General features: G+C 41.7%; 1 long non-coding RNA gene across 1 annotated transcript; it reads right to left on the bottom strand.

The window, feature by feature from the left end:
• Positions 1-57,332: 57,332 nt before the first annotated feature.
• On the bottom strand, positions 57,333-114,845 carry LOC123594958. Its single transcript, XR_006710962.1, has 4 exons — positions 114,705-114,845; positions 110,561-110,772; positions 108,958-109,167; positions 57,333-57,474 (listed from the first exon to the last, which is right to left on the bottom strand). It is a non-coding gene; the product is annotated as an uncharacterized LOC123594958 (long non-coding RNA).
• Positions 114,846-144,179: the final 29,334 nt, after the last annotated feature.

Genomic DNA, 144,179 nt, shown 5'->3' with positions numbered 1-144,179 from the left:
GTGACATTTCTAGGAGCACTCTCTGTAAGACTGGTGTTAACTTTATGACTTATACTGGGGTCAATGAGTCTCTTAAATGGAGAAGTTAGGTTTCCCGGGAAAAATACCGTTTTATTTATTTTATTATTTTTTAATGTTAATTTTTATTTTTTGGGGGGGGAGGGGTAGAGAGAGAGGGAGACACAGAATCCGAAGCGGGCTCCAGGCTCCGAGCCATCAGCACAGAGCCCGATGCAGGGCTCAATCTCACGAACTGTAAGATCATGACCTGAGCCCAAGTCGGACGCTTAACCGACTGAGCCACTCAGGTGCCCCCCAAAATACTATTTTTTTAAAATTTTTTTTTTTCAACGTTTATTTATTTTTGGGACAGAGAGAGACAGAGCATGAACGGGGGAGGGGCAGAGAGAGAGGGAGACACAGAATCGGAAACAGGCTCCAGGCTCTGAGCCATCAGCCCAGAGCCCGACGCGGGGCTCGAACTCACGGACCGCGAGATCGTGACCTGGCTGAAGTCGGACGCTTAACCGACTGCGCCACCCAGGCGCCCCTCAAATACTATTTTAAACCAAAGCGAATCTCGTCCTTCTCTGCTCTTGGCCACGAGAGGGATAAGGTTTTGATAAGTTTCGTTGGGCTCAGTCCAGTCCATCTCCAAAAGCATACCCTCTGTGTGTATGTCTTATTGACCAGTGAATCAGTTGCATCCTCTATATAAATGAAAACCCGTGAAACAGGCAAAAAAGACAGATGTAAAACGTGATCCTTGAAGACGCTGGTGTGCTTCTAACGTCATCTATACCAAAGGGCCCCTGTTCTTTATCGTGTCTTGTTCACATGTTCACAAAGACATCCCACATCGCTTCTCAAATGCATTCTTTTGAACTGTAAAGCCTCGATTATCATTTCAAAACGCCGCCTCCTCTCCTTTAGCAGGTTTTGGCACGATCTCAGTTCCCATTAGGGATGCCTTGATAGACCCCTCTCTGTCCTCGGCTAACAAAGATGGTTAATGCGGGTTCTTGACCGAGTTCACTGCCAACCCTCTTTCCTGCCACGGTCTCCTTACTTCTTGCAATTGGACCAGCGGGGAGCAAGATGGTGTCTCAATTTTTGTTTTTGTTTTTATTACGCAACTTTCTTTGGCTCTCTGGAGTTCAGCTTGCACATTTACTAAGAAAATTTGCTCGCACTCACTCACTCACTCTCGTACCCATCTCCAGCACTGCTCCATTGTTTTTTAAACTCTTTGGAATTAATTAAAAAGATTATTCGGTTTCCATTTCTTCATATCTCTGACACAGTAATAGAACCCAGAACCTGGAAAACTCCAAAAAGTACATAAATCCCTCCTCTGCTTCCACTGAAAACTACTTCCCAGGTTTTCTTTATCTGGAGGATTATTGTGGTTGTTTTTATTCCAGGCTGTTGGGAGTTTAATGTTAAGTGCTTCATTAATAATGCTTTGTGCTTTAGAAATATTTCAAACAGATAAATCCTGACAGAGAGCAGAACTTACTTATTTTATTTTTTGTGCTTAACATCAAGGGAACAGCTTAAAAACAGTTTTGTTTGGACTGCAAGATACAGAAAAGCAGTATTTTACAAACCACAGCCACAGAGACAGAATTAATTAGTGGAAGGAATAACAGTGGCTTTACAATTTAAAAATAAACGTTTGCATCCATCAGTAATAAAAGGAAAAAGATCGCTATATTGAAAGAAGAGGAAAAAAGAAAAAATCCATACATTTTCCTGGAGTGATAGGGCAAACTCATGGGTGCACTAACAATAGAATTTGTACAGGAAATAATTAAAATAGGAAACTTCTAGTTTTGCTTTCTTCATTTGAAAGGAATTTGTGACTTTCATTTTGGCAATATTCGTAGTAATTCAACTGCCATTACAAAATAACCTTGAGGAGTTTTCTCTTCGGTCTGGTACTCGGCAAGGGTATTACTCTAACTAAGTCACGTACAAGGGGAAATAGCAAGTCTTTTCCAATACTGGCAACAGTCCCCGTCCTAAACCTATCTCCTCCCCCGTACATGCAAAGCACCGGATGCCCACTTGAATCTGGGAGGGAGCTTAAATGGCATGCGATCGACCTTGTTCCAAATTAAAAAAAAAAAAAAAAAAAGATCTCTGCCCGATCCCTGAGAGATGGCCACACGGTATCTGCTTGAATACTTGCGATGAGGGGGGCTCATTCTTTACCATGAGTCCCATTTTGCCTGTGTCTCATTTCTAGGCTGTCAGTGAGCACGCACCTGCCTCCCTATAACTTTCCAGCAACTGGCTCGAGCAAGCTGCTGAAATATTACGGTTGATTGTCTCCTTCTATATGACATACTTCTTCCGATTTTGAAGCCCACGATCAGGTTTCTCTACACTGCTTTGCTTGAGGATAAATATCTGTACCTCTGCCAACCTTTCTTCATGTAAAGCGATTTCCCAGTCGCTCACCGCCCCGGCTGCTCTCCTTGAGCTGTTTTCTAATTTGTGAAGGTGCTTTAGACGGAGCATCTAGACAGGCATGAAAGGTATGGGTCACGCTCTTACCAGGACTATTAGGCTCGATGATAACGATACTACATACCTATCCGTGTAGACTAAAAATTGCATTTTTATGTTTTTTAGTGGACGTATTATGCTGTGGGCTCTAACCGAACTTGAAATTCTCTAAACCTAACGTCTTTTTCAAATGACTGGAGGCCAAAGGGGGCCTTTGGTCCCAAACTTCAAAATAAATTTTTGGTGTCTCCGTGCAGAACTTACTAGTCGTCCGTTAAAAATATGATGGTGATTCCAGCTCAATAGTTTGGATTTTAATTATACTATTCATTGGATTCACTTCAAACGTCATGGCATTTGGAAATTTGGAAAACGGGCCTTTCATATCCCCTTGATATGGAAAGCACATCACTAGAGACTTTACCCTGCTACAGACGAATATGTTGGTCATACGTCAATAGCAGTTTGGAAGATTCTGGAAGTCCGTTCTGACAACAAACAAGAAAGAAAATCATCAGTATTCAGCTATTCAAGTGTTACTTCTGGACGCCCGTGATGTGGCAAAAACAGTGCCGGTCTGGCCGAGTACTGTGGGAACAGACCTCAATGTGTTCACGCTCTACCTGTGCCCTTGTGTATTCTGAACGTGAGCTTAGCTAATCGATTTCCTTTGGCAGGTGGACGAGCAGAAAATGTGGCGCGAGCGGAAGCTTCGAAAACATCTGTGCGTTAGGGCTTGTTCTCTCTCGTTGGTCCTAGAAAACCTGAATGTCCAGCACGTGGACGAGCCCGCACTACACCGCCAGACATATATGCCCTGTCAGGTGCCAGGCAGGTGAGTGTGGCCATCCCAGACCAACCGGTCCCTAGCAAACTTCCCCGGGCGACAGCAACTGTGGGAATGAGCTCAGAGACCGGCAGATGAATGCCCAGCCGAGCCCAGCCCCACCTTTCCAACCATGGAGTCATCAGCTGATAATTGACTGTTGCTATAACCCATTCAGTTCTGGAGAGGCTTTTTTTTTTCTTTTTTTAATGTTCACTTCTTTATTTTGGCAGAGAGTGAGCGTGAGTAGGGGAGGGGCAGAGAGAGAGGGAGAGGGAGAACCCCAAGCAGGCTTAGCACTGCAAGCACACAGCCCGATGTGGACCTTGAACTCATGACCTGTGAGATCAGGAACTGAGCAGAAACCGAGAGTCTGATTCTTAACTTAACTGACTGAGCCACCCGGGTGCCCTGAGACAAAATTACAAAAAAAAAAAAAAAAAAAAAAAAAAAAAGATTTTATTTTATTAATGTTTATTACTTATTTTTGAGAGAGAGAGAGAGACAGAGAGAGAGAGAGAGAACGCACCAGCAGGAAAGGGGCAGAGACAGAGGGAGACACAGAATCCGAAGCAGGCTCCAGGCTCTGAGCTGTCAGCCCAGAGCCTGACGCGGGCCTCGAACTCACCAGCCGTGAGTTCGACCTGAGCCGAAGTCAGACACTTAACCAACTGAGCCACCCAGGCGCCCCAAAAAGATTTTAAGTAATCTCTGTACCCAATGTGGGGCTCGAACTCACAACCCTGAGATCAAGAGTCACATGCTCTACCCACTGAGCCAGCCAGGTGCCCTTGAGCCAAACTGTTGAGAGGTATCTGTGTTTCTACCCACCCAGGATGGGTGCTTCTGTACCAGGAAAAGAAGAAGATGGTCCCCGAACCCAGGATGCAGAGTGGCACCAAGCCCGTGTGAAGCCAACTCAGATGACCCAGCCCGGAGCCGAACCTCACATGTGTAAGCGACGGGAAATGACAGTCGTTTCAGCTCACTGGATTTCAGGGTGCTACGGTATGCTGCATTTCTTTTTTTTTTTTTTAACGTTTATTTATTTTTGGGACAGAGAGAGACAGAGCATGAACAGGGGAGGGGCAGAGAGAGAGGGAGACACAGAATCGGAAACAGGCTCCAGGCTCTGAGCCGTCAGCCCAGAGCCCGACGCGGGGCTCGAACTCACGGACCGCGAGATCGTGACCTGGCTGAAGTCGGACGCTTAACCGACTGCGCCACCCAGGCGCCCCTGGTATGCTGCATTTCTATGGCACTATCTAACTGATAAAGTGGAGACATTTCAAGATATTGCTAAATCAACAGTATTCTTCGGAGAGAATTACCTATCACCTATTTAACCCCCCCCCAGCGCCCCCGGTAACCATCAGCGCGCTCTCTGTAGTTCAGAATCTGTTTCTCGATTCGTTTCTCTCGTTTCCTTTGTTTTGTTTCTTAAATTTCACATATGAGTGACATCATATGGGATGTGTCTTTCCCTGACTTGTTTCGCTTAGCATTATACTCTCTAGCTCCATCCACGTCGCGGCAAACGGTAAGATTCGCTTCTTTTTATGGCTGAGTAATATTCCATCGTGTACATATGCCACATCTTTATCCATTCAACGATCGATGAACATTTGGGCTCCTTCCAAGTGAATTTTATCTACTAATAAGTTTTTACCTTAGGACACACTAAAATAATAGGTACTCAAAGAGTACTTAGACTAAAACCAGGGTCGTAGCAACATCCGGGAACTGAGAGTTTTAATTCTGCAGTTGCCATAGGACGAAAGCTCATTTGGTCCCGCTTCTGGAAATCACGGTTGCTACTGTCACTGTCACTCAAGGCTGTTCCTGGGCACCTTCGGTACCAGCTGACTTGTCCTCTTGTGCCTTTATTACGCCAAGGTGGGAAGTGACGATTAACGTGTTGATAGTGGATGTCAACACGATTTCCATTAGAGATATTTCCACGCACTAGGGATTTTCTTAAACATCAAAGGACTTCAGTACCCAAAGGAGTCCTGCTATAATAATAGGCTGGAATTTAAGAAACAAAACAAACAAGCAAAGGGGATAAAAAAGACAAATCACAAAACAGACTTTTTTTTGAGAGAGAGAAAGAGCGAGGGCGCAAGTGAACGAGGGGCAGTAAGAGAGAGAATCCCACGGAGGGCAGAGAAAGGAGCGGAGCTCACCAAAAGCAGGACACAAGGTCACCCAGTGTGGGACTCGAACTCGTGAACCATGAGATCATGATCTGAACCAAAGTCAGACTCTTAGTGACCGAGCCACCCAGGGAACCTGAGAAACAGACTCTTAATTAGAGAGAACTGAGGGTTCCCAGAGGGGAGATGTGTGCAGGGATGGGTGAAATAGGCGATGGGGATTAAGGAGGGCACTTGTCGTGATGAGCGCCGGGTAATGCATGGAAGGAAGTGTTGCATCATTACAGCCCCACACTGGGTATAGAGATTACTATACCCGAAACTGGTATAATACATACAAGTTTTACATATTAATAAACTAATACAACATAACATTGTGTGTTAACTAACTGGAACGAAAATAAAAACTTAAAGAACATAATGGTCTGGCATGAAGCGTGGCTTAAATTTTGGGACGGACCATATTCTTGCTAGGCCAGTCACAAAAACCGAATATTCCAATAAAACCTATTTTTAACACGGGCCCTGCTGGTATCCAAGAGCCAGTAAGGGAGCGATTTTGTTCTAAATTTCGAATTCGCCAACGTCCGATATTTTAGTAAATCACAAGAAAAATGATTTCCTAGATGTTAGAGCAAAGCAAGCTTCCCGTAAAGGTTTTTTTTTATTTGGTTACTCCTTAGTCTCTATACTTGATCTTGGGAACTGGCACATCAATGTATAAAAGAGATCAGCCTTGGCCCTTACAAAGCTTATGTTGTAATAGGAAGTCCTCAAAATACTGAATCACTTTCGAACGGACTTGGCGTTTTCTCCCTACTGCGGTGAGCTCCAATGCTTGATATACCTCATTAACTGTATCACAATTAATTCTTGGCTTCTTTCTTTTGTAACAATTTCGAAACCAGTTTGGATGACGTGTATTTATTTCCTGCCCTGAGGGTATAATTCTGGCGGACTTCGCATTTGCCCTTTCCTGAGCAGTTAAAAACAATTTTTTTTAAGTTGCATTGTGAAGGTGTCTGATCAATTCTTTCATTTGCATTAATATGACCATGCCCTCCAGGGAAACATGAGGAATAGAAAGAGGAAAAGGGCTACTGATTTGCAGAAGTACACGCTTGAAAGTGAAAACTACAAAACAGGAAGTTCAGCTTGCCATGTATATAACATGCAAACACTGACCACAAATAATTATTTTTAAATACCGATCTGCATTATGGGTCCTGGAAAACGAAGTTACGAAAGGAGCTATCCTGAGAGCTGCTAGTGGATAATAAATGGCAAATGTCTGCAGAGGCCAGATCTGTCATTTACAAACAAGTTGACAAGCTGGACTTTAAGGCTGTGTCACTTGGAGCAAGTTACTTCAGTGCTCTGGGTCTAAGTTTCCTTTCCTTATCCGTAAAATGGTGATAGAATAGCACCTTTCACATCGGGCTGCTGTGACAATTAACATGATGGTCTATGTAAGGTGCTTCCTAAGTGTTAGGGATCGAGGCTATGGTGCGGACCCAAGTTTTCATATTTGATTTCCGAACATCTTTAGAAACAGCCATCAGAAAGAGATTCCTCTGCCGGTTGTCCAGGTACAGAGTGAACCAGTGTAATGATTTTAAGATTCCTAAGGTAATGACCATTTGGGTTTCTTAATATAATTATTTCAAGAGACACAAAGGCATTTAAAAAAAAAAAACCCTAATTTCAGCATTCCACCAAATATCAGTGGCAGTCTCCTCTGAAGTGCACAGCAACAAAAAAAGAGTGGGTTCATAGCATACGAAGGAAATCAGCCAAGTACCAAGAAGTACATTCTAAAGGTCATGAGTCATCGGTCGGAGAAGGCAGATTCCTTTGCCTGTTTCTAGAGCAGAATGTTCTCTGAAGACATTTCCTCTTAACCTGTTCAACTATTTCCTGCCTCTTTACTGCTACAATATGCTACTTCTAACAGGACTTAGCATGGTCACCCTGATACCCAAAGCTGTCCGTTAAAGAGCCCACATTCTAGAAGGGACTGTTCCTTCTTGGCCCTGACTGAAATAACTGGAGATTCTCCCTCTCTTTCAAAACATCACTCGCCAATCCTTACTTCTTCGAGGTTGGAACTCTAAAAGCCTCAGGATCTGGAAGGCTCCTCTGAATGCAGAATTATGCTTACGTTAAAAAAAAAATGTGCTAGCTAGTTATGTGATACCATGATCAATATAAAAATAAATGCACACGCTCTTCTTTTTAAGTTTATTTATTTATTTTGAGAGAGAAAGAGAGACCGCGAGGGCACGAGGGAGGGAGGGAGGTGGAGAGAGAGAGAGAGAGAGAGAGAATCCAAAGCAGGCTCTGCATTGTCAGCACAGAGCCCAAGGTGGGGCTCGAACTCACGAACTATGAGATCATGACCTGAGATGAAACCAAGAGACAGAAGCTTAATCGACTGAGCCACCAGGTGCCCCTACAAGCTCTGTGCTAACAAGGAGGAAGTTTTAGCGTTTGCTTTCTTGCTGGAAAATGAATTTTTATTGCACTTCGATCACACATTTTATCTTGGATTTATCCATTAAGAAAATATTTATGAGACTCAAAAAATTTTTTTAAATCCCCATGACCATTAATCTTTAAAAAAAAAATTTTTTTTTAACGTTTATTTATTTTTGGGACAGAGAGAGACAGAGCATGAACGGGGGAGGGGCAGAGAGAGAGGGAGACACAGAATCGGAAACAGGCTCCAGGCTCCGAGCCATCAGCCCAGAGCCCGACGCGGGGCTCGAACTCACGGACCGCGAGATCGTGACCTGGCTGAAGTCGGACGCCCAACCGACTGAGCCACCCAGGTGCCCCGATCATTAATCTTTAGGTATAAAAAAAGTTTCACTCTTAGATTACGTCAGTTATTACTAGGACACAACCCAAACCCCTATAAATGCAGTACATCATTCAATACGTAACTATTAAAGATTAAAAGTAAAAAAATTATTAAAAGTGCCTCTCTTAATGAAATGACTAAGGATTTTTTTCTAGTTCACTTATATTTCTGAATGAATGTTAATTAATTTCACAAAGAGACAGAATTCCACATCAAGTCTGTCTCCACTTTTGCTCTTCTAGAGGTAAGTAGTGATCACCCTTCATGTAAATAAATAGATGGAATAGGAGTTTTATTAAAGGTAACTCCTGAATTATATGCCCATATAAGGCAGTCAGATACCAGCAAGAATACATTTTAATGATCTATTAGCCGACACCTCAATTAGGTACTCTATTTTGCGAATGCAAAAAACTGGAAACCACCCGTCCTGCTAAAAGATCTGATACCAGGTCATTAGACTCACTTACTTTTCCTCTTGCAACACTAATATTTCTAATTATTTTTTTGGCACCCACATATTTTAATGCTTGGACGGGAAATGTATTTTTAAAAGTTTTAAATTTTATGTATTTGGGAGAGAGAGCAGGAGCGAAGGGCAGAGGGAGAGAAGGAGAGGGAGAGGGGGAGAGGGAGGGAGGGACTGAGGGTGAGAGAGAGAGAGACAGAGAGAGAGAGAGAGAGAGAGAGAGACGGAATCTTATTAAGCAGGCTCCACACTCAGCATGGAGCCCAATGTGGGGTTCGATGCCCCGATCCTGGGGTAGTGACCTGAGCCGAAATCAAGGGTCGGACGTCTAACCCAGGTGCCCCGAAAATGTATTATAACAACATTTAGGACAAGGGAGAAGTAAAGTAACAGAAGTATAATTCCACAAAGGCAGACTGAAAAAAGGGGTTGGTATCACCATTTTAGATAAGAGTAGATACGAGGAGATATCAATTTCCGAATCTGGAAATTGATGTTCTTAAAGTTCTTGGTGCCCATCTACCCGTTGGGAAGGCCGGGTACTCCCATTATAACCCAAACCTGGTCTGAAGACTGTTATGCAGACAGAAGGGCAGTGACAAAGCCCTTTTTAGAAAACTACACTTGGAATACGTGAATTCACACTCACTGTAATTAACGCGTTTTTTTCAACTATGTTTGTAAAGTTTGAACTCGTGCTCCCTGTACACATTTCACACGATACAGAAGTATGCAGAGGAAAAAGGAAAAACCCTTCACCTTCCCCCAACCTTCAACCCCCAGGGATATCTGCTTTCTAGTAATTTGCTTTGTGACCTTTCAGGCATCTTGGGTCATTTTCCTAAATATGCAGAAAAGCATTTCATTTAACAGGGAGATCTCGTGTGAGTTTTGTTCAGTAGCCCCTAAGGGTAAGTGTGGAGCTTTGCCTTCTAGGCCACCACGCCCCTGCAGGAGTCTATCTTAGGCTGACTGGCCTAGAGACAGACCTTGAGGTGAAGATTCATGTGCGAGTGATTTATTAAGGAACTGTTCTGGGGGGAAACTGATAAGGTACTGAGGGAAGCAGGGCAGGGAAGGGTAAGAAACTGAGCATAAAATATAATCTTTTTTTGTTTTTGTAAACTGTGTGCCTTGGAGCTATTTCCATCCTATCGCATATATTTCTGTCTCAGACTTTTAAATAATTACACAGTTTTCTAATATTCCATGATACACATGTGCCATAACACGTAATCCTCACTGATGTCCCTAAATAGGTACACTCCAAATTTTTGGTCTTGAACGCAATTCACAAAACATCCCTATTTCCTTGGGTACTTAAGATTATTCTGTAGGGGCAGCAACCTCTTTGACCTTGGCCGCAGCAAATTCGTACTAGCTACACTGCTGAAGGCAAGGGAAACAAAAGCAAAAATGAACTATTGGGACTTCATCAAGATAAAATCTTCTGCACAGAGAAGGAAACAATCAACTAAACTACAAGGCAGTCTACAGAATGGGAGAAGATATTTGCAAATGACACATTTGGCAAAGTGTTAGTATCCAAAACCTATAAAGAACTTATCAAATTCAACACACAAAAAACAACTAATCCAGTGAAGAAATGGGCAGGAGACATGAATAGACACTTTCCCAAAGAAGACATCCAGATGGTTAAGGGACGCATGAAAAGAGGCTCAACATCACTCATCATCAGGGAAATACAAATCAAAACCACAATGAGATACCACCTCACACCTGTCAGAATGGCTAACATGAACAACACAAGAAACCACGAGGGTTGGCGAGGATGTGGAGAAAACGAAACACTTGTGCACCGTTGGTGGGAATGCAAACCGATGCAGCCACTCTGGAAAACGCTAGGGAGGTTCCTCAAAAAATTAAAACACGACTATCCTACGACCCAGCAATTCCACTACTAGGTATTTATCCAAAGGATACATAAATGCTGATTTGAAGGGGCACATGCACCCCTGCCTCTTTCGGGGAAACAGGCAAGGGAAACAGGCAAGAATGGCCATTTCTGGAATCAGGACTGCTGGTTCAGATTAGAAGATTTGAAATGCCAACTTCAACATAGAAAAAAAATTCTCTTATGAGATGGGACTGTGCTGTATTCTTTTCCAGGATCTACTGTTTATTCTTGTACCAGTATCACATGATTTTTTTCTTATTCATTCATTCATTCATTCATTCATTCCATTCATTCATCCCTTCATTTATCTTAGAGGGAGAGACACAGTGCACATGTTGGGGAGAGGGGAAGAAGTAGAAACAGAAACTTAAGCAGGCTCCACACTCACTGTGGAGCCAGACACAGGGCTTGATCCCATGACTGTGAGATCATGACCTGAGCCAAAATCAAGAGTGGGACACTCAATCAACTGAACCGCCCAGGGGCCCCAATATCACATTATTTTGATCCTTTACATTATATATAATACATATAGGGCAAGTTCCTATAATTTAAAAAATATCTCTTTTTATTTTTGTATATTTTCTCTTCCTAATGACCTTGAGAAAAAATTTTTTGGTAAACTTCAAGATTCAGTAAGCATTTAACGGGTACAGTGACTGGGACTGCATTGACCGTTTAGGTTAATTTTTTTTTAATTTTTATTTATTCATTTATTTACTTAGGTTAATTTTTAAAATGTTTGTTTATTAAATGTCCCTCTATTTATTTTTTTGGGGGGGGAAGAGAGAGAGAGAGAGAATGAATGAATGAATGGATGAATGAATATGCAGGGGAGGGGCAGAGAGAGAGGGAGACAAAGAATCCCAAGCAGGCTCTGCGCTGTCAGCGCAGAGCCCGACATAGGGCTCGATCCCACCAACCGTGAGATCATGACCTGAGCCGAAATCAAGAGTCTGACGCTTAAACAACCGATCCACCCAGGTGTCCCTAGGTTCATTTTGGAAGAAATGCTCTTTTTACAGTACTGAGCCTTACCTTCAAGCACGTGTTATCTAGATTCCTTTATTCAGAAATCCTTTCCTCTTTGTCAGTGAAATTGTATCATTTTCCCTATTTAAATCTTACACGTGTTATGGCTATTGGCTGGTGTTAATACGGTCTTTTGTGTTATATTTCATAATTATTAGTAGTACATTAGAAAATTAAGGGTTTTTTCTAATTATCTTACTTTCCTGAACTCGTTTTAAAATTCATAGCCATTTCTTACTACTTGATTTTCTTGTATTTTTAGGAAGAAAAAATATCCAGTGTGAATTATGGCTATCTTGCTTTTTCCTTTCCAGCATTTATGCCTCATATTTCTCTCCCGAGTTTTTTTAACTTTGGCTGCAAGTGCTAAATGAATGTTGAATCGCACAACTGACAGAAGGCATATTTTTGTCTTGCTCTTAACTAATCAGGGAGTTTTTAATATTTTTCTTATGTTTGAAATGCTTTCAAAGATTAAGGAAGTTCAGTGTAATATTTTCTAAAAACAAAAATTGTTGTTGAGTTTTATGACATTTTCAACCTCTAGTAAAGATGGGTCATATGCCTTTTCTCCTTTTTTCTTTTAATGTATTATATTTCATTCTTACACTTCGTCATGTTGAATCATTTTATTATTAGAGTGACAGAGTCTACAGTTATTTTAAAAATATATTTATTTGATGATGTCTTATTCATATTTTTGCATCTACATTGATAGATGAATGTATTCACTTTGTGTGTGTGTGTGTGTGTGTGTGTGAGAGAGAGAGAGAGAGAGAGAGAGCGAGGGAGAGAGAGAGAGAGACGATATCTGAATTTGATATGTGCCTTATACTAAACTCTTAGAATGAGTTGGGAAGCTTTCCATGTATAAATATTATTGCTTTACTTTGATGAAGATATTCTTTTTTTTTTTAATTTTTAACGTTTATTCGTTTTTGAAAGACAGAGTGTGGGGCTCTAACCCACGAATTGTGAGACTATGACCTGAGCTGAAGTCAGACGCTTAAATGACTGAGCCACCCAGGCGCCCCTCTGATGAAGATATTCTTAACCTCTTCCTGAAAGCCATGTTGGCTATTACTCAGGTCAGTTATAATAATCCGGTTTAGAAGGTTTTTCAGTCTACAACTGACTAAAATCCCAAATCGCCATATGAAGTGTAGGAAATAAAGGTTGCTGACTGAGGGCAAGGGAAGAGACAAATAGATACAGAAACATTGATAACAACAAGAAACGACCCTTCGATGTCCGTAATTTCTTGGACTTGCCAGAGGTAGCCAAAAAGAAAGAGAACACCAGCAACGAATCATACTCTTGGGCTAACTGGTGTATGGGTTAGACACTCCAGCCACGGAATAACGACTAGTAGCAGTTTTTAAAGATTGTACATTAATATGTACAAGTGTTCATAATTATGGCTCTGAATCACAAGGGGACATTTTTGACATTATGCTCACTAGGAAGAGGAGGACATTTAACAAGTTTACTTCAAAATGGTGAAAATTTAACCAAAAATGTGGTGTTTGCAGAGCAGGTGAATCTTAGCTTATTACGTTTAAATGTTACTCTCTATCAGCAGCTCTCTCAAGCTGCGCTGCACGTTAGAATTTATTTCAGAAAACAGCCATGTCCAGGTCTCACGCTGAGATTCTGATCTAATGGGTAGTAAATGAGGGCAGGGCATCCGTGTGTTTAAAAAGCTTCCCAGGTGGGGCGCCTGGGTGGCTCAGTCAGTTGAGCGACCAACTCTGGATTTCGGCTCAGGTCACGATCTCTCCCTCTCTCTGCTCCTTCCCTGCTTGTGCATATGCGCCCTCTCTGTCTCCCTCCCTCCCTCTCTCTCTCTCTCTCTCTCTCTCTTTCAAAATAAATAAATAAACATAAAAAAAATAGTGGTTGTTGCTGCCTGATGAAATCTGCTTTTAGGCAGAGAAGAACCACAATAGACTTATAAACAAAAACAAAGGCTTTCCAGGTGATTCTAATGTGGACCCGAGGCTGGAAAACAATGACATTCAAATAGACAATTGGTTCTTGACAAGGGGCAGTTTTGTCCCCCCCCCCCCCCCATATTGGCCATGTTTGGGACATTTCTGGTTGTCACAGCTAGGGGGAGAGGGCTTCTGTTATTCAGTGGGTAGAGACAAGGAATGTTATAAAACACTACAACGCACAGGCCAGAGACCCAAACTAAGGAATGTTCTGGTCCAAGATATCAATAGGGCTACAGGTGAAAACTCTGGCATAGGCCTATCTCACCCTTACCTTCTACGTACGATTTATCACCAATTTTGCTGATTCCAGACTAATCACTGATCACATCAGACCGCCTTTTCTCTATCTCTCTGCCACCATTTTATTTTTATTTTTTTTTTTTTTAATTTTTTTTTTCAACATTTATTTATTTTTGGGACAGAGAGAGACAGAGTATGAACGGGGGAGGGGCAGAGAGAGAGGGAGACACAGAATCGGAAACAGGCTCCAGGCTCTGAGCCATCAGCCCAGAGCCCGACGCGGGGCTCGAACTCACGGACCGCGAGATCGTGACCTGGCTGAAGTCGGACGCTTAACCGACTGCGCCACCCAGGCGCCCCTCTGCCACCATTTTAATTCAGACCAGCATCCCCTTGCACTTTGATAGCTGTAGCAGTCTGATCTCCCTCCGTCCAGTCTTCCTGTGCTCGGTTACATTCCCAATTCCACGGGCAGAGCGATCATTCTAAGACACAAACCTCGGTATAATCCCTTACTGAAATCCCTTCAATGGCTTTGGGTTCAGAACCTCGTCTTCCACCAGTTTTTTTTTTTTTTTTTTTTCTCGAATGCTAAACTCCAGACACAACCAAATGATTCTAATCCCTTCGAGATATTTTTCCCCTCTTGAACAGGTGCTCTTTCTGCTACCTGGAATGCCACTGTTTTCTCCAGACCAGCTAATCCGTTTCTCTACTTTGGGTTTTGGATTTAGAGGCTACCTCTAAATATACAGCTATATTTTAATTGAGACGGCTAAGTCTGAAACTTCAGACTCCTTGCCGGGGCAGCCTTGACTACAACTTATCTCGTTACAGAGCATATATTTTAAAGTGCTGTAAAGCATGCTGATACATACATAAATACATGCACAAGATCACAAAGTGAATTTTCTATTCGCGGTCAACATGCAAACTTTTGTGTATATATTTTTTCCTATTTCTACGATTCTAGAAGTGATTAATTAGCGCCCAAGCTATAAAGCTTCTATTTTCCTTGTCAATGACAATCTCAAGGCCTCTGAGCTGCCTCTAGCTTGACCTTGGTTTAAAAGCACAAAGAATAGCAACCTTGAAACTGGCATCAACAAGATTCATTCTACAGAAACCAGATGCAGCACAATGGGGAAAAAAAAAACCCACAGTTAATTTGAAGTTTTTACAGAAATTGCCCTCGATATTTCTTCTTAAAGACTTTTAAGTGCAAGCGTCCTTCATCTCACAAAGGGAAACACTGCCACTCTGGCACTCAACACTGGCCAAAACAGTCGTTTGGGGACCCCTCTGCATTGTTCCCTTTGACAGACACAGGGCAACAGGGGGCCCGCACAGCCCGGTGAGAACACAGCAGGAGGCCACCAGTTAGCGGTGAGGCTTTCGCTGAGCAGGTCCCGGCTCTGCTGGGAGGCTGAAAAGCGTTTCATTAACATTTGAACAAGAAGGTTACAAAGCTGTAACAGAATCAAACAGTTCGCATGGAGAGGCATATAGTAGTTTCTACTCGAGGGGAGTTGTCTTCCGTGGTCTTATACCGGTGTTCATTTGGAGGCGCAGGGCCTTGGCTGTCCTTGGCGCACAGAATTAAATGGCTCATCATCTCTCCCTCGTGAGGCGCGAATACCCACATTAATGACGGAAGCTGTCTAGTCAAGAGGGGTGTAAGGGCAGTGGATGAAGACTGAGCTAGGAATTCGCTCTTAGCTGTTATTCTGGTGTTTTGTTTTTTTTTCCCCCGGGTCTTTATTGCCTAGCTATCTCCCGCAAATTAGATCGCACTGATTAAATCATCATTCAGGTGTCATTATAGGTTCTGCTCTGGGCAGCTTACAAACTAACCCAAAAGGAGGGTACTTGTTACGATGAGCACTGGGTGTTGTTCGGAAGTGATGAGTCACTGGGTTCTACTCCTGAAGCCAATACTGCGCTGTAGGTTATCTAACTGGAATGTAAATACAAATTTGGGGAGAAAAAAGCCAAACTAACCCAAAAGGTCTACTTACCAAATTATGAATATATAAACTCGCCTCTCCTCTCCTGCATTCCTACTGCTTCTTTGCAAGCACGTAACATTATTCCTATCTAGGGGCGCCTGGGTGACTCAGTTAAGCATCCGACTTCGGCTCAGGTCATGGTCTCATGGTTTGTCGCTTACCAGCCCCGTGTCGGGCTCTGTGCCAACAGCTCAGAGCCTGGAGCCTGCTTTGGATTCTGTGTCTCCCTCTCTCTCTGCCCCTCCCCCGCTCGTGCTCTGTCTCTCTCTCAAAAAGAAGCACTAAGAAATATTTCAAAAATTACCCACATCGAAAGATCCACATCAGAGTCATATTCAAAATCCACACAACACACGTGGGGTAGGGTTTAAAGCGCTGAAGATGAGTTTCCAAGGCGAAAGACGTTAACAGGGAGCCTTTCTTTTTTCCTTAGTGAAGTGGCAGGCTGGTAAATTTTTAACAACTGGCTCCCTGAAAAGAAATAAAGCCCAGATCCTTAGCATTTGCAGAATCTGCGGTGTAAATGTTCCCACCGTGGCCCGTTCCAAGCTCCTGATGAGCCGGCACCGGAGGCTGGGCTTTGGAGCTGCGGGGAAGACGCTTTCTTACTGCCTGCCATCTGTCTCTTCCTTCCACCCCAACACCCGGTTCAGACCTTTCTTACTGCCAGCCTAAAATGTTATCTTATGAGAACATCACGATCCCAGGGCCCTTTCAGTGATGAATCCAAATCACGGGGGCTCTCCACGACCAGTTAGTTACCCGAGCGAGGCACTGTGGGCTCACAGAAATATAATGCGTGGTCATGGCCCCCACGCTGCTTACAAGCGGGCCAGGGAGACAAACGCCCGTTCTGAACATCCAAAGCTGCATGAGACACCCATGTAAGGAGTAGCCAGCTCTAATACAAAGTGCTCCGGGATCTCAGAGGAGGCAGGTGTGAGGCTGGTAACGGGTGTGTTAAGAGTTAAAAAAAAAAAAAAAAAAAAAAAAAAAGGTGTGGGAAAGTTTTCCAGGGTGGAGGTCAGTGCCTGTTTGTTTGGACCGCCAGCTTCTAATCCACTTCCGGTTCTGGGAGTCTTTTCTGCTTTACTAATGGGAAGTGGGGCCTTATCTCTCAGTATAAATGCTGTCACGCCAGATATTTGATTTCCCAGCAGGCCCTACGGCCAGGATAGGGACAGGTGGCCTCAGCTCAACGAAGGAGGCGCATCCACCCCAAGGGTGAACTCTGGGACAGGTGCACAAGAGCGGGCATTTCTTAGACTGTACTTTGCAGATGAGCAGTAGCAGAAGCAGCCGCACCAGCCCTGCTGAGGGGCCACGGAGACGGGGACGCCGATGGTACGGCAGGGATCCTATGTCCCCGTCTGTTCCAGGGGTGACAGTGGGAGTTCTGAATCCACTTTTTAACAGCACGCAGGCTACTCTCATTAGACTTATGGGATGTGACGTGGCCATGCATGGCTCCCACAGAGCCTCCGTTTTCCCGTCCTGGCCTACTGACTTTCCCAGTTATTCTATTCTGCTAAGCCAGCCTGAGCTAGTCCCGTCCCTATCTGGGGGCGGCGAGGCTGCTTTTAAAGGCAAAGGAGTCACGTCGCCTAATTGCTCCAAATAGTTCAACAGCTGAACAAATGCTGAAGGAGAAATCCGAACTTCTGTCGTCTCCCCTGCTGGTCCCCTTTTAACAGCGCTCAGCTCATCTTCAACACACTGAACCGTGCTTCGGAAGGCCCACCTCTCCGCTTCTTTTCTTTCAGTCCCTCCGCTCCAGAATGCTGCCCTTCTCCCACTGAGTCTAATGCAATCTTACCCATTTTTACAGGCCTAGCTGAAATCTTTCTCTCCCTTGAGCAACTGGAGCATTAGTGGCATTACCAAGCATTTAGGATGGATATTCTGATACCCTGCATGATCACTTAGCATTCGGCAAATATTCATTCCCTACCTCTCCCGCCATGGGCTGAGAATACTATTTCCTCCTCTCCGGACGCTGTTCTTTGCCACGTGACTCGCATTGGCCAATGGAATGTGAGCAGAAGCCTAAGCGCACGTTGAGGATTTGGCTGCCTTCTTGTGTTCCAGGGATGCCCCATGAGAAGATCATGCCCTGGTTAGAGGCTGGGAGGTCAGATCTGAATCAGAGAGAGAATCCTGAATCTGACAGGCACAACAACATACCTTTGAGTGAAAATTACGCTTGCTGCTTTATATCACTGAGATTTTTGAGGCTGCGTATCACGTAGCCCTACTGTAGCGGGTGCTGATACAGTGGCTTTCACTTCTGCATTTTCATGTGTCTGTGCCCTCTCGCTCTAATGAGGATTAAACATTCTTCATTGCTTGGATCATGCATCCTCCTTCTCTGATATGCACAAATCCAGATACAGGAATGATGTGTTTGGCAGACATATGCTGATTCATTCATTCGTGAATGACATTTGACTTTGCTCCACAAGACCATTTTTCCGTATGTAGGCAATAAAGGCAAAAGTTCTTGCACCGAAAGAATGGGTAGGCTGCTGATGGATGGAGACAAGAAAATCGTGTCAAAGTCGTAAATAAATGCAAGGACAGAGGAGTACACAGAGATGCGGGGGGAAGGACGCTGATGGCTAGCTCACGTAACTGGGTACTAGGCTCCCCCATGGCTTGACAGGTGCGGCTTCTCTGTCTGCAACGTCGTTCATCCTTTTTCATCTGGAGGCAATGTTTAACCTGTGTTTTCAAGGAGAAGTAGGAGTTACCCAGATGAAAAAGGATGAAGGACATTGCAGACAGAGAAGCCGCACATGTCAAGCCACGGGGGATCAAGAGAGACCGCCGCGTCTGGGAAAGTGCGTGTAAGTCGACGAGCCTTCGGCCTCCATTTTGTGTGGGGGAAACAATCCAGCCTGCAGAGCACTTGCCAAGCACTTTCTGCCCAAGAGGGCTGGTAAGTTATATCAGAAATCACGAAGTGTGATGCTTCCTGCTTTGTTCTCCCTTCTCAGAGTGGCTTTGGCAATGTGGGGCCTTTTGTAATTCCACACAGATTTTAGAATCGCTTTTTCTACTTCGGTAAAAAATGCCTTTGGAGGGGCACCTGGGTGGCTCAGTCGGTTGAGCGTCCGACTTCGGCTCAGGTCACGATCTCGCGATCTCGCGGTCCGTGAGTTCGAGCCCTGTGTCGGGCTCTGGGCTGATGGCTCAGGGCCTGGAGCCTGCTTCCCGTTCTGTGTCTCCCTCTCTCTCTGCTCCTCCCCCGTTCTTGCTCTGTCTCTCTGTCTCAAAAATAAATAAACGTTAAAAAAATTTTTTTTTAAATAAAAAATAAAAAATACCTTTGGAATCTTGATAGGGTTTACACTGAATCCACGATGGCTTTGGGTGGTATGGGCATTTTGACAATATTAATTCTTCCAATCCCTAAACATAAAATGGATGCCTTTCCATTTATCCGTGTCTTCTTCAATTTCTTTCATTAAGGTCTTACAGTCTGCAGGGAACAGAATTTCCCTTCATTGGTTAAACTTATTCCTAAGCATTTTATTGTTTTTGGTGCCACCGTAAATGGGATCCTTTCATTTACTTTTCACATGAAATAATGTGTCCTGGCAATCAGTATGTGACTCAAGTCACCAAATCAATCTCACACCATGATGCAGAGAGAGATTCTTACAGCCCCTGCCGGTGTAGGGAATAAGAGAGCTTCAAGGAGACGGCACAACAGTTTGGATTAGGCCTGTGGGAGAAATCGGTCCCTGGACAATACTCATTGCTAATATTATGCAGCTCTTACTATGCACTTGGCACTGTGCTCAGTGCTATACGGGTGTTATTTCATTTAATAATCACGGCGATCCTGTGAGATAGGTACTATTGTTCCCATTTAGCAGGTGAAGAAACAGAGGTAAAGGATTAAGGAACTTGCCCAAGGTCACATGGCTAGCAGGAGTTAAGACAAGGTCACAAGGCTAGCAGTGGTTAAGACAGATTCAAACCCAAACGGTCTGATACCATACCCTGCATTCCCTCCTGCATCCAGGATGAGGGTAACACGACATGCAAAGAACGGTTTAAATTAACATAAGGAAGGGCCATACTCAGATATGGATCCTACAAACATAATAATATGTAAATTGCTGAATATCCCTTTGAAAGGAGAAAAACATGAAAGTGAGCTTTACTCTGCTGCCTCTCCAAAGCCTGAAGGAGTGCAATGCAGACCTAAAAATGACTGATTACATTCCTATCACCTTATAATGAGTGAACAGCCCGTTCTATTATTATTGAAATGGTCAACACTAAGGGTAGCGGCTGAGACACATGAATGCTTACACATTACAGTAAAAAATTGCTCTGAAGTATGCAGAAGGGATCAATTCCAGCGTTAGTTTGGTTCAGAAACTAAATTAAGACTAATCTGATGCCACATATTTTGACAGAATCGCAAATGATCTCATTTCCGAGACCCAAAATATTCTGCACAGAAGATAAACAAAGCTTGCACTCTTATGTTTAAAGTACGATCATTACCTTTTATTTGATTTGATTAGCATATATCGAAGACATGCTTTTCACGTTGCTATGGAGCTGGGGCAGGAAACTTAAAGATGTGTTCCCAGATTCTCCAGTATAATTGTTCTCAACATCTATTTTCTGTCTCAACAATGATCTCACGAGTAACCATTCTTTGCTGTGAGTTCCTGGCTCATTTGTTACAACATCACACTATTCTTCGCCCGCTTAATGAAGTTTGGTAAACAGATCCAGGGGAGCGCTGTTATTGTAAGAACAAGCTTGGACCTCTTCTTCTGTGTATAAGAAAATTTATCAGTCACGGGAAATGCTTTTAGTTGGTATATACACCCCAGGGATGGAATCTTGGAAACTCCATTTTCCACTTTCTCTTGTCAACAGAGCTTGAATTCGATTTCCCCAAAGAGAAGTGCCCGCAAGATATATAGAAGCTGGAAGAGAAGAGAAAGCCGTCCGCTGCCATCTTGCTGTCCCAGATCATCCTAAGAGAAGACTAGAATGCTAAGAGTCCCAAAGCAACTTTCCATGGTCTCAGGCCATAAATAGTCACTTTTGTTGACAGTCCATTGCCCCGATCGAGTCAGTGTTGGCTCTGCCCAGTTGCAAGGTGGCCAGGAAAGTTAGGTGAAAACATAAATATTTGGTAAGAATTACATCTGTGTCACAGGGATGGTACCTTATATATTTGGTGTATTTATATTAATGTCATTTGGATCACCGTGAGATCCAGGAGCAAGTCGAAGGGTATGGGCTCTCGCATGGAGCCAGTCAGGTAACGACAGTGAAAGGAAAGAAGGCTTAGTGGGTTAGAAACAATACAAAGTAGGAGATGGTAGGTGGGGGAGGGGGGGTTGGGAGCGCAGTATGAGCCAGGATGGTGTCCCAGTGCTCCAGGGGGGTCCAAGGAGTCACTGACCGTTGACTGGGAAGAAGCCAAAATGGGTAGGATCAATCTTGTGAATAAATCTTAGCTGATGATCTGGACCGAGGAGAATACCTGTCAGTGTTCCTGATTTATGTGCGGCTATAAAACAAGATATGTTTTTAAATGGCCATGACAAATTGGAACAATGATCCTTAAAGAATAATTTTTTTTCAAAAGGGAGAGGCCTCTTTTTAACATCATAGAACTCATGTGACTTTTTTTATTAAATATTCAAGCAATAGGTAAGCATATGAAGTAGAAAGTGACAATCTCCCACATAATCCTAACCGCCAACAAAACATCCACTGATAATGGATATGACCCATTGTACATAGAAGTATATAAATGGATACATGGACACTTATCTAAATACAGGTCCCACAGGCTGTTCTACAATCTATTTAAAAATGTTCCATCATTACCTCTTTCCTTTCCATTACATATGGCTTTATCTCATATGTTTCAAAGATGGCAGGATATTTACACTAATCGGTTCAGCCAATGAGAATAGACACGTACCTTGTTTCATACACTCGCTATTACAGAAATGGTGCAAAAACATCACCGAACATACATCTCTGTGCACATATGAAAGTATACCTGTAAGATAAATTTCTAGAACTAGCATTTTGGGCGTCAAAGAATGTGTACATTTAAATTCTATATACATTGACTACTGCTCTTCAGAAATACGGTACCAACTTATATTTCCACCAACACTATACAAGAGTGAATTGCATGTTTTAGGAATATATTCTGCAAGTTTTTCACACAAGGACCCATGCCATCAACAAAATCAACCCTTGGGGAAGTTTTGAGCAATTACTAGAGAGTAAAAGTGGGAACTCAGAAGCATTCCATATACATCAGTGACATTGTCCACAGCTCACATCAACTATGTTCGGTGGGCTATGAGTGGCAGAGAAAATTCCAAGAGCCTGAGGGATTGGAAAGGGTGGTTTTGAATTTGTGCTCTACTACAGGCCTTCGGTTCTTTCTTCCTCAAATGAAGGAAAGTACTACCTGGAGAATTTCCAGTGAAGTAGCTGGAGGTAGGGACTGAGGGGTCTGAGCTATCAGTGCAACAGTGGCTTTTATTCGCTAAATTTGTAGGACATTGTTACTACCTTTACTTTGTACGTAAGGACAAAAGTTGCTGAGACTAAAAAATAAATGACAACCTCTTGGAGCACTATGCCCAGTTCAAGTTCCTTACGGTGATTTTACAAGTTGGTGGTGTTAGAACAAATACCAGACCTAAAGACTTCTGGTGGTAATCCTATGCTCTTTCTGAGCTGTCCAAGACCTGATTCTGAATTCGTTCTGAATTGTTTTTAGATCCTAAACATATTCTGTTGAGATCCTTTTTCTCAAGGATGAAATCCATGTATTTATTGAATAATTTGGATTTAAAAAATTCTATTTTATCCAAATGTTACCTAACAGTGAACAGTTACTCAGACCTCTGTACTTTTCAGAGAGAACTCAAGAGGCTTTTTTCCTCTAAAAATTGCGACCTCGAAACCAGAAGTACAATTTCTAAGATTACATTGAAATTTCTAAGCTTATGCTACTCAAATAGGCTCTACACTGAGTACACATAATCTTCCATTTCTCTTTGACTTCTACCCATCATCATGAGTATTTTTCTCTTTTTCACTTTTCTTACATGTCATATGGTGAAAAAGTTCATTAATATTATCTCCTTGATATTTTAAAACATTTATCAAAACAGTATAGGCTTTCTCTTCTGTCTCCTTATCCTTTCTTTTACTTCTTGTTCCTTTATTTCACATTTTTCCCAAGCTCTATTAAATTTCCCTAAGAACTGACCTTGGCATTATGATTTTGTTTCTCTACGTATTATCACTGACCCCCTTTAAATCATTAGTAACTTTAACAATTTGTGACTATCCCTAGAGACGGTATAATAGGCTAGGAAGTATCTGCGTGGAGTCATGTGGAGTGTAGATGGGCTAGTATTTCTCATTTGAGAAGCCACAGAGGCCCTTTAGAGAAAGAACCCTATGCTGGGCTGCAGGCAGCTTGAAGTAACGGACTGCATTTTAGTCATCGTTGGATCCCCAGTCTAAAACCATACCAGGCTTAACAGGACGTCTATACTTATTTATTGAGTCAATGTAGTTATCAGGCAAATTACTTGACCACCATGGCCAGGGCCATGGGCACAGTTTTTCCACGGCCGTGTAGATACCTGATTACACATGTCCAAAGACATTTTGCGTGTTGGGATCTCAGTCATTATTTCATAGCACTTTTACTGTAGTCACTGCAATCTTATGTGTTTTCTTCCTTGTTCTGTTAACCTAGAATTCCCATTCGGACGCTTTATTGAACAGAAACATGTATATATGCACAGCAAGGGATGTGTATGAGGATGCTCATCCCAACATTATTCTTATTAATCCCCAACTGGAAACTACCAAAATGTCGACATGTTAGATTACAATGGAATATCGCACAGCAGCAATACAAATAAATGAACACATCATGGATACTTACTGATAATGAGAAAGAAACCAACACAAAAGATTAAGTACTTTAATCTTTAAAAACGATGAAGTACTCTAAGTTTGCACACACATAAAGTTTACAAAAAAGGCGAAACCAAGCTACAGTGTTATAAAATAGGATACTGGTCACTTTGGGGAAAATGCTTAGGTTAAGAACTGCGAGGAGGTATGGAGGAGGCTTCTGATATGCTGGGAATTGTCTTTTTCTTGATGTGAGTGGTGGTCACATGGATGTGTTTTCTTTGTGACAGTTCATCAACTTGTAGAATGATGATTTATGTATTTTTCTCCTTATGTCATCACTCCCTAAAAACTTACTTAAAAAATAAAGACACTTGTAAACAAGGACAAAGACATAGCTAATACTAGAAGGACAGATAACTTGGGAGCTTTTAGGCTGCAGCACAAAAGAGGAAATCAAGGTGCCATTCACAAATGATATCACTATGTATATACCTGGAAAATCCAAAATGCTCAATAGACAAATCGGTCAAATGTAACAAGATTGTTGGATATGAAATCAGCATTGAGAATCCATTATACTGATTACATAATCAAATGATTCTTTGTACTATGAACAAATGGAAAATAAAACAAAAGTATATTATTCATCATTAAAAATTATCTTGTACCTAGTAATAAATGTAAACATCCATTCTCTAATTTTATTAAGAAAAGTTAAAGAAGATCGAAGTAAGTGAAATGATATGTCGCTCATGGATTGGGTGGCTTGGTATTGTGTGCATGTGTGTCTATATACATATACATATACATATACATATACATATACATATACATATACATATATATAAGTATATGTGAATTATCCCAAACTGATCAAGAGATTCAATAATATACACATAAAAAACTCAACCAATTTTCTCATAGAATGTGACAAGCTTATTCTAAAATGTATATGGGAATACAGAGGGCCAAAAATCGACAAAATTATCTGTAAGAGTATTAACAAGATGGGAAAGCTTGCACTATAAGGTATCAAGACTCATCACAAAGCTACAGTAATTATTGTGTCAGTACACAGAGAGATAACTAGGAAAATGAAACAGATTACAAAACTCCGATACAGATGCAAGCATGAATGCATACTTGATTCATGACAGACAGGGCACGGCAGGGAAGGGAAAACCTGTCTTTCCCATAACCAAAGCTGGGACAACTGGGTAGTCATGTGGGAAAAGGAAACAGCAGTATCTCACCTCAAACCATGCATAGAAATAATTTCTAGTTGTATCATACATGTAAAGCAAAATAATAAAACTTTAGAAGTCAACATAGAAGAGTATCTTCATGACCTTACGGTAGGGCAAGACTTCTTAAACAGAACACTAAAAGCCTAAGTATGAAAGAAGAGATGGACAAGTTAACATTAAGAGTTTTATCAAAAGTCATTACCAACACGGAAAAGAAAGAACACGGCACAGGAGAAGAAAGGAATCACGGCACAAAAAAGGAATCAAATAATACGAGCATGTGAAAAACTGCTTAATTCCATTTAGAGTCAGGGAAATGCAAATTTAGACCACAATAAGACACCCAAATACAATCCTGAGGTTGGGAGAAAAACGTAAACCTGACAATACCAAGTGTTTGTGAGCAACTTCAAATCTCAGACACTGCTGGTGAGTGTATGACATCCTTATTCTTCTAAATAAAGCCACTGGTGGCCTGCTGTAATCCCATGATTTTTGTTGTTTAACCAAATCCCCGAACCGCCAAGAGTGGGTATGGTCAAGGTTGATCATGGAGTTGTGCGCACAGGGTTCCTGAGTGGCCATGCCAGCACTAAGCTGGCTGAGTTGTGGCCACTGTACCACACCATAATCATTTAGCTGAGAGTGATTTCACCTTTTCTTCTCTTCTCTTCTCTTTTCTATTTAAGTTCACTGTTAGTTTGGGTTTTCCATCTCTTGGAGCTTTAACGGATTCTAATTAAAACGTCTTTCCTTGGGTCATAGTTCTGATTGCTTACTACGTGCCATGCACTGTGTTAAAAGCTTCACGCAACTGACTCACCGGGTGGAAGATGGTGGGGTTGGAAGATCCTGAGCTCACCTCATTCCACGGACACAATGAGGCCACAACTGCATCTGTTTCAAGCCCCTCTGGAAACAGCCTGAAGCTTAGCAGAACAGATCTTCCCCAGCTAGTCACAGAGGGAAGGCCACATTGGAAAGGGGAGGAGGGGCAGAGACGCAGATGGGAACAGAGCCCCGGTGTTACTAATCACAAATGGGATGGACATCACAGGCCTGGAGGACCGAGGGGATCATACATACACCAGACGCTTCCAGCCCTCAAGACCCACACTGGGAGAGTAAGTCCCCTTAAAGTCTGGCTTTGAAAACCAGCAGGACTTAACTCCAGGAGCTTTAATAATCGGTGGGGCTTAACTCCAGAAGAGCTGGAGGGTGATAAGAAAATGAGTCTTTGCTCTTAAAGAGTCAGCACACTAAATAACTCAGTCTGAGACACAGCACAGAAGTAGTACTTTGGAAAGTGCCTGGGGTATACGTGAAGAAGATTTACCGGCTAATCTTAGTACGTGGTCAGAGGGGCAGGAATATCCTGGGAGATTACTCCAGGAACAACAGTGCTTGTGGGCACTCTCCACAAAGTGGGTTTAGAGAGAACATACTTCAATATAATAAAGGCACTATGAAAAACTCACAGCTAACATCACACTCAGAAAGTTTTTCCACCAAGGTCAGGAATAAGACAAGGATGTCCACTCTCACCACGTTTATTCAACACGGACTAGAAGTCCTGGTCACAGCAATCAGGGAAAAAAGGCAAAGGCATCAAAATTGGTAAGGAAAAAGTAAAACTGTCACAGTATTTTCAGATGACATGATACCACATAAAAAAAATCCCTAAAGATTCCACCAAAAAACTATCAGAATAAATTAATTTAGTAAAATTACAGAATACAAAATTAATACACAGAAATCTGTTGGATTTCTATACACTAATAGCAAGCTAGGAGAAAGAGAAATTAAGAAAGCAATCCTATTTGCAACTGCATTAAAAAGAAGAAAATACTTAGGAATACATGTAACCAAAGAAGTGAAACACTTATATTCTGAAAACTCTAAGACACTGAGGAGAGAAACTGAAGACAACACAAACAAACGGAAAGATACACCATGCTCATGGACTGGAAAAATTAATGATGTTAAAATGTCCATCCTACTAAAGCAATCTACAGATTTAATGCCATCCCTATCAAAATACTGATGACATTTTTCACAAAACTAGAACAAATCATACTAAAATTTGTGTGGAACCACAAAAGACATTGCGTAGCCAGAGCAACCATGAGAAAGAACAAAGCCAGAGGTATTCCGATCCCACATTTCAAGCTGTACTCCAAAGCTGAAGTAATCAAAAGAGTGCTGGCACAAAATCAGACACAGAGATCAACCGGACACGATACAGAGTCCAAAACAAACCCACATGTATACGGTCAATTAATCTATAACAAAGGAGGAAGAATATACGATAGAGCAAAGACAATCGCTTTAATAAACTGTGTTGGGAAAACTGGACAGCTACATGCAAAAGAATGAAATTGGATCGCATGCTTACATCATACATAAAAATAAACTCGAAATGGATTAAAGACCCAAATGTGAGGCCTGAAACCCTAAAACGCTGAAATGAAAACATAGGCTAATCGCGTAGACATCAGCCTCAGTAACATATTTATGGATATGTCTCCTCAGGAAAGGGAAACAAAAACAAAAATAAACTCCTGGAATTACCCCGAAATCAAGAGCTTTTACACAGGGAAGGAAATCATCAACAAAACCAAAAGATAACCTACTGAAATGAGAGAAGGTGCTTGTAAATGACATATCTGATAAGGGGCCAATAACATCCAAAATATATAAAGAACTTATACAACTCAACACCAAAAAACTCATAATCTAATCAAATATGTACGAGGACGGGGGCACCTGGGTGGCTCAGTTGGTTAAGCATCCGACTTCAGCTCAGGTCATGATCTCACAGTTCATGAGTTCAAGCACCACAACCGGCTCTCTGCTGTCAGTGCGAAGCCCGCTTTGGGTCCTCTGTTCCCCTCTCTCTCTGGCCCTCCCCTGATGGTCTCCCCGGCTCTCTCTCTCTCTCTCTCAAAAAATAAATAAACTTAGGGGCGCCTGGGTGGCTCAGTCGGTTAAGCGTCCGACTTCGGCTCAGGCCACGATCTCACAGTCCGTGAGTTCGAGCCCCGCGTCGGGCTCTGGGCTGATGGCTCAGAGCCTGGAGCCTGTTTCCGATTCTGTGTCTCCCTCTCTCTCTGCCCCTCCCCTGTTCATGCTCTGTCTCTCTCTGTCTCAAAAATAATAAAATAAACATTAAAAAAAAAATTAAAAAAAAAAAATAAATAAATAAATAAACTTAAAAAAATATGGCAGAGGGCCTAAATAGACATTTTCCCAAAGAAGACCTCCAGATGGCCAACAGACACATGAAAAGATGCTCAACATCACTCATCATCAGGGAAATGCAAATCAAAACCACAAGGAGATATCATCAGTATCTGAAAAGCCAGTATCAAAAAGGCAAGAAATGACAAACGTTGGTGAGGACGCGGAGAAAAGTGAATCCTCGTGCACCGTTGGTGGGTGGGAATGTAAAATGCTGCATCTAGCGTGGAAAACAGCATGGAGGTTCAATCAACAAATTAAAAATAAAAATATCATATGACCCAATGATTTGATGACTGGGTATTTACTCAAAGAAAACAAAAACACTAATTTGTAAAGATATACGCACCCCTGTGTTTATTCAGGCATTATTTACAAGAGCCACAATATGGAACAACCCAAGTGTCCAGGGATAGATGAATGGATAAAGAAGATGTGGTATATAGTCATATACGATGTAATATCACTCAGCCACAAAAAAGAATGAGATCTTGTCATTTGTGACAACGTGGACGGACCTAGAGGATGCTGTGACAAGTGAAATAAGTCAGACAGAGAAAGAAAAATACTCTACGGTTTCACTTATATGGGGAATCTAAGAAACAAAATAAAAAGGACAAAAAATAAAAAACCAAACCGACTTGAATACAGAAGACAAACTGTTGGTTGCCAGAGGGGAGGGGCGTAGGAAGATGGGTGAGAGAGGTGAAGGGGATTGGCAGGCCTGGAGCCCGCTGTGGATTCTGTGGCTCCCTCTTTTTTCCCCTCCCCCCCTTGCACTCTGTTTCTCTTTCTCGAAAATAAACATTAAAAAAAATTTTTTTTTAATTGTAGTAACATTATATGCTAACAGTGACCACACGGGTCGTGCCGAGCACTGAGTACTGTATATAAAATTTATGAATCACTATGTCGAACACCTGAAACTAAGCTCACATTGTACGCCAATTATGCTTCAAGTAAAAACAGATCTTCACGTTAGTTATGTTTGTTCACTTAACTCAACAACTGTATTAAAGTTCTCCAGAGAAACAGAACCAATAGATCATCTATGTATCATCGATCTATATCGATCAAGAGATCTATTATAAGGAATTGGCTCATGTCATCATAGAGGCTGAGAAATCCAGACACAGGAAAACCCATGATATAGTCCAAGCCTAACAGCGTGAAAAGCAGGAGAGCTGAGGGTGTAAGTGTCAGTCCGGGTCTGAGTTCAAAGGCAGGAGTGATGTCCTAGTGTGAGGACAATCAGCCAAAGAGAGCATTTCTCCCTTACTCAGCCTTTTTTGTTCCATTCAGGACTTCAAAGGATTGGTTGAACCCACGCATATCGGGGAAGGCAATCTCCTTCACCCAGCCTACTGATTCAACCGTTAATCTCATCCAGCAATCCTCTCCCCCACACCCTTAGAATGTTTAACCAAATAAATGGACACCCCGTGGCCATGTCAAGTTCACACAAAATTAACTGTCACAACAACACTAGGAGGTAAGTACTGAAATATAGAGAGTGCTGCATCCACATACTTTCAACTACAGAACACACAGTCTTTATTTTTTATTTTTTGAAAGTTTATTTTATTTTACTGTTTTCAGTAATTTCTACACCCAATGAGGGGCTCAAACTCAGGACCTTGAGATGAACACATGCTCCTCAGACAGAGCCAATCGGGTGCCCCCCACATTCTCAATTATATATACTTTGTGTTACTGTCCATCTACCTATATATGACCCCAACTTATCTCTGTGTTCCTCAGAATATCTCACAGTATTTTGCAAGTATGTCTTGATTCATATATCATTATATCCCCTAAGATATTGACTCAGATGAGTCAGACTAAATAAAGCATTCAGAGGCTTTTGACCTGAGAACATTTTTTTTTTATGGCATTCAGATGGGTCCTCAAGAAGCTTTCAAATCTTTTTGCTTTAGAAAGTGAATTTTCAGTACAGGATGAGATAAATTTGTGGAAACCACCAAAAACCTATCTTGACAATAAGTATTTGCATTTCAGTGGTTTCTCTTCATGATGAAAACAAGCAAATATACAACCAGGTTTCTACAGAAAATCAATGCAAAAGGAAATAGTGGGAAATCATTAATTTCCAGTATGCAGTATTTTCTAAAGTTCTTTTTCTTTTCTCAGTGAATGAAAACTTACTGGCAAAGACTAAAGTACATGCTATTAAGGAGTTCAAGCTGCTAAATATCAACTTCTTTTCCAAAACAAGTCCTTGAAAACATTCCCATTCCTAATAATGTATGTCCTCATTATCCTAGTTGGGAAAAAATGGCGGCATCATTTCTAATAACCAGAGGTGGATGTGTATCAGTTAGTAAACTGATACAAACACCAATCTGAAGGACACATTTTCCTTGTGTTCAATAAAAAAAAATCCCTTCACCAGTCTGACAAATAGTTATTGATTCTTACTTTGTGCTGGTATTACTCTAGTCTCTGGAATTTAGGACCAAAAGTACGTGTTGGTTGGAGGAGACAGACAATAACCACAAATGGGAAATGTGTTAGAGAATGCCGGGTAGTGATAATCATTATGAAGAAACATGAGGCACAGTAAAGGAGAATGAAGAGTTGATGGAGACGTGGAGACCAAGGAAGGCCTCTTGGAGGGTGTGATATTTGAGCAGAGAACCCGGTGAAACGAAGGGACAGTCAGGTCTATATTTGGAGCAAATATGTTCTTGAGAGATGGGATAAGGCCCTGGGGCAGGCTGTCAGTGAGGCTGGTAAGCCCTGAGTGAGGGAAGTCCTACGCAACGCAGTAAGTGACGTAGCCAAGGCTCAACACTGTAGAATGAGAATTCTGCATGGAATACAGCGTACGTGTCGATACATCGAATTAAGACAAGGTAGAAGTAGGCTTTACACTTTTGGCATCACCTTAATTCAAGATGGCGAAAGGAATCATCGTATACTAGCTACCTCATTTCTGTAGAGTTTTCCGAGTGTTGCTTTGGGACTTGTGGTAGGCAGCTTAAAAACATGGCTCCCCATGACCTCTGCCTCCCGGTATTCACACTCTTATGTAATCTCCCCGCCCCCCCCCCCCCCCGCCGGGGTGCCGACTGGACCTACTGACATGATTCTACCAAGTAGAGTATGGCCAAAGTGTTGGAACACCATTTCTGCAATTACGTTACAAGACTGACTTGTCTTGCTAGCACTCCTCCACTTGCTGGCACTCTCTCCTGCCCTTTCATTTGCTCACTGTGATGAAACCAGCCGCCATACTGTAAAATGTTCTAAAGAGAGGCCCATGTGGTAAGGAAGCGAGGGAAGCCTCTGACTAACAGCTTATGAGGAACTGAGGCCTCAGTCAAGAGGACACGAGGAACTGAATCCTGCTACAATCATGTGAGTGAGATAGGAAGCAGCTCTCTCCCAGTAAGGGCCTGGAGATGACTTCAGCCTGTGGGAGAGCCAGAGCCAGAGCCAGAGGACCAACTAAAGCATGCCTGGATTCCTGGCCCATAACAACTAGGAGATAATAAGTGTTATTTTAAAGCCACTACATCTGGGTATAATGTCTTACACAGTAACAGATCATATAGGGCTGCAGTCCTATATGCATGCTGAGCACTCGTCTGGCAGTTCTCCCTGCGGGTTCAGCATTCCTGTGTTCATCACAGAGGCGGGAGAGGGTTTTAAAGCTCCTTTAGTTGACAGCAGTATTTACCATTTGGAGTTCAAGCTGATGCAGTTTTTCCAAGAGGCAGAAACAACGCTAATTGTTTTGACCTCTCTCCCCCGCCAACCCCCCCCCCCACACACACACATGTTCCTATTAAATCATTTAATGCGCGATGCCTTGGGCCTCACAAGTTGTAAGGGTGGGCCTGAGAACATCCCTCCAAATATACGTGTATTTATTATAAATTGCATACATATACAGATACGCTAATATGTGGTATATAATATGATGCAGTCACAAATTTAGGTATCGTAAAGGTGCGAGGTAGAAAATAAATAATTACTTTGAAGAACACTGGCTTAGCTGACACCTACTCGATCTTTCAGTTCTCATCTCAAGAGCCACTTCTCCGGCAGTCTTCCTTCTCCCAACCAGGTCAGATCGTCTTTCATAACTTTTTACCCCAGGCACCGATCTCAACTCGCGATTGTGATTATGCCTTAATTGCCATAGTGGATTCATTCCTCTCTGTCTCTCACACAGAACGGAAAGTCCCGTAGCTGCAGGGTCCACCTGGACTTTTTCTCTCAAGCGCAGTCCCAGAGAAGGGCCCCACACCCGGCATAGAACTGGAACTCAGTTTTGTGGAACAAATGGAGAAATGATTCCTATGACCTTGGTTTTTTTTTTCACTTCCCAGATTTGAGTCGCCAGGATCAAGCTGGAAAGCCAAACCTTCCCAGGGGGATTCTGGTGACCCACTTGGCACTTCACGGGGCCTGCAGAGACTGTGAGCTTCCTTCCGTTACTACCACCGGAATCCTTAGGCACTGCTGCTTGGCCAGAATTGGACCGTGAACCCCAATGTGAATAGGTCAGAGTGGGGGCCACTCCCACTGCCTCACTTACCTTCTCTTAGAAGCCGCATGCTATGTGTAAAGTCACATGGCTTTCATACTACTTCACAGGGTTCCCATGAGAATTAAATGATAAAACGCACACAAAAACAACTCTGCAACCATAAAACATTGTTCAGATATTTGTCGTTTTCCCTGTCGTATGAGGAGCGTTGTTCCTTGAGAAACATACAACAAGTGATTAGGAAATACACTGGTGGAAGTTTCTGCAATTCATTCAGTGCTGTTAAAAATAACTGATAAGGAAATAAGGCAAACTAGGCAGGCTTACTTGTACAAGCCATCCAGCGAAGATCCAGTGTTTTTCCCTCTGAGGCAGATCAAAGTAAAGAAAGGTTTACGGATTCAGCTGTTGCTACTGGACAGCATCTGTTTGGCATGGGTTAAGGGTCAGCTGCTACACCAAGCACATTTAGTTCCAAAGCCTTCACGAAAGACACTTAGGTCAAGCCAAGATCCTCTGGTGAAAAAGTGATCAGATATGAAATCAAGAAACAAGCCTGGAATATAATACGCTGGAGTGGAAGACCATAAGCCATAGGGTCTGAAGCAGTAATTTTGAGAGTCAGGAAGAGAGACAGTGGGAAGAAGATTCATTCAGATTTTGTCAGAAGTCAGACTGTCGGATCCCACTCCCAGAGATTCTGACACGACGGGATGGGGCCTGTGAGCCTGCGTTTCTAACAAGCTGTCACATGATGCCACGGCTGCTTGTCTGTGACCCTACTCATTGAGTAACAAAAACGAATAACTGTTTTCCTGCCCAGTGTGACGTATTCAAACTGGGCATCCTTATACGTCAATTTCAGTTCTATGAAGACGTTCTACCTAACCAACAAAGGACCTGTCTCCAGAAAGATATATGAAATACTTGTAGGTTATGGTACTTTTCTATTCGGAACTAACAGTACATGGTCTACCCAAGGAAAAGATGAAATAAGCAACAAGAGGAAAGCTGTGGTTTTCTATAGTAATAAGAGGCAATCTACAGATAAAAATCATACCCTATTTCTTTGCCAAAAAAGTCTTGAACATGAGTAAGATGGTTTGTACGATTAAGTGAATAATGTCACACTACTTTAAATCTTCAGGGATGGAGCTCAGAGTTGGATAACATCTAATCCAATTCCCTTAATTTATATACAGTGACAGAGGTGCTGTGCCTACTGAAGATGAATAGCACAAGGTCATACAGATAATTAAGGGAAGGGCAAAGATCATGATCCACATATCCTGGTTGTGACTACAGTCTGCTTCCCCATCCAAGAATTGCCTTTCTCGCCAGAAAAGAGCAGGTTACATATATGGTTGGAACCTTCTCCTGGCCTCATCACTGGCAAAGATTAGAGTGAAAAGCCTCCTGGCCACTTTAGAAAACATTCTGGGGGCACCTGGGTGGCTCAATCGGGTAAGCGTCTGACTTCAGGTCGGGTCATCATCTCGCGGTTTGTGGGTTTGAACCTCGTGGTAGACTCTGTGTTGACAGCTCACAGCCTGGATCCTGCTCAGATTCTGTGTCTCCTTCTCTCTCTGCCCCTCCCCCACTCATACTCAGTTTCGCTCTCTCTCAAAACTAAAAAAAATAATTAAAAAATTAAAAGAAAAGAAAAAGAAAACATTCTGGCAGTTCCTTAAATGATCCAACACAGAATTACTGTGTGACCCAACTATTCCACACCTAGGCTTATATATACCCATGAGAAATGAAAACACATGTCCATACAAAAACTTGTACATGAATGTTCATAGCAACATTATTCATCATGGCCAAAAGGCAGAAACTGAAATGTCTGTCGATAGAGGAATGGAAAAACAAAATGCGGTATATCCATTCAATGATATACTATTCATCAATAAAAAGGAATGATGGCACAAAAACAGACACTCAGATCAATGGAACGGAATAGAAAACCCAGAAATGGACCCACAAATGTATGGCCAACTAATCTTTCACAAAGCAGGGAAGAATATCCAATAGAATAAAGACAGTCTCTTCAGCAAGTGGTGCTGGGAAAACTGGACAGCAACATGCAGATAAATGAACCTGGACCACTTTCTTACACCATACACAACAATAAACTCAAAATCGATGAAAGACCTCAATGTAAGACAGGAAGCCGTCAAAATCTTTGAGGAGAAAGCAGGCAAAAACCTCTTTGACCTCAGACGTAGCAACTTCTTACTCAACATGTTTCCGAAGGCAAGGGAAACAAAAGCAAAAATGAACTGTTGGGACCTCATCAATATAAAAAGCTTCTGCACAGCGAAGCAAACAATCAGCAAAACTAAAAAGCAACTGACAGAATGGGAGAAGATATTTGCAAATGACCTATCAGATAAAGGGTTAGTATCCAAAATCTATAGAGAACTTGTCAAACTCAACACCCCAAAAACAAATAATCCAGTGTAGAAATGGGCAAGAGACATGAATAGACATGTCTCCAAAGAAGACATTCAGATGGCCAACTGACACATTGAAAAAATGCTCAACATCACTCATCATCAGGGAAATACAAATCAAAACCACCATGAGATATCACCTTACCCCTGTCAGAATGGCTAACATGAACAACGCAGGCAACAACAGATGTTGGCGAGGATGCGGAGAAAGAGATCTCTTTTGCACTGCCGGAGGGAATGAAAACTGGTGCAGCCACTCTGGAAAACAGTATGGAGGTTCCTCAAAAAATTAAAAATAGAACTACCTTACGACCCAGCAATTGCACTACTGGGCATTTATCCAAGGGATACAGGGATGCTGTTTCAAAGGGACACACGCGCCCCAATGTTTATAGCAGCACTATCAACAACAGCCAAAGTATGGAAAGAGCCCAAATGTCCATTGATGGATGAATGGATAAAGAAGATGTGGTACATATATACAATGGAGTATTCCTCGGCAATCAAAAAGAACGAAATCTTTCCATTTGCAACTGTGTGGATGGAACTAGCAGGTATTATGCTAAGTGAAATGAGTCAGTCAGAGAAAGGCAAATGTCATATGACTTCACTCATGAGTACTTTAAGAGACAAAACAGATGAACATAAGGGAAGGGAAGCAAAAATAACATAAAAACAGGGAGGGGGACAAAACAGAAGAGACTCTTAAATATGGAAAACAAACAGAGGGTTACTGGGGGGGGGGTGGGTTGTGGGAGGAGGATGGGCTAAATGGGTAAGGAGCACTAAGGAATCTACTCCTGAAATCATTGTTGCACTATATGATAACTAATTTGAGTATACATTTTTAAAAAATAACTTAAATAAAAAAATAAAAATAAAAAATAAAAAGGAATGAAATACTGATATAGGTATAACATGAATAAACTATGAAAACATGTTAAATGTAAGAACTCAGTTAGAAAAGACCACTATCTGATTTCATATAGTGAAAAAGCACAATAGGGAAATCTAGAGACACAGAAAGGGGATTAGTGGTTTCTTAAGGCTGGGGTGGGGAGGGACGGGGGAATAGGGAAACAACAGTTGAAAAATAAGGGATTTCCATAAAAATCCTAGAAGAGAGCACAGGCAGTAATTTCTCTGACATCAGCTATAGCAACATTTTTCTATATATATCTCCTGAGGCAAGTGAAATAAAAGCAAAAATAAACTATTGGTAGTACATCAAAATAAAAAGCTTCTGCACAGCAAAGGAAAAGATCAACAAAACTAAAAGGCAACCTACTGAATGGGAGAACATATTTGCAAATGACATATCTGATAAAGGGTTGGTATCCAAATATATATAAAGAATATATAAAGATCTGATACAACTCAACACTCAAAAAACAAATAATCCAATTAAAAATGGGGAGAAGACATGAACAGGCATTTCTCCAAAGAAGGCATATGGATGTCGAACAGACACATGAAAAGATGCTCCACATCACTGCTCAAGAGGGAAATGCAAATCAAAACTACAATGAGATGTCACCTCACACCTGTCAGAATGGCTGAAGTAAAAAAGACAAGAAACGAGTGTTGGTGAGGATGTGGAGAGAAAGCAACCATCTGGCACTGCTGGTGGGAATGTAAACTGGTGCAGCTGCTAGGGAAAACAGTATAGAGATTCCCGAAAAAGTTAAAAATAGCACTACCCTATGATTCAGTAGTTACACTACAGGGTAGTTACCCAAAGAATACAAAAATAGGAATCCAAAAAGATATATGCACCCTGTTAATTGCAGCATTATCTACAACAGCCAAATTATGGAATCAGCCCAAGTGTCCATTGATAAATGAATGGATAAAGAAGATATGATGTACACACACACACATGCACACACACATACACACACACTGGAATATTACTCAGCCTTCAAAAGGATGAAATCTTGCCATTTGCAACAACATGGATAGAGCTAGGGAGTATAATACTAAGTGAAATAAGACAGAGAAAGACAAATACCATGTGATTTCACTCATACATGGAATTTAAGAAGCAGAAAAAATGAGCAAAGGTAAAGAGAGAGAGAGAAAGAGAGAGAGAGAGAAACCAAGAAACAGATTCTTAACTATAGAGAACTGAAGATCGCCAGAGGGGAGGTGGGTGGGGGTTGGGTAAAATAGGTGAAGAGGATTAAGAGCACATTTAGCATGATCAGCGTTGAGCAATTGTATAGAATTGTTGAATCACTATATCGTACACCTGAACCTAATGTAACGCTCTATGTTAACGATCCTGGAATTAAAAAAAAAAAAAAACAAAAAACCAAAACTTTACAAAAAGAACAACAAATGCTAAAAAAAATAAGAGGTTTCTTCTTAAGATGCTGAAAATATTCTAAACTTGACTATGGTCATAGTTGCACCTGTGAATATACTGAAAACTATTGAATTGTATACTCTACATGAATTGTATGGTATACGAATTATATCTAACATGAAGATGTTAAAAAAGCTTATTTCATGCACAATTACCATTAGAGTATAGGTAATACTCTATTACCATTAGAGTATTTAAATCTACTAAGAGATTTAAAGGGCCCCATGACAAAAATCACCCACGAACATGCTTCCTAGCTCTGAACTTAGACAACTTGTCATTAAGGACCATGTTTCTTGTGCGGAGACTACCCAAGTGTATAAAAACACATCCCGGACACCCCAGCACATTTATTTTCTTGCTTCATCTCTTGACATTTGGAGAATATCATTCATTAGTCACTCCTTCTCTAAATGGCAACATTATTTTCAGTAGTAAACATGCAATCATCAGTAACTATATTTTCTTGGTTAATTTGTTTGGAAACACAACAAATTTTAACTTTTGAACAAGTTGCTCAAATTTGAACTTTTTAAGAAGTTATTCAAGTGCCTCTTTAAAGATGCTTGTACAAAGTAAACAAACAGATGGGATATGGAGTAAAATACTTACACTTTCTAAACAAAAAATATGATACTTTGGAGTTCATACCATTTAATTGTTTTAAATTTTAAACACAGGAGCACCTGGGTGGCTCATTCCGTTACGCTGTCAGATTCTTGGTTTTGGCTCAGGTCACGATCTCACGATTTGCAGGCTCAAGCCCCGAGTCGGGCTCCATGCTGACAGTGCAAAGGCTGCTTAGGATTCTTTCTTTCTCTCTGTCCTTCCCCTGTTCTCTCTCTCTCTCTCTCTCTCAAAACAAATAAATAAACAGAGGCACCTGGGTGGTTCAGTCAGTTAAGCATCCGACTTCAGCTCAGGTCATGATCTCACGATTTGTGGGTTCGAGCCCCGCAACAGACTCTGTGCTGACAGCTGGGAGCCTGGAGACTGCTCCGGATTCTGTCTGTCTCTCTCTCTCTCTGCCCCTCCCCAGCTTGTCCCCTGCCCTCTCTCTCTCTCAAAATAAATAACTAAACTTAAAAAAGGATGAAAACAAATAAATGCATGCTAAATTGAGGTTAACATATATATTATTAAAACACAGCAGTATCCGCAGCAGTTGCTTAAAACTTCGGACAATGAAAGGCTTTGCCATTGTTTAGACGTGCTGGCACATGGTGACGAGAGAGAGGAGATTGATTTTAGTCAGTCGTACCACTGTTTTGGGTTCTTCATAGACAAGCACCCCCTTTTGCCTACACTCAGGGCGGGCTGCTCCCAACCACCTGCCCTGGCTATCCACCGCCCCACCTCCCTCCCGTACCCAGCAGACGCGCAGTTAATCATTGTTTCCATGCGATGGACCTAACTAAACCCAGCTAGAGCTCTCAATTGCTCCCTACTGTTTAACAAGAATAAACAATCAAATAAAAATGAGAAAAATTTAAGTTGCTAAGTAAATAAACTCCACTGGTCCAATCAGAATGAAAAATCAATATAAAACCCCACACAGTCAATTGGAAGCCGCCAAAAGACAAGACGTATCTAGTTAAAATTGATCTTTAGGATTCAATTTCTGTTTTTATTTTTTTACTGTTTATTTATGTCTTTATTTTTGAGAAAGAGAGAGAGATAGAGGGCAAGCAAGGGGGCAGCAGAGAGACGGAGACCCCAAGCAGGCCCACGCTGTCAGCACAGAGCCTGACAAAAGGCTCGATCTCGCCAACTGTGAGATCATGACCTGAGTTGAAACCAAGAGTCGGACCCTTAACCAAGTGAGCCACCCAAGCGCCCTAGGATTCAATTTCCAAAGAAGCCTGTACTTCATTGGCCAGAGTCACAATCAAGGGAACTATAAAAGTTTGTTACTTCATTAAAAAAAAAATATATATATATCCATATATATATTCATATATATCCATATATATCCATATATATATTCATATATATCATATATTCATATTCATATATATCATATATATTCATATATATCCATATATATTCATATATATCATATATATTCATATATATTCATATATATCATATATGTTCATATATATTCATATATATCATATATGTTCATATATATTCATATATATTTATATATGTTCATATATATTCATATATATTTATATATGTTCATATATATATTCATATATATATGAAATGGCAGCTTAGGAAATTTTTGGACAGGTGACATTTGGTTCGAAGACATTTTGATTCAGTTCCTTCGGTTAGCTTAGAGGAGTAGATAATATGATTATAGAAATGGAAAGGAAAATTAGCAAAGAGATGAAATGTGTAATTTAGTCACGCTATTCTTGGTTTTTTCCTTCTGCTTTACATATGCTTTAATTCGAGGACAGCAATATGCTTCAGGAATAGAAAAACAGGGCAATACTATTGTGAGTGCCTGTAGCACGTAATAGTCCCTTAAGAGTCATCCTTGAGTCGGTTGAGCGTCTGATTTTGGCTCAGGTCATGATCTCACAGTTCGTGGGTTGGAGCCCCGCATCCAGCTCTGTGCTGATGGGTCAGAGCCTGGGGCCCGCTTTAGATTCTGTGTCTCCCTCCTTCTACCCTGCTCGCACTCTGTCTCTCTCTCTTTCAAAAATAAACATTAAAAAAAGAGTCATCCCTGTTCTAATACACAAAGAGGTTATCATTTATATTGCCTGATCACTTTTTAGCGACTTTGCCAAAATTACTCGCTTCAATTCCAGAACGGAGCCTAGTGATGCTGGGATTATGAAAAAAAGATTACACAGATACTCACGGGATACTCATGAGACATGATTCTGGTTAGTAGTTTACAAACAAGTAATAAGTGAAGTTTCTGGAACACCTCTGTAAAGGGCATGGAGGCAGGTGCCATACACAGTGTCATGGTTCCCATTCGGCCTCCTTCTTTCCCTGGGTCGGGAACAGGAGAAAGAGCCCCATTTTTATCTTTAGCGACTTCAAATACTTTCCCAGCAAAGACAGAAACCTGGTGACAGAGATTAGGCCATAATGGCTCCACTTCTTTAGAACTGGTATTTGGGTCAAGTCAACACGAATGGGCATGGAGGAGGGCACCTGTTGGGGACGAGCACTGGGTGTTGTATGGAAACCCATTTGACAATAAATTTCATATTAAAAAAATAAAATAACAATAAAAAAATACAACAAAGAAGCACGAATGGGCCAAGGAAACAGGGATGAATAACGTATTTATATAGGTAACAAATAAAATTATTTACGGGATTTAGGCCATCTAGGGCACCATCATCTTGGAAGGCTTGCATTTCTTCTCACGGTTTCCAGGGTTCTGTGGCGTCTGTTGCAGGCAGAGGGTGGAATGTGAGTATTTAAGGGCAAGGCCTGGGAGGGGCTAACATTAATTCTGAGAAAACCCTCCCCCCCCCCCCACCGGCCAGTGCCACGTCACACGGCCCCAAGCTAGGCTAAGCAATGTAGCCTTTCCGTAAGGTCAGAAATACAAAAAAGAAATGGGAATTGTTCAACGCAGCACAGCCTTTGCCCTGTAAGTTTATAATCTGATTTCTCGATTTTCAACCTTCTATGATACCTACTGATTTCCTACAATGGAAGACAAAGGTATAAATCACAAACCACTTTCCCCTCAATTACCATGACCTCCAATACTTTCTCTCCTCCCACACTTCCCTTTTCTCTACTCTTCCAAAAACGTTACATTGCAAATGCTGGATAAATACGTATTTAATACGTAAATTGTTACGATGATGTAGGGTTTATCGATGGGCCACAAAGTGTGCTTTGATGTTTTCTTTGTTGTACACGCTTCTGTTTTCCCTGGAGTCAGTTAATAATTACTGCATTTTCTTTTAGTGTAATGTGGACTACTTGCTGATTTATCCCTAAGCTCACAACAAAAGTTTAATTTCCTCTCGGTACTTTCCAACACATCAAGCCAATTACCAGCAACATGTTTTAGAGGGTGAGGAGATAGCCTTTCTGGGATCCTCTGTCTGCCTACTCCAATTTGGACTGGTTTTTCTGTAGGCCTGCACAAGGCCATCCTGAAAACTATCCTTCCCCACCTTCCTGTGAAATCGCCCTACGCCTCTCCTGTGTTAGAGCCTCTGTCTTCTGCATCCACTATCTTTTCTCTTGTTTTATTTCCTTATCTTGGTGGATATTTATTTCCTTACCTTATCCTCCAGTAGCTTTCAGAGAAGACGCCTTGAAAGTACATCTTTAGGGAGCGCATATCTGAAAACGTCTTTATTCTCCTTCCCCCCCTCCGTCAGTACACTGGCAAGGGATAGAATTCTAGTTTGGAAATCATTTTCCCTCAGAATTTTGCATGCAATTCTCCACTGTCTCCTGAATTGCTTCTCCTTTTGCTTCTGCAAAGTCGGACGGCGTTCTCATTGTCAATCTGTTCTGTTACCTGTTTTGCCTGTTTGTTCTTGTTTTTTAGCTCTGAGGGTTGTTAGGGTTTTCTCTTTACCTACGGCATTCTGAAATCTCGCACGTAGGTATCACTGTGGGTAATTTTACATCGACACCACAATACTTGAGCGTTCATTTGCAAACTAACATCCTTCACTTGTGCAGATGGACTCTCGTATTTTTATTTTTCTAATTCCCTCACTGTTTTATTGGTTCTTTCTTTCTGTACCTCCTGTTTGTAAGGTATCAGATATCCTAAAGTAATTTTCCAATTTTCTTTTCTCTCCTATTTTCCAGCTCTTTTCCTTTCTGTTGTCATGGAAAATGACCTCCACTTTGTCTTCCAACATTTCTGCTGGATATTTTTCTTCACTTCGGCTGTCGACATTTCATTTCCAGGGGCTCTTTGTTAGGCTTTGAACTATAAAAATGGCATCCTGTCCTTGTTGTATGGAAGCCAATCTTCTCATATGCTGCTGAGGATGTTTAAAAAGGTGTTTAAAAAGTCTTCCTATGTTCCCCACTTTGTAACCATTTGTTTTGGTCTGTGTCTTTTATGCTTGAGGCTTCCCTCAAATGCTAGGAATTCTTGGCTGATGTTTATATATACACGATACAGGCACTCAAGTGTTGGCCGATAGCTCTGCATTTAGGGGTAGGGGTGGGCCGATTGGGCACATTTTCCCTTAGATTTTAGTAGTTCTGCCTGGTACATCAACAGTGACTTTCCAGCCACAGATTCACAGCATAATCACGCAGGGAGCTTTAAAACTCATAATTCACAAGGTGTTATCTTCAGATATGCTGATTTCATTCCTTCGCAGGGAAGCCTGGGTATTAGGATTTTTCTAAAGCTCCCCAGAGGATTCTAATGTGCAGTCAAGGTTGAGAGTCACTGTGAGAGAAAGTTCTGGTTCAGCCTCGCCAGAGTAGACCTCCTGTGTCCTAGGGGTCCCGGCTTCATGGAGTATGGAGGGGACCTAGCTCTCTATACAGCCATTACATATCCTTTCCTTTTCAGTCCTACCTGTACCTATGCCTTAATTAGTACTTTGAGCCTGTAATCTCAGAAGCTTTCTGGACTTCTGTAGCATCCATCAGTTAGTTTCTGGATCGTGCTGTCCACACTGTGTGAATTCAGCTTTCTCGAGTCTTCTCAGCCAGTTAATACGCACCACCTTCCTTCCACCTTCTGGCACTTGGTTGCGATGCTTCATCCTTTTGTTCTTGTGGAACATGCCATTTTCTTCTCTTCACTGCCATTTCACTGTTGTTTCGGGAGGGAGAAAGGTAAATGTATACGGTACATATGCTTAGGTGAATTCGTCACCTTCCTCACCTCACCAATTCTTACTCATGCTTCAGATTTCTACTTTTCCTTCCTCGGACAAGCCCTTCCTGGCTGAGCCATCCAAGTTTGCTTTCGACAGCATCACCTCTCACAACATCGGTCTTCCATCAAGGAGGTTTTGGGCAAGATCTAGGAGTTCCAGCAGATTCCCTTGCCAGAATTCCCTGAATGGCAAAGGGAAAATAATAGAATGAGGACCCCAACGATCAAGGATGGGTGTGTCCAGCAAAAACACCTAATTTCAATCATTTCAGCTGTGAGATATGTGCTCTTATTGTTTCCTAGATGTTCTACAAAGGGCAATTTAAATTTTAAAAGTTCATTTGCAGAGGATTTTTCTGGCACGTCCACAGCACAGAGATATTCACACAATGAGTACTCGGTGAAACCATTTAAAAACTTTTAGATTTGTTTCTTGGATCTGGAGTGAAATTTGAATAGCTAGTTGTGTACCTTCTGCCTAACAGGCCCAGTGTGCATGTGCGGGTGTGTATGTGTATCTGTCCGGCCGTGTGCACGAGTGTTGTATGCTTACAATTTCTTTTTTTCTGTTTTTACTTTTATTTGTATTTGTTTTATGCAGAATTTATTCTCCGGCCATAAGTTTTTATTTCTTCAGTGTCTTCTGGGATATCGTTTTCTTCTGTGCAACCTCCTCTTCTGGATCAGGAACAATCTGCTCTGTTTCAGTAGGGATCATACCGGGGTGGCAGGGAGAGCTCATGAGTGGGTTACTCCAACCATGAACCCTGTAAGTTCTATGCCACATCTTGGGGGCTTTATTCACCTGGATGTGCTCGGTGACCAGAGAATCTACATCTAACCCCTGAAGTTAAGCATTACTCTCTGCGTTTTTATCTATTTATTTATTTATTTTCAGAGACAGAGAGCGAGAAAGAGAGAGCGCGCGCACGCACACGTGCGTGTGAGCGAGCAGGGGAGTGGCAGAGAGAGGGATTGAGAATCCCAAGCAGGCTCCACGATGACTATGGAACCCCACTCAGGGCTATGAACCCGCGAGAGCAAGACCTGAGGCAAAATCGAGAGTCGGTCACTTAACCGACTGAGCCCCCCAGGCGTCCCCGCTCTCTGCGTTCAGCAGAAAAATTCAGCACTCTTTTGGGGCCAGTGACCGTGGGTCCAGCCCCCCGTGTTGGACCTGGCCACACCTACCAACTTCACCCGTGTAGGGACAGAATGGCACACATTGCTTCCACAAGGTGACATCTTTCAGATACTTGGTGGTTTTTCAGATATGCATACCCTTGATGGGCTGGGCAGTTTCACGTGTGCTCTTAAAGTGAACATGAGGACTTGAGCCTCTTGATTTGCATGATTTCGTAGGGTTTTCTGGCTCAAGTGAACAGTAAACCACTTTCAGAGATCACCTCAGGCCGCTTACAGGAAGAGCTACACTTACGATTTCTAAGGATAGGATTTTTGTATAGTTCTTGATTTAAAACAAAAACAAAAACAAAAACAAAAAAAAAACCCCAAACTTTAAAACTACATTTTGGAATAGACAATGCAAAGATACAAAACAGTATAACGCGGAAAGCTTTTCTGTCTCTAACCACTCAGTTCCCCTAGAGTCAACAAGATTCATCTCTCCCAGAAACGTGTCAACTTACAAATTTTATACTTCTTAACCACACGTTGCAGCCTACGACACACACCCGTGTGCGCTTTACTTTTTACACTTTACAATATATCTTAGAAGTCATCCCACACTCTTTCACATAGAGTTGATTCATTTTTTTCTTATGGTGGCACAATATTTCCCTGGGTGGATATATCAGAATTTCCTCAGCTGTTCCCTTATTAATAGGTACATGTGAAAACTTCTTTAATAACCTAGTTTTATTTGTACGACATAATGATTTAATATATATTGCAAAATGATTACTCTAGTAAATCAAGTTACCGTCCATCACCACACATAGTTAAAATCATGTTTTCTTGCGATGGGAACTTTTAAGATCTACTCCTTCAGCAACTTTCCAACTTGCAATTCAGTGTTATTAACTATAGTCACCATGCCGTACGTCCCCAGGACTTATTTACTTTATAACTGTACGTTTGTACCTTTGACCCCCTTCACCCATTTTGTCCCCTACTCCTCCTATTCCCCATTCCCAGTCTGGAAACCACCAATCTGTTCTGTCTTTTTTTTAGATTTCACATGTAGGTGAGATCATACAGTACGTGTCTTTCTCTGTTTGACCTATTTCACTTTGCATAATGCCCTCAAGGTCCATCCGTGTTGTCACAAACACACATATGAAAATTCTGTTTTCAATACTGCTATTACGAATGGCATGGTAATAATAAAGCAGTATAGACAATTTGTGCTTTTCATTAATCTCATTTAATGTCTAACTGATCTTATAAAAGGTAAAATGATGTTCTTTAAAAAAAAAAAATCACTACGGCTACAACATGGTGAACAGACTATGGGAGATAAGAGCGTAAGGAGAGAAATGAGTTAGGAGGCTCCCGCACTGGTCCAGGTGACAGAATGAAGGCAGCTGGTCTTAGAGTGACAGCAGAGGGGCCAAGCTGGACATTTTATATTTTATATAAATAGGCAAACTTGCCATCAAGGGCATTGGATATGCAAAACTAGAGTTAACAAGTAAAATGTGTGTTGGAAACTTGTATTTGGAAGCTATCGGCAAAGAGATGGAAAGTGACCCTGGGCACTGGATAGGGTCACTAATGGTGAGAACATGGGGTGAGATGGGTAAGGTTCAAACGGTAGGCTCAGAGAAAGGACATTTGTACTATGGGAGCAGAGAATAAATTACCTAAGGAGGATAGAAGGGAATATTCAGAGAAGTAGGAATAAAATCAGAATATATTATCATGATCTCCAAGGAAATGGTGCTTTGAAAGGGAGGAAATCACCAACATTTTTTTTTTAATTTCCAAAAAAAATACCAAGAGAGAGACCTCTCCTGTACTTTATTCAAGACCTTCACAGCACACTTAACTTTCCCTTTCGTATCGCTTTTCTTTTTGGTTTGTAACTCTAATTTAAACACGTGGTTCTTTAGGTAATTCTGTCTCTCCCCTAGAATGTAAACTCTGTGAAGGCAACAAAAATGACCGTGTCGTTCACCAGCACCAAGCTGATGATGAACGTGTTTGATGAGCGTTTGTCACCAGCACATTGCCAAGAGCTTGGCAAACGCCAGGTGGTGAAACATTAACGGAAGAAATGATAGATAAAAATGAGGCAGAAAAAAAGGTCAGCGGGTGGAATAACTGAAGCCAATGGTTACCCCACCGGAGGGATTCTCACAGAGAGACTGGGATGGCAGCGAGATGGGATAGGTGGAGGAGAATGTGAGAGATGAGTGCATGGCAAGCAAGTGTAGACTACTCTACTGAAGAATTTGGCTGTGAAGGAGGAGAGAGGTGGGGCAGGAACTGGAAAGCAAAGGAGAACCGAAGGAGGCAGAATGTATCTTCACCATCAAAACAAAATTTTCACTGTGATATATCAATTCATATAGCTACCTGTCCTGTCCCGGAAATAATCTTTTTCTCTTAGAACGTAGGAAGAACCTGGGGCACCTGGGTGGCTCAGTTGGCTAAACACCCAACTTCAGGTCATGATCTCGCTGTTTGTGGGTTCGAATCCCATCGGGATCTGTGCTGACAGCTCAGAGCCTGGAGCCTGCTCCAGATTCTGTGTCTCCCTCTCTCTCTACCCCTGTCCCGCTCACGCTCTGTCTCTCTCTGTCAAAAATAAATAAACATTAAAAAATAAAAAAAAAAAAGTAGGAAGAATCTGATTCTTATGTTAGTACCGGAAATTCTGCAACCTGAGCATCTCCTTTGTGCCCTTTGTAACAATTAAAATGGTACATGACACTGATGACCGTGAATTTGCATCTTTTCCCAGCGGAGACAATGCAATTAGCTGTAGGCAGATGTTAGAGGGTCTGGGACAGTGTTCGTGTAGCGCTCTCTGGAGGGGTATATTCAATAACCTGGGGCGCTGCCATTTCCTTCCTCTCTCCTATAATTTAACCATCTAAAAGCCCCAAATGCTTTCTTTTTTTACTTGTGATGGAGAGACCGTAAATGAATATATTTGAGATCATTTTAAATTCTCTAATAATATTACAGCATTAAAAGACCTCACTTGAATCTTGAGTAAATGTAAAGGTAATTGATGACATTTATGTGAATAGTTTCCTTGAGTATCAGCCTCCAGTCAGGACTGCAAGTATACTCAAAAGGAAAGGGGACGGTCTCAGAGTTACCTTCTCTTTCTGTTGGAATATGTTACTAATTTTGCTTTTTTTTTTTTTTTAAATTGTGTATGTTTTCTTAATTTATTTTGAGACAGACGGAAAATGTCAGCAGGGGAGGGACAGAGAGAGAGGGAGACACAGAATCCGAAGCAGGCTCCAGGCTCCGAGCTGTCAGCATGGAGCCCGACGCGGGGCTCAAATTCAAGAACCACGAGATCATGACCTGAGCCAAAGTCAGACGCTTAACCGACTGAGCCACCCAGGCGCCCGGGAATATCTTACTAATTTTGAAGCTAAAGTAAGTTTGTATGCTTTGATTACCTTGGTTGTTAAGCATCCCGTATGAAACAACAGTGCAGGAAATTATCGCTAGAACTGTATGAATACCTGAACAGAGTTAACATCTCATCACTGTGAGGTCTTTGCCTGCACTGGCTTTAAATTTAGCAGGTAGGAGCCAACTGCAGTAATAGCTGACCTGTTTAGAATGAACTGGATTCTGCCTTTGAGGATCATGAGAATTTTATATTCCAATAAAGTGAATCATCTTTAGCTTTTTCTTGAGTTCATTCACCTCTGCCACTTTTTCAAAGGATATATTCTTCAAACATTTTCCTCTGCAATTAATCATGACTAGCAAACTCTAAGCTGAATGGAATAATGGCTATCTGCTCAGGCTGGTTTCAAATTCACTTAAATTATTTTCTGAATTGCTTATGTATCCTGTCAGCCATGACTGGTCCCTTTCAGATACCATTATTATTATACTTTCTGCTTTCAGGAGATGGAGATATTAAAGCTACAGACACCATTAGAACAATTTTAGCAAACATATTCAACCATCGTTCCCAGATGTGCCAACAATGAATCTGAATTTTATCATTTTATTTCTTTCCTCTGCTTTTTCTGATGTCTGCTTCAAAGACTTGGAAATTAGGCTACGTGTCACCCGGGCGTCCTTGAATGAGTTATTCTAATGAACCGTGTTCTCTAAAAATGAGAGATAATATTATCGAGCTCATGGAATTTTGAAATGACAAAATGTGTCCAAAATAATTAGAACTTGGCTCCTGAAAAGTATCAAGCATTTCATAAACATTTAGCTGAAGATGGATTATTTCCTGGAAAATAACAAACATGTGTTTAACTGTATTACTGATCCTAAAATAATATACGCTCACTGTGGAAAACGTGATAAACAAAACATACAAATCAAGACCGTCTGTAGCACCACCAGACAGATAGAATCATGACTAACACACGGGTGTGTTAAATGGAAAGAAAGTAGGTGAAGTCCTGAGCCCTACAGCCTAGCCCTGAAGTGGTCAAAACGCAACTATATTGTAGTCAGATATATGTAATTGGTACAAAACTTTGCAATACGGTGATATTGCAATAACGGTGCAATAAGGTGATAAAAGATAGCCCTTCAGAATATCCACATTTTATCTCTACGTATATTTATCTAAAAGAACATCTACATCGTCAGGGATAGTATGGTTGTAAGTGGCAGGCAAATCTTTCAGTGGACACTGAAGATTTCCTTCTAGAAGGAGGACTGATTGATTCATCTCACATCACGGGGTACTGTCACAGCCTGGTGCAAGGCGACTGGGGGTCAACATCTGAGGAGCAGGCATATTCTCCTCTCGTCTGTTCTTGACAACTCTGAGAAATGAAAAGTCTATCTCACTGTAGTGTTTTTGTCTAACAGGGTTTTTGGAGAGATTAGGATTACCAAGGATGGGGAGGGGAGTATAAGGAGCGTAACTGCCGGGTACCGCGACCTTGCCGTGGGAGAAAGGGAAGCGAGTCTCTACACTGTAGGCAGTGCTATTTCCTACATCTGGTGGGCTTGCTGTGACCTGTACGAATTACACAGGCTCCGAACTGTGCGTAGGAACCTTGAGGCTCAGCCTTGGTTTGGGGGCACCAGACTTGCGACATCAATCATTTGAGTCTCTAGAGACACCTGCCACTCACCCTGTTGTGTGATCTCAGGCAGGTTACCCTACCTCTCTGAGCTGCAATTTCCTTCAATCAAGACTCTTGCTTGCAAGCGACGGCAATTTAATGTAAAGTTGGGTAAATAAAAAGGAAATGTATTGCCTCTGAGATAATATGAGGATAACTAACATCTGTTGGGAACTCTGTTTGCTGAAGCCTATTCTAACCGTAATTGCTTATTTAATCTGTCCACAGTTTTATACAACAGGTTGTGTCATTATTTCTGTCTTAGAGATAAGGAAACCGAGGCATCAAGGCAGTGCCCAAAAATATGCAGTTAGTGAGCATGAGGCTGGGACTCAAATTGATAGCAGATAATAAACAGCTGTTGAATAAATACATGGACTGCCAGAAAGTAACCAGCATAAATAGATGAGTTGTCTGGAAGTAATAAAACATTTACAAAGCCAAAAGCATCACTTTGTTCCCATCTGATCCACTCAGTTTATTTCTGTTTTGTAGTAACGGCAGGATCCTTATCCTCTCCTGTCTTGGTTTCTGGTCACCAGACAAGCCAGTGTACTAAGAGGCTGTATCATTACTGGGATTAACACGTGTAGCGGGTTCTACAGATAAGGAATCACCAGCTCCGTTTCATGTATGAGATGGGAAGCAAAGCAATTATTCAGTTTCAGTGTAACTACCGTTCAAGATGCATTTGGAGCACAAGGCCTTTCAATCATAAGAAAAACACATGTTGAGTTAAAAACAACCAGGAGGATTTGCCTCTACCTATAAAGAGATCTCCGCATTTCTTTCAGCTTTTTGTTGAATTTTTTTATTTATACTATTATTTATTTATACCTATTTATACTTTGCCTTCTTTCAAAATGAATTTGAAGTGTATGAGGCATTTTTTTAAGGTTCCAAGTCTTGTCTAAAAAGGCCACCTTGTTGGGGCGCGGGTGGTGCAGTCGGTTAAGCGTCCGACTTCAGCCAGGTCAAGATCTCGCGGTCCGTGAGTTCGAGCCCCGCGTCAGGCTCTGGGCTGATGGCTCAGAGCCTGGAGCCTGTTTCCGATTCTGTGTCTCCCTCTCTCTCTCTGCCCCTCCCCCCGTTCATGCTCTGTCTCTCTCTGTCCCAAAAAAATAAATAAAAGTTGAAAAAAAATTAAAAAATAAAATAAAATAAAATAAAAAGGCCACCTTGTGATAAAAAGCTTCTGCACAGCAAAGGAAACAATCCACAAAACTAAAAGGCAACCAGTGGAATGGGAGAAGATATCTGCAAATAACATATTCGATAAAGGGTTAGTATCCAAAATCTGTAAAACACTTACCAAACTCAACACCCAAAAAACAAATAATCCAGTAAAGAAATGGGCAGATGACATGAATAGACACTTTCCCAAGTAGACATCCCAATGGCTGACAGACACACGAACAGACGCTCAATATCACTCATCACCAGGGAAATACAAATCAAAGCCACACTGAGATACCACCTCACACCTGTCAGATGGCAGTTCTTTTTTTCACTACTAGGTATTTACCCAAAGGATACAAAAATACAGATTCGAAGGGGTATATGCGCCCTGATGTTTATAGCAGCATTATCGACAATAGCCAAACTAAACGTCCACCGACTGACAAACGGATAAGGAAGATGTCGTGTATACACACAATGGAATATGACTCAGCCAACAAAAAGAATGAAATCCTGCCATTTTCAACGACATGGATGGAACTAGACTGTATGCTATATGAAATAAGTCAGTCAGAGAAAGACAAATACCATATGATATCACTCATATGTGGAATTTAAGAAACATAACAGATGAACATATGGGAGGGTGGAAAAAAAGAAAAGAGAGAGGGAAGCAAACCATGATAGACTCTTAATGCTAGAGAACAAACTGAGAGTTGCTGGAGGGAGGTGGGTGGGGGATGGGTTAGATGGGTGATTGGTATTAAAGTGGGCACTTGTTATAATGAGCTCTGGGTGTTATATATAAGTGATGAATCACTAAATTCTACTCCTGAAACCAATATTACACTATACGTTAACTAGCTACAATTTAAATAAAAGCTTGAAAAAAAAGCCCACCTGGCAGACGCCCCATTTAGAATATAAGATAACAGAAAGTTACCATAAAGCCAAGCTAAAATGTGCACACACTGAAAGTATGGAAGAGGTAACAGTAAAAAGCAACCAAGGTAAAAGCATAAAACTACAGACAAAATTACCACAAGGGATAGATAGACTTCCTTAGCTAAATTACAATAACTAACAACAGTATACAATTCCCTGAGGTTCAGTATTGCAATAATTCACTGAATAACTACGGTGTAGTAAATACTTGTCACGTGTCAACAATTCAACAATTTCTTAACGTGTCTTTTAGGCGCCAGGCTCAGTTCTAGGAGCCAGGGATACAAGAACGTAAAACAGCTTCTCCTCATAGAGCTTACGTTTTAGCAGGGGGTGCACAAAACGAGGAAGAAGGTGGGATATCCAGTATGTTAGATAGCAGTAATGCTCACAATAGTTGTAAGAAGTGAGTTATTATCTCACATTTCACAAGAGGAACATACAAACTAGGTTAGCTGTAATTTCTCGCTGCCAATTTTATTTCCAATCTATAGTATTTTGACATTTACACACTATTCCTGAAACAATTCCTTGCAGCTTAAATGGGAGATAGACTTATTTATATGGGAAATGTCACCTATACAGCATTCAATAGGATTTTTCCCCCCAAGGGGCACTGAGAGCTAATTAACTAATCAAGCATAGTTCGCTGAATAGTAAACCGGGACCTTGTATCTTTTTCAGTATTTCACCTTGATCTAACAACACTGTTGACCCTCAAAGCCCGGAAAGTGCAGCACTCAAATGAAACAACTGCTAGACTTTTTCTGGTAAAGTCTAGAAGGTTCGGTACCTTTTTTTATGTTTTCAAACATGCTGTGGTTCATCTAGGTGTAACTATTTGACCGGAGAAAAGAACACTCTACACACAGGTCATAATGTTACCTTAAAGGGTGCTTAAGACCTCAAAGTATTTCCCCAAACTGTCTTTATGTTGCCACAACGGCGAATCCTGCTGCTTACCCAACCAACGACCATTCCCATCCCCAATGTCCCTTGATGGCAAAGCACAATTTACATACTAGAGGCTGACAGAGGCCCGTTAAGGCAATTTACCCACCAGGGACCACACAGTCTGAGTCTTAACCTCTGTTCCTTCTCACGTTGCCTGCATTCTAGCCATAACGGAACTTCTGAGCTTCCCGAGATAGGTCATGTTCCTTCATGTTCCTTCGTGTTCACATGCTGTTCCCTCTACATGGAACATGTTTCTTCCACATCTTAACTTGGCTAAACCCTTAAACCACGTTCAACCCAGCTTGGGACCTCAGTACTTCAGGCTGGGATGGGTGGTCTTGGCATGTGTTCCTACAGCCCCCAGGGCATAACCTGCTTCTAGCATGTAATTTGTTTCATAAACATGCACGTGAGACTCATTCTGTGCCAGGCACCGTGCTAAGGGCTTTATAACCGTTCTCTTAATCCTCCTGGCAACCCTGTGACATACATCCATGATCATCACACTGTTTCATCACCACTGGCAAGGCTGCTGACCTCTGTTCTACCACGAGGACTGGACTATGTTACGGCCAGTCACCTGCGAGCCTAGGACAGGGCCTGGAACACAGTAAGGATTCAACATGGGCTTGCTGAATGAATGTATTTGCTTATCGGCTCTATAAGAAGTCATCCAGAGTTAAGGTAAGTTTAGATGGTACCAGAGTAGAGGACCACAAGAGAGCTCGCATACGTGTTTCTGAGGGCAACGCGAAGCCAGAGTAGGAACTGCACCAGAAGACCTTTGTAAACAGGAGGCCCCCAAAGGGCAACACAAAGGACAACAGGGAGCAGCGAACAAGAACAACGGAAGGAACACAAGCCTCACCTCCTTCACGGTTTTGGCCGGCATCGTCTCTGAGGACAAGGCTAAGTGACCCAAGGCCAGGGAGTTCGATTTCCTAGCTTGCCAGGGAATCAAGAGACCTTCAGTCGGTAACAAACAGAGAATTATTAGGTTGAGGAAACCAGACCCCACTTGGACCCTTTGGTGGGACGACGGCTAACTTGCTGGAAAGCTGCAAGTCCTCTGGACCACGAAAGATTTCCGGAGGGGACAACACGCCACCTCCCCCACCAGCTGGTTTCAGAGTTTGTTCTTACTTGTAGATAACTTAGGTTTCTGAGCAATTTTGGAGCTAATGTTTATAGAGGCTTTTGTTTTTGTTTTAGGATTTGAGAGAAAGAGAAATCGTGTGCAAGTGGGGAGGGGGCAGCGAGAGAGGGAGAGAATCCCGAGCGGGGGCTGGGCTGTCAGCACAGAGCCCGTCGTGGGACTCTATCTCACCCACTGGGAGATTATGACCTGAGCGGAAATCAAGAGCCGGATGCCTAACCCACTGAGCCACCCAGGTGCCCCAGAGGTAATTTTTAAAATATTTTTTTGTAGAGATGGAAAACAACCGATCAAAATGTTCAATGAATTCTCCCTATCTGCAGAGGATATTTTCTTAAATTCTTACAATACAGAAGACTCACCCTATCACTCACCCTATACATTAAGAGTAGCTGGTGCCTGGGGGCGCCTGGGTGGCTCAGTCGGTTAAGCGTCCCCACTTTGCCTCAGGTCATGATCTCGCGGTCCGTGAGTTCGAGCCCCGCGTCGGGCTCTGTGCTGACAGCTCACAGCCTGGAGCCTGCTTGGGATTCTGCGTCTCCCTCTCTCTGCCCCTCCCCTGCTCATACTCTGTGTCTCTATGTCTCAAAAATCAATAAAAACATTAAAAAAATTTTAAAAAAATAAAAAGAGTAACTGGTGCCTGGGGAGCTCAATCAGGTGGGCGTCTGACTTAGGCTCAGGACGTGATGTCATGGTTCATGAGTTCGAACCCCCTGTCAGGCTTTGTGCTGTTAGCGTGGAGCCTGCTTCAGTTTCTGTCTCCCTCTCTCTCTGCCTCTCCCTTGCTAGCTCTCTCTCTCAAAAAGAAATAAACATTAAAAAAATTTAAAAAATGCATAGCTAACCTTTATTTTTAGTCGGGTACAGCATTTCACATGGAAAAAAAAAATCTCATTTAATCCTCACATGATGGTGAGTTAGGTATCATTATTAACCTAATTTTGTTGGTAAGAAAACTCAGTTATCAGAGAAGGTGAGCAACTTGCACAATTTGCCAAATGCATACAAGATTAATTTCCCCCTAACTCTTACCCCCCTCCCCTTAATAAAGACAGAATCATTGATTAGGGTTAAGTCTGGGACTAGCTCTGGGAATTTCAGTATTAAAAATGATGATTTGTGAATCCCAATCCCAGATAAACTCTTGTGTAATAAAATTTCCTCTCACGAAGACAGGGGATTCATTCGTTTTGTTTGTTCGTTGGTTTGTTTGTACATTTTAGCAGCCTCTCCAGACGTGGTCTATCCAGGCACTTAAATGTTCGCATTTTACATGTGGGTAAGCCAGAGGTATTTTAAGAGCACTTATCCTTGGAAATACAAATCAAAAGCACAAGGAGATACCACTTGACATCCATTAGGATGGCTACGATAAAAACAGTACATAATACCAAGTGCTGGTGTAGCCAATGTGAAGAAAAGTTTGGGCGACACTCAAACATTTAAGCAGAGAGTTGCCCTATGACTTATCAGTTCAACTTCCAGGTAGACATAACGAGAGGAATTTAAAATACCTGAGTACACGAGAAACTCATCACAGGATTATTCCTAATAGTCAAAGGGTGGAAACAACCAAACTGACCTCCGACTCGCCAACAGATAAACAAAATGGGGCACGTCCATCCAACAGAATATCATTCAGCTATGAAAACAAATCAAGCACTGATGCACGCTACGACCAATGAATAAACTTTGAAGATACTGTGGTAAATGGAAGAAGAAATGAGTGTCACAACAGACCGCATATGGCATGATTCCATTTATAAGGAATGTTCTGAAAAGGCAAATCGACGCAGATGAAAAAGGGATTAGTGCTTGCCCAGGAATGGAGGGATGGGGAAATGGTAGGAGACTACTGAAGGGTATGGGGTTTCTTTTCGGGGTGATGGAAGCGTTTAGAAGTTGATTCTCATAATGCAGGCGCAACTCTGTAGATACATGAAAGCCACGGAACTGTACGGTTTAAATGAGCGAATTTACAGGGGCGCCTGGGTGGCTCAGTCAGTTGAGTGCCTGCCTTCAGCTCAGGTCATGGGCTCGCTGTTTGTGGGTTCGGACCCTGCATCGGGCTCTGGGCTGACCTCGTGGAGGCTGGAGCCTGCTTTGGAGTCTCTGTCTCCCTCTCTCTCTGCCTCTCTCACTCCCTCTCTCTCAAAAACGAATAAACATGAAACACATTTAAAAAAATAAATGAGTGAATTTATGGGATGTCAATAAAACTGTTTTTTAAAAAAGCGTTTATTCACCTTCACTCCCAACAAAACTTAGGAACACTCGGTCATCTGATAGAGTACACGGCAACGATACAAGGGTTTAGTTGTATTGTTTTACTCAGTATACCGCTCACCTCCGTTGGTTGTTTGGCATGAAGCAGAACAAGAAAAGGAATTCTCAATGCGAGGTGGGGGGCAGAAAGCATCACCCCTTTCGGCCCAAACACAGACGGCTGATCTGTCCATTACACTAGGAAGGGACTAGAGGGCGTTATGCTAAGCGCAATAAGCAGTCGGAGAAAGACAGATACCATACGACTTCACTCATACGGGGACTTTCAGAAACACCACAGATGAACATAGGGGAAAGGAAGGAAGAAGAAGACAGTAACAGAAAAGGAGGCAAACCATAAAAGACACTCAAATACAGAGAACAAACCGAGGGTCGCTGGAGGGGAGGGCGGTGGGGGGAGGGGCAGAATGGGTGATGGACATTAAGGAGGGCACTTACTGGGATGAGCACCGGGTGTTATGTGTGAGTGGGGAGTCACTAAACTCTACTCCTAAAACCAAGACTGCACTGTATGTTAACTGACTTGAATTTAAGTAAAATTAAAAAAAAAAAAAAAGAAAACAACTCACACAAAGAGGAACACGTTGGGAAATGTTCTTTCTTCCATCCTTCTGTTCATGAGACAGCCCCATGCCGTGGACTCTAAAGCTTAGAAGCCTTAAAGCCTTTTTCCTTGACCCAATGGCAGCAAAGTAATAAGTAATGGCAAGAAATGATTTTTGAGGAGGAAACTTCATCTCCAGGGAACTGGATCACACAACTGGCCTGACAACTCCCTTACCCCTCAACGTACATCCCAGACATTTCCCAGAGTGGAAAACTGTTCCCAGGACTTTATCTTATCAGCCCACTGACATCCTCTTAAATACCAAGTGCTCTTCTTGTTCTTAGGAATACAAGCCCTTTTGAATGTCAAAAAGATACGGGAAATATGTTTATACTCACATGTGTACGTAGCCCAACTTCAATCAGGGGAGTCTCCAAGGAGAAAATGTCTCAGCCCAAGGATGATTGTCAATTACATTGTATATTGTGGCTGGATAATTGAGTGGCCTTTCTCCAACTGAACAGCTGACGCAGTGGGAGTCACACTCTGAAATGAACAGGGGGAAGAGTTACCCGGCGCTAGCTGGGCAGAATGGAAAGGATGCAAAGAAAATAAATATTCATTGCATTCTGAATGCATGCAGAACATTCTGGCTTTTCCAGAGGGATGAGTCAGAAGCCAGAGAGTCGGGCAACAGTCTGACAAGAGACGGGAAATAGCGAGGTACCCTAGGTGGTGGCATCCTTTTGAGCTTGGGCGTCTCTTTAGGTCAAAACAATAGCTCTTTTTAAACAAAATGTCCTGAGAATTATCTTTTTTTTTTTTCCATAATGTGGATTAAGTGCATCACTAAATGCACACAGGGAATGCCGAACCGTGTGCCATGACTTTCCATGCTCATTGACCATTCCCCCTTTGTCCTCGGATTGTTGGGTACTAATTTGAGAAACTCCTCATTGGAGAAATATTTAGAAGGTAAACGCATCAGGATTGTTGACGATTTAGGTGTGGGATGAGAGAGAAGGTGAAGCGTCACAAAGATTCCTCTGTTTTTAGCAGGGAGACTGCCACATGCAAACAAGTTTAAATTCATTTTAGAGGAAGAGACACCAGTGCCAGTGGGTGGAAGTGATGTGATAAAGGAAAAGGATTATCGCTGGTGAAATGCTGTTTCTGTGCTGGTCTCCAAGTTGATACAGCGCAACTGTTCGAAAACAAAAGGTGGCACCTCGGGGGAATGAAAACACCTCGACTACCCTTGGGGATGATGTAGAACAAGGCTTTTCCAACTTGAAGGTGCTGGGAATCATCTGGGGACCTAGGCAAAATGTGCTTGCTTCACTAGGTTGGGCTGGCGCCTGAAACTCTGCATTTGCAAGCAACTCCTGGGAGATGCCTCCGCTGCTGGTTCATGGGCCAAACTTTTTGTCGCAAGGATGTATAACAAGTCTCAACCTATTAGTGGTCATGAAATCAAATTAACTGGTTGCTATAAAGATTAAAAACAGATATAGAATGGAAGGGGAAAATATCTGAATTCATTGCACACAGTACTGTTTTATGCAAACTCTCAGTTATGTCCAGTTATGACCCAGTTTACTTATACTGCAACATAATATATCTTATACATTTCTTTTTTAACCTGGTTCACAAGCCAAGACTCTGGAAAGCTAGGACTGTGGAGGAAACCTATGCTAAGAGACTGGATTAGAGAACCATTTAGGCTCCTTCCTACTTTGAAATTCTGCGTCTGTGCAAGCTTAGGTCTCAGATTCAAACGTCTTGTTCTAGCATTTGCAGAACATTCAAAGAGCCTTGAGTATCATCGAACCCACGAACTTCATCCTCATGTTGGGAGCCCAAGATGCCGAACACGGCAAGGCACTACGTAAAGGTGTGTCATTTTCCTGTAGTTAGCGAATTATGATGCAAAAGCCCAGAGAGCCCCTCCTTCCGGGGGAGATATTTGGTTCTTATTTCTGTTGTTGTTTGGATGCAGGGTCATTCGATTACTTACAAGGGGCTGTTAACATCAATTTGTGAATTACAGGCAAGGCTATTTCGAAGTAAAATAAGAACCTAGAAGAGTTCATGTCATTTTCAGAGCTACCTTATTTGCAAGGTCATGTCTCAGACTCTAAATAAATCTGGTTCATTATTTTTTAACCGAACGAAGATTGCATTTGAAATTCAATCAAGATACAGTGTCACTTTTGTTATTGCTCTAATTTACAATCTGTACCAAAAATATCTTAGTTTAAAGGATTATAAGCTTCGCAAGGGTAGGAACACACAGACACACACAGACCCACACACACACACACACACACACACACACACACACAGTTTGTAAATTTAGAGTTGGGGCAGAGCAACCAAGGGCAAACAAAAGCAGCTTCAAAGGGAAAGAATGTTTTCATGAGGTATTTCAATTTGGAGTTTTACTACTCCAGCAGTCACAAGGGTAAGTATGCTGTCTGAGAAGAAGTCACTAATATATGACTTCTCTTGTTAGCGTCAGAACCGAAGGAGTGAGATTCGACCACTCCGGTTCATGTCACTTCTCTAATAAATCCCTGGCACGGTTTGAATTACATTAACTATAAAACGAATGGATACCATATTGTAAAACCATACAAAATATCCATTCTTTCTGTATTTTATAGCTGTTTTCGTTCATCACAAGATCATGTTTCATTTAAAAACATGAGCTGCTGTGTCAGATAAACTGTGGGGTCACGTCAGCATTATATTTTCTTCTTTAGTTAAAAATGATGAAGTCCAAGTCCGGTCCAAGTAATGACTATCAATGCTAGAAACATCTAATTTGATCTTAAAGCATTTCAATACAATTTGAATGTTTTGATGCAGAAAACGCAATGCGGAATGTTAGCTACTGAAGCTCCAAATGAGTCAATTTTGGGAAGAAATAAAAATAACTGAATGGCCTTGACAACATTCGAATGGAACTCAGAAACTGACTTCTCTTGATTCCTTCTTAATCACTCCACTATGCACCTATCTTCACCTACTAAGCCCATACTCAGTGGTGTGCTAGGTATACAGGAAAGACAGGATAAACAAGAATTGAACTCTGTCTTGAAATCCCTTTTAGCTGGCTTTTCTGAATTGCTAGAATTTCACAGATCAGAGATCAAACGGATATACACTCCACTCAACTGAACAGATCTGCGTTGGATCCTGACTGTCTCTTCTTATTCTCAATAACATTACTATTTGGCACATCTCTAATTGGGCTAAAAATCAAATTATAGTCCATGTGCTAAGGAACCAACAATTAACAAGCTAATCAACTGTCTCCTATTTACATTTCAAATATTCAAGCTAACTGTTTACATGTCAGGCTATACCTTGATTACAGGTAAGAACGCTTACTGTAAAAAGAAATGGGACTTCCATGGTAGGCTTGAATTTCCCAAGTTCCACATTTCCTAACAGTGAGCTAAAATGAGTCACTATTTTCTCATTAAAACATAAAACACTGTCTCATTCGAACACATAGCATGACAACTATTTAACGTTGGCCTCTGGATGGAAAGATACTTCATGGACATCTTAACGGCTTCACCCTCTTCAGGCAGTGGCGAGCCTTTGGATGTGGTATATGTTCCTGTTTTACAGTTGTTGTATTTACTTTTGGATGATCCAGCACTTTTTAAAAGATTTATTTAAAAAGTAATCTCCTGATTTGTTCATTGTAGCTACTCTGCCCGGTAATGAGGTGGTATCTCAGTGTGGTTTTGATTTGTTTTACCCTGATGAGAAGGGACATTGAGCATCTTTTCATGTGCCTGTTGGCCATCTGGATGTCTTCTTTAGGAAAAATTCAGGAGACTATAGTTTCTGGAGAGGATGTGGAGAAACGGGAACCCTCTTGCACTGTTGGTGGGAATGCAAACTGGTGCAGCCGCTCTGGGAAACAGTGTGGAGGTTCCTCCAAAAATTAATAATAGATCTACCCTATGACCCAGCAGTAGCACTGCTAGGAATTTACCCAAGGGATACAGGAGTACTGATGCATAAGGGCACTTGTACCCCAATGTTTATAGCAGCACTTTCAACAATGGCCAAATTATGGAAGGAGCCTAAATGTCCATCAACTGATGAATGGATAAAGAAATTGTGGTTTATATACACAGTGGAAGACCACGTGGCCACGAGAAAGAATGAAATCTGGCCTTGTGTAGCAACGTGGATGGAAGTGGAGAGTGTTCTGCTAAGTGAAAAAAGTTATACAGAGAAACACAGATACTGTATGTTTTCACTCTTATGTGGATCCTGAGCAACTTAACAGAAGACCATGGGGGAGGGGGAGGAAAAAAAAAGTTACAGACAGGGAAGGAGGCAAACCAAAAGAGACTCTTAAAAACTGAGAACAAACTGAGGGTTGACGGAGGGTGGGAGATGGGTATTGAGGAGGGCACCAGTTGGGATGAGCAGTGGGTGTTGTATGGAAACCAATTTGACAATACATTTCATGTTAAAAAAAATAAACTGAACCAGACAGTGTTATAAAAAGGATAAATCTAACAAAACATGTGTTAAGATCTGTACACTGAAAACTACAAATTATTGCATAAAGAAATATAGGCATACCTTGGAGATATCATAGATTTGCTTCCAGACCACTCCAATAAAGCAAATACCACACACACACACACACACACACACACAAGTAATCTCTACACCCAGCAGGGGGCTTGAACTCCAAGATCAAGAAATGCATGCTCTTCAGACTGAGCCAGCCAGGTGCCCCCGATCCAGTATTTTGAATTTCTTTTGTTATTTTAAGTTCCAGAAGGAAGCGGAGGCACTGAATAAATTTAGCTATTTATTACCAGTAGTATTTCTTCCTTCAAAGTATTCCTAAAGATGATTTGGTGATTACAGGTAGACCAGATCCAGTCCCAAGAAGCATGCTTGTCAATGAAACCAAACCTTCATGTGAGTTGGGTGTATAAATGTAAGGTTAGAAGCAGCTAGGTCTTAACTACTATGTCCAAAGTCTACGACTCCGTGAAGATTGATAACCCAAGAAATGCCACACCTTTTTGAACTAATTCATGGTAGAATTGCGGAACAATGAGGACCGACCTACCTACCCATTACAAATACCGTTGATTGTCTAGCAATCTTTCAGTGACCGGGTACAAAGGCGTAAAAGGGCTAGAAATTTTAGATACTAGACGGGACCAGTGGTGAAGATATTTGGGGCAGCGAAGCCTTTCGAACAATGTATTCATAGATGTCTAAGTAAAAGGCTGCCTGGGACTCTATGTAAAGGAATATTTTTAAATTGAAAATACTCACATTTAACTTCTCACTGCCAAGACCCAATCATTTTATGTAATTGTCAGATAAGCCCTACACTACATCACCTATCTTTGTATGTAACCGCCAGGTATATAGAAAATATATTTCCTCTTATTCAGCTTTTTCCATTTTCACAGTCATCTTGGTGAACAGGAACTACACGTGTACCATACATGTAAAAATAATGATTTTCATCTTCTCCAAATTTCATTTCTAAGATTTTTTTTTTCAATTTAGGTCATATACAAGATGGAGAGGAAGCAACGTGAAACTTTTTATTATTTTCACATTTTCCAAGTCATAATTGGAGAAGTGCTACTTTATCATACCTCACGAATAAAGGGAAATAGGAAAAGGAAAATGGTCTCTGTGTATCACTACAGAGATGCTATAAAAGAAGCATTTTTACCCAGATAAGGGGTGCACGCACGCAGGCACACACACACACACACACACCGAATCATTACTTTGACTTCCATTTAGCACAACAGTAAAATATGACTGAGCAAAATTTTCACCATCAAGTCCCCCACCTGGATACAGGGTACTAAGCCAGTATGAACTTAGCTCTGGTTCATCAATCTTTCGGAGAAACACAAGAGTGGAAGACACATCGGGAGCCATGCCAAACCATCAAGTTTTACCGATTTTTAAGCTTGAAATCACACCAAGTATAAAAATGACACATTCAAATGCAACCAAATGCCCACTTGTTGAATGGATTCATTATTTTGTCATTGGCTACAGATGAAGAAACTGAGGCACAGAAACTATTAACCAGGTCACAGGGCCTGAGCAGTGCCAAGGGCTGACTTCAAGGTTAGTGCTATATCCTCCGGGATCATGGACGTGGCAAGAACAAGGGTCTGAGGGTGGGGGTAGAGTGAATAAGACACTGCATTTTAGACAGTTTGGGACAGCATGTTAATGTCTTCTGTGCAACTGGGGAGACAATGGTGCGATTCAAATTCTATTTTTTTTTTAATAAAAAATTTTTTTAATGTTTTTATTTATTTTTGAGACAGAGAGAGACAGAGCATGAGCAGGGGAGGGGCAGGAAGAGAGGGAGACACATAATCGGAAGCAGGCTCCAGGCTCTGAGCTGTCAGCACGGAGCCCGATGCGAGGCTCGAACTCACAGACTGTGAGATCATGACCTGAGCTGAAGTCGGACGCTTAACCAACCGAGCCACCCAGGCACCCCTCAGATTCTATTTTTAAAGGTTGGAACATTCCCTAAAGCATGGGGTGGGTACGAGGGAGGGAATAAAAGGCCCAAATCAGACCTGGCAAAACCTCCGTGTGTTGAAATAGTATCCCATAATGTGAAGTAAATAAAACAAAAACATACAAAGACCTTGATCATCCTTGCCCTGTCATCTGAAACGAGTTCGTTACTGGTTATCATTTCCACAAATTAATTCGTATCCCTAACTTTTTCTGGATAATGAAAGTTACTGCACACTTACTACGCTTTTGCAGAGACCTGGTAACATAAAGAAAGTTTTATGCTATTCTCCACGACAAGATAATTATGAATTTTGTAGAGCCCTCTCCATTTATAATTTATATTCTTATAAAAGTTAACCTTAGCCTTGTACATGTTGTTTTGTTTGGTGTCCTTGTGCCTGGTTTTAATCTTAAATAAAGGGATAAGAAATGCTACTCTTTTTTTTTTTTTTTCCAACAAGGGAAAAAAATCTGAAAAGCCACTTCAACAACCCCAAATACCGCCGTAGTTTTATCCCACTTCACTAACCTCTCCTACTTGTGAGGAGCTTTGATTTGAGCTAACAAGGTTATCAGACTGTCTGTCTATTGTCCTGTTATGGCTCCCTCGGCTGGCTTCCTGCGGTAAACAGTGCTGATGCGATGTTTTGTGCAGGCCACAGCACAAGAGGGGAGTGGTAGGGGAAGGTCTACGGAGAGGGACAGGGTCACAGAGCTGTCAAGGCCTTCCCAGGGATGGGGCTGTCGCAGACCTACGGTCCATTCTAATCAAGGCCTCCACTTGCTGACCTTAGGCCCAGGTCCTCTTCGGCGGCCAGGAAACGGGGAGAGAAGCCGTATGCTTTGTTCTTTTGAAGTGAATACAGACAGCAGTTAACAGAAGAAAGCAGTGGAAGAAATGAGGAATCTGGTCAAGGTAAAAGGAGCTCAGGCCTCAGTTCGGCACTGACCTATTTTTTTTTTTTAATCAATTCTTAATTCACATAATCACTCGCCAAATTGCTCTGGCTAAATCCTCGGAGGGGTAAAGAGGATTGTATTTAGCAACGAGTTGAAATCAAACATTGTATGAAACCTTATCTCATCAGCTAATGAAAATTAAAAAAGCGTATCTGTTCACATCTCTCCAAGGTTCTTCGGTGTCCTATTGCGTCCCGACCGTCTCTGACAAAAATATAGATGTTGCGGGGTGAGTAAAAGAGTGGACTGAGTAGAAGCTGAGCGCTTTAGGTACCCCTTGATGTACCGATGTCAGCTTCAGCTAACAATGCTACACGACGTTTGTCACATACATGATGTGTATGTTTTCTATTGCAGCTATAACGAATTCCCACACACGGTGGGTGAAATCGACACGAATTTATTCTCTTACAGGTCTGGAGGTCCCAAGTCCAAAATGGGGGTCAGTGGACTAACGCAGGGCTGCATTCCTTCCGGAGGGCCCCGGGGGATAATCTGCCTTCTTGTCTTTTCCAGATTCTACAGACCACCTACCTGCCTTAGCAGGTGGTACCCTTCCACCTTTAAAGCCGGTAACGATCAGTCGGGTCTTTCTCATGTCACCATCGCTCTGGTTCTGACTATTCTGCCTCCCACTTGGACAAGAGGCTCTGGTCATTACCTTGGGTCCACTCTGATAACCCAGGAAAATATCTTAAAGCCCGATGAATGGATCCGCCCGGTCACAGTTCCACCTGCAACCTTCCTTGCGATGCAACGTAACATACTCACAGGCTCTAAGGATGAAGACATCTTTGGAGGGCCAGTACTCTGCCTACCACACACGGCATCAACGGAAGTAATGAGCACGACTGGGAAATGCGCACAGGATACACGTTAATGAAATTAATGCTTTGAAACAAATCTCCTGAAGGAGATGCGGACAAGTCGAGTCAGGCAAGTTTCAAACATCCGTGTATCTATCAGTCTAGACATTCTCACACTAGTTTCTGTTTTGTCCTTCAGTCTAGGATCCTCCGAAGAGGCAGCTTCTCACACACCATTATCGGGCTATTGCTGAGCCCAACCAAGTCAGCTGTTAATCAAGTTAAGTGACTACTGGCAAGGAATAAGCCATTTGCAGAAACCAGCTTCAAAACAGATACATAAAACCCACGAAGTACCAATGAGGGGCGAGGCGTAAGACCTGTGCTATGACACACACATACGTGCCCTCACAAGATGGATGTGTCTATTCACAGCTGGAAAGCTAAGCTTTTGCGTAAGCCTGTGCTACTCTAATCTTTACTCAAAGTACCTGAAGAGGAGGAGAAGGAGGAGGCAGCCATTGTGCAAAGGTAGTCTACTTTCTAGGACATATTGTGGAACCAAAGGTTGGGTTGCATAACCAATAGGTTTGGCAAGCAGTCCTAAATTCTTCTTTTATTCCATCAACCATTCCAAAGTATAATGCAATTTCTCTGTCCATATGCATCAATGATTGAATTGTCAGCACCAAATTTTATCTCTAATTAAAGATTAAATTCCAATGCAACCTGTTTATTCTTATTTTTGAGATGGCTCATTCGACAAGTCAATGAAGTATTCTGAGACGGATTTATGCTGACATTTATTTATTTATTTTGAAGTAGACGCATTTTGCCTGGACTAACAAATCACCCCGATTCTTGTCCTATATCCGATATACTAAGTGACTTTGCAAAACACAACTTCTTAGCACGATATATGGCTGCATGACCTGGTCCTTGCTAGAAATTTCTCTCTAGACTTATTTCCCACCACTTCCCACTTAATGCCTCCCGTCAGACTTCCTACAATACTCCGCACGAGCCCTGCTGTGTCAAGTTTCAGAGCCTTTTCTTTTGTTTCCTCTGTTTGGAACACTTTCCCCAGTTCCTTTACTTATCTCAACCCCCAACATCCATCAAGACTACTCAGGTATGGCTTCTAAACTTTCCCCTAACTCCACACTTACCCACCTGGGGTGGTGACCTCCCTCACCTTTTTTAATGGTCATCCCCTTCTTGAGGTCAGAAGTGGGGTCTTAATCTTTTATTTTCCCAGTGATTAGGGAAGACGTTTAAAAGAAGATAATCAAGACATCAGGGATGATTTACCAGAGGAAACACTGTAACCTTGACTGGAGAAAAGCTAAATAAGAGCAAGCTTCTATCACTGGATCAGTGATGAGTGTGGTGTCTCTCGATTGGATGGGGCCCTCAGATGTGGGGCGACAATCGGGCGGAAGGTGGTGCGGGCCATGAAAAAATTCACCTGAGGCAGAACAAAGGAGTCAGTTTATTGAATACACCGCAAGGGAGCGGTAGGCAGGACAGCCAAGGAGAGACTGTCCACAAGGAGGCAGTAGGTGGGGGATGTTTTTCAAGGGGGAAGATGAAGACGTATGGCACCTTACGGGATTTTCCCTTGTGGAAACCGTGCCTGGTTTTAAGTAGCCAACTGGTTACTTAGGGCCTATGGGTATTTTGAGGTGGGGGCCTGATGGGCCTGTCCGTATTCAGCCAGAGGGTCACTGAGGGCCCTTACGCCTTCATTAAGATTGTTATTCACCTTTATTATCATCAAACTATATCTTTCAACTTTCAAGTGGGTTCTCCTAGATTAGAATTGGGTCGATAAATTCATCCTCACAGTTATTTAAAAACTGGGTCGGGGCACCTGGGTGGCTCAGTCGGTCAAATGTCTGACTCTTGATTCGGGCTCAGGTTGTGAGATCTCAGGGTTGTGAGACTGAGCCCTGGTCGAGCCCTGGTCAAGCCCTGCGTCGGGCTCTGCACTGGGCACAGAGCCTGCTTAAGATTCTCTCTCTCCATCTCCCTCTGCACCTACCCCTCTCGTGTGCTCTTTCAATCTGTCTCTCTCTCTAAAAAAAAATGGGTCATAGCTTCTTCAGTTAGCCTTATTTTTTTTTAAAGGGGGCAATACTAGTTGATGTAGTCTATCTAAAGTTTTCCCTATAATTTATAGAATACAGGTTTGCGAACAAGGTCTAAGTGGAACTCGTTTCCAAATTCTTCTATCTACACTCACCTCTTTCAGTAAAAGGCATGTTTAACCGGAAAAGATCCCTGGAACATCTCTCTGCTTTCTGTTTTTCTCCATGGCCGTTGACATCAATTTTCTGACGACCCTTTATGTGGTCACCAGAGTACTGGCTAAATCAGATGAAAACTGAAATGCTTGCTTGAGGGTTGAGACTTGGTGGAAAGTGGCCAAGCTGGGCGTAATTGGTGACCATGATTCTTAGCTTCATTAAAATTCTCTCTTTCTGGCTTCCAATGTTGGTGTATGTGCTGCCGCAGCCAGCACTCTCTTTCTGGCTTCATACACACCGGTACATTGGCTGACGCCAACTGATTGAATTTCTATCTCATGACCGTACCAGCTTCCCAGAGGAACCGAGGCACTGGAAGGGACTCTTAATCACTTCTGTTAGTATGCACCAACCCACACTAGCCAGACTGGGGGGCAAAACTGGAGCCATGATCTTCTTTTCTCCTGCCTTCTCAGCCAGTTAGTGGGAGGAACAGCTATAAAGTAAGCGTGTGTGCATGTGGGTGGGCACAAGCTGACACAAAAGAATCTGAAAAAGATCTCGAATCAGCACCATAACCCAAAGAATAGTTTTTAGTTATGTAAGAAATAGCAAATAAAATAATAAAAACTGATCTAGGAAAACGGATTTGTGTTGGGGTGATATACAGAAAAATGCTCTGTGTTGAAAAAAACAAGAAAAAAGTGTGTGAAGTCGAAACTGCTTTTATGAAATTGAATTCTGTGCAACCTTCCATCCAGCTTAGATGTGTGTGGGGACGAAGGTTGTAAGAAATCCCTTCCATTATTAAAAAGTGTAATTCATGTGCTTTTTTCATTCAGACATACCTTGTCTTTGCTGCAGTTGTGTGAGGAATTTGATAGTTTGGCAGCATACTCATGAGTGATGGGAACATTTTGCCTAAATCCAAAATAAAGGCTTTTATTTAGTGGCAGCATTAGACCCTGCCCGGACAGCTGAATGTTACAAAGCTCTTTTTTGGCCCCTAGCAGTGAAATAGGAGATCTTTAGAAGGATTGAAATTGTCACTATGGACCTAAGAGATGTCTCTTTTATTCAAGCCTGGGGGTCAACTTCAGTCATGTTGGGAGAATTTAAAAACTTTTTGCCTCTTCACAGAATGATTTTCACTGAAGTAACTCCTCAAACACGAAGGTCAGCAGGCCACATTCCAGTTACTTCAGTGAAAATCGACCGAAATAAAATAAAGCAGAGTCTAGTTTTTCTGATATTCTGTCAACTAGAGATTCCTATTAATGGCTTCTCCCACATGGATCATTGAAAACTGATAGTCTCACTGGCAACCCTGAAGTCCTGAAACATCTCGAAAGCTTTCCCAAATTATCAAAGAAAGATGGAATGACTTCAGTATCATTTCGATGTTAACTATATTTCATACAAGATAATGATTCGATGTTTGTATATACTGCAAAATGATCACAACAATTCCAGTAAACATCCTTCAATGCTCTTAAAATTGAGGATCCAAATGTCGCACAAAGGTATAGTCCCTTCAATTCAACAGATGTGACTAATGAGAAATATAATTTGTAAGCATATACAGATTAGAGAACAAGATTGTGTTTATTATTTTAAAACAAATTAAAAGAACATAGAAGTTTCTTTCAGCATTTACTATAGATTTTCTGAGCAGCTATAATACACAAGAAAGTATACTAGGTTTTGTAAAAAAAAAAAAAAAAAAACAAACTTGTGTAAAAAAAAAAAAAAAAGGTCCTTCAGGCCTTCACAATCTGATGGGGCAAATAATATTTTTTTAATGTTTCCCTACTGCCTAGGCCAGCAGAGTTAAGTCTATCTGCGTTCTTTTTTAAAAAAGATATTGTTTGGGGGGCGCCTGGGAGGCTCAGTCGGTTAAACATCCGACTTCGGCTGAGGTCATGATCTCACAGTTTGTGAGTTCGAGCCCCGCGTCGGGCTCTGTGCTGACAGCTTGGAGCCTGGAGCCTGCTTCCGATTCTGTGTCTCCCTCTCGCTCTGCCCCTCCACAGCTTGCACACGCTCTCTCTCTCTTTCTCTCTCTCTCAAAAATAAATAAAAACATTAAAAAATTCTTAAATGTAACATTTGTTATTTATTAATTCCCTGAAAGGAGGGACAAGATATTTGAACATGGAGACATCTATGGCAAAGAGTATCTGATTTACTTCCAGCACTGATTTTCTGAATAGTCACCTACATAGGTTCTCTCTCTCTCTCTCTCTCTCTCTCTCTCTCTCTCTCTGAACGAGTAAACTCTCTTGAAGCTGTAAACTGCATAAAGGACGTCGAAATACATAGCTGGAGAAAGGTCAATCTTCAGCCACTGGCACCTTCTGGTACGTTACTAATAAGCGCTCAAGGATCACCTCTTAGTTAACTCAATATACGTAGCATCTGACATATCCTACTTCCCTTAGCTCGGTTTCTTAGGAGTTGATTTTTCTCTACCTTAGATGAATAATAGCAACGTATAAAGGTTTGAGTAGGTATGGAAAATTTTAGTACCTGAGCTACACCTACTCTTTAATTTTAGCTTTTCATTAAAATGGCCTCAGTTTGTTAACCGTTACTTTGATCTCCTATGAAATGTCCTTACTGGCCATCAGGAATATCCTGATAGTCTGGTTCATGGAAAGAAGGTCCCTGTTCTATTGCCCGGGGATGTGTTCTATAGTCTAGCGTGATTTTCTTTAGTTGTCTACTTACTATCAGGATGGATATCATGTCTAAGATATTTTTGCCACGATATCATGTTCTTCTGTAGGCTGCTTATTCTTTGCTGGCCTTCAGATGCATTCTATGTTCTCCTGTGATCTTTTTTAGGCTCCCTGGAGTCTGACCACTCTGAAATCTCCCGGGCTCCTTTACTGGATGGCTTCAAGTTGGGTTTGGCCAGTGAGAGTCATCAGCAGATCAAAGGTTGGAAGAAGAAAGACAACAAGGTCAGGGGGTTTCTTCTTTGCTTCATCCTGGCTCCAGGCTATGGTTCCGGAAGTAGCTGCGTTTCTCCACACCTGCTGACAGTATTTCTTCACTGATTCCGGTTCTCAGCAGCGTCTGTTTCTTCCCCTTCTGCCTTAGAAGGGACAATGGCTTTCCGCTGTGACTAGATTCTGGGTGCCTTGTCGTGCCTAATTGTCCCATCAACTCTATAGCAAGATCTCTTAACTGTGAACCATGTGACGGTAAACTCTATTTCCTGCAGGGATCTTCGCTGATCCCCAGGAAGAAAATACCAGGCTTTTATAAGAATCTTGTTCCTCAAAAAACAGAACAAAACTTTACCATGACTGCTTAGTATTCAAGAGCAAGTTATTGTGATAAATCAGATTAACCGTGAATCTCTAGGACACTTCTTCGGGAGTCAGAAACAGTCCTATCCTTGCTCTCTTGGAATTTTGTTACAGACCTGGGTCTAATCTTGCCACTGTATCCAGTCTCCACAGTCCCGTAAATCCACACTGATGCCAGAGACAAGTGAATTAGACAGAGGTAATCACATCATTCCTCTGCTCAAAACTTTTCAAGGACTGCACCCATCATTCCCAATACCAACAAGATCCTTCAAGATATGCCTGTGGCCTACATACCTAGCATTATGTCCAAACACGTTCATTGCCAAGCTTAGTGGAATTGCCTGGAGTTTTCTAAGCCCTCAATTCACTCCTATGCTTCTACAGTTCTTGGTAGAGTCTTCCATTATAATATTTACTTTAGGTTCTCCAAACCGTTCGTTTGTCTGTCCTTCCACAGGAATTCAAGGCTCGTGGGGGACTCTACATCTTTTTGTCATTTCGTGTCCATGCCAAACGACATCTGGCCTGTCACCAAAATCTGATCGATCAGAGGTTTTCAGTCTTGATGGCACATTAGAGTTACCTACGGAGCATCGTTTTAGAAAATCTTTGTGTCCACACCCTATCCCAACCAAGTGAATCAGAATCACGAGGGTGGGCCCCCACATCAGTTTTTAAACTCCCCAGGTGATCTGAATGTGTACCTCAAGTTGAAAACTATCAATAGTTGATGAATGAAGGAATCATTGTGTTAAAGAAAATTTAGAACAAAGAAGGGCATACGCTAGAATGTTAAGGGTGATTTGCTCTGGTTAATTGATAATATGCTAGCTTTGCATTCTCTGTGTTTTTCCAAATTTTCCAGATTTCCTAGAATGGGTATCATTTTATTATTAGAAAAAATAAAAGTGCTGCTAAGTGACCTTTGCCTATTATGACCTTTACCTATTAGTAGTGTGAAAGCTAAATGTGTTATAAATCATGGTATTTGGGGATTAGAACAAAGGTTTCACTTTGAAACCCTAGGTACATCACCCAATGCGTGTCTCCGTGTTCAAGAGGTTAAAGGGAGAAGTTTCTGCAGTCGGTGACCCAGTACCGCTCCATTCACTGTATTTACAGTTTGGGTTCCGTTGATCCTTTACGAAAGAAACTTATTCCAGGGTGAGAAATAAGTCCCTCTCACTTCTGTCACATTTCCTTTCACCAACAGAAAATGGTAAACACAGGTCCTCTGCCTGGCGAGACTGTGAGATTTGGGCAAGAGCAAAACAAGAGAGCCAAACACTGGAACAGCAATAAGTAAGTTTCATCCACGTTTAGACCACAGATAACTACAAGTATCAATTTCTTCTAATCTGGGGGAGAGGGGAGACGTAGTAAGAGGTGCTGAGGGACGAAGGCTGCTGTGCCTTGATGGCTTATCCTTACCCTGTGCTCCAGGGCCTGGGAACAGTTGCTGCCCAACGGCCAGAGAAGGGGTATAGTGCGGTTCACAGAGCCCACTCTTTGGACACAGAGAGTCCAAATGCAGGTCCAGAATGCAGGGCCACCAAGTGCTTTCTGAATCTGCCTGCATTAGTAGGTCTATAGAGTCTTAACTTCTTTCTGGATCGGGATCAGCTTAGAGGTTATGGTGGTAGGAGGCATGACCTATTTAGTGAAACCATGTCCCTGAGGGCCGTGCATGGATTGTTTAGTTTGAAGACAAGCCTGGAAAAATCCTTTCATTTTCACATATAAAGAAATAGTGGCTCCAAGAAAGGGAGCCAACAACCTGAGGTGACCCAGCACCAGACCGGGCTGTTGAGAACGCTAACATTCCTCCGAGGCAGGAAGTGATCTCACCAGGGGTCACATGCCCCTTGGGATGCTATGGTATGTATCCAGGCGGGGTGTGGGCACACCCTGTGTCATTCAGGGAACTGTGTAAGGAGGGGAGACCTGCACGGAGGCGCCACCTGTTCCCTCCCTGGGGCAGGGAGTTACTTCACAAGAACCCCTTCTCAACTTTCAATTTCACCATCCTTATGTATAGACCTGTCCATAGGATACCATCTGAGAGCTACAGTAAAGAGTAAAGCTGACGCCTCACATGTGTGAGGCTTTCCCCCTCCACAGATGGGGAGTATGTGTGCTCTGGCTGTTGAGGGAGGAGCAAACAAAATGAATGACAAAGGTGAGAAATCCTAGCCTCAAGTGTTTAAGGATTCTCACAAGCTGGACCAGATAACCTATTACAGAACCAAGGTCTATCGACTTAGATGGAATAAAACGATTTTTCTCTATCATGAAGCAACAGGTATAGAAAGCCTGGTACCGTACCTAGAACAGATAAGACACGATAATGTAACGGTAGCTACCCAAGAGTTTACAATGAATCAGTTTACAATGAATCAGTTTACAATTAATTCAGAAGAAGAGTGCCAAGAATGGAAGTGAACCAACCTAAACTGCATGTTGGTAATATGACTTGTAGGCATTCACAGAATCCAGAAAATGACTGGACGTCAGTAAAGAAACACTATGGTGCAAGGTTTTGTCAGAATGTGGATACAAAATACTTAAAAGTTCCAAGACAAAAGGGCAACTAGACTCTGTCGGGTATTAAAAATTCAAGGATGGACCTGGGAGCAGGTCAAAGACACTAGTTTTTTTTTCTGGAGCTCGGAGTTGAGCAGTTTTGTTTCCTCCCACCCCAGAAACTTACAGGTAATCACAGTTGCTTTTTTTCATATTATCTCTTTACCGGATCAGAACTAGACAAATTAACATTTCCCGCCTCCTACTTGCTCCCTTTCTCAAAGGTTTTAAATGCTTTAAAAGGAAATGTTGTCCCAAATAAAATTAGCAGTCACGAACTGAAATGATGAATTTTACCGTAAAACTGGCCAATTAAAAAGGATGCAATTTTTTTTTCTTGACATGTTTCACATTTTATTTACATTTTAAGACTAACTTTAATCTCAAAATCACATATCCACGTACCTATTTCCTTTTGGTTGATTTCACTTAAACTCATGGCGTGTCAAACAAAGACTGAACAAACGTTGACCATGTATGTTACACGTAACACAAAGGGACGGCTTTTAACTGAAATTCACTGACCTCCCCCACAACGTTATTTTATTATAAATACAGGTATCAAAACAATCCTGAACTTATTTTTCATACTTCTCGCAGTCAGCACCCACACCGCTTCAAAAATTAACACAATTTGTGACAGTATTCATTGTACCTGCTACTTTAGACAACTTCAGCTGAAGCTCTTTCACTAAACAAGATGGAAAAAACATGCCATTTCTGTATTTCCTTCCTGAGATTTTTTTACTTTTCAGAGATACTCCTGCTTGCACACCAGGTGATTCTTCTTCCCATGCTTTCATCTTATAAACCTGAATTCTATTTTGAGTACTCCAGGTTGCTGAAATGGTAGTGCCTTAACAAGAAAAAAAAAATGGTGCTGCGTTTTTCCTCCTATAACCTGAAAACATAATGGTGTGTATATATTAAATATATCCTTACAAATGTCCAGGTCATGTTTACCAGCTGGAATCCTTTCACTTAATGTGTGACTATTTTGCATTGTGATATCTAGTTAAGACATGAACACGAGTAGAAGGTTGTTGATTTCAGACAAGTTTGGGATCCATGAAAATGATACTGCTATATTTTGTCCTTCTGGTGGCTGTGGAAGCCTCCTCTTTTCTTTGGACATCAGTAGACATCCTAGCTCTTGAAGTACAACTTTAACGCTACATGAACTTTGCCCTTTTGCTAACGCTGGTATGCCCTGTCCATCCAACATTCACTTGGGATTATTAATTCCATTCATGTTAATTTTGGTTACACATCTAACTGACGGAGGAGCTTCTGGGGAGTTAGGTCCACACTCTACTCTCAGGCTTTATATTCCATTTTCACAATTTGTCTGTGGAAACCACCATCTTCTCCTGCAGCCTGATGCCAAGACTACAATTTTTCAAAAATAATTTGAACCGAGAATCTGGATTACTGTAACTAACATCACAAGTGGCTGGATTCTGGGGCTCCTGGTTGGCTCAGTTGGTTAAGCGTCCGACTTCGGCTCAGGTCATGGTCATCGCAGCTGATGAGTTCGAGCCCCGCGTTGGGCTCTGTGCTGACAGCTCAGAGCCTGGAGCCTGCTTCGGATTCTGTGTCCCCCTGTCTCTCTGCCCCTCCCCCACTCGTGCTCTGTCTCTGTCTCTCTCTCTCAAAAATAAATAAACATTAAAAAAAATTTTTTTAAACCACAAGTGGCTGGATTCCAAGGGTGGAAAGTGACTACAAAGTGCTTTTCTATATTCAGAATATTTTCATAACGATGGTTTTGAAGGAAACAATGCATATGTATGGAACTTCATCAAAGCACACAAAAGCTACAAAGGGCTAGCAAATCCTGAGAGGTCATCGCATAAGATACTTTTTTAACACAGATGAAAGAGCTGAGAGTCAGCCTGCTCTTTTGTTTGTTACATGTACAGCAACTTAGCTGATCATGTGTGATAGCAAGAGACAAACGGGGCAGGTAGAGAAATCACCATCATCGAGGCCTTTCTTACCAGGATTTACACTAAAATCAGGAAGAAAAAGTCTGGTTTTTGTTTCTACCTACATCTGTTCACATTCTCTTTTTTTTTTTTTTCAGTGTTTATTTGAGAGAGAAAGCGAGTGCAGGCAGGGGAGGGGCAGAGAGAGAGGGAGACACAGAATTGGAAGCAGGCTCCAAGCTCTGAGTTGTCAGCACACAGTCCGACGCAGGGTTTGAACCCACAAACCGTGAGATTACGACCTGAGCCAATGTCGGACGCCACCCAGGCACCTCTGTTCACATTCTGAATTCAGGATTCAGTGATAGGAACCGGGAAGAATCAAAAGGTAAGAACCAGTCCCATATTCTAAGCTGTTGACGGTTTAGAAGGAAAGATACGGCACCATTATGTCATCAATATATCCTGTGTGACTAGCTTAGTTACTAAATAAGGTTACGTTTCTTTTACATGTCTAATAACTTCTACGGCAGTGCTAGGCTTTGAGTAGACGATAAAGAGTTTGTCATTCACCTATTATCTGTTTATCTGATACTATAACTGGCCATATATGACTAGGTTTTCTCAGACAGGATGAATGGACTTTCAAGGTCTATCCTGTTCCTTCTAATATATGACAGTGTTTATTCTTCTTGAGTAAAGCAATAGGAGTGAAATACTTAAGAGGAAGTTTCTTACTTTTACCAAGACTCAGACCAAGATATGGAAATGCCATATCTAAATGCCCACCAATGGAAAGATGGATAAAGAGCAAGATGCAGTATACAGACACAATGGAATAAGATGGCCATGAACACATTATGCTAAATGAGCTAAGTGAGAGAATCACAAATACTGTATGGTATCACTTACACGTGGGATCTCCACAACTCACACTTGCACAAAACAGAGAGTAAAATGGTGGTCACCTGGGGATAGGGGAATGTGATTGATGGTGTTCAAGGGTGCAAATGTAAAATGAGCAGTAAATAAGTTACAGAGATCTAAGGCACACTATAACGAATATATACAACTCTGTTGTACTCTATATAATGTGATCAATATCACGACAATAGCAATCGCATTACAATATGTAAATGTACCGAAGTGACATATATACCTTCAAACTACACGGTTGTCTGAAAATACAATTTCACTTCTATTATAAAACTTCTCTCAAGTTTTAGAATTTTCCAAGCATTGCTCCTTTCCAAATGTTTTTACATTTTCCTGTGTTAGGGTTAATATGGTATTCTATTCGAGGCAGCTTATTTGTGAACAGTCTACGTGATCTTAATTGAATTTTGAAACTAGTTTTAAAAAACCAAAGGGTTAGGTGATGAAATAAAACTCCCTGACACTTGACTGTGCCCTTTTACAAGTTCATTAACATGGTGAGACAAAACAAACTGTAAATAAGCAGAAAACAAAACAGTTAAAATGGGGTAAACACGAAGGACGTTATTTTTACCTAGATAAACCTGAACACATCAACTATGGAAACATTTTATTAACCCGGTTGATGAACTCAATATGAACTTGATATACTTGGCAATGTCCAGAAATAATTTTTTAAAAGAATCTAAGTAAGATTACATTTAAGGATACCTGAAGATGCACTAAACTGAAAGTAAATAAATTTTTAGAAAAAAGTTTAGTTTCTTTTAATGTTTATTTATTTTTAAGAGAGAAAGAGAGAGTGAGCACAAGCAGGGGGAGGGGCAGGAAGAGAGGGAGACACGGAATCCGAAGCAGGTTCCGGGCTCCTAGCTAACAGCAGCAAGCCCAACGTAGGGCTCAAACTCACAAGCCATGAGATCATGACCTGAGTTGAAGTCTGACACTTAATGGACTGAGCCACCCAGGCGCCCCTAGAACAAAGTTTTTAAGTCATCTCTAGCCCAATGTGGGTTTTGAACTCACAACTCTGAGGTCAAGAGTCTCATGCTCTACCAACTGAGCCAGAGAGATGCCCCTGAAAGTAAATAAATTTAAGATCTCCCAAGAACTACTCAATCTATAAGAACTTGAACTTTAGAAAGAGGATTTCACCACCAACAAATATTAGTGTTTGATTTGTGGGGGAGGGTTTGTAAATAGTTGAACACTACCATGATTTTAGATGCTGGCATTTTCTTTGATCAGATTTATTACATGTAAATTATCTCATTTTTCTTTAGTACATAATTGTTAAACAAAGAGATCATCTGCTGTCAGTATATTTGCTTTTATTAATATTTAATCTATCTACTCAAATGTACATTTATCTCAATTTACTATTAATTTGGGTTATTTGGAAAAGACTAATTCACTCTCAGCACCATGTTTAAATTTGGAAAGTAGCAGATTCTCAGACACACTAAGTAGCATGCCTTACCTTTTCATTATAACAACAGACTATGAGGAAATACACCGGATTCCTGGCTACAACTTCTTTTTTTTTTTATTAAAAAATGTTGTTAATGTTTATTCATTTTTGAAAGAGGGAGAGACAGAGCGTGAGCAGGGGAGGAGCAGAGAGAGAGGGAGACACAGATCTGAAGCAGGTTCCAGGCTCTGAGCTGTCAGCACAGAGCCCGATGCGGGGCTTGAACTCATGAACCACAAGATCATGACCTGAGCCGAAGTTGGACACTTAACCCACTGAGTCACCCAGGTGCCCCCCCCCTTTTTTTTTTTTAACTTTTTAATGTTGATTTATTTTTGAGAGACAGAGTGTCAGTGGGAGAGGGACAGGGAGGGAGAGAGAGGAAGAGGGAGGGAGGGGGAGAGAGAGAGAGTGAGAGCGAGAGGATCTGAAGCAGGCTCTGTGAGCACAGAGCTGGAAGCGGGGCTCGAACCCACGAACCATGAGATCAAGGACAGGACCCGAAGAGGGACGCTTAACCGACTGACCACCCAGGTGCCCCAGCAACGTCTCTTTCTTAACACTGCTTCTCTCATCTCAGTCTATCCACCATAATTAATGACCAGAGGGCAAAAAGACTCTCCATTTTATCCTTTATCACCATTACACCCTCTTTGCCTTGATTTACAGCAGGTATATTCTTACAGGGCTGTGAGAAACAGCACAAGGCGCAGAGGCGTGGTTTCATGCAGGAATCTATAAAGATATCTGAGTTGTACCACTACGTTATTCTTAAAACAGAGTAAACAGCATCTGACCTGAAAGAGAGTGCAGCAAACAAGCTCCTTTTGAAAAAAGAAACGATGAAACTCTAACAGATTCATTCAAACAACCATTGTTCTTTTGGGAAAAGGACAAGTTTGAGGTTAATGTGACATTATCTGTGAAATACTGAAAAATCTGTTGGCCTTGAAAGGGATGTCAACATTCTGCCAGCTTTGGGTTACCTTAGTAACTAATAGACTGAGGCCTTGCGAGTATTTAGTGACCAAGGAAAGTGGAAAGCCATTTAGATGTCCTAAGCGGAACCGAAATGTTTTTTCATTGCATTAAACTGGTTTGTGTTCTTTCCTCTTCTCTGAGCTTTCAGAACAGGAAAATTAAGAATGGCTTGAAAATCACTTAGCTAAAGAATAAGAACAAAATTGGTATTAGGAAATCCAAGGCAAGTGCTTGTGCTTCCAACATAAATGGTAGTTTGTACAAAACTTTCATTACCATTAAAATAGAGAGTAAGTAACACAGAAGAGGTACCATGAAATGCTTGGCGTCATCCTGGGTTATACTACGAATTTAGATAAATTCTCTCATTTAAACAAGAAGAGTTTTCAGTGATATTCTGGCATAATTGGATACGGTGACTATCATTTTAGTGATTATCTTTGTATAAACCATGAGGCTGAATAGAATATTTAGAATGGTGAGCGACTAGGGATTTATCCAGGTCAATCCCTCCTTGTGCCAGGCAATATTGAGGCCAGTGAGGCAGCGGACACAAATAAGAAAATTCTCTGCTTGGTGAATGCCACTTGTCCCTCTGCCATGCTGCCTCTCCAACCCCATCAGAAAGTGTATCACATCTGATCACTGAGTTATGCCAATCAACGGAGCGACTTTTTTTTTTTTTTTTTTTTTTTTTTTTTTGGTCTTATTATTACAGAACAGTTGCTCTTCTAGCACGGTCCCAGCAAAACAAAGGAGAAACTAGACTGAAGAAAAAAGACAGCATGCAGTGCCTGGGTGCCTACCTCAGTAGGTTACGCATCGGACTCTTGGTTTCAGCTCAGGTCATGATCTCACGGTTTGTGGGTTCGAGTCCCGTGCAGGGCTCTGTGCTGACGGCTCGGAGCCTGCTTGGGATTCTCTGTCTCCCATTCTCTCTTGGCCTCTCTCTACTCGTGGGCTGTCTCTCTCTCAAAATAAATAAATAAACTTTTAAAAAATTAAAAAAAAAAAAGACCCGCTTAAGTGAACTATAATGCATATACTACAAAATTCATCTAAGTGTGTAATTCAACAGCTTTTACTCTATTTACAGAGTCGAGCGACCATCATTACAACCTCATTTTAGACTATTTCCATTTTTTTCTCAAAAGAATCTCTATGCTATGGACAGTCATGCCTGTTACCCGTCTTCCACCCCAAGTAAACACTAATGTATTTTCCGTTTATATAGATTCGCCTTTCTGACCTTTCCATGTAAATAGAATCATACAATACGTGGTCTTTTTGTGGCTACATAGCAGTTCATTGTATGGATAGATGACAATACACTCATCAGTTGATGGCCATTTGGATTGTTCCCACTCGTTGCTATTATGAATAATGCGGCTATGAACGTGCATACGCCAGCATTTGTGTGGACAGCTTTTCATTTCTCTTGTGGAGATGCCTAGGAGAGGGATTGCTGAGGGCCCGCCAGACCGTTTACTCGAGTGGCTGTGCCATTTTACATTTCAGATTTCTTCGCGTCCTCCTTTTATTATAGTGATCCCAGCGGAAATCAGGTGAAACTCATTGTGTTTTTGATCAGCATCTTCCTGACGATTAAGAACGGTGAGCAGCACTTTGTGGACTCACTGGTCATTTGTCTATCTCCTTTGGAGTAACGTATTAGGATACTTGTCTCTTTATGATTGGATTTTTTTTTTAGAGTTCTTAAAAAAATGAAAAAAATGAAAGAATATTTAAAGTTTTTTTTTTAATTTTTTTTTAACGTTTATTTATTTTTGACACAGAGAGAGACAGAGCATGAACGGGGGAGGGTCAGAGAGAAGGAGACACAGAATCGGAAGCAAGCTCCAGGCTCTGAGCTGTCAGCACAGAGCCCGACGCGGGGCTCGAACTCACGGACTGCAAGGTCATGACCCGAGCCGAAGTCGGCCGCTTAACTGACTGAGCCACCCAGGCGCCCCTAAAGTTTTTTTTTTTTTTTTAATTTATTTGAGAGAGAGATAGCAAGTAGGGGAGGGGCAGAGAGAGCGGGAGACAGAATCCCAAGCAGGCTCTGCACTGCCATCACAGAGCCTGACGTGGGGCCCGAACCCACGAACTGCAAGATCGTGACCTGAGCCGAAGTCAAGAGCCAGACGCTTAACTGACTGAGCCACCCAGGTGCCCTGAGTTCTTTAAATATTCTGTGCACAAGTCCGTTCTTGGACATACGATTTGCAAGTATTTTTTCCCCAGTTTTAAGTTGTCTTTTCACTCTCCTAAAGATGTCTTTTGAGGTGCAAAAAATTTATGCAGGGCATTACAGACCTTTAATCTAATAGACCGACCTCGGGAATCAATTTCCAAGAAAAGTCTGTGTATTGGTTATATATTGCTGCTTAGCAAATGACCTCAAACTTAGAGGCTTAAAGCGACACAAATTTATTATCTCCTAGTTTCCACAGGTCAGATATTAGGCACCTTTTAGCTAAGAGGTCCTCTGCTGAGGATCTCAAAAGGCTGAGACCAAGACCTTGGCCAGCTATGTCCCTATATGGAAGCCTGACTAGGAAAAGTTTCCCTTTCTACCTTCCTCAAGTTGTGGGAAAAATTCATTTCCATAAGGGCCTATGACTGAGATCTGTTTTCTTGCTTTCTGTCAGCCAAGGAGTATTCTCAGCTCCTACAGGTCACTCTCAGGTTCTTATCATGTCACCTTCTCCATAAGGCCATTTCACAACATGACTATTTGCTCCATCAAAGGCAGAAGAACCACCTCTCTCCCACTTTAAATCTCTGTGACTTCAGGAAGGGCCAAATCTCTCTTTCAAGGACTCACCTGATTAGGCCAGGCCCACCAGGACAAGCTCCCTTTTGATAAACTCAAAGTGAACCGTGGGAGTTCAGTCTCCTAACTATGGGAGTTATGTCCTATTACATTCACCGAGTCCACCCACTCGCAAGGATTATAAAGCTGTGTACACCAATGGCTGGGAGTCTTGGGAGTCCATTTTAGGATTCTGTCTACCACAACCCGAAAAGGTAACTTTCTATTTTTATATGGAGAGATTTATAGGAGGAACATTTTAGTTGTTTCATTTGTGATTTTTATTTCTATTTAGAGATTTAAAAAATAACATGAAAATGTTATGTGATAAAAATATAACCTAAACTGTTTAATTGGCCTGAGTTTTTGCTTTTGAAGAAAGGCTAAGAGCAAACAAGTGAATGAGACTTTTCACCAAGACCATGTTTCAAATCATTTTATCATATGAAAACTACCAGGGCTAAGGGTATTGAAACAGTAGTGTTCTCTGTGTTCTCCTACAGGATTCTGTTGGCTTCCGGTCTCACATTTAGGCCTTTCATCATGACCATTTTGAGTTTATTTTTGTGAATGGTGTAAGAAAGTGGTCTAGTTGCATTCTTCTGCATGTTGCTCTCCAGTTACCCCAGCACCATTTGCTGAAGAGACTGTCTTTTCCATTGGATACTGTTTCCTGCTTTGTCAGATATTAGTTGGCCATACATTTGTGGGTCCGTTTCTGGGTGTGCTATTCTATTTCATTGATCTATGCGCCTGCTTCTGTGCCATTACTATATTGTCTTGATGACCACAACTTTGTAACACAGCTTCAGGTCTGGAATCGTGATGCCTCCAGCTTTGGTTTTCTTTCTCAACATGACTTTGGCAATTCAGGGTCTTGTCTGGTCCCATACAAATTTGACCTCAGCTCCAGCAACTTCTTACTTAGCATGTCACCGGAGGCAAGGGCAACAAAAGCAAAAATCAACTATCGGGACCTCATCAAGCTAAAAAGCTTCTTGGGGCGTCTGGGTGGCGCAGTCGTTAAGCGTCCGACTTCAGCCAGGTCACGATCTCGCGGTCCGTGAGTTCGAGCCCCGCGTCGGGCTCTGGGCTGATGGCTCAGAGCCTGGAGCCTGTTTCCGATTCTGTGTCTCCCTCTCTCTCTGCCCCTCCCCCGTTCATGCTCTGTCTCTCTCTGTCCCAAAAATAAATAAAAACTTAAAAAAAAAAAAAAAAAAGCTTCTGCACAGCAAAGGAAACAATAAAACTAAAAGGCCACTGACAGAATGGGAGAAAATATTGCAAATGACATTTTAGATAAAGAGTTAGAATCCAAAATCTAGAAAGATCTTATCAAACTAAATACCTCCCCCGCCAAAAACCCCCAAGAATCCAGTGAAGAAATGGGCAGAAGGCACGTATAGACATAGATACTTTTCACGTGGCTAACAGACGCATGAAAAGATGCTCAACATCAGTCATCATCAGGGAAATACAAACCAAAGTCACCATGAGCTACCACCTCACACCTGTCAGAATGGCTAAAATGAACAAATCAGGAAACGACAGATGTTGGCGAGGCTGCAGAAAAAGGGGAACCCTTTTGAACTGTCGGTGCAAATGCAAATTGGCGCAGCCACTCTGGAAAACAGCGTGGAGCTTCCTCAAAAAATTAAAAATAGATCTACCCTATGACCCAGCAATAGCGCTGCTAGGAATTTACCCAAGGGATACAGGAGGGCTGATGCATAGAGGCACCTGTACCCCAATGTTTAGAGAAGCACTCTCAACAATAGCCAAACTATGGAAAGAGCCCAGATGTCCATCGACTGATGAATGGATAAAGACGATGTGGTGTGTGTGTGAGCGTGTATGTGTGTGTGTGTGTGTGTGTGTACACATTTACATACACACACAATGGAATATTAGTCGGTGATGAAAAAGAATGAAATCTTGACATTTGCAGCAACGTGGATGGAGGTGGAATATATTATGCAAAGCGAAATCATCAGTCAGAGAAAGAAAGATATATGATTTCCCTCTTATGTGGAATTTGAGAAACAGAACAGATAGCATACGGGAAGGGAAAGAAAAAAAGAGATAAAAACAGAGAGGGGGGCCAACCATAAGAGACTCCTAAATACAGAGAACAAACGGAGGGTTTCTGGAGGGGAGCTGGGTAGGGGGGATGGGCATTAAGGAGGGCACTTGTGGGGATGAGCACTGGGTGTCATATGTTAAGACATGAATCACTCGGTTCTACTCCTGAAGCCAAGACTACACTGTATGTTAACTGACTTGAATGTAAATAAATTTAAAAAGCAAACAGTAGTGTTCTCACGAAGCATCGTTATTTGAAAATTCATTTGAACATTTCAAACATTTACGTTTGAACATTTCAACTTTTCAAACATTTATGTTAAAATCAACCTTCTCTCGCCCCCTCAACCCCTTTCTCATGCCCACTAAGCAAGCAAGGAACAGCCAAGTTTACTTTTATGGTCTTGAAATAAATAGCTATGAGAAAAATATTAGTGGAAAAATAATTTTGGATAATGACTATTTCTACTATGGCTGCTTCTCATTGCTCTGTGGCTTTAAACAACTATAGAAGATTCTGATAACGGAATCATCACAGCAAATTAAAAATCCAGTTGCTATTTCCGGCTTAAAGCAATTTGATTGCTAACAATATCACGTAAGTGAAATTTGCTATGAGAGCATAACTTAAGTATTTTCTTCGAAAAGAAAACAAATCCAGGAGGTGACAGATGAGCTACTTCACCAGATAGGGTAGGATCCTCTCTCAATATTTACATGTATCGAATCAGCACGAGGTGCACTTTAAAGACCTTCCAATTTGGGGCTCTAGGGTGGCTCAGTTGGTGAAGTATCTGACTCTTGACTTTGGCTCAGGTCATGATCTTGAAGTTCGTAGGATCGAGCCCCACGGCGGGCTCGGTACTGACGGTGCAGAGCCCGCTGGGGATTCTCTCACTCCCTCTCTCTCTGCTCCTCCCCTGCGCACACTCTCAAAATAAATAAACGTTTTCAAAAAATTAAAGAAGACCTTCCAATTTTGTTTGTCAGTTATATTTGAGTACCCCCAAATTTAATAAACCCAAATTTAATAAAAAGTGGTTTGGGCTGCAGTATGGGTAAAGGAGGATGAGTTACGGCTTGACTCAAGGAAGAATTCAACCAGGACTGGTGACCTGGTGGGGTCGTCGTGCAATGGAAGTATCCTGGGAAAGAAATTCGTGTGTGTCCACGGCTGTGGCGCAGACATATCTGAACGCTTCTAATGAGCATGCGGCATGACCAAGGAAGAGTCTGTCTGTAGGAGTTGCTAGCAATTTCTCGGAAGAGAATTTATCTGAAGACACTTGTCTCAGGTGGTATTTTTCCAGATTCGAGACCTGGGGCAAGGATTCCAATTCAAGTAGTTTCATTAGGAGGTGTAGATGACATTGGGAGAAGAATGGAGTCACGGGGCAGGGCAGGGAAGGTATTGAATACATTAAGCCGACTATCACACTGAGCACGTGGAGAAGAATTCCTCTGGCAAACAGTACACAACACAAGCCCAGAGTTGCTGGAGAAGGGCGAGATCTGGGAAGTGTAGACACCGGTCTTGAGAATCAGTGGTTGAGGGCTGTTCCCAGGAGGTATTCATTCCTCAGCACTTCCTCGCCCTGGGAAGAGCATTAGGCATAGGGATACGGATTGCGTGGTTGGAAGCCTATGGCAACATACATAAAGTTCCAGGGACAGTAAGAGACAGGACACTGACGGTATCTGTTTCAGGCTTACTCTAGTCTTATGTCCTCCAAGGGGAGACAAACATCCTGCCTTTTGCTTGAGTCCATTCCTCCAGTCACTTGGACACTTATGTAAATGTTGAAATCCAAGAGCACTGCAAGTAAAAGCTGACAAAGCTATTTTCATGAAACTTAAAACATACGGACTGGGCGTAATTGTGTTGCAGAACCCGGCTCAACAGAGAAGGATCCCCGCTCCCTTCTCCACCCAGAATATCGTGTTCCTGGCAAAGTTTTGTGATAACCTGGGAGTGAACGTGCTCTTGAGAACATTACTCTCCTGGGTTTTCCTAAGCGTCCTGGAAAAGTGGGTCAGGGCTAGGAAATCCATTATTATGATTGTTAAGGCAACCACATTTCCACAGGGTAGTGAGGTCTGCAAAGAGGTCACAGGCAATGGAATTCACAGCAGCCTCGCTGCTTACCCAGTTCTCTCTCGTGTTTATTGTGCTCTGTTTACCATCTTTTCTCTCCTGTGGATTGGATCAGAAACAATTTGACAAGAAGCAACTCTCGGGTTGCATCATGAGATCTGTGATCAGAAACGATCAAATAGTCAAGAAACCTCCTGTCTGCCCACTTATGGGTTCATCCAGCAATCCTTTCGAGAACCCAAAGTCCCGGGTTTCATCATTCCATGCTGTTTCTTTGGAGTTTTTGGCATCATGGGTCTCAACTGGAGAGAGCCAGGCAGACCTCAGCTTGCTGTCCATTTATCTTCAAGAATACATCGGGTTGTGCTCCACGCTATGTATGTCGTCCCCGCGTGTTCTCACTCCCGCCTCGGAGAAGTTTTTTTCAGTCTGGTGCTTTGTCCTCTATTCCCACATTTTCCATCATTAGAGGCTTTCAATCAGATTACAGCCCTTCTACCACAATGTCCCTCCCAGCAGACTCTGCCACTCAAGGCCCTTGATGATGCGTATGTCCTTGGCATTTACCGTCTAGCTTCCATAGATTCCGAGAGTCATCTCATCCTCTCCAGCAGGGCCACCGTGGCCAACAACCCAGGCACTAGCATCGGGAAAATCAATACCTGTTACTCTCAGCTGAGTAACGTGAAGCCAAACTTCAAGGAGATCAGACTTAACTGCTCTCTTTAGGGTAGGGGTAGACTGGAAAAGGAAAAGCCCTATTTGTTTATCCATCATGAGTCCTCTGTGGAAATCAGACTCAGGTTATTCTTCAGAAACTGAATCTGCCTTGCGTTCTTCAGGTCACTGGATTTTCACCAAGGCAAGTTTTAATCTTTCCCTTTTACAGAGTAGGAAACTGAGGCCAAGAGGGGTGAAACAAGGAATGCACTCTGCCCATCTAGAAAGTACCCGAGCTCAGCTGAGAAACGGAGACTGAGACCAGAGCACGTTCTCCACACTGTTGCATCTCCCCTCACCCAAACAAAAAGGAGCCACGTCTTCAAAAAGTTTGGGTTTTTTTTGCCTTGACACAAGTCTGTTGAGTATACTGTGAAGCATTTTACAGTTTCTGAGTTGGACATACTATGAACTTAAGAAAAACGTAATGCAAAATCTCTCAAGAACTAATTTTAGGGAGAACTATGTAAAAAAATGAACCGTATAAGAGATAAGGCAAAAAAAAAAAAAAAACCCTGAATAAATATTTTTACCACTATGAGTAGAAAACAGATCGATAAGGAGCCACATCCATGAGTTTTGAGATCTGAGACATTGCTGGTCAATTGCTATTCAAAGTCAGATCATTTGTTGACGATACCCTTCAGCCCACAAGAAAGATTACATTGACAATGACTGCTTTTGGGACACAGAGTAAAATTAACTTCTAGGTTATCCCCGTCAAGGACCATTAAGTCCTGAACTATGAGGGACACTGTGAACAAGTCATATTTTAACCTCCCATGAGCACACGGCCGGCAGGTTTCGCCCCCTCTCCTCCCTTCAACAAATCTGACCTTCACTGAAATTTATGTGAAAATGAAAAGGGAAAGGAAAGCTGTGGCCCGGCCAAATTCTGACGATGTTACTCATTTTAATTACTGGTATTTGGAAATTAAATGGCCTAGGGCTTGTTCGGCAATTTGTTTCTGGAAAAAAAATGATTTAAGCAAGCCACAGAGTCCCAGGATCTTTTTACAGCAGGTGTGGAACAAGGCGTTCATTTTTCTTTTTACAGAGCGTCCTTGTAAGCATAATAACAATTAGGAAGCAAGGCCTTCACATGGAGACCTCAGGCTCGTTCTGACATTCTTGCTTCGGCTACTTCATTGCCTATAGTTTCCTCAGCCAGCTTTGCCAACACTCGCACTTGAAAATTCCCTTTCAATAACATTTCACTCTGAAGACTTTTTTTTTTTTTTTTGGTAGAAGATTTTAAAGGATAGTATGACGAGTACTTTAAAGTTAATTCAACTGCTTTTTTTGTCTTCTGGTTCTATTGTTTAGCTTTGCCTTGAGTTACACTTCCATTAATACACTAAAGTGACGCAGTTGAAAAGAAAAGAAGGAGGGGCTATACACGAAGTTGGATTTGAATATGGGTTTCCAGCCACTGAAGGTGGCCATCTGCTCAGGTTTTCATGAAATGGACTATACTTTAGTATAGTACAGTACACTTAAAAATAACTTGGACAGTTCTATGGGAAATCTCTCCAAACACCAAATGGTTTTAGGTCCTTTTTTACCCTTCAATTTTTCTCATTCTCTCTAAAAAGGGGCTCAATCAAACTTAAAATACTGGGCTTTGCTATCCGGTTAGCTTTAAGATCTACTAATAGACAACCGTGTATTTCTGCAATGAAACATGAACATGAGGGGCGCCTGGGTGGCGCAGTCGGTTAAGCGTCTGACTTCAGCCAGGTCACGATCTCGCGGTCCGTGGGTTCGAGCCCCGCGTCGGGCTCTGGGCTGATGGCTCAGAGCCTGGAGCCTGTTTCCGATTCTGTGTCTCCCTCTCTCTCTGCCCCTCCCCCGTTCATGCTCTGTCTCTCTCTGTCCCAAAAATAAATAAACGTTGAAAAAAAAAATTAAAAAAACATGAACATGAATGAAAACAGAATCTGATCTTTTACTCCCAGCATATATTTGCTCATGGAATTCCCCAGGTAACACGAAAATAGTTTACTTTTGTGCAGGCAGTGTATAGGGCACAGTGAAACTACTAGATATTATACTATTGCTCATGTTATGCAATCTAAATAAAATTATGAGAAGAGTGGTTGGAGCTGATGAGAATGAGCCCAGAAAAGGTATTAAAACAAAATGGCATACAATGAGATGGTAAGGAGACTAGCTTTACTGACTGGAGTGGAAAAGCAGCCCAATGTAAAACTCTAACAGGGGGCTCCTATGTTCTGGCATTGACTTTTCTGACCACAAACTGAAATATGGTCCCAGGTCTTGGATCCTAGACTTGTATCTCTGCATCTAGAAAAACACAAACAAGAATTCAAATCAAAACCATAACAATATTACTTTGTGTCGGGTTTAGGATTACCTTTTCCCAGTTATTATCTCTGTATGTTTTCTTTTTTATGATGCTTAACACATTTAAAAGAAACTGATATACTGGAGAATCTGACATGTGAAATGATTTGATTTGAAACAGTTAATCAACACTGGACTTGTGACTTTGACCTGAAAGGTGTAAGAGAATCTTAAAGTTTATAACAGTATTTAAATGGGTAAGTGGTCCTGATTTACTGTATTAATGGTTCTGCTCTATTAGCTTCATAGGGGTCGCGTAAGTGAAGAAGATCGTGTTATACTAGGAGCCTTGTGAAGAATTTTAAGAATTATATTAATTTGGCAGATGTACGTTGAAATTCTTAAGGCAAGTTAAGTAAATTTGAGGTTAATTGTTTAGGGGAATTTAATCTGTTAAATGTGAGCTAATGAACACCAATGAATAAATGTTTATAACTTTAGATCTGGATGCAGTATAAGATTTGTAATTGAACTTAAATGCTTGAGAAAACCTGGGTTTTAATTTTTTTTTTTTCAACGTTTATTTATTTCTGGGACAGAGAGAGACAGAGCATGAACGGGGAAGGGGCAGAGAGAGAGGGAGACACAGAATCGGAAACAGGCTCCAGGCTCTGAGCCATCAGCCCAGAGCCCGACGCGGGGCTCGAACTCAAGGACCGCGAGATCGTGACCTGGCTGAAGTCGGACGCTTAACCGACTGCGCCACCCAGGCGCCCCTTAATTTTTTTTTTAACTTCACCAAAGTATTCATTTAAAAAATAAGTAGCAGCAAACATTTTCTGCTGGGAACAAAAAAAGAACACCCTTAGCAGGATCAAAGAGCTGTTCAGTGTAGGCATTTGTTGGGACTGAAATTAGTCAAATCATCAAATGACAATTATCAGTTTTGTAGCATATGACAGAGAAAAGCAGCTCAGGTGAAGAGCTGTGTTTACTGAAAAGCAGATGTGAGGTCTCATTAAGATCACTGAAGTTTTCTATTTGGGGTCTCCTATGAAGGACATACCCAGGAGAGCTAAAAACCCTGAGGGTGATTCTTTCTCCTGACCATTGTGAGATTATGAGGAAGAAACAGCTGAAATTAAGAGGGAAGAGGGGCTAGAGGAGGAACAGAGAAACAAATATTGCCTTTGATGGGAAGTTGGACTAAATATTCTCTGAAGTCCTTTCTAACTCAGATCTTAATGCCGAGGAAGAAGATGGAACCACAGCACTCTAAAGTAGATGCTCAGAGGACTGAGGGACTGAAAGGTTAAGCAACTGGCAAAGGTCACCAGTTAGGAAAGCATAGCGCTGGGACTCAAACCAGGTAGCCTACCCTTTGCCATCTCAATATGTTATTGATAAAGAATGTTTTGAATAATTACTACAGAACAAATGGCAGGTGGCAGGAAGCTCTCTGAAGAGATGTAAAAGCCAGCGAGAGGGTATAGAGAAGGACAGTGGTGGCAGGGGATTGTGGGAAGAACATGTTTAGATGTGTTGGTTTTGGAAGACCTCTCTGAGGAGAGAAGTCGAGATTGGAAAGAAGGAAAGGAGAAGGCCATTGTGAACACCAGGAGGAATGCGTCCTGGTAGGTCCATCTTCGAGGGCAGGGTCCCTCAAGTGGGAGCAGCCCGGGTTTCTGGAATTGCAAGGCAGCCAGGGCAGAAAAGGGAAAAGCAAAGAGCTAAAGAGGAGGACATCGTCTGACTGGCTAGGGACAAAGTTACACAGAACCTATGGGACAGCATACAGATCTTAAGTCAAAACAGTGACGGCATTTTTTTTTTTTTTAATAATACTGATAGCTGTTAGTTTGTGACTGGGTGTTTTAAGGAAAGGGCAGGACATTTATTAGCCAGTCTATAAATATCTGGAGAAGGAAACTGCCTGCAGTCGATGCCAGGTGAGGACAGGGTGATGCGTATCAGGAGCCGAGGCAGGAGAGCAAGGGTTCTTGGGGGAATGTGAACGCATTGACTGAGAAGATTAAAGTCAGTGATAGAAAACTGTCAATTTATAAATAAAATTAATGACTGCTTGGTGGAAGAAACTGCATTTTATCATGACTCACTGAAAGTATCAAAGCAATTAAGAAGAACTACGCCAAGGTTGGCTTCAACAGAAGCCACTCATCCATCAAGAACCAAGCTCTATTAAAAGTGCTTTCTTGACCATTGTTAATTAAAACTATCTTCAAAATTTCCTTTTTCTGTCATGTTTCGTTACTCTTTCCCTTTGTTTCTAGGCTCCACTCTCTGACCAAAGTGTAGGTTTCTTTCCGTCCCACCTTAACATGTAGAATTTTCCCTCCAGTGGTTCTCAAGAGTGGGATATTTGTTTAAATACAATTTATCAAATTAGCTAACATACACTGTATATAGTGTGCTCTTGGCTTCGGGAGTAGAGTCCCATGATTCATCACTTACGTACAACACCCAGTGCTCATCCCAACAAGTGCCCTCCTCAATGCCCATCACGCATTTTCCCCTCCCTTCCGCCTCCCTCCCCGCCAATCAACCCTCAGTTTGTTCTCTGTACTTAAGTCATTTATCATTTGCCTCCCTCTCTGTTTGAAACTATTTGCCCCCCCTCCCTTCCCCCAGTCTTCTGTTAAGTTTCTCAAATTCCACCTATGAGTGAAAACATATGATATCGGTCTTTCTCTGACTTTTTCTGACTCACTTAGCATATTATTTCTAGTGCTAAAGGCTATCTGTCAGCATGACCGTGGGTAGGCCATTACAGGACAAGAAGCCAATGCGTAAAGGTCCTGCCCTCTGAGGGACAGTCCCCTTCAATGAATTGTTCTTCCCCAAATGGCAATACTACCTTAGTTAAAAGCACTGGGTGCACTGGAGATGCTTTTTCATTTATTAATATGGATTTCCCCACCTAATGAATTCCTAGACGTGAAGATTTCCTGCCAAAACCTTAATTATTTTAGTAATTTTCCCACAGTCCATTTTAAGGAGCCTCACATCAGTAGCTTTTTCTAGTCTTCTTTCTTGTCAGAAAATGGACTGGTTTTTCTAGAGCAGATTATAGGGATAATATTATTGGGACTATCGGACCTGACTGAACAGCCATTTTATGCATGCATATATAATACACCTCCATAGAGAAAGAGAAATCCATTCTACATAAAAAGGTCATGTAAATATTCACAATGTGATTCCATTACAGGCAATAGGTTTTCATCGGCAATGAAGAATTCAGGCACATTCAGTCACGTATGTGTGGCCATTTGTTTTCTAATGGCTGGAGTTCTGTGCTTTCTGCCTGGTTGATCAGTAGTTGGAACAGATTGGCAGGTAAGAAATGGGTGATTAGACAAATTCTATGTAGGAGTTAATCTTCAACATCCTCCAGCATCTAACCATTAACATAATTAGCCAACATGGCTCCCCCAGGTTTTACAACTTAGAAGGGCCATAATGGGTACCATTTTCACTTATTAACATGCAGAAGAATAACTCAGGAGCATTTTTACTTGACCTTGATTCTTTTTTTCGTTCACAAGTTGCCAATGGCAGACAAAGTAATTTATAGAGAGACATTTCATGCCAAGGAAAGTAGCAAGGCTGAAATGCAGCTATATTCCCCTCTGGTATAGAATATTTGTTTGAGGTTTTAGATTTTAGAAAGCACTTTCCCCCACATTGCCTTCACTGCATCCCACTATAGCCCTGTAAGCTAGGCAGGGCAAACATCATTGCTATTAAATATTGTTTTGAAGAGGTGATATAAAACTCATGTACTAGCAGGTTAAGCAATTTTCAAGAGGTCACTTGGCCAATAGGGGTGAGCTCAAAATAAAGTTTTTTCATTTCCAATTTATTCCTCTCTACTTTTTAATTCCATCATTGAAAGAAAGAAAACTAGGAAAGAAAGCCCTGTACTCTGTATCTGGATATAATGTGGATGAGATTTTATGTACCCAAGCCTGTAGATTACTGGTAATTTCCCCCAAGTGAGTGAAAAGTATTTAAGTAAACCTTCTCACTTTTTTGGACCTTTTAATGCCTTGGTCTCTGTCTTAAATAAAAATAAAAGTCCATTTGGATGTATTTCAGGAAATACAAAGGACCCTTTAAAGTTCTGTGATCTGGAGAGATTTAAAAATTAAAAGCCATACAAAGAATTAATGATTTCAGATGGGGTGATAAATTAAACTAAAACGCCACTAATAGTCTACACAAGGTTTCTCTGGATGAAAAAGTAAGGTCTGCAGGAAAGATGGCCTTATATTCAGCCCGGCTCAGTCAATTCATTAAATACCACGGAAACAACAAAGTTATGTTATTTTTTCCCAATTGATGGTGAGTGTCTTTTCCCCCCTTGTTCCTATTTTTCAGCTGGATTTGGCCACCTGGTAATCCTAGCAGATGCACCAGATACAAATACATAGTTTGACTAAAGCTATTAGTTACCGACACTCCATTTCAGAATACCATGCTTGATTCCTTTAGTTAAGGAAATTATATAAATGTGTCCCTTGAAAATGACTATTAGTTTCTAAGTGTGGGATTCAATATACAAAAAGAAAATAAAATCTAAGTTTTAAAGAAATATGTAAAAAGAGTATACCAACATATTTGAGGAATGAAGACACAGCAAAAAAGCAAGGACAGGTATAATTCTAAGAATGAGCAACTTACAATGATGTTTAATTTTTCTGAACATTAAAACATGGGTTTTATTAGCAATAAAATCTCAGAAGAGGGCATTACCCAGGGAAATTATTGACCATGTGAAGTTAATGGACCTGTCCCTTGCCTTGGGCTATGAAACCTTTTAGCTAGTCTTCCATCAATCTTGGAAAATGCCTCTATCAGGATCATTAATGCACAAGAAAGTTGAGAAAAGGGTGATGTGGGAATACAAAAGATACAAAAAGGATACAAACTTTCCATTTAAGGAATCATCAGTAGGAATTTTTACAGAAGTGTGCTACCGAGCTAGTATGGGGATATTCTCCGTACCCCCCGTCTCTATACACACACCAACACACCTAAATATATGTGTATGTGTGTGTGTGTGTGTGTGTGTGTGTATATACATATATGTATGTGTGTGTGTATATATATATATATATACACACACACATACATATATGTAACTTTCTTTTTTTATACCTTTGATATACATATAAAGAACTTATGTATTTATTTATCAAGCTAGTATGGGGATATTCCCTTTATATATACACACACACGTGTGTTTATAAATATACACAAATATACATACATATACATATACACACATATATATGTATATACCTTTCTTCCCTTATACCTTTGAGACCTATACCAATTCAATAAAAGATTTATCCAAAGAAAAATAACTTCTTAGTATCACTTTACCAAAACCCAAAGGTAATTACTTAGAGTAAGTTAGTCCTATAAATGTTTTGACACTTGGTCAGGCAGGAAAAAGGGAGGGAGGGAGGGGCGCAAGGCAGAGGGCAAGGACTTGGTTGAGAAATGAGCTCTCCATAAAGCAAAAAGCAGCAAGTTGGGATGCACGTGCTAGCCAGCGCCGTATTAGAGTTGCTTCCCTGTCCGTACGTCATTTAGACAGTGTGATGTGATGTTAGGAACTAAGGGGTTAATCTTACTTTGCCTACTACGTTTTTCTAGGTCTAAATGATCTATGTTTGCGTTTCACAAATGATGAAGTATTTCACTTTCATAGACCATTTTGAAAGCATAAAAATGCAGGCCGAACCAGCAGTTTCCAATTATTTATTCAGGTCAGCCTGAAATCTCCAAATGGCATTCAGAATACCCCCTAAAGTAATTTGTTATTTCCCATGTTTTACATTTACTATTTTATGTTGAATGGAAAAAAATTAACCTAATAAGAATTACCGTTATTATATTACAAAACGAAAATGCAAAATGACTGATGGCTAAAGTTCAATTACAGTCTTTGAACAAACCCTTTTTATTCTCATTGAGAAAAGGCTAAAAAAGGAAAGGCTCATTTAAAGCAAAATAGCAGTTAAACAAGCCAGCATTTATTATCATTTACAATGGGCTTATGACTGTGCCAAGAAAGACCAAAGGCATATAAAACATGGATTAATGTCCAAAAAATAATGATGACAGTATGCTAATATTGGGAATTTTATAATATGCTATAGAGAGTGAAAGGAGAGGGAGGTCAATGAAGACAGAGGAGCTAGGGCTTGCGGTGCCCTGGAAGACGGGTGGAACCCGAATTTCTAAAGGAAAGAGAAAGGACATGCCCATAAGGGGCCAGGATGAACACAAGTACACAGGAATGAGCAGTACTAACCACATGTGTAGAAAAGTAAGGAGGAATAATGTTAGAAAGGTAAACTGAGGCCAGAGGACTCAGCTGAATCACACCCAGACAAATACAGGTTGGTTGTGATTATTTTCAGGTTAGTGCTTACTCTGAGCCTCAGTTTCCCCATATGTAAAATTCCATGTTTGCTAAGAATTAAACACAAACACGTGAGCTTGTGAGCCCAATTATGATGGCTGTGGAAAACCGGTGTTAGAGTAGAAGCACTGAGACTCTATGGGATAAGACATGTGTTGAGCAAGAAAGGAGCGTAATTACAGTAGCCCCTAAGAAAAATTACTCCTATTAACCACAGTCAAGGCAAACTGGCTGGCTAAAGACCAGACTCACGAAAGCTAGCCGTGCAACTACTGTACAAGTCTCAGGCTGATATAGTAAGTTGTGGGTTATGGCCATAGCAAAGGAATCGCGAGGAAGGGTTGAACTCTAAGTTCTAGAATATCTGCCGTCATTCTGGATTTCCTCATTATGGGTGTTTTAAATTTTTTTAATGTCTATTTATTTTTGAGAGAGAGAGAGAGACAGAGCGTGAGCGGGGGAGGAGCAGAGAGAGAGGGAGACACAGAATCCAAAGCAGGGTCCAGGCTCTGAGCTGTCAGCACAGAGCCCGACGCGGGGCTCGAACCCACGAACCGTGAGATCATGACCTGAGCTGAAATCAGACGCCTGACTGACTGAGCCACCCAGGTGCCCCAATGGATGTTTTAATAACATATGACACCTACCTTGTGCAAAGACTCCTCACCTGAAAACTAATGTAATATTGTATGTTAATTATACTCCAGTAAAAAAAAAAAAAAAGACTACATTTAAAAGTAGATGTATAGGTACCAACGCCGGTGCTATAAACTGATGACATTATTTACTCTTAAATTGTCCATAATAATTCAAACTAAATGCATGTATTTTATTGCATTTGTATCTATGAGATATGATGACAGGCACTAACTTGCACAGAACACAGGGAAGACAGTATTTTCCAGTGTCAGGCTAAGCTATCAACACTTAGTTCATGTCAACACATACGCCCCACCCCACACAGTGTATAATAGTATTGAGAGTCCCTAAGTCTAGCAGCAAATATGAGATGCAGAATTATCACTCAGAGGAAACAATGAATGTTAAGATATAATATATATTAGTATTCGCCATGCGTAATCTTCCTTTGTTTGGTGGAACAAACATCTGGAAAAATTTCACTCATCATCAGTGGTCTCACAGGACATCAATTCCTACCCAATGACATTACACAATGCGGTGATCATCTGCCTTCTTGGAAATACCCAATTGTGAAGAATGCTTAAGGCAATACTCAATTTTATACTGAGTAATGAAACCCATTTGGATGTGTAAAAACAACGAGCTACATTAGAGAATATTTATGTTCTAATTCTCATTTAGCACTCCCAATTTAAGTCACTAGTACGTAAGTGCGATGGATAATTATAGTACATTTTGGAATTCTGAGTCTTAAGGAAAGATTAGACTTGGAATCGTAAGACTTATGTTCGAGCCCTTGCTCTACCATTTACGGGCTCTGTGACGGCTCTGCGTGCGTGGCTGAGAGTTTTGTGTTTGCCACAAAGCAAGAATCAGTATGTTTAATAGTTCTGGGACCACTTCATGAAGATTATCCGTACACATGAGCAATTCCTCATTTTCCTTATTCTAAGTTTATAAACATTTATTCCCATTTCCTGCCAAAGCAGATTCCATAGGGGAATGGGGCAGGAACAACCTCAAGGAGGAATAGAAATGTTTTTAGGAAATTGTCTTTGGCAACTGTCACCAGTAACCCGCAATCCTTTTTAGGTAAAGCGTCTCTGAATAGACATGTTTCCAAAGGAGACATATAAATGGCCCAAAAATACATGAAAAGGTTTTTGACATCACTCATCATCAGGGAAATGCAAATCAAAATCACAAGGAGATAGGATGTCACGCCCGTTAGCATGACTGTCACCAAAAAGCCAAGAAATAACAAGCACTGGCAAGGGTGTAGAGCAAAGGGAGGCCCCGTGTGCTGTTAGTGGGAATGGAAACTGGTGCCACAGCTGTGCAAAACAGTATGGAGGTTCCTCAGAAATCACAAATGGAAACAGCTGTGTCTATGACCGAAGGAAATAAAGTCAATCGCAAACAGGTATCTGCGTTCCCATACTCACTGCAGCATTGTTCACAATAGCTAGGATAGGAAAACAACCTAAGTGAACGGATGAAGAAAATGTGATATATATATATGTATCTATGTATATATATGTATGTATAATGGAAATATTTACCCATGAGAAAAAAAGAAATCTCATTCATACGTGGAATCTAAAACAATCCAACTCACAGAAGCTGAGGGCAGAATGGTGGTGGCCAGGGACTTGAGGCAGAGCGGAGGAAGTGGGGAGACGTGGCTCAGTGGGTACAAACTTGTGGTCGTAAGACGTCTAAGTTCTGAGAATGTAACGTACAGCAGGGCGACTACAGTTAACAGTACTGTATTATATACTTGACATGTGCCGAGCGCAGATCTCGAGTGTTCTCACCACACGCACGAGAGGCTAAGTACGTGGCGGGATGGATGTGTTCATGACCTGGATTGTAAGGAGCTTCGGGAGACGGCAGAGCAGGAGGACCTGAGCTCACCCCATCCTAGTTTACAACTCGCTATCACGCACACCCAAGTCCATAAACTGGAGAGGAATGTGAAGACTGGCCGAACAAACTCTACAACTAAGCCGAGAGAAGGAGCTGCATCTGGAAGGTTAGAAAGGTCAGAAAGGTGGAGGGAGGCTGCCCCAGGGGGGAGGGAGCTGCAAGCATGGAAAGGGCAGAGAAATGGGCCCTCGCGCCAGGGAGGTCACACGGGGAACGCTTGTCCCCCTGACGTTTGGTTTTAAAAACCAGAAGGGCTGAATTGCGGCAGGGCTTACAACCTGGAGCTTTAAAAGTCAGCTGACTCGGCACTGGGCGAGTCCGGAAGGCGAGTGAGAGCTGTGCTGTCCCCCTTAAATACACAGCAGCCTGAATGGAGACACGACATAAAAATGACGATGTATCCCCAACACTGGGGCAAACGGGGAACAGACCGGTTCATACTGATTTCGGAGGCTGCTGGGAGGCCACTTTGAAAACAAGGGAGCTGGTAGGCGCCATTTTACCTCCCCTACCCCTCGGCATCAGCACGCATCCACCTGCAGGCCGAGGCACCGCACAGACACTTGTGACCTAAGCTGCTAGCGGTGTGCCACACCCACGAGTTCTCGTAAGGACCCACCTACTTCAAGTCTGTTAGCCTCTGACCTGGGCTCAGGGCAATTTGGTTAAAGCCCCACGCACGCCCCACCCAGCCAAGGCTGGCGCCGGGCCCTCACTACTGTGCCGTGCCCAGCCGCCAGGTGCACGGCTGCCACCGTGCACGGTGTCCAGCCATGCACGCCCAGGCACCATCTCGTGCCAGGCTCAACTGCGCCCAGCCATCACCAGGGCCGCGCCCAGCCGCATGCCCCCAGCTGCACCCAGGCACAGCCTCAGTGCTTCAGGGGATCTGGCACAGGACTAGCGACCCAGTGCAAATTTTGCTAACATCACTGTCCTGTTCCCAAGTTCCCCAATGTGCACGTTGCCTCAGAGCTGGCCTGCCTGGGTCCCTGGGTCCCTGCCTGGGACATTGCACTGCAGGGCACTCCAGGGCCTCTTCTTCATAAAGTCATTACTTTCGAGACCAGAAGACACAGCTGACTTTCCTAACACAGAGAGACACCTCTAGAGAGGCAGAAAAAAATGAGGAGACAGAGAAGTGTATCCCAAATGAAAGAAGAGGACAAATCCATGGTCAGGAATCTAAGCAATACAGATGTAAGTAAGCTGCCTGATGAAGAATTTAAAACAATCATCATAACGATATCCACCGGACTTTAGAAAAGAGGGGGAAGACATGAGAGGGGCCCTTAACACAGAGATAAGAAACAACACAGCAGAGATAAAGGGCACAATAAATGAAATGAAAAGCACACTTGATGGAATGAACAGCCGGATGGAAGAAGCAGGGGAATGAATTAGTGACCTAGAAGACAGAGTAATGGAGAGCAATAAAGCTGAACAAAAGAGAGAACAAAGAATTATGCAAAACAAGAATAGGCTTAGGATATTCAGTGACTCCATTAAATGTAGTAACATTCATATTATAGGAGTCCCAGAAGAAGATAAGAGAAAAGAGGGAAGAAAACTTATTTGAGGCAATAATAGCTAAAAGCTTGCCTCATCTGGGAAAGTAAACAGACATCCAGATCAGGGGGCACAGAGAACTCCCATCGAAATCAACAAAAGCAGACCCACATGAAGACTTATTGTAATTAAAATTGTAAAATATAGTGATAAAGAAAAAAATCTTAGAAGCAGCAAGACAAAAGAAGTAATTAATTTATAAGGGAATATCCATAACGCTAGCAAGAGATTTTTCAATGGAAACTTGGCAAGCCAGGAAGGAATGGCATGATATATTCAAAAGTGCTGAATGGTAAAAATCTGTAGCCAAGAATACTCTACCCAACAAGGCTATTATTCAGAATAGAAGGAGGGGTAAAGAGTTTCCCGGGCAAACGAAAACTAAAGGCGTTTTTGATTACTAAACGAGCAAGAAATATTAAAGGGGAATCTCTGAGTAAAGAGACCAAAGGTGACAGTATAAAGGTTAGAAACACAAAAGCAGTAAAAATGAGTATTTCTGTAAAAAATCTGTGAAGGAACTCACAAAATAAAAGGATATAAAATATAATAACATATACCTAAAATGTAGGAAGGAGAGAGGAAAGAATGGGTTCAAACTTTAACAACCATCAATTTAATATAGACAGCTATATGCAGAAGTTATATATAAACCTAACGGTAACCATATTTGAAAAACCACTAATCAATATTCAGAAGATGAAGAGAAAGAAATCCAAGTAGATCACTAAAGAAATCCAACAAACCATCAAAGAAAGAAAGACAAGAAAGGATCAGAGAATAACTTCAGAAACAATAAAATGGCATTAAGTACACATCTATCATATACTACTTTGAATGTAAATGGCCTAAATGCTACAATCAAATGACACAGGGTGACAGAATGGATAAACAAATCAAGACCCATCTATGTGCTGCCTACAAGAGATTCATTTTAGGGGCGCCTGGGTGGCTCAGTCAGTTAAGCCTCCGACTTCAGCTCAGGTCATGATCTGGCGGTTCATGGGTTTGAGCCCAAATAGGGCTCTGTGCTGAGAGCTCAGAGCCTGGAGCCTGCTTCGGATTCTGTGTTTCCCTCTCTCTCTACCCCTACCCTGCTCACACTCTGTCTTTCTCACTCTCAAAAAAATAAAGATTAAAAAAAAGAAAGAAAGAACCAAACACACACACACACACACACACACACACACACACACACACACAAACCCAAGAGACTCACTTTAGACCTAAAGACACCCGCAGATTCAAACTGAGGGGATGGAGAAACAGCTATCGTGCAGATGAATGTCAAAAGAAAGTACAGGAGTAGCAGTACTTAATATCAGACAAGAAAGACTTTAAAACAAAGACTATAACAAGAGACAAAGACGGTTACTATAACATACTCAAGGGGACAATCCAACAAGAAGATATAATAATTCTAAGTATTTATGCACCCAACTTGAAAGCACTCAAATACATAAAACAATTGATAACAAACATAAAAGAACTAATCAATAATCATACAGTAATAGTAGGAGACTTTTACACCCACTGACATCAATGGACAGACCATCTAGGCAGGAAATCAACAAGGAAACAATGGCTTTGAATGATACACTGGACAACTTGGACTTAATATATATATTCAGAACATTCCAACTTAAAAGAGCAGAATACACCTTCTTTTCAAGTGCACACAAAACATTCCCCAGAAGAGATCACACGTTAGCCCACAAAACAAGCCTCAACAATTTCAACAAGATTCAAATCATAACCATACCAAGCATCTTTTCTGACCACAACACTATGAAACTGGAAGTCAACCACAAGAATAACTCTGGAAATGCCACAAACACGTGGAGGTTAAATAACATGCTGCTTATACAACAAACGGATCAGCCAGGAGATAAAAGAAGATATAAAAAAGTACATGGAAACAAATGAAAATGAAAACACAGTGGTCCAAAACTTTGGGGATGCAGCAAAAGCAGTTCTGAGAGGGAAGTTTACAGCAATACAGGTCTACCTCAATAAGCAAGAAAACAAAGTTCAAATAAACAACCTATCATTGCTAAGAAGAACAATAAACAAAACCTAAAACCAGCAGAAGGAAATAATACATATCAGAACTCAAATTAATGAGAACACAAATGAGAGAGGAGAAATAAAACCAACACCACAGAATTACAATCATAAGAGAATATTTTGAAAAACTATATGCCAACAAATTGGACAACCTAGCAGATATTCTGAGAAACATACAGACTTCCACAACTGAAACAGGAAGAAGTAGAAAATTTGAACAGACCGATGACCAGCAAGAAAATAATTAGTAATCAAAAACTCCCAACAAACCAAAGTCTAGGACCAGATGGCTTCACGGGCGAATTCTACCAAACATTTAAAGAAGAGTTAATACCTATTCTCAAACTATTCCAAAAAACAGGAGAGGAAGGAAAACTTCCAAATTCATTCTATGAGGCCAGCCAGCATTACCCTGATACCAAAACCAGATAAAGATACCACAAAAAAAGAGGACTACAGGCCAAGATCTCTGATGAACATGGATGCAAAAAATCCTCCTGAAAATACTAACAAACCAAATTCAAGAACACATTAAAAAAAAATCATTCACTATGATCAAGGGGGATTTATTCCTGGGTTGCAAGACTGGTTCAATATTTGCTCATCCATCAATGTGATAAAACATCCCATCAATAAAAGAAAGGGAATGAACACAGGATCATTCAATAGATGAAGAAAAAGCATTTGACAAGGTAGAACATCCTCTCATGACAAAAAAAAAAAGGCTCAACAAAGTAGGTTTCGAGTGAACATACTTCAACATAATAAAAGGAGGGGCATAGAGTATATAAAACTCATAAGTTGTTAAAATAAAGTATTTTTTTCCTTTTAGTAGCAGGAATTCCTAACCTGGTATGTTTTCCCTTTAGTCTTTCAAACATTTCCTTTCATTTTTAGTTATGAGTCTCATTTCACCAGTTGTTAATTTTACCAGACTCATCCCAACATCAGATACTACTTACACAATTCCTATCACGGTCCTTAAATTGCATCGGAAACAGGAATGTCCAGCTTTCTCCAATCTGCAGTTTAGACACACAACAACAGTAACGAAAGAGCAACCTATCTATCACAGCGGGCTGTCCATTTGCCATAAAGGAATGTAAATACAGGACTACGGATAAAATTGCCCCCTCTGATAAGGGTTGCCTGACTTGTATGCAAATACCACGGAAGTCACATCAGAATAGGTGTGAGTTCAAAATTTATCTCATTAAACGGAAGACACTGCAGCCTGATGCCTTGACTGGATCATTTATAAAGAGTGTGACTGAGTGAGAGAGAGAGAGAGAGAAATCCCGCCATACTTGCCTCCTGTATTACACATTGCCATTCTGTCGAGTCAAATCTAATATAAATGAATCACATTAATCAGAAAATGTGAATTCTCACATGACAAGCTAAAGGGGCATGCCATTTCCAATTAGAATAGTGATCTAAAATTAGCTACTGACACAAGCAAGTATACATGGTCAATTTGCCTGCCTGAATCCGAAAATTAAATAAGACATATTGGGTAAGAGATAGCCCTGTAATTCACTCATGTCACTCAGCTGATGTCACAAGCCACTGGAGAATATTCAATCTTGTGCTCATTTTGAGATGGTTGGATTTAATTCAAGAAAATATTTAGATCCACTGTGCACTGATTTCATTTTGTGAATACTAGGGGGTGAGCACAAGAGAGGACATTCGCTATTGTTTCCAAAGAGGAATAAATAAATTGAGACGGCAAAGGAGAACGGTACGTTGGAAGGTCAGTATCTCATTATTGATATGTATCAGCAGGAATGAAGAAACACGTCTTCATACAAGCTCACTTAGGCTTTCTGTCCCTTATTTTATTCGATTTCACCCCATGAATAACATTCCCTTTACCCTTCTCACAGGTGGTTGCCACCCTTGGTGAAAATAATGTACATAAAGGGGCTTTGAAGAACTACAAGTGTTTTTCACATTGTTACTACCATTAATTATTACTTCACAAATAACTAAGATTCGTTTGTGTAAAGCTGACTTTGTGAATTGTGTGTATTTCCATCTTCCACACACACGCGCACCCACGCACAGAAGTTCGAGTTGAAGACTTGAGATTTGTGTGCCTTACCACGTATCTCTTACACCTCAGTAAAAAATTTGAAATGAATCAACACATCTTTAAAACCATTTAGAGAAAAAAAGTTCACTTCTGACAAGGTGCCGATATTAACAAATAACTGAAATTACCTGCACTGTCACTGAGCCCTACTTTAAAATGCCAAAGCAATGCTGAAAATGCTAAGGTAGTACAGTTTTAAAATTCTGCCAGTTTGACTGTTCTATCTTGACATGTTTTCCCACAAAAAGCTTCGTCCATTAACATAGGCTTGCCAATCGCTCTGATGTCCTTGAAACGTTGCAGTTCCCATTCAACATCAGTTAAAAAACACCTTCATGTACATCTTACTGATGACTGTAACTGATTTCTCTCCCAATGTATTTTTACGTATGTATGCTGTCCTCATGTAAAGCTGTGTGGCTACCTGAAGGACTGGTGAATGGAAAAAGAGAGGTAGGAACAGATCTGCAAGGTGGGGAATTCTCTGCGTACACTGGAGGCCTGACACGATGAGGACGCAGAGTTACGTGACAACTGGTTAATGCCCACATGCTCAGGTAAGGACGGTTAATTTGTAGATGGTGCTGTTTGCCTCCGTATGTATTGTGGTATTACATGAGGTCTTAAAAAATCAAAACAATGCATACCGAGCTTTCCAAAGTATACGCCGTTCCTTGAGTTCCATAGTAAAATGGGTGGTCTAGAGATTAACTCTGCCTCTGGTAGCCCTGGGGACCGACTGTCAGGACACAACAAAGCCAAGGGTCCTTCCAAATACTGAATGTGTACGGGCAGGGCTCCTTATCTCACTCGGTCCATTCATTCATGATGTTTCGAGTTCTGTTAAGGAATTTCTCCAAAGAAAGGATCCCTGTGCTTCACACAACTTATTCTTTTGCATGGTCAACATAGGGAGGCCCTATTGCCCACTGTCTACGTGTTTTAAAATTTGGTCACACACACAAAATACTAGGCCTAAGGCTGCACACCTTCCAATTGGAGAGGCTCTTCAAATTGTGGGTAACGGGTGTTTGTGAGGTCTGGAATGAGGAGGGGCGAGACATGGAAAATCAGTGGATACAGTTAATTAGGAAAGGGGAGAAACAGGTGGAGGAGAGGGTCATGTTCTAGTGCTATGCCACATGGGTGAGGTACTGGTCATCATAAAAAAATTGTAGCTTCCCAAACTCACCTATCATGCCACTGACCTCCTACAAGTGTGAAGAAGGAGCTAAGACCTATCTTACGTCACTGTTAAGATGAAGAGCCGGAAACACAAAGGAAAACCGTGCTCCCCCAAATTGAACACATCAACTGAGTCCCTGAAAAATCCTGAATTCTCCACCTCTAGGCACTGCTCATACATTCCCCTGGGGAGATACACTTTTGGTTGCAGGACAAATGAAGACTTTTAAACGTATTTGAAAATGCACAATACAGGGGGCCTGGGTGGCTCAGTCGGTTGAGTGTCCAACTCTTGATTTCTGCTCAGGCCATGATCTCAGGGTTGTGGGACTGGGCCCCATATCGGACTCTGTGCTGAGCTTAGAATCTGCTTAGGATTTTTTTTCTCTCTCCTTCTGCTCCTCTCCCCTGCTTGTGCCTTCTCTCTCTCTCTCTCTCCCCCTCTCACTTAAATAAACAAATAAATAAAATACACATTTCCCATGCTTCAAAACTTAAATGATTTATAGAGTCTACAGTAAAATTCTTTCTTCTACCTCTGTCCCTCAGCCAACCTGCTCACTTTCCCAGAAGCAATCAGTGTTACCAGTTTCTTGGCGCGGCTTCCAGAAATACTTAATACTTAAGAGAAAATACGCAAGTGCACACACGCACGCGCGCGCACACACACGCACAAAGGTGTGCAACTTGTACGCCGATGGTAGCATACCATACGTGGTCATCTGTACCCTGGCTGTTTGCTTCCGTGTAAGTGACTCATGGATACCATTTCGCATCAGCAGTAGATCAAGTCTTTATACATGCCGTTTGTATGCTGCCAGTATGATCTGTCTCTCCACTTTCCGAACTAGGCCGTGCAGCGAAAACACATCGAAACCGAGTCTACAGAGATTATGGCTCCATCCCCTGCAGACTAGCTTCAAGATGCAGGCCAGGGTCCCAAACCTCCGAACCTCACGTTTTGACTCGAGGATGCTTGTAAGGCCTTCCTGCCAAGAATGTTGGGGGGCGATTCTAAGAGCTTGGGAGTGGGCATCCGGCAGCCTGGTTAAGCGAACATTCATACGATGTTGGGCAGTTTATTTGATCTGTGTCAGCCTCCGTTTTCCTTGCTCCATATGCACTTCCGTTGATAACCACAGATAGAAAAGGTCACTGATCTTAAGAGCAATGTCTGAATTACCCAAAACGAAGCACGGCCACAATATCACCGTACAGGTCAAGTAACAGAACGTGACCAGAGACCTGGAAATCCTCACGCTGTGCCCCTTCCGAGTTACTTTCCCCTCTACGAAAGCAATACTACTCTCACTTGCAATATCATCATATCATGTTGCTTTTTTTTACATTTCACATAAATGAAATTAACAGGCATGTATTTTTTTGTTGTCTGGTTTCTCCTGCTCAGCATTTGGTTTGAGACACATCTGTATTGTGGAAATCGCAGTTCATCATTGTCACTGTTTTGTACGGTATTCGAACCATTTGCCACGATCTGTGTATTTATTTTCCCACAGTGGACAAATGTTGATGTTCTTTTGCGTGGTTTCCAGTTTTTGTCTTTGATTACGAGGCTGCTCTGGACATCCTAGTCCATGTTTGCATTTCTGGGTGCTTTAAACCTACAAGGAGAATGGCTGGGTCACCGGGTAAGTTTACGTTCAGAACACTCAGCAACTAGAGTAAGTTGTCTCCAAGTTGCCACCACCAGAAACCAACTCTGGCAGACTTAAGAGAAAAGGAATCGGTTGAAAGACCACGTAGTAGGTCACAAAATCACGGGGAGGATTTGAGGAATGGGCTCAGGAAAAGGCGAGGAGCAAGGAGGGCCCCACAGGCTGGAACACGGTCAAAACCACCCCGTGGCACTGGCGTCAGGAGAGCTACGTTTCAGTCGCTTGCCACCCTCTCCTAATACCGCATTCTTCTGGTTGTTACTGCCAGAAAAACAAAATGCCTCTGTCCCAGCCTCTTTGTCCCCCGAGTCACCGATTCCAAGTCTGTTGTGTGCACAGCTCATAGGTCAGGCCCAGGTCACACGTCCAGGCCGCAGCTCCAAGGAAGCCCGGAAAAAGCGATGCATAACGGAGGCTTTTCCAACCAGAGGGATAGACTAGTGTTTAGATATTGGCCACACGGAAGCTATTTTTTTTTTTTTTAATTTGAGAAAGAGAGCGAGACTGAGAGCGAGCGGGGGAGAGGGGCATAGGAGAGAGAGAACCCCAAGCAGACCCACGACCCTGGCATCGTGACCTGAGCCATAATTAAGAGTCAGCGGCTCGACCAAATGAACCACTCAGGCACCCCAAAAATCTCTTTCTAAGATTGGCTGTCTCTTTCCAAGTTAAATAACTGGGAGGGGGAACCCAGATATAGATCTTCTTCCAGGAGGGAATAAAAAAACAACCTAAGCGAGCTCTTCAAAAATCAGAGTTTGTTCCTCGACTACATATTCGATAAATGTGACATGAATGTGAGTTCAGAACACAAAATTTAGGAGATTTCATGGCTTTTAGAAAGTAGAAATACAATAATTGAACATATTAGAGACTTTTTTTTTTTATAACGAAGGCCCCCAAACCACTTGGTACAAATTGAGGGCATGTAAGGCCCCTATACATTCCTTGGTTAACTTCTTTGTTTTCCTCTTTATATTTTTATTGGTTTGAGGCGGGGAGGGGCAGAGAGAGAAGGGGAGGGGGAGAGAAAGACTCGGGGGACAGAGGATCTGCGCTGACAGGAGACAGCCTGGTGCAGGGCTGGAACTCACAAACTGACTTCTCTAACAACTGGCCCCATTCAACCATGGATCCTGTTGAAACCTCACTCCGGCGTTAACAAACTCCTCTCCATCTTAAGTTGTTCGGGTAGCAAACTTGCTCTCTTCTGGCCTTCGCTGTCACCCTTCCTCAGGCCCCCACCTCCTCCCCTTTAGCCACGTTCACAGAGGCTGCCCGGCCTCCCACACAGTGAGCCACCAGTGCAAGCGGTGAGCTGGCATTTGGATGCATTTATCAGGGTTGCTTCTGGACAGGATTTTGTCATCCTCTCCCAGGATCTCGTTCTCCTGGCACAGTGGCCTCGGTACTCCGCCCTCAGTCCCCACCGATCGTGGCCAATCCACTTGCCACCTGGTTATCCATCACCTCACCCCAACGGCCGGCGCCCCACCTTCGTCCCTGGCCCGAATCTAGATCTGAACACTCGCGGAGACGCCTTGTCCCACACAACGGCCTGCCACCGCTTGAGCTCCCTGTGCAGAAGCTCAGGCCCTGAATCTTGTCATCGCTGACACACCGCCCCACTTTTAGCTTCCTGCCTGCTGCTCACCACTTTCTACTGTTCGTTTTGCGCACCACTTTGTTCCCGCCTGGTGGCTTCGCTCTGTTAAAGGAATTTAAAAATAGTCACACGCGATGGTCCCACACGTTTACCGTGTCCAAATGCGGTGAGCCTCCCAGTACGACCTTGCTGTCGCTTTCCTTAGCCTTGGTCAGCTCTCTTTCCGCTCCCCACGACTGTCCCGGAACTTCAATACTTACCCCAAGTCCTTCCTCCCGACAACTGCTGATTTCATTCTCAGCAGATGACCTTGCCTTGACATCGGTGAAAAAATTGAGGTCATCAGGGAGGTCTCACTCAATTTCTCTGTAAACATATCTATATTCATTGGTTTTTCCTTTCTTTCCCTCACTCCAGAAGTCTGCAGTGTCCCTTCCCAGTTCAAGGCCAACGCAGGCCGGTGGCCCAACTCAATCTCCCGTATCTGCCCTGACCTTGCTCTGTCAGTCATCTTTCTCGACCTCTTTATTGGATCCTCCCTTCAGTCTATAAACAACTGAAGACCTTTTCATTTTAAAAGGCCCTTACACCTGCATCCTATTCAACTACCATCCAGCTGCTCTCACTTACTCCACTTTTAGCTCCTTTGAAAGCACAGAAAAACTGGCTTTCTGGAGTGTTCACTTCAGTTTTAAGCTCTCAAACCGGCCTTCCTCATGCCTCCACTGAAAGTGTTTTGCCTAGGATACATCATGACCCAAGTGCCAAATCGAATATACGTGTTCCGGTCTTACGTGACCAGACTTCACTCTGTCTTTGACGCCGTTAATTGCTTTCTCCTTTCAAAATGTAATCTTTTTATCCTGAGTGTAAAATTGGTGATTTTACTGTCCATTACTGTCTTAGTCCATTCAGTCGGGCTGCCATAACAAAATACTACAGACTGAGTAGCTTGGAAACAACAGAAATTTATTTCTTACCGTTCTGGAGACTGGGAGTTCGAGATCAAGGCGCCAGCACGGTCAGCGAAGGCCTTCTTCCAGGTGGCAGGCATCTGATCGGATCCCGACACGGCAGGGAGGGGAGGGGGGCTCTGCGAAGCCCCTTTTATAAGGCACTAATCCCATTCATCAGGGCTTCACCCTAGAGACTTCAGCACCTCCCAAAGCTCCACCTTCTAATACCATCACCTGTGGGGGTTAGAGTGTCGGCTTATGAGCTTTGGAGGGACACAAACACTCAGACCATAGCAATTATATGACATTTGGAAAATACAGGAAAACACGAAGGAGAAAATTAACTTCACCTGTAATAACACTAAATGGGGATAAGCATGGCTAACATTCTGATGTACACACATATACCTTGATCACCAGGCAGATAGATACATAGGCACAGTTCTCCGCGGTAGCTTTTAGCTGTTTTTCATAAAACATCATACTGTGAATATGTTCCCATATCCTTAAATGTGTTTTGAAAATGCTTATAACTGCTGCATGATATTCTATAAAATGGGATGAAGTGTCACGTATGACCCATTCTTCTACTGTTGGATATTTGCTCTATATTCTTAATCTTTTTTTAAATTATATGTCAAGGTATTAGATACATCCTGAATGTAAGTCTTTGACAATTTCCTTGGGATTCTTTCTTTAGCGTAAATTATTGAAAAAGGAGTTACCAGGTTCCAGGCGGTAAATATTTTGGGGGTTTTGCTGCACAAGGCCAAATTGACTCCCAGGAAAGTTTTAGTTATTCATGGTCTCGTTTGCAATGAGTATGAGTACCTGTTTTCTTTTTTCTTGTTCAGTCTTAAATCTTTCTACTCCATTTCCATTTATAATCCCCTCTGCTCTATTTCTATAATGATACCCTCTTCTAGTTCTTGTATTTCTCTGGGGTTTTTTTTTGTCCCCCTTTTGGGAGCTTATCTTGCTATAACTCCTCCTTAAAGGTGACGCTTCCCCTACGTATACCCTAAGCCCACTATCCTTCTCACTCTCTTATTCGCTAGGATTATTTCTTCGATGCCACTACGTTGAAGAATCCCAAATATAAGACACCAGACCTAGCCGCTCTCCTGAATTTTAGACTCACGTATACAACCATCTGTGGGGCATTTCCATTTTGGTATCCTACAAATAACCAAAAACTCAACCTGCCAAAAAAGTGAGTTGGCAGTTCAACTAGCCAAGGGGTCACCCACACTTAAAACCTGAGAGACACGTGTGTCTTTTCCTTCTTGACCAACCACACTCCCAACACAGCACCACCCCCCATCATAGGGAGAGAAGACTTTCAGTTTAATCACTTCCTATGTAAGTAGAGAACACATTCAAGATGGGAATACCCCCAAATGTCTTCTTGTTTTTCTTGTTTGAGAGGCAAACGTTTGGTAGATGTTAATTCTACCAAGTCTTGATAGAAGTTCGTTAAGGCCAAAAGCAGGCATAGAACATTTATTTCTGACTTTCAGCCCAGAGTAATACACTTTTCACTCAGAATTTATGTTCTAACCTATGTGCATAAACTTAAAAACTCAGCAAACCAAGCAAGGATATTCAAAAGATGAAATAATATTACCTTTAAGCTAGAAAACATATTTAAGACATCCAATTGAACAGCCTCATTTTTTCTTAACAATCTGGGCCAGGGATGCTGCATGGCTTTACTCAAAGATGCGTGGTTTGTTGGCAGACGATAACACTAAAATTCAATTCTTGTAGCTCTTGTTCCAGTATTCATTTCACCACATAAATATTTCCACATGTTCTTAACCCTGGTCCTCGGAGAAACTGTACAAAAAGATACTCATGCACAAGTAACTTCTGGAAAATTCTGCATATCACACTTTTTAGAGAATTATCACCAGGGCTGCATTATGATGTTCTAGGGCTCTAGGCACTTTTGCCTGTGTAGGCTACTTCTTCCACACACACACACACACACACACACACACACACACACAACTATTAAAATATATTTTGTGACTACATTGGAATAAAGATCAATATAATCCAGGATGGATTCGTTGTTATATATTCATTATTATATTTTCATTTTTTTCTTCTTATTTTGAAAGAAATTAAGGGGTGCCTGGGTGGCTCAGTCGGTTCAGCGTCTGACTCTTGATTTCAGCTCAGGTCATGATCTCACCGTTTGTGAGTTCGAGCCCCAGGTCGCGCTCTGCGCTGAGCCTCTTCACGATATTTTATAGAGCAAGCAGGCATATCAAATTCTCACATGTAGTTCCCATTAACATATGGAATAGTTGACAATTATATTTCATTACCACATCTTTCTAGTACATGGGAATGGTAATACACCATTAACTCGCGCTTTTGCTTCTTAAACTAATCAAATAAAATTAGGGTGTCTACAAAACTAGATTCCCAACTCATTTTCAGAAGACGGATGATAGGGATTTCATGAATTAGAAATCAGCCAGTATTCACTGCATACAGTGATTACTTTAAAAAGCGGCTACATCCTCTATGCTTTTATGATTCTTTTGACACATTGATATGGAACAGTCAGCTAGTATTTTGTGTCTTTAATAACTATTAATATTCCTTTCAAACATAAGTGTTTCCTATGAGGGCCACTAGAGAAAGCTGGGGCATTACCTGAGACCTGGAATAAGAGCCATCCTTGAGAAACCAGAGAATTTCTCCAAGGGTGTAAGTCAGTTGATGATGAAACAGATGCTATCTGCGGAGACACATACAGCCTCTACATACGTGATTCAAGCACTTAGGTTCAGTTCAACAACATTAACTGAGTGCCTTCTAGGTGCTACGCACTAGGCACAAATGAGATACAGTCCCTATGGGTAAAGAGCTCAAGCCTAATAAGTAAACAGCAAATTTTAATATCATGTGGTGAGATGTATGCACAGAATATTCCAGAAGCACATGGGGGCAGCAAAGGGAGATGTGGGGTAGCCACCCAGCCTGGCCTGTGTAAAAGGGAAAGTGAGAAAGAAGGTGAACTGGTGAATGGGCCTACTGAGGGGTAGGAGAAGAGCTAAGGCCAGGAAACAACTCCTCAGGGGAGCAGTGTTTGAAAAATGGGATGTACTCTGTTTCAGTTTCCTAATATAAATATCAACAAAGTAAGTAGGATAATCGGGGACATGCAGGCAGCAAAGTTTCATGTTACATTTCACAGACAACTTGAAACTATAGACACGAGAGAGACATAGAACAGTTATGTGAGAGGTGATTCGATTGTTTTTGTAGCAAGGACAGCATTTCAATATGTGATGTAAAGTCTGAAAATCAGAGTTATAAACTTACAATCATCAAATCTCTTCCAGATCTATACTCTCATAGACATCTTATGATACAATGGCAGGTGATGAGTCACGATAGGATAGGCTTAGGCCACAGTAACAAACGAACAAATAAGAATTTCAGTGGGTTGGGGCGCCTGGGTGGCTTGGTCGGTTGAGCGTCCGACTTCGGCCCAGGTCATGATCTCACGGTCCGTGAGTTCGAGCCCCGCGTCGGGCTCTGTGCTGACAGCTCAGAGCCTGGAGCCTGTTTCAGATTCTGGGTCTCCCTCTCTCTATGTCCCTCCCCTGTTCGTGCTCTGTCTCTCTCTGTCTCAGAAATAAATAAACGTTAAAAAAAATTTGAAGAATCTCAGTGGGTTAACGCAAAATGTATTTTGCACTCACAAAGTCTGCTGTGAATACAGAGACTCGGAAACACTGTCCTCAGATGACCAAAGATGCAGACTGTTTTGATCTTCCATATTCATCAACTCAATGCCACACCTCCTCCACACTTGCTGTGGCAAAGGAAGAAACTGTGGAAGGTCAAAGGTGAACTCTGAAATATTTTGGTCTGGAAGCGACATCCAGTATTTCTGCTCACGATCCATTGACCAGAACTAAGGACATGGCCCCTCCAAAGTATAATGCTCCTGTCTATCCGGAAGGAGAGCAAAACTGGGCATGGGTGATCAGAGGTGTCCCTATCACACAGTCTTTAGATACAAATGTCTTCTTGTGTGCTCAAAACTTAACTCTCCGAATCAATGATCGTTGTTTAGTACTCTTTTCAAACATTTTATACAAGTAATAGATTTGGAGTGTTTGTTTTCTGAATGCATTTTTCAAGCAGTTAATTAACTGACTACAGATGATTGAGCTTAAAATCTATGACAGTTTTGGGGCGCCTGGGTGGCGCAGTCGGTTAAGCGTCCGACTTCAGCCAGGTCACGATCTCGCGGTCCGTGAGTTCGAGCCCCGCGTCAGGCTCTGGGCTGATGGCCCAGAGCCTGGAGCCTGTTTCCGATTCTGTGTCTCTCTCTCTCTCTGCCCCTCCCCCATTCATGCTCTGCCTCTCTCTGTCCCAAAAATAAATAAACGTTGAAAAAAAAATTAAAAAAAAAAATCTATGACAGTTTTTATGAAGTAACTACATCGTCATTAGAAAGCTAAGGTCAATAGCCACTATGGGTAATTAAACTTATACTTCTAGAGTAATAAAATATTTAGTATTTTTTTATGGCGATCTAGCTTTCTCCAAGTGGAGCACCCCCATCAAGATTAAGCAGGGTACTTGCTAATAAGAGTGAACACTTCCAGGCCCACCTACAGAATGAGACTCTGGAGGAAGGAAACTACAAACCCTTCTGGGAATTATTATGCACAATGATTTTTGAAAACCACCCACGCAGAGGAAACTGAGGTCAAAGTCAGAAGAAAAGAAATAATGGGCTTTCTTGAATCCCAGCTGTGGAGTGGAGCTCGCCGTGGGGCTGGCCAGATTGAAGGCTGGAGGAAGATCTGATCTGACTCAAGTCAGTCCCGGTTAGAAGAAATCTCAAGCAAGACCCTTCTGGGAGCACTGAGCCATCTATTCAGCAAGAAATCCCTATCATGCTCCTAGTAACTGGACCTCGTTTGAGCACACTACTGATTCAAGAGTCATGCTCTTGACTCTGATGTTCTTATTTTCACATCCTGTCTCTTCTGGGTACCTTCATTCCTTAGGTGATCTCTTCCGTTCTTTCTGCTTTAAATACCTACCCTATGCTAAGTCCTTGCCAATATCTATCTCCAGACTAAACCTCTTTTCTAACTCCAGACTATTGCCTGCTCAACACTTGCATTGAGATGTCTAGAAAGGCTTTTAAAAACTTAACATGTCTGAAACTGATCCCCAGATATTCTTTCCCTAAACCTCCTTCTGCCACGGACTGATTTCTCCATCTCAGTTTAAGTCACCTTCAACCTTTGTTGGTCCAGGCCAAGGACCTTGGAGCCACACAGGACTCCCTTTTCTACCATCCAATCACCCAATGGACCCTCTCAAATGTGCTTTCAGAATACGCCCAGGATTTGATCACTTCTCACTCACTGCCACTGTTACTCCTCTAGTTGAAGCACCCCAAATCTCTGGTCTGGCATATTGCAGTAGCCACATAAAGTGTGTGTCTCTTTCTTCTCAAGTTCCCTTTAGACTCTCTCTCATCAAGGCAGCCAACATGACCCTACTGGCATCTTACAGCAGATCTAAAACGCTCCCAACATCACTCACAGGAAAAATCAAAGTTCTAACAACGGCCTGCAAGGCCTTGTATGATCTGGCCCTCCTTTCCAACTTCGTTTCCTTCCATACTTCCCCTTATTAGTTTATTTCAGACACAGCGAACTTTTTAATTTCCTGCCATACATTGGTCCTGGTCCCTCCTTTGTAGCTGTTACTTCACCTACCTGGACGATTTTCCAGAGACATCTGCAGGCCATTCTTCAGGTCTTTGTTCAAAGGGCATCTTCTCAATGAGGATACAGCGCTAAGTGCTAAGGAGAATGAGAAGGGTTCTGGGTCACGTTGGTGGCTCCATTGGTTGAGCATCTGACTCTTGATTTTGGCTCAAGTCATGATCCCAGCATTTTGGGGTTGGACTCCGTGTTGAGTGTGGAGCCTGCATAACATTCTCTCTCTCTCTCCCTCTGCCCCTCCCCTGCTCGAGTGCATGCTCTCTCTCTCTCTCATTCTCTCTGTCTCTCTCTCTCTCCCTCTCTCAAAAAAAGTATGAGAGGGGATATAAGGTGCTGGATTGAGAGGACGGTGTTCTAATGGAGCTAAAATGTCACCCCCTCCCAATCTGGTACTTTATATCCCTCTCATTCTCCTCAGCACTAACACCCTGCGTATTTTTATTTATATCTTATATATTACCTGCCCTCTACATTAGTTTCTAAAGGTTCATGGAAACAAGCTTTATTTTTCCAGTTTTGTACATTGACGTATCCCAGCATCTAGAACAGTGCCCAGCACATAGAATCATTCGATAAATATTTCTTGAAAGAAAGAATGAATATTTATCTTGTTTTTTATTTAATTTTTTAAATGTTGATTTTTGAGACAGAGAGAGAGAGAGTGCAAGTGGATGAGGGACACAGAAAGAGGGAGACACAGAAGCTGAAGCAGACTCCAGGCTCTGAGCTGTCGGCACAGAGCTCGATGCGGGGCCTGAACTCACGAACCACGAGATCACAACCTCAGCCGAAGTCGGACACTTAACCGATTGGGCCATCCCGGTGCTCCTATATACTTCTTTTCTAATAATACCCAGTCCTTGGTACCTACAGCTCTGATACCCATATTTTACTGCAGTTTTGTGACTGGCTGTTTGTCCCAGCTGCCGAGGCATCTTAAACTGAAACTTCCCACTCAAAATTGCTAAGTTGTCAAGAGTAACTGGTAAGTGACAGAAAGTGGACATGATGAGCACAGCTTTGGCCCCCAAGAGTAGAAAATTCTATGAAAACAAGACAGAGTGAGAAGATAGGCAGTTTATACAAATATGGAGGTATTTTCTGTGGTAGGTGGGCCTCTGAAAAGGTTTCCAATGTTCCTTGCTTCCTGGTACTCACGAGAAATCTCTTTCCCTTCAATTTGGGCTAGACCTACTGACTCAGTTCCAACAAACAGGATACTGTAAAAGTCACGGGATGTCATTTCCAAGATTTGGCTACAAAACGATTTAGTTTCTGTGTTTCTTAGGGTCTCTTGCTCTCTCTCTTTTTCTCCCTCTGATAAAGCAAAATGCCATGTGAGGAGCGGCTGCAAGGTCGGCCCATAGCCAGTCTGATTCAGCCTTCAGTCCCACTGCTGTAAGAAGCTGAATCCTTCCAACAACCATAGTTGAGTTCAAAAGCATACACTTCCCTTTTGGAGCCTTGAGATGACTGGGGCCCTGGCCCATTCCTTGATTACAGCCTGAGAGACCCTGAGCCCAGAGCACTCTGCGAAGCCATTCTGGGTTTCCTGACCCACAGAAACTATGAGATAACTAATTTGCAGTTTTAAACTACTAACTTGGGGGGTAATTTGTTACTTAGCCATAAATAGCGAATAGAGTAGTCATAGAGCAAAATATATAACTACATACAAGAGTATCTTTTTAAGAGGATGTGAATTATTGGCGATAAACGAAGGACAATTCTGACCAAGAACCTATGTTCATAGTAGCATTTATCAAAATGGTTATAGTTATTCATTTATCCACAAATATTTTATAAAGAACTAATTCAGGGACAGGCAGAATTCAAGACGGAAAAGGTCTCTATTTTAATGGAGTTCAAAATCTACTTTAGAGTGAAAGAGATGGGGACACAGATCACGTCCACAAACAAATGATTAATAATTTCAGAAACAATAAAACTGAGTTATGCTGTATAGACAGACTTGCCATGCAGATGGGGCACCTCTTTTGAAAGCTCCTTGTAATCTGTAACCACTAAGTTGAATTCTGACTGGTGAGAAAAATCCAACGATGGGAATATCTGTGGGCAGAAGACTGCAGGCAGAAGGAATGGCCAGTGCTAAGCTGGAAACAAGGATAGTGTGTAGACAGGGATGGGATCAGGTAGTGTGTTTGGATTTTATTCTAAAGGTAGTAGAAAGCCCTTGGAGAGTTTTGACAGGGAGTACAACATCTCATTTAAATGTTTAAGTGGTGGGGTGCCTGGTGGCTCCGTTGGTTAAGGATCCAAGTTTTGATTTCCGCTCAGGTCATGATCTCGCGATTCTTGGGAGCACGAGCCCTGCATCAGGCTCTGCGCTGATGGTGTGGAGCCTGCTTGGGATTCTCTGTCTTCTGTTCTCTCTTCCCCTCTTCCCTGCCCCCAGCCTCTCTCTCTCTCTCTCTCTCTCTCTCTCTCTCTCTCTCCCTCTCTCTCTCTCAGAAATAAACATTTTTTTAAAAAAGCAGAGAATTTTACAAATTAAATGAATCAATCAATACATGTATGCATGCTTTAGTGGTCACTCTGGCTTCTGTATAAAGAATGGGTTGTGGTGGAGGGGAGATTAGGAAAAGTTAGGAGACAGTACGGGGTTAATCTACTCAGTGGGGCTCACCCGTCACCCAGTCACTCTCATTGGCAGCGATGGTCCGGACTACCACATTCTTGCACGAGGGGGGATGGTGGAGACTGTGGCAGGCACCAGAGTGGTCTTACTGCCTCGTCAGTGTAAGCCCAACGACGGGCAGATTGGTTCGTGCCTGGGTGAGGGGGAGGCCGGGGAGCCAAAAGATGTCACATTGGCAATCAACTCATTTGTTCTGACTGCAGGGTCAAGTTTACTTCTTCTATCACTCAAAAGAACGTTTAAAGATATGTCAAACTTAGCATTTCGGGCAAGGGACAACTCCTCACCGATCAAGAAGAAAATGCAACTTTGGTGTTCTTAACGCAGCTGGCAGCGTTTTCTTTTTGTGTTCATAAGTAAGACTTGTGTGACCTTGAAGACTAGCTTCGCAACCCTATAAACCAATTAAATGTGAAGCATAGTGTCTCTTAACCTTGGTAATAAGTATTCCACATAGAAATTGCTTTCCAACTCCCTTTATGCTAATTAGGACTCTAACTAAAAAACAAATTACAGGAAGAGGTACCCCGTGTTCTTTTGCCTTATCAACTGCCATGAAAAAGAAAACGATGAAATGTGTCACGGGATGGGAAAGTTGGGAGGCTTACAGCTGTTACTTTGACGAACCACTAACTTGATGCAGCCTGTAGGGCCGTGGAAAACCGGGACCAAAGAGAGGTGATGTAGGAAGTGGGTACAAACTTTCCCAATCACCACGGGCTCTTCAGGTATTATAAAAACAATAAAAATCGGGTAACATCACGTTATTGCACGTTGAGCACTCAAGGGGGGACCGCTGAGAATAAAACAGGCCATTACGGTAAGTGCACCTTTGTCTGAATGTGTGTGTGAGCAGGGATGGTGTATTAGTTTCCTAAGGCTGCTCCGACAAATTACCATAAACTTGGCCGTTTAAAGCAACAGAAACTGATTCGCAATGTTGGAGGTCCAAAGCCTGAAGTCAAAGTGTCAACAAGGTTGGCTCCTTCTGAAGGCTCTGAAGAAGAATGTGTTCCAGGCCTCTCTCACAGTTTCTCACGGCACGGATGATCTTTGGTGTTCTGCGGCTTACAGAAACGTCGCTCCCATGCCTGCCTCTGTCGACACATGACTTTCTTCCCCATGTCTAAGTCTTAAATCTCTCTCTCCTTTCTCAGATAAAGGCAACCACCCACTAGATTTTAGAGCAGGTTCTAAATCGAGGATGGCCTCATCTTGAGATCCCTAATTGCATCAGCAAGGACTCTATTTCCAAATAAGGTTACATTCACGGGCACGGAAGATTAGGGCAGATGTATCTTTTGGGAGGATACAATTCAATCCACTACAAATTGCATATTAAAATGGTTTAAGTTTGAGGAGCATGATACGGACTCATAATTTTTTTTGGAATTGATAAAATAACCTTCTAGGGTAATAAAACAAGTTAATTTTCATGTTAGGAAACTCAGAAAATAGAAATATGAGGACGAAAACAAAATGTGTGCTCTCATTTTAAAAAGTTATTTCTGAGCCCAATGAAAACAAGCCATTTTTTATTTGACCACTAAAGGAACCATTTTAATGTTAGATTTTAAAATAAAAGTATAACCTGCATAACAAAAGTCCATAATGTGTTTTTTTTAATTTTTTTTTCAACGTTTATTTATTTTTGAGACAAAGAGAGACAGAGCATGAACAGGGGAGGGGCAGAGAGAGAGGGAGACACAGAATCTGAAACAGGCTGCAGGCTCTGAGCTGGTCAGCACAGAGCCCGACGCGGGGCTCGAACTCACGGGCCGTGAGATCATGACCTGGGCCGAAGTCGGACGCTTAACCCACTGAGCCACCCAGGCGCCCCAAAAGTCCATAATTTGTAGATGTACTGCTTGATGAATATTCACAAAGTGGACACATCCAAGCAAACACCATCCATATGAAGAAATTGAATAGTCTCAGCACCCCAACACCATTCTTGTGATCCTAGTCACTACCTGCATCCCTGAAGGTAACCACAATCCTGATTTCTAACACTGTACAGAATATTTTTTCTTGTATTTTGATTCTACACAAATTCGCCATATAGTATATTACTCTGTTGGGTCTGGCTTCTTTTATTCAATATCATAATTCATGTGTTGCTCACGGCAACACATTCTCATTGCTGTATAGTACTTCAGTGCATGAACTTGTTAAACTATTCTATTGTTGCTAGGTATTTGAATTGCTTCCAGATTTAGCTAATATGAAGAGTGCTGCTATGGTCATTCTGGCACAGGTCTGTGGTAATATATGCTCGCATTTCTTTGGGGTGTATATGTGAGGGTAGCAGAGTTGGATCACAGGCCATGGACATGCTCAGCTTTAGCAGATATTGCTAAAACTGTTTTCCAAAGTGGTTGTACGAATGAACACCCTTACCAGCAGGTTTGAGAATTCTAGTCGCTTCACATCCTGTACAGCAGTTGGTGCTGTTAGGCTTTTAAATTGTAGCCAATCTAGTAGGAAGCTAAAGAAAATTATGATCTGATTTGAAGCAAACAATGAACTATAAGAAACGAGACTACAGTTCACCTTGATAATAGGAACACTCCCCTTTAAGAGGTCCAGGGTTGATGACCTTCAATCCCTGGAAAAGTAAGTACTAGTTGATGCAACAGTGAATAACATTTTCACCATTATAATAATGCTTCCCTTTTATAATCTTTAGATAAAGCATGAAATACATAAATATGACTGCAGACTGGAATGAAAACTTTAGGAGCCTTGGCAATGTAAAATAAAGCGAAATGGGTAACAGGTGAGACGTGGAAGGTGGACAGCAGCAAGGTAACAGCTAAAAGCTGATAGGATGGGAAATAGAGTTTAATATGCATTATTTAAAGCTATAAAAGCAGGCAATAGAAAAAAAATAATACTATAGTTTAGACAAATTAGAAGGAAGATATAAGGAAGTGGATTTTAAGGATATTATTTAAAGTTATAAAGCAATCAATAGGAAATGCTAAAGTTAGCATAATTAAGAAAAAAGTAGAAGAAGTGAGGAATTGAGGTTAATTTTGTTTTTGGAAATTTACATTTTTCATATATGGTAGTAAATAGATATAATTTAAAGTTGGTAAAGCAAGAAATCAATGCATAAGCACGTTAAGCTATTTACAGTTACTAAGATAAACTTCCAAAGAACTAAAAAAGGTTAATGAGGTGGTCCCTGGAGAAGCTGGGTGTGACCAGCTAGGCCTAGAGATGGTTCCTTTTCATTGTAATCCCTTCTGTATTAATTATTTGCCACGTGTATGTGTTACTTTGATATAAAAGAATGAAGTTTTCAAAGTATGAATTACTGGGGGGGGGGATGATCAACTCTAATCCTCTTGGTGTGAGTGATTTCAGCTCCTACTGTGAAGAGAGGACACAGAAAGGAAAGAAGCATAATTGAGGTTAAAGATGCATTATGGGATCCAAAATCGGGATGTCAGAAAATAAAATTGGGGAAGATAACTTAAGAAAAAAAAAAAAAAGGATACCCACCAGGTTGAAAACAAACAGAAAATGAGAATCTCATTTTATTTACCCAGATTGTTTCCACCAGAATTCCGTCTCGTTTGAAATAGTTCATGGTCAGAGAACTTAGACAGGTGACACATCCAGAAGTACTGGTGGAGAGGGCTGGCTTCCCAATTTCACAACTTTTAAGGTCAATCCATGGTTTACAGTGTTTCCAGATAAGTCTCACTGTCAAGCTGATATTCTCACTCCCTGCTTGAAATCTCCAATGACTACTCATTGCCTATTCCATTAAGTAGTAAATCCTCAGCTTGGCATTCTAGCCACTGAGTAACAGGGCTCCAACATATGGACTGACTATGATTACAGGGCTGCTAAGTATTAAGGTGGAAATCTGAACGAAGGCAGTGCTGCTTTTGAGGCCTGTGCTCCTGTAATCGACACCATACAGACTCAGGTGAAACTCGCATATGCCCATAGAGACACATAGAAGAATGGTCATTGCAGCATCGCCTGTAAGAGCAAACACGGGAAGCAACCTCGATGTCCACTAACAGGAAGAGGCATTAGCAAAGTGGGTAAGGTCATACCGTACAAGAATCAGAAATAATGAAAACAAATGAACTATGTGCATGTTTCAACATGAGTAAATCACCAAAGCAGAATGTTGATTGAGAACAGCAACCTATAGAAGGTTCCATACAATATGATTCTGTTTATGTAATGCTTAATAGCATGCATATATTATAAAAAAGGAACAGAAAGAGTATAAGGAAAAACATAGATTAAAATCTGGATGATGATTATTTCTATGGAGCGAGAAGAAAGACTTGAATTGAGAAGTGTGCAAAGTATGAACTCTTATCACACTGTATTTCTTAAAAAGAAAAGACCCAAAAAACAATGGAGCAAACAGTGAACAAGGGTTAATTGTAAGTATAGTATTCTCTGTCTTCTCTGCATGTTTAAAATACTGCATAAAACAAATGCAGAGGTAGAAAAAATATTCTAACTTCGTATCTCAGGGTAATGAGATGATGGCATGACTTCGTTCTTCTCTTTGCTTATTTTTCTTAATTTTCAAGAGTAAAAACTTTTTTTTAAATTTTTTAACGTGTATTCATTTTTGAGAGACAGAGAGAGAGAGAGAGCATGAGCGAGGAAGGGGCAGAGAGAGAGGGAGACAAAGAATCCAAAGAGGGTTCCAGGCTCCGAGTTGTCAGCCCAGAGCCCGACTCAGGGCTCAAACTCACGAACTGCGAGATCCTGACCTGAGCCAAAGTCGGACGCTCAACTGACGGAGCCACCCAGGCACCCCAAGAGTAAAAAAATGTTATTTCTGGTTTTTAGTCCAACGTATCAAGACTTACAACCAGAAAACTACACTAGTGTAAATACACTATCTTCACAACCAGAAAACTACACTAGTGTAAATACACTAAAATTCAACAACTCTTCTTAGATCCATTACACAGCTGAGGTCACAGGGCAAACTGTTGGCCTGGAAACTAAAAACATACAGGGTAAATAAAATCACAGCTCACCATGAAGAGAAGCTCTTAGATGAACGAGGTAAAATGCCTGGGGCCCAGTCTAATAGGGACCTCCATGATTTTATGAGTATTACCTCTAGGAGACTGATAGGATCTCAGGGTGAAGATCATAGAAAAATCCCCTTATGCTACAGGTGGTGAGGGTATGAGAGTAATGACTTTGAAAAGAGCCTAGAGCCTTCTGTTTTCATTCACAACAGCCTGCCCACAAGGGAAAATATTTTACCAGAGCCTAGCCCACTTAGATTCTACCACAGTCTAACTGATCTAGGGGAAGGGAAATACCCAACTTCAGGTCCCTCTAGCTTTCTTGTCTCACCTAAGGAGAAAGAGAAGGCTGAGAAGCACTTTTGAACGTCACAGGCTCACTGAAGATTGAACACCAATCATAAGATAATAGAACGTTTCCCCTTCCCACGTTTTAACACCACATCAATTTGGCCTCTGTATAGTAACAGGGGCTTACAGCTGAAAGAACTACAAGCCTCAGACCCAATTTAAGAAAGAATACCTAGGGGCGCCTGGGTGGCGCAGTCGGTTAAGCGTCCGACTTCAGCCAGGTCACGATCTCGCGGTCCGGGAGTTCGAGCCCCGCGTCGGGCTCTGGGCTGATGGCTCGGAGCCTGGAGCCTGTTTCCGATTCTGTGTCTCCCTCTCTCTCTGCCCCTCCCCCGTTCATGCTCTGTCTCTCTCTGTCCCAAAAATAAATAAATAAATAAAAAACGTTGAAAAAAAAATTAAAAAAAAAAAAAAAGAATATCTAGGAAACCCAAAGACACTATGGGAACAAAACCAAGAACACTAGAAAACATTTTAGTCCCCGACTATACAACTATAGCAAAGAGTAAACAGCCTCATTCCTAGCCAGATACACATAAAACCTCAAACTAAAGGCACATTTATCTCAGTTTCTTTTACTCAACACATCACGTCTACCTTTCAATAACAAATTACAAGCTTGCTGAAAAGCAAAAACAAAATGTGAAGAGCACAGAAAGCAACAGAAACAGACTCAGATATGGTAGCGACTTTAGAATATCAGACTAGAAATGTAAAATAATTGTGTTATACGCAGGACTGTGTCCCTCCAAAATTTGTATGTCAAAGTCCTCACCCCTAGGACTCCAGAAAGTGAATGTATTTGGAGATAAGGCCTTTAAAGCTGTAATGAAGTTAAAATGAGATCATTAGAGTGGGCCCTAAACTACTACAACTGGTAGTCGTTTACCAGTTCCAACTGGAAATTTCCAACTGGAAATGAGGACACAGACATGTATAGAGGGGAAGAGTATGTGAAGATACAAAACGAAGATGGCCATCTAGAAGCCTTCGAAGCAACCAACCCTGATGCCCTCTTGATTTCAGATTGTTTTTTGAAGTTCCAAGTTTTTACTTAAGTTCTAGTTAGTTAACATACAGTGTAATACTAATTTCAGGAGTAGAATTTAGTGATTCATCACTTACATGTAACACCCAGTGCTCAACACAAGTGCCCTCCTTAGCTTATAGTTAAGAGTCTCTCTTATGGTTTTCCTCCCTATTTTTTTCTTTCCCCTATGTTCATCTGTTTGGTTTCTTAAATTCCACACGAGGGAAATCATATGGAATTTTCTTTCTCTGACTTATTTCGCTTAGCATAATACACTTGAGCTCCATTCGTGTTGTTGCAAATGTCAAGATTTCATTCTTTTTGATGGCTTAGTAATATTCTATAACACACACACACACACACACACACACACACACACACACCACAACTTCTTTATCCACTCATCAGTCAATGGAAATTTGGGCTCTGCCTATAGTTTGGCTGTGTTGATAATGCTGCTATCGACATCAGGGAGCATGTGCCCCTTCAAATCAGCATCCCTGTATCCCTTGGATAAATACCTAGTAGTACAATTGCTGGGTCATAGGGTAGCGCTATTCTTAATTTTTTGAGGAACCTCCATACTGTTTTCCAGAGCGGCTGCACCAGTTTGCATTCGCAGCAACAGTGTAAGAGGGTTCCTGTTTTGATCCTCACCAACATCTGTTGTTTGCTGAGTTAATTTTAGCCATTCTGACAGGTGTGACATAGTGTCTCATTGTAGTTTTGTTCTCTATAGAGATTTATATTTCTCTATATAGATTTGTATTTCTCTGATGATGAGTGATGTTGAGCATCTTTTCATGTGTCTATTAGCCATCTGGATGTCTTTTTTGGAAAAATGTCTATTCATGTCTTCTGCCCACTTCTTAACTGGATTATTTGGTTTTGGGGTGTTGAGTTTTATTAGTTCTTTATATATTTTGGATACGAACCTTTTATCTGATATGTCATTTGCAAATATCTTCTCCCATCCTGAAGGCTGCCTTTTCGTTTTGTTGATTGTTTCCTCTGTTGTACAGAAGCATTTTATCTTGATGAGGTCCCAATAGTTCATTTTTCCTTTTGTTTCCCTTGCCTCAGAAGGCATGTCCAGTAAGTAGTTGCTAAGGCTGACGTCAAAGAGGTTGCTGCCTGCGTTCTCCTCTAGGATTTTGATTGGCTTCCTGTCTCATATTTAGGTATTTTATCCGTTTTGAATTTATTTTTGTGTACGGAAAATTATATAGGTCAGAAACATAGATCTATATACGAAAAGGAATATATGAAAGCAAAATAAAATCCTTAGTTTTTCTTAGTCTAATTTATCTAACAGTTAACACTGTGTTCAAAACAATAACAATAGCAATGTATTTGGGGAGTATAGCTTATGCATAAGTGAAATGAACAACAGCAGTGTAATAAGGGACAGGATGGAGACATTGCATATGTTTTTATAAAGTATCGCACTACCCATGAAGTGAAATAGGGTTATTTGAAAGTGTATTAGATTCGTTATAAATGGATAATGCAAACTCTAGGGCTAAACACTAAAAGAATTTATAAAGAAGTATAATTGACATGCTATGAGAAGACAGAAATGGAATCATATAAAATATTCAAAACCCAAGAATTCAGGAAAGAAGTAGAATACACACACACAAAGACAATAAAAACAGTTAAAATATGGTAGATATTAGACTAACTATATCAATAATCACTTGAAATGTCAATGGTATAAATATACCAGTTAAGGGGCGCCTGGGTGGCGCAGTCGGTTAAGCGTCCGACTTCAGCCAGGTCACGATCTCGCGGTCCGTGAGTTCGAGCCCCGCGTCGGGCTCTGGGCTGATGGCTCAGAGCCTGGAGCCTGTTTCCGATTCTGTGTCTTCCTCTCTCTCTCTGCCCCTCCCCCGTTCATGCTCTGTCTCTCTCTGTCCCCCCAAAAATAAATAAACGTTGAAAAAAAAAATTAAAAAAAAAAAAATATATACCAGTTAAAAGAGACTGTCAGAATGGCTAAGAAAAACAAAGCCCAACTAGATGTTGTCTCCAAGAAGCCCACTATAAATATAAAGACACAGATAGATTAAAAGCAAAGGGATGGAGAAAGATCTACAATGCCAACAATAATCAAGAGAAATCTGGAGTAGCTGTGTTAATTTCAAATGAAGCAGACTTCAGAGCAAGAAAATTTACCAGAGATAAACAGGGGCGTTAGGTAACTGTAAAGGGGTCAATTCTCCAAGACATAACAATCCTTAATATGTATGTGCCTAACAACAAAGCATCAAAATACATGAGACAAAAAGTGATCAGACTACTAGGAATAATGAAAAAATTCATAATTATAGTTAGAGACTTCAACACTCCTCTATCACTAACTGACAGATCTAGCAAATGGAAAATCAGTAAGGGTATAATTGAACTGAACAGCACCATCAATCAACTGAATGTAACTGACATTTACAGAACACTTGACCCAACAACAGCAGAATACATGTCCTTCTCAACCTCACTTGGAACATTCACCAAGATAGATCACATTCTGTGCCATAAAATAAACTTAACACATTTTAAAAGATAAAATCATCCAAAGTATGCTCTCAGACCACAGTGGAATTAACACTCAAAGTCAGTAATAGAAACATGGATGGAAAATCCCAAAATATTTGGAGACTTAAACAACACACTTCTAAAAATAAACATTCTCATTTTCCTAACAGGAAAGTGAATAATGCTATTTAAGTATATAAATGGTCCAATTCCTTAGGAATAAAACACATTTTCCTGTAGTGGTCAAGAAGTATTTTCCCCTTCTCCAGAGTAGGTTAAAAACTATCATTTAAGTATCTCCAGGCTTCTATTATAAAACACTATCTTCAGTTTCTCATAATTTTATGGAAATTCCTTCTTTGAGGCTTATATACGCCCACTTGACCTTGGTCCAGAGATGATACACAATTTAGAAGCGTTCACATTTATTAGGGTAACACTAAATATTCATGTTCAAGCTTATATGTAAATTGGTAAGCTGGACTAGCAAAGCTTTTTCTTTCTTTCTCTCTTTCTTTCTTTCTTTCTTTCTTTCTTTCTTTCTTTCTTTTGATTTCTTTGGATAATATGGACATTTTAACAATTCAGTTCTTCTCTTCAGAGGAAATGTTCATTCCCCCAATGTGTCATATTTCCTTCCGGTAATATTAACTATTTGACACAAAATGTTAGAACCAGAAAGGACTATAGAGTTCTTTATAATGCACTATGGTATTGACGCCAAATTAAATATCATCACACAATTACGTATTTTATTACTTAGCTCATATTTATGTATCACCATCTGCAGAGCATAGTATAGATGCTTTGACAGAGGAAGGAGAACTTTCCTCTTTTCATGAATTTGCACATATAGATTCTGATTGAATCTTTATGGTGGCCCTTTGAGGTAGCTATAATTACCACTTACAGACAAGAAAATGGGCTCAATTAGGTTAACTAACCTGTCCCAAAAGCCAATAGCCATTAAAGATACAATTAGGGTTTAAACCCAGTTGACTCACCCCTCAAACCACATGCTTTCCATCATATCACCCTGCTTAAATTGAATTGTGACTTCTAGGTGTATTTGTTTTATTTTCATTTTTGTTGCCCTTATTTGTTTCACACAGGAAAAAAACATAGAAACTTCAAGTAATTTCACATTTATATTACTTACAAAATCAAACTAAATCCGTCAGTTATTTGTTGATTAATATAAACAAAGAAAGTTAGACTCAGAATCAATCATTTCAGCCTGAAAAATTCAATGCATAATTGTAAAATATAGCTCAGTCTGGTTCATCCTGGGTCTTTTCTTCTTCCTAACTTCTTTTTTGTTTTTGGCTATTTAATTTAAATTGTATTATTAATTTGTGAATTGTTAATACATTCACATCGTTCAAAATTCAAACTTTCCAAAAGGGCGTGCGATTAACTACCTCCCTTGCCATTTTGCTCTTCAACAATTCATTTCTTCTCTTCAGAGGAAATGTTTATTCCTCCCAGTGTGTCATATTTCCTTTCAGTGATATATTATGCAAACATACCCAGCTTCTAGAATGTCTTTGGAATTTCAAAGATGAGATCAGAGTGAGGCCAAAAGAAACACGGTGTGACTAATATTCCTGTCGACCCACCACACAAAGTCACCCAAAGAGAAATAAATTCATATTTTACTTGAGTTGGGACTTCTCTGTTCTCCTACATTCTACATGCTACCTGCAGACTAATATTCCTAAATTGAATCTCCAGTCATGTCAATAACCACTCGTCTTCCAACGATCTCTCACTGATGTGCTCCACTGAATCCAGACATCTCAGTTTGGAATTCATTGCCCTATGTCCTTTGTCTTATTTATTCGTAGCTCTTCCTTTTTATTCTACCTTCCAACAGTCAGAGTTTTATTGGCATTTAACATAATTTAGTGTTACAATACCTAAAGGATTCCAGATTTTTAATGCAATCAATGGACTTTTTCACCTTGGATACCATCTAGGGGATGAAAATCCTCTCCCTTGCTAACAATTCACTGGTTGAAATTCTGGGAAGCAGACTGACCAACGGTACTGGTTTGCTTAGGCCTGAAAGGTTTTCCAGCATGTGGGACTGTCTTTGCTAAAAGCAGGAAACTCCCAAGCAAACCAGAACGAGTTGGCCACCCTATCAGGGACACTGGGTGTTTTCCAAGATACGAGGAGAGCATCATGAACTCTTCTAGTCCCCACCATCTGTGGAGACAAGGAGAGACACAGCAGTTGTAGTGAGTTAGGCTCCTGGGGGAGATGACATCACCATGCTTTCTGCATGAAAGGATATGGGGGCTTTGCAGCCAAGAGTGATGTTCTTACTCCTGATCTGATCCCCAAGGACCATCCGCTTTTCCAAAGCATTCTTTCCCTGTGGCACTAAGTGACATGAATGCTGTGTTGTCCTCTACTGGGCTACCTGGAGTCAGAGTTAGGCCAACAGTGTAGGTGTGAATAACAGGGTACAGTACATGCTGGGCCCCACACATACTGCCTTCACTGGGCGGCGACACCCATTCCCTAGTCACTCTGAGAGTTCGCTGCAAATGGCCCACAGCTGCCCCCTTCTCTGCAGAATTGCCCTCATTGCTCTTTGCCTGGGGGGGCTGCCTTACTCAGGAAGTTACACATCCTTCACCCCCCCAGGCACAACCACCGGCCAATGACTGACTGACAAACATTAAAGAAATGGGCTCTCTTGCCTCAAGATGGAACCACCCAATTCGTCTCTCAGAATCCCCCACAGACCAGGTCAAAACAATTCTCCAGCTGAGGCTACTTCCTGTCTCAGCTTTCTTGGCCAGCCTTATGCTGCTCCCCTCGCTTCCTTTTGCCTGAAGATACCCCCTCAATATGTCACTTGATAAGGTGGCCAAATCATCCCGATTTGCCCAGGACTTTCCCAGTTCTAGCGCTGAAAGTCCCACATCCCAGGCAATCCCTTGGTCCAGAGCAAAGAGGGGCAGGCGGTTACTCTCTGTCTCAGGCTCTGCCTCTAAGGAATCGGATCTAAGACATCAGCTTACATCACACAGAAGCTGGGATTCTTTGTGCTGTAACCTGCTAGAGAGTGGGATTGCTGGTCTGGCGTAAAGAAATGGGCGAGATCCTATGAGTCTATACGGTAGTCTGGGGTGATTTAGAATAAGGCCCCCTCTGGTCTGCAAACACCCCCACTGGCATCTCAGTAAACTGTACTTGCCTGTTGTGGAAAAGAGGCACCCTTTCCTCCGGGGGAATACAATTCCATGCGAAGCTTTGTGGCTTGGCAAGAGAATACATGCTGGATTTCTGGGCTCAGTACCTTGGTGCAGCGCAGGCCCTGACTGGCCAGCCAGAGACGGCAGCGCTGGAGTAGAGCGAGGAGGACAGCCTGACCCGTGTTCCAACCTCTCCACATCTTCCCTCTCTCTGGCGTGTAAATGACATCAGGGTGGCACGTTCAGATATGCTAGAATATTCAACTTTGCCTGGGCTCTGTTCTCCCTAAAAGGTAAAACAGAGATGTAGGCAATTCAGTAAGTCAGGAGAAACTAGTCTAGGAAAGTCAAGGCAACAGCGTGCTTGTTTTCTTTCTTTCTTTCTTTCTTTCTTTCTTTCTTTCTTTCTTTCTTTTAAAACAAGCAGCAGCTTGTGGATTTCTTTTTAGTTTTTTTAAAATGTTTACTTATTTGAGAGAGAGAGAGGAGAGAGAGAGACAGAGCATGAGTAGGGGAGGGGGTAGAAGGAGAGAGAGAGAGAGAGAATCTTAAGTAGGTTCCACATTCAGTGAGGAGCCTGATGTGAGGCTCGACACAGGGCTCGATCCCACGAACAGTGAAACCATGCCCTGAGCCAAAATAAAAAGCCAGACACTCAACGGACTGAGTCATCCAGTCGCCCCCCAGTGTGCTTTCTACAGAGCATGAATTATATTCCTGGTTTTTCCAGGGCAGCTCAAAACTTATAAACTCTCCGTGCTCCATCTTCTAGAAAGGAATTGAGTTAGAACCACTTCTATGGCACATGATTACTCTGAATTGAACTGCCACCATCACTTGGAAGGGAGGCTTTTAAAAACCATAATCAACTCTAACATATTTGACATGAAATTGATACACAGAGTGACAAGCATTCTCAGACAATGTGCGGCTCGTGGGGAGAAATAAGAGATATATTAAAATTATAGTTTTCAAGTACCGGGTAATCCTAACCCAGTTAGGCCTATAGATCACCCCTGGACCAGAATCAGTGAGAGAACCAATTTACTGTAACAGAACAACCTGTTTCAATAAATCTTTCCCTTCTCCATGAATTCTAGTAGAGGGCTCTAAGTTATGGAAAACAGTGATTCATTTCTCTTATATTTTTTGGTATGCTGCCTATAGGAGTAGAACAAACAAACAGAAGAGACATCCTTGAAAGTAACAGAAGGCTTAACGACCCAGGAGTGAACAAAGCCACGGGACGAGCGAACTCTGCTTTATTTCCAGTTGGGCTTCACAGAAAAGAGTCTTTGCCAAATGCCTTTCACAAGCTTTGTGTTAAAACCATATCCAATAATACCGTAACTGGGTCATTACCCACACACTGCCAGGCCAGTGTTTCAAAAAGGACTGATACAATCTCATGGACAGTTAAAGTCAAAACTCCTCCCCTGACATCTTGAAAATCCATAGTAGCTGACAGGAGTTATTTAACTCGTGGAGGTGGAGGGAAGAACGCTGACTTAAGGAATCACCGTCCTGTGTGTCAGGCAACAGGGCAAAACCCAGACGTGCCGGAGAAAACTACACGAACTACGAAGGCCCCTGAACTTGGTAAACGGGCCACAGGAAGTCATAGGAAGTGCGGACACTACTTAAGCAACATCTAGGCGAACACTGGACGGACCGTTTCTCCCAACCTCTTGAGACTTTTTTTTTTTTTTTTTTTAATTTTAACGTTTATTTATTTTTGAGAGAGACAGAGCATGAACAGGGGAGGGGCAGAGAGAGAGGGAGACACAGAATCTGAAACAGGCTGCAGGCTCTGAGCGGTCAGCACAGAGCCCGACACGGGGCTCGAACTCACGGACCGTGAGATCACGACCTGAGCCGAAGTCGGCTGCTTAACCGACTGAGCCACCCAGGTGCCCCCCCCCACACACACACCCCCACCCACCAGGTCACTTTGTTGATGAGAATTTACAAGCTGAGCCTGACCCTTATCTCCGTTACCCTCGCTCCAGGAACAAAGAACCATCACTTGCCTGCCCCTGTTTCTTGTCTCATGAGTGAAGCGAGCCTCTCTTCCCAACAGGCCGGTCGTATTATGGTTCACTTCAGCCGTCCCCACGTACCCAATGCAGGGCGCCCTCATTCAGGCCCTATCACCGCATACTGCAAAGGCAACTATCTCCAATCCTCAGTCTGCCGTGCTTCCAAAGATTATAAATCCGCTTCTGGTGTCTTTTAGGACAGGGCCTGAAACCAGAGATGTGGTTCTGCTGATTTTTATAGGCTATTACCGTTTTTCAAGTTCTGAAGTTGTTTCACAGACAAAGGCCTACAGTTGTAACATCCCAGGGCCTCTGAAGTCAACACATCGGGATATAAATCCTGGCTCCGTCACTTTGGGCAATTCTTCAATCTCCTTGGGCTTCAGCTTCTTCAGATGTAAAACGGAGTCGTGCCATGTAAACGCTTACCGCCACACCTGACTTACAGCGAGGGCCACAGGTATATTTTCCCAGAAGATCTTAATCATCATCTTCTATTGGCCAAATTTTACTGATCCTTCCTCAAGAAGCCCCGGGAAGGCATCTCTGACGCCCCTACTATGGTTAGTTCTGCTTCTGAAACGTCCATATTGCATCACGTGTTTAATTAATTAAGCACATATTGACTGAGGGAGGGTCTGCCTCGTGCCAGACCCCATACTGGGCACTAGGAACACAGCAGTCAACAAGTAGACCTGTTCTCACAGAGCATAAGGTCGAACGGGGGAGGCCACAATTAAATCACTAATTATAATTATATATTGAATTGCAATGATAAGTTACTGTGGAAGAAGAGGAAAAGGAGCCCGATATCTAACAGAAGGCCAGGGCCAGATTCCTTTGGGTATGATGTTTTTGTGCAGACAAAATAGAATGGGGAGAGTACTACAGGTGAGGGAACACCTTGATATGGCAAGGAACACATTCGAGAAACAGCCCAGGGTGATGGAGCCATGGAGAGATCAGTGTGAGATGGTGGTGGTGAGGTTGATGAAGGCCAGAAGATTCAAGGACAGTGGGATTGTTAAGGATTTTATTTTCCCCTGTGGAAAATGGGATGTCATCAAAGGGCATTCAATTAAGAGAATACATAACCATATCTCTATTTTATTATTATTTTTAATGTTCCATTTTATTTTTGAGAGAGAGAGAGAGAGAGGCAGAGTGCGAGCAGGGGAGGGGCAGAGAGAGAGACAGGGACACAGAATCCGAAGCAGACTCCAGGCTCTGAGGTGTCAGCATAGAGCCTGATGTGGGACTTGAACTCACGAACCAGGAGATCATGACCTGGGCCGAAGTCGGAAGCTCAACCGACTGAGCCAACCAGGAGCCTCTCCATATCTCTATTTTAAAAATGTCATTCCAGATGCAATTCGGGCTGCAGATAAAAAATATATTGGAACATATATGGGGCAGCTAGTTTGGTAGCATTTGCCATGTGCTTGGAATAAAACGGAGGCCAAGATGGAGAGTACTAAAGGATCGGGGAAATATCGACAAGGTAAAATTGACAGGACTCCACAGGTGAGATGAGATAAGGAATGAGGAAAGGAGGGCGTTGAGAATGACTCACAAACTTGAGATTCGCACAACTGTGTCGGGGGAATGGTAGTACCACTTTTTTTTTGTGTTGAGGACACCAGAGGAGAGGCAGCTTTGTTGAGGGCCAAGTCTGAGTTCATTTTTGGACATGGTGACTTTGAGATGTTGGTGACACATCCAACTGAGATGTCAGGTAAGCAGTTGGGTAGACTTCCCTGGATCTTGGAGGAAGTGTTCCGGGGCAGGGACATACACTGAAAGCTGTCAACGTATAGATGGTAAAACCCCAGGCAAGATTGTCTGGGAGAAAGTACCGAGAGAGGAGAGTTGCTCCAGGAGTCAGGAGACAGCGTTGTGAGTCTCTCCTAAGCTTCTCCTCCCCACCAGATTGCAAGCCCCCCGAGGAACTTGAATTCTGTCTTTTATTTTTACACCCTTTGGGACTTATTTATCTCACATATGTGGAGGCAAATGATTTTCAGATTCCCAACCTAACGCTCCCACATAGCTCCTCTTGAGTTGCATTTTATGCAACTGTCAGAAAAATATCTTTCATATTTTGCAACTACCCAATGACCCTGAAAAGGCTCTTCCAAAAGGCAAGATAAAGATATTTCCAAAGCTGGAAAATTAATCTGAGAAGCCCTTGATTACAGGCATGCTCATTCGTTTCTCTGTATTTGTTAAGGTAAAATAAACCTATATGTTTATGGTTAACATATATGAACATATATACCCTAACAATATGTAAACATGGAAAACTCTGGCTTAACACAACAAAAAATTATTATTTTTTCTTCCTTTCCACTCCAATGAGGGTTGACGAGAGGGAGGGGGTGGCTGTGTTCCATTCAAAGAGCAAAGCTCTCTCCATCTTATAGGTATGCTCTCCTTGAGTTCGTCAGAGTCCTCTCTATATAGCTTATGGACGGGGAAAGAGAAAGGAGCATGAGTGGAAGGTTTCTATGAGCCAGTCCTGGAAGAGTCACCTATCCTGTCTGCTTACGTTACGTTGACCATTCCTCAGACACGCGCTCAAACCCAACTACAGTGGAGACAGGAAAACCCAGGTCTAGCTTACCACTCCCCTTCCCCCATCCCACCTCTGGCAACCACCTTTCTACTCTGTTTCTGTTATTTTGCCTAGTTCAGATACTTCATATGAGTGGAATCCTATGGTATTTGTCCTTTTGTGATCAGCTTATTCCATTCTATCAGGCACTTGTGATTGTCTACTGAGCAACCATGAAGTCTAGCGAGAAAGACGACAAATCATCAGAAAATTAAAATTAACGGTTTGGGCAAAGTCTAATGGTTCGGGGGGAAAGAGTTAAGAGGAGCAATTAACCTAAAACTGAGAGGTCTTAATGCTTAGCACATAATCCGGCATTCAGTGGGCGCTCAACAAACGCTTGGGGGAATAAATGAGAAAGATATTTTTGTTAAGACTGCTTACACATTTCTCCTCTCTCGGAATTTACAGTTTCCTCGTGTGGGCCACTTAACCTTAACCCCATATGTTGAAATGCTGTCTGCTAGAAAAGACAGGCTTATCCATTTTTAAATTTTCAATATCGTAAACATCTTTTTCATTAACAATCCTGGACAACTAAAAATAAAGGAGTAATCAAACTTGCATCCAAGCTCTAAATTTCAGCATATAGGAAAGAGAGTGCCAATTTTTAAAACATCGGGGAAGGAAATGAAAAATAATTTTCAATTAAGTTATCACTTGTTATAACCCTTTTCAGCCCTTTAACCTTTTATTTCCTCAAATGAAAGGGAAGCCCCCAAAGGTACCTCTCTAAAACAGTCCTCTATCTGCACAGGAGGTATAACCAGCTAATGAACGACTTGGAGGAGAGTGAGTTTTCTTGTGTTTTTATCAGCAACAGTGGGGACGGGAGGCTGTGAAGTCCAGTGCCCAAACACCCGGATTCTGGAATTGAATGGCCTGACCTTGAGTGCTGAAGTCACTGCCAGCTAGGTGCCCAATTCTAAAATAATTAAATGAGATAATGCAAGTAAAGTGTCAGTGCCCTACCTGGCACGCAGTACATGTGTGTTAATGTTGGATACCACCATTATTATTAGTCACGCGAATCACAAAGAAAGAAAGTAGGACGATTTTGACCACGAGGTGATGACATCCGTGACAACAGAGGCAAATCTTTGAGGGTAACTTTGATTTCCAGGTGTGTTAGGACCCTTCAAGAAGCCACAGCTTGTGCAGTAATAAACTAAGCGGCATGGTATAAAGCAAGCCCAGATAATTCATAATCTGAGCGATTACTACTTTCCACCTGTCTTTTCATTTTCATTTCCAGCTAAGTGCTGTTTTCTTTCCATGCCAGTATCTGAATAAACACTTAAATTAAAATAAATGAAAGAAATTCTCAGGGCAGCAACCACGTCCATGATTAATGCAGTAATGTGTTCCCCCTTTGACATAGGTGGAGACACCTCTGCAAGCCACGATTGATGGCTGCAAGGACCAGAAGATGCACTTCCATTCTACACGTTTCCCAAATGATCAGCTTTCCATGACCTTCATCGAAAACCCAAAGGTGTTTATGGCCTCGCGCATGAGCACGCCTCAAGCTAAGGCAGCTGCCTTTGCTCCCAGTACCAGTGAAAGGCTTGAGATTAGGAAGCAGATGAGGTTAAACTGCTTCATTATTTACTCATTGGGGGAAAAATCAATTTCGGGAATATAATCCTGTTGACCTGACTGGCACCGACCAGGAGCATAAGCAATCACAACCCTAAAATAAATATCCATTCATACTTGAAAAGACACGTATACTCACCATTTTCCTTTATGCATTAATAAGGGTATCAAATAACCATGCGAACCAGACTCAAGGCTAATGCACCTCTCTTTTGAACGTGTCACTAAAACGGGATGGTGAAAATTGTGCTTATTTTGTTCTGACCTTGTAAAATTCACACCTTGTATGAACAAGGCTGTGTCTTTCCTGTCCCTAAAGTATTAAACGATGATGTTGCCACAGAACAGGGAAACAAGCAAACACCACTGAAACAAAAAACTAACACAACATCCGGTCAGCAACAAATTACGGGGCATACAGTATGCATAAGAAATGTTAACCCTAACTCCAGAGCCAGGATTCATAATGACCCAATCCTACTTTCTTTCTCACAGAAATTTGAAGACACTTCTCCTTCCAGGTTTGTCCTCTAGCAAGGATGTCCTAAGCTTCCATCATGTTGAATTTAGCCTTGCAAGGATTTTTAATTAACAGCGATGATCCACAAGCCATGATTTATATGCAAGAAAGATGCCCTATTTTATCTTCTTTCCCCAGGCTATGATATATGGATGCTTCTAATAAGCCAAAGATAAAAGTGGTTTGGACCAAAAAGCACCTATTTTCTCAAAGATGCACATTAAGACTGCAGCTGTCAGCAAGGGAATAAAGTAGAGCCCAGGTGACAGAAAATATAAAGGAAGTAGAGAATGATCAAGGTTTAATTTATGTTTTTACTATTAGAGCCTATTTTTTTCTAGAGACACTTAATTTTTACTCCAAGTAAAGCACTCACTATATTTAAAAACTATAGTTTGGTGAGGGGTCATACGATGTATTTCTCAAGTTACGTGACTATTTTATTATTTTTTACATGACTATGTTAAAGAAGGACTCTTAAATTTGTTCAATTCAAGTTTGGGCTGCTGATGAGGAAATGCACATAGTGCAATGATGCTGCTTTAGGTGAAAATATGTTAGCGAATCTTTTCTGGTAACTCTCAGTGGCATGTTCTTTTGAGTATACTTGCTGTTGGAAAATCATAATTTGTAGATAGATTAAGAATCTGTAGTCCCATAGCTCTGCTGTAAATTAGCTGTTTGGCCTTGTGCTGTCACTTAATCTCTCTGGGTCACGGTTTACTTATAGACATAAAGACGTTCTGTGTGTGTGTGTGTGTGTGTGTGTGTGTGTATACTTATATACCTAAAGCATATACATATATACTTCTATACATAAAGTATATACATACTTATATACATATCATTGCCAAGGGCCTTTTCAACTATATAAATATACAATTTTATGACCTGATATTTGGAAATGGCTAGAAACCAGCGTTGAAATTGGGGCAATTTTACGTTTAGAAAGAGGATTTCTTATGAAGCCATTTATTCATTCAACAAATATTTTTTTAGTGTCCACAGCGTGCCAGGCACTCTCCTTAGTGCTGGAGATACACTGGTGAACAGAATAAAGAGCTCTGCCTTTGTGGAACTTAGATTCTAGATGGACGAGATATGAAACTCTTAAAATCATAGCAAGCATAATTACTGAAACTAATAAATTGTAACCTAACTCAAAGTATATACAAAATTCTCTTTTTATTCTCATTTTCATCTCTAGGATGTTTTGAGTGACAGAGGATCCGCATGAGGTCAACAGTTAACATGAAATAGGTGAATTTGGAAATAATTTAGAGATAAGCAAAAATAATGATAAGAATGAGGTCCTGGGCAGGGGCGGGAAGGCGGCAGCACTGAATAGAGGGCTCAGAGATGATCTCATTAAGAAGGTGAAGCTTCTAAAAAGACTTCAATAGAGCTGAGGGAGTTAATCAAGTGAGGTCTTGGGGAGGAATGGCTCAGACAACACGCACAGCTAAAACAAAGGCCCTGAGGCAGGATCACGTGTGTCTTGTTTGAAAAAGAACAGAGATGCCAGGGTGATTGGAGCCGACGGAGCCCAGAGCAAGTGGCAGGAGAGGAGGCGAGAGAGGAAACCACGTTGATCGTGGAGGGGCCTGGAGGGCCATTATAGGGACTTTGGCGTTTATTCCAAGGGAGGTGGGACACACATTTATAGAAGCTCACCCTGGCTGCTACGTTGACAATGTTTATAAGGGAACACAGGTAGAACACATGCCATTTTGGCTTATGTATTTTGTAAAGTAGATGCAGAGCCGATACCAAAAGGAATGCAAGGATTGTTTTGTAGAAAGCATGTTGGACAAATTAAATGATTTCAAATACTATCTACGCTTGTAAATTCTGATGAGTCTGTTAACAAAATCAGTTGCAATAGATCTGTAGACTATTGCAGACTCTGTATTTCCAAGACATTCTGCTTGGGCTAGTGATAAAACTTTTGGAAGGGGAGATAATGATCACTGCTTAAACTATTAATAGGTATACAGTCAAATCTTCAAGCTCATAGCATTTCAAGGGGCAGGAGGGCACAGGTTCATGATAGCTAACTGTCCCTTGTGGTCTCATGGCTTCCTGTTGTATCATCTTGTTCTTTTTATTACTATAAACTACCTTTCTCCGGCCTTGTTCAATAAGCATTAAGCCCACTACCATTCATTCCTGTCCCGGGAAGAAATTAGAAAGACCTCTGCATTGCCTATTAAAGCCATGGTTCTGACTTTAACAAACAATTGTTGCCCTATTTGTGGTTATGAGAGCATAACCTTGAACTCACAGTTTCTCAGTAACTATCACAAGCTTCACTGAGACAGGCTTGTCTGAAAAATATTCAGTACGTTCTTTTCTATCAGCAACTGTTCCACAGAACTTTCTACAATGATGGAAATATTCTTTATCAATGCTGTCCGATATCATAGGGCCAGGCACACATGGCCACTGAGAACTTGAAATGTGGCTAGTATAACTAAGGAACTGAGTTTTTAATGATCTTTAAATTAAATTAAATTAAATTAAATTAAATTAAATTAAATGTAAATTGTAAGTACCTTTGCATGGCTGATGGATACCATACTGGACAGCTCAGGTTAAATCCTTATTCTATATTGTGTCAGACTAACTATGAGACATTCCTGCCCCATAGTGTTTTAGTATCTCCGAGAAATGCTTCTCTTGAATGTTCTTTGATATTATGCCACAGTCACTCAATAAGGAAATTTAAAAGGAGCACCCCATGAAAGCCATTGCTATGTTCAGTGGAAGGAGGTTGCTGAGGGCACTGATAATTGTGTAATGTAGCATCTTATTTCTCTGGCCTCAGTACTAGGAAAAGGTAGGGTTGTTCTAAAAAGCCTGACTGTGTGATGTAATTTACTGCGTTACATCTTTGCCTTTGATGCAGAGGAGCATAGGGCCAAATGGGTGGTCTACCTCTTGTGAGAATATACTATACAGAGCCTCTTGGGCTATATTCCATGTGCTTATTAGCTCACGCTTAACCTCTTTGTCTTAGTTTTTATTCTTCCCTTATGCACGATTTGCTGATTGTTTTGCTTATTTTCTTTTTTAAATTAATTTATTTTGAGAGACAGTCCAAGTGGGGGAAGGGCAGAGAGAGAGAGGGAGGGAGGGAGAATCCCGACACAGGGCTTGAACTCACAAAGCCCTCAGATCATGACCTGAGCTGAAAACCAAGAGTCAGCCACTTAACTGACAGAGCCACCCAGGCACCCCTTGTTTTGCTTATTTTAAATGTTACCTGGTAGTATTATATTCATTTTCGTATACCACAAACAAGCATAATAAAAATAAACTAAAACCCTGCCTTTGGCGGGGGGGGGGGGGGGGGGGGCGGGGAACACACTCAATTTCTTTCTTAAAAGGACCGACTTCCCAAGACCTCATTCTTATCATTATTTTTGCTGGTCTCTAAATTATTTCCAAATTCACCTATTTCATGTTAACTGTTGACCTCATGCAGATCCTCTGACACTCAAAACATCCTAGAGATGAAAATGAGAATAAAAAGAGAATTTTCTATATACTTTGAGTTAGGTTACAACTTATTAATTTCAGTATTACGCTTGCTATGATTATAAGAGTTTCCTATAAATTAACATTTATGAAAATTTTGAGTTATGCTAGAGAAGTTAGCATCTCCCACCAGGACTGAGATCATGGGTATTTGTTTTAGGAACAAACATTTCAGAAACATACAGGGGGCACCTGGGTGGCTCAGTTGGTTAAGCATCCGACTCCCGTTCTCAGCTCAGGTCATGATCCTGTGGTTAGTGAGACCAAGCCCCATGTCGGGCTCCATGCTGGGCATGAAGCCTGCTTAATATTCTTTCTCCCCCTTTCTCTCTGCCCAACCTCAAAAAAAAATAAATAAAACTTAAAGAAAATGTACAAAATTGGTTTTAAAAATATGCACATCTATGAGTCTGTGACTAAGTGATCATGTTTTTCTTTTCAGGTTAAAAAAAATTTGTTTAATGTTTATTTATTTTTGAGACAGAGAGAGACAGAGCATGAACGGGGGAGGGGCAGAGAGAGAGGGAGACACAGAATCTGAAACGGGCTCCAGGCTCTGAGCTGTCAGCACAGAGCCCGACGCGGGGCTCGACCTCACGGACCGCGAGATCATGACCTGAGCCAAAGTCGGACACTTAACCAACTGAGCCACCCAGGCGCCCCTCTTTTCAAATTTTTATTTAAATTCTAGCTAGTTAACATACAGTGCAATATTGGTTTCAGGAGCAGAACCCAGTGATTCATCACTTACATACAACACCTGGTGCTCATCACAATAAGTGGCCTCCTTAATACCCATCACCCATCTAGCCCACCCCTGACCCACCTCCCTCCATCAACTCTCAGTTTGTCCTCTATCTTTAATAATCTCTTATGATCTGCTTCCCTCTCTCTGTCTTTTTCTTTCCTCCTTCCATAAGTTCATCGTTTTATTTTTTTAATTCCACATATGAGTGAGATCATATGGTATTTGTCTTTCTCTGACTGACTTATTTGACTTAGCATAATACACAGTAGCTCAATCCACGTCATTGCAAATGGCAAGGTTTCCTTCTTTTTGATGGCTGAGTTACACACACACACACACACACACACACACACACACACACACATTTGGACTCTCTCCATAGTTTGGCTCATATTCATAATGCTGCTATACACATTAGGGTGTGTGTACCTCTTTGAATCAGTACTTTTGTATCCTTGGGATAAATACCTAGTCATGCAATTGCTGGATCCTAGGGTAGTTCTACTTTTAACTTTTTGAGGAACCTCCCTCCTGTTTTCCAGACTGGCTGCACCATTTTGCATTTCCACCAACAGTGCAAGAGGGTTCCCCTTTCTCTGCATCCTCACCAACACCTGTTGTTTTTTCTGGTGTTACTGTTAGCCATTCTGACAGGTGTGAGGTGGTATCTCATCGTGGTTTTGATTTGTATTTCCCTGACGATGAGGGATGTTGGGCATCTTGTCACGTGTCTATTACCACCTGGATTTCTTGTTTGGAAAAGTGTCTATTCATGTCTTCTGCCCATTTCTTAACTGGGTTGTTTTTTTGGGTGTTGAGTTAGATAAGTTCTTTATAGGCTTTGGATACTAACCCTTTGTCAGACGTGTCATTTGCAAATATCTTCTCCCATTCCTGAAGCTGCCTTTTAGTTTTGTTGATGTTTCCTCTGCTGCGCAGAATCTTTCTATCTTGATGAAGTCCCAACAGTTCATTTTTGCTTTTGTTTCCCTTGACTCAGGAGACGTGTCTAGTAAGAAGTTGCTATGGCCAAGGTCAAAGAGATTGCTGCCTGTGTTCTGTTCTAAGATTTTGATGGTTTCCGGCCTCACATTTAGGTCTTTCATCCGTTTTGCATTTATTTTTTTGCATGGTGTAAGAAAGTGGTCCAGTTTCATTCTCCTGCATGTCACAGTCCAGTTTTCCCAGCACAATTTGTTGAAGAGACTACCTTTTTTTTCCACTGGATATTCTTTTCTGTTCTGTTGAAGATTAGTTGGCCATATGTTTATGGGTCCATGTCTGGGTTTTCTACTCTGTTCCATAATGTATGTGTCTGTTTTTGTGCCATTACCATACTGTCTTGATGATACCACTTTGTAATATCACTTGAAATCCAGAATCCTGATGCCTCCAGGGATCATTAATCATAGTTAACTATCATTTGCCTGTCCTGGGTTGAGTTTATTTTAAGATACTTCTATTTTTTTAAAAAATACATCTCTACTTGGTTTTTGTCTTCAGAGCCAAACTGGAAACAACTTGATAAAGTTTATTATGTGGTTTCTGTCAGAGTTCCTGATGGTTCGCAAAAGTTTGAATCCATTACTCTATTCTTGGCCTTCGTGAAAATTCTCTTTATCACTTGGAAAACTGTCTAATTCATAAGAGACTATTAGGCAAATTTACAAGAGATTGAGCCAGTGCTTGTTAAAGGGAGAGACAATGCTTGCTGTTCTAGTGGGATTCTTGCTCTGGTCCCAGTTGGGCAGTTTGGGCAATGTTTTGTCATTACCCGCCAGTAAATCAAGAGTTAGATAATCTTGAGTAAAAGGGAAAAGAAATCAAGCTTTTAAATACAAAAACCATAATGCCTAATATCATATAGTAGAGTTGGCATATTTGGACAGGTAACATAGCCTCGTTGTTGATGGGAAAGAGGACTCTCTTTTCACCCCAGCTGCAAAAACACTTTATATTTACTGAGGGAGCATAAAATAGGAGACATCTCAATCTTTATAAGTGCATGTGCTAGATGTAAATTACTACTCTAGTACATAACTTGCAAGTCGATTTGTCTAACATCAAAAAATTGGGGAAAAAATAGTAATCAAATGGTAATCTAAATTCCTCATACTGAAAAACCAATGTTTTAAAAAATGAATTCAGTATCCTGTGATTTATTTTACATTTATGTGCAACAGATCCTTTTGTTATATGAACTCTGCAATTTTAACTAAAAAATGTACAACAAGTTACAGTCCTTCACTGTACACACACAAGGACAAAATTCAACTGAACAGTAACTCTTAAATAATTAAAGAGGAAAGTAGGTCAATGCCACGTATTAAATGACTAGCTCTGAAGATAGCTATATCAGCTATTGTGATTTTAGAGATGCCTCTCAAAGATGTAAAGTTATTAAGCTATCTTTGGAGCTAGTCTTTTGCTTCATTTAAATGTATGGAATTGACCTCAAAGATTATCCTCATATTGAATTAAATATTAACTTGGTTCTGCTTCATCATTTAATACACGACATTTATATTTCAAGATAGAAAATAACTTTTATTGATTTTAAAACTCTAATTACAATAGAGCTCCTTAACAATGTGTCCTTGGAACATGGTAATTATCTAGACACTCTTATCCACCGTAAACTATGTTACATTTGGACCCACTTAAAAAATCATCCATGTGAAGTCATGCCCCTCTTATTCCACCCCTTATGAAAGCAGACTAGCATGAAAGAGTTAGCCTCCACACTCTCCCCTCCTACTGTCAGACTTGTATTCCCTCTACTCTGAACAGGTTTTTATTAAGGTCACCAGTAACCAACCTACTTAATAACAAGCCCTATGATCAATTTTCAGTCTCTACCTTACTTGACCTCTCGGTAACATTTGACACACTTGATGATACCCTTCCTTGAAACTCTTCCTTCACTTGGGATTCCAGATTTTCCCTGTACCTCAGTGGCTTGCTCCTTCTCAGTTTCATTTGATAACCCACTCCCATTTTCCTGACCTCTAAGTAATAGTGTCTAGGAGCACAGTCTTCGTCTCTCTTCTTTATCCACACTTTATCCCTAGGTGATCTCATCTGGTCCTGTGACTTTTAAATGCTCTCTAGATGGTGATAACCCACAAATTTAGATATTCTGCCCTGATACCTTTCCTGAACACCACTCATTTAAGAAACCACCTTTTGGCCTAACATGTTATCCATCCTGGAGTATGCACCAGGTGCACTTAAGAGGAATGTGGATTCTGCTATGTTTTGGATGGAATGTTCCGTAGTTGTCTATTATGTCCATCTGGTCTACTGTGTTGTTCAAGCCAAATGTTTCCTTATTAATTTTATGTCTGGATGTTCTATCCATTGGTTTAAGTGAGAAAATGCTTCCAAGTTCATCCAGTGAGGACACCATTACCTCGATACCTAAACCAGGCAAAGATAATACCAAAAAACAAAACAAAAACAAAAACAAAAAAGCAGGCCAATATCCCTGATAAACATAGATGCAAAAATCCTCAACAAAATATTACCAAACTGAATTCAGTAATACATTAGAAGTATCAGGGGGTGCCAATTCATAGGGGCACATGTACCCCAA

This window comes from Leopardus geoffroyi, chromosome X, assembly GCF_018350155.1.
Source record: "Leopardus geoffroyi isolate Oge1 chromosome X, O.geoffroyi_Oge1_pat1.0, whole genome shotgun sequence".
Lineage (NCBI taxonomy): Eukaryota > Metazoa > Chordata > Mammalia > Carnivora > Felidae > Leopardus > Leopardus geoffroyi.
This window is presented reverse-complemented; position numbering and strand designations above follow the sequence as displayed.